At 57.7% G+C, this 137870-nt stretch overlaps 6 protein-coding genes across 16 annotated transcripts in view; 3 read left to right on the plus strand and 3 right to left on the minus strand.

Moving 5' to 3' along the window:
* The first annotated feature begins 1903 nt into the window (after window positions 1-1903).
* On the plus strand, window positions 1904-5187 carry SOCS3 (suppressor of cytokine signaling 3). The gene is made up of 2 exons (XM_047756737.1): window positions 1904-2224; window positions 2781-5187. The coding sequence occupies exon 2, from the start codon at window positions 2869-2871 to the stop codon at window positions 3556-3558; it is 690 nt and encodes a 229-aa protein (XP_047612693.1). The 5' UTR covers window positions 1904-2224; window positions 2781-2868; the 3' UTR covers window positions 3559-5187.
* Window positions 5188-7909: 2722 nt separating this feature from the next.
* Window positions 7910-61585, plus strand: LOC125114983 (basic salivary proline-rich protein 2-like). Its single transcript, XM_047758680.1, has 8 exons — window positions 7910-8137; window positions 16735-16907; window positions 17864-18273; window positions 18454-18559; window positions 18919-18988; window positions 37374-37949; window positions 53717-53926; window positions 61334-61585. The coding sequence occupies exons 1-8, from the start codon at window positions 7910-7912 to the stop codon at window positions 61583-61585; spliced, it is 2025 nt and encodes a 674-aa protein (XP_047614636.1).
* A 25801-nt stretch (window positions 61586-87386) lies between these two features.
* LOC125113786 (probable low-specificity L-threonine aldolase 2) lies at window positions 87387-92941 on the plus strand. Of its 2 annotated transcripts, XM_047756729.1 has the most exons (7): window positions 87387-87755; window positions 89331-89414; window positions 89919-90007; window positions 90415-90600; window positions 91303-91440; window positions 91642-91834; window positions 92280-92941. In XM_047756729.1, the coding sequence occupies exons 1-7, from the start codon at window positions 87554-87556 to the stop codon at window positions 92564-92566; spliced, it is 1179 nt and encodes a 392-aa protein (XP_047612685.1). In that variant the 5' UTR covers window positions 87387-87553; the 3' UTR covers window positions 92567-92941. The 2 variants fall into 2 exon arrangements, with proteins under 2 accessions (XP_047612685.1, XP_047612686.1); XM_047756730.1 differs by lacking the exons at window positions 87387-87755; window positions 89919-90007 and adding an exon at window positions 87764-88540.
* Window positions 92942-95990: 3049 nt separating this feature from the next.
* Window positions 95991-103262, minus strand: TMEM235 (transmembrane protein 235). Its single transcript, XM_047758681.1, is given in 11 exon segments — window positions 95991-96119; window positions 96122-96318; window positions 96321-96338; window positions 99149-99253; window positions 99256-99285; window positions 99816-99897; window positions 101079-101279; window positions 101491-101571; window positions 101952-102090; window positions 102187-102361; window positions 103247-103262. Coding segments are annotated over 11 exon segments (1173 nt in total).
* A 4841-nt stretch (window positions 103263-108103) lies between these two features.
* On the minus strand, window positions 108104-115996 carry BIRC5 (baculoviral IAP repeat containing 5). Its single transcript, XM_047756738.1, has 4 exons — window positions 115798-115996; window positions 115292-115401; window positions 113648-113765; window positions 108104-109287 (listed from the first exon to the last, which is right to left on the minus strand). The coding sequence occupies exons 1-4, from the start codon at window positions 115906-115908 to the stop codon at window positions 109198-109200; spliced, it is 429 nt and encodes a 142-aa protein (XP_047612694.1). The 5' UTR covers window positions 115909-115996; the 3' UTR covers window positions 108104-109197.
* Window positions 115997-120431: 4435 nt separating this feature from the next.
* The window catches only part of AFMID (arylformamidase), a 22454-nt gene continuing 5015 nt past the window's right edge, over window positions 120432-137870 (minus strand). Inside the window, exons 3-12 of one of the 10 annotated variants that reach the window (XR_007131600.1) lie at window positions 129154-129258; window positions 129025-129073; window positions 127654-127739; window positions 127488-127560; window positions 127154-127302; window positions 126848-126926; window positions 126601-126742; window positions 126301-126405; window positions 122658-123136; window positions 120432-122001 (exon numbers count right to left, since the gene is read on the minus strand). Coding sequence is in view for 6 of the 10 variants with exons in the window: in XM_047756735.1 (XP_047612691.1) it covers window positions 123101-123136; window positions 126301-126405; window positions 126601-126742; window positions 126848-126926; window positions 127154-127302; window positions 127488-127560; window positions 127654-127739; window positions 129025-129073; window positions 129154-129292 (858 nt within the window). In the remaining 4 variants the exon portion in view is untranslated. Of the gene's footprint in view, window positions 123137-124737; window positions 125046-125687; window positions 125937-126300; window positions 126406-126600; window positions 126743-126847; window positions 126927-127153; window positions 127303-127487; window positions 127561-127653; window positions 127740-129024; window positions 129074-129153; window positions 129338-137870 lie in introns of those variants that run through there. The other 9 variants (XR_007131602.1, XR_007131601.1, XR_007131603.1 and 6 more) reach the window with 9 other exon arrangements.

Here is a 137870-nt window from a genome sequence, read left to right on the forward strand (position 1 = left end):
CTTGAGGGCAAAGACCGGGTCTTATTCATCATTGTATTTCAAGGCCCAGCACAATGTCTGGTACACAGAGTCCAATGTTTGTGAAATGTGTTGAATAAATCAACTCCCCCCTCTGCAGAAGTAACAAGAAGTAATCAGACTTCCTCCTTATGACTCTGCTCTCCAATATGCAGAATCTTGCTTTTTTAATCTCAGATCTCTGATGGGAAAAGACAATTATTCCTAGGTTACAGCTGGCAAAGCTGAACCCCAGAGAAGGTGGGGGTCCAGCCCACATCTCACTCAGTCCCCAGACATCGGCAGGGGAGAGAAGCGATGGCGCAGACTGAAGACACGTGGCAAATTGAAGGCACAGCGAGGTGCCTATCAACTGCCAGAGAAGCAAAGGAGCCAGGTCTCTGATTTCTAAACGCCCAAGGAGCTCTGCCTTCCTTTCTGACCGCTCACTATCCTCCACACTGTGGCATCTGCGGAGAGGGCAGAGTCCAAAGCCCTCAGCCCCTGCGACCTGCGAGATGACAATCTAAGTGCCACTCAAGCTGGTTCTCAGATGTCCCCGGCACCCCACTGCCTGCTCGGGGACAGAGGACAGAACTTTCAATTCTTCCTAAAGCTGGCCCTGGTTGGCCCAAGCACCCCCATCCATGCCAAGGTGACCAAGAACAAGTCCATCGTTCACCTCCATCACCTCCTCTTCTCACCCCCGCGGAGAGATGAGACCTCGCGACATGCAGAGAGACACCCGGCACAACATTCTAGGCAGGACCGAACCATTTGGAAGAGGGCTGACTTCTGAAAACTGCTTTCTGGAAGTCCTCCCCGGCTGGACTCTCACTCCCAGGTCTAATTCTAGACTGTGATGTGAATTCGTCTAGGTTCCCCGAGGTTCCCTCGCCCCTCCCCAACCCGCCCCGCGCGCCAGCATCCCCACCGCCCCCTCGGGTTCCCCTTCCTGGGCTTGGGGGCGAAGCATCAAACTTCGCCGCACCTAGCGGGCCCCAGGGCGCCCTCTAGCGGACGCGGGGCGCGGGGTGGGGGCCATGGTTCGTCCTCCGGTCCCGCCGCGTAAAAGCACCTGGCCGACCCACACCGCACTTCGCAGGTTGGGAGACACAGAAGTGTGCGACGTGTGTTTGTGTTGTTGTTTTGGAGGTGGGAGGCGGCACCTGTGTCGGCGTCCGCGGAGAACCTGGCAGTGAGCCGATGGGCTGAGGCCGGACAGCTGCCACGCAGGCTGCCTCGTCCGCCCCCCCACCCCCCAACCTTGGGACTCCTGGCTTCGCCTTGAGGACATGCCCACAGGTGACCGTCGCGCATCCCCACCCGCGCGGGCTCCCAGTTCCGGCCCTAGTTTCGCAGCCCGGCCTTGGGGTGTCCCCAGGTCCCCTGAGGCACGCCCGGGGCTGCGTTCGGGACCTCCGGCGGGCGCAGGTGGGGGCGAGGGGGGTGTCCCCGCGAGGTCCGAGAAGAAGGGAAGGGGAGCCGGAGCCTCTCCGGCTCGGCCTCCTGGAACTGCCCGCGCTCCGGGAGCGGCGCCCCCGCCTCTGCCAGAAACTGGCCTTCTTAGAAGGGAGGGGGGGAAAGTGTGAATGAGAAGTTGGGGGCGGAGCGCGCGCGGGGGAGGGGCCGCTGCCAGGAACGCGCCGCCGGGGCTGGCGCCGCGCCCGCCGGCCGCCCGGGCCGCCTCGCGTCGCGCTTTGTCTCTGCGCGCGTCTCTGCGGGTCCCTGGCCCTGCTCGCGGCCCGCCCTCGGCCGCCCGCGGCCCCTCCCTCCCCTCCGCGCGCAGCCTTTCATTGCTGCGAGTAGTGACTAAACATTACAAGAAGACCAGCCGCGCAGTTCCAGGAATCGGGGGGCGGGGCGCCGCCGCCGCGTATATACTCGTGAGCGCGGCCTCCGCGGCGGCTCCGACTCGGACTCCCCGCTCCGCCGCCGCCGCCGCCGCCGCCGCCGCGGCGACTCCGGCCCCGCACGCCGCCCGTCCGGCCCAGCTCCCGCCGCCGCCCCTCGCCTCGCCCCCGCCCAGCCGGCCCGGGGGCGCGCAGGGGGCAGGGCAGGCGCCCCGGCGAAGCCCGAGCGACGCGCGCTCGAGGCCCCTTTGTGGACTTCGCGGCCGCCGACATCTGGGCGCAGCGCGGGCCACCGCTGGCCGCCGCGCCGCCTCTGCGCCTTGGGGACCGTAGGAGGCGCAGCCCAAAGGCCAGGGACTTCGGTTTAGGACCAGGTAGGAAGAAGGGGCGCGGCGTGGAGAGGGGGGGAGACTCGCCAGTCCCGGGAGCTTTTCCCGGTTTCCCCTCCCCTTCCCGGGTCATTCCCGGCAGGGAGGGGACGAGGTAGGGGGCAGAGCGGATGGAAGCCGGAGATCCCAGGTTCCCGGAACACCCGGGCTGGGGCCCTCGGGTTTCTCGTGTCCTCTCCCTACCCCCCATGCCTCGGGTTTCTCTCTCGGTCCCCGCCGCGCGGGGCCAACGGACTGAGCGGCGCCCAGAGCGTCCCCGGGGCCCTTCTCCCGCTCCCCGCCCCGGCCACGCTCCGAGAGATCCAACTTCCGCGCCCGAGTTTGCGACTCGGCGCCTTCCCAGTGCGCGCTGGGGAAGGGGCTGCCTGGGGGCGGGGGCTAGGCGGGCTCCGTGGGGTGTCTGGGTCGGGCCCAGGGCCCAGGCGAGCGCGTCCGGGACAGCGCTTGTCCCAGCCGCTCGGCGGAGGCAGGGGAGCCGGGGCGGGCCGGGCGCACTGGAGGGTTCCGGGCACTCACGCGGCGCGCGCCTTCCTCCCCGCAGCCCCCCGGGATGCGGTAGCGGCCGCTGTGCGGAGGCCGCCGAGCAGCTGCAGCCGCCGCCGCGCAGATCCACGCTGGCTCCGTGCGCCATGGTCACCCACAGCAAGTTTCCCGCCGCCGGGATGAGCCGCCCCCTGGACACCAGCCTGCGCCTCAAGACCTTCAGCTCCAAGAGCGAGTACCAGCTGGTGGTGAACGCAGTGCGCAAGCTGCAGGAGAGCGGCTTCTACTGGAGCGCCGTGACCGGCGGCGAGGCGAACCTGCTGCTCAGCGCCGAGCCCGCGGGCACCTTCCTCATCCGCGACAGCTCGGACCAGCGACACTTCTTCACGCTCAGCGTCAAGACCCAGTCGGGGACCAAGAACCTGCGCATCCAGTGCGAGGGGGGCAGCTTCTCGCTGCAGAGTGACCCCCGCAGCACGCAGCCCGTGCCCCGCTTCGACTGCGTGCTCAAGCTGGTGCATCACTACATGCCACCCTCCGGCGCCCCCTCCTTCTCCTCGCCTCCGACTGAACCCTCCTCGTCGCCCTCCTCCGAGGTGCCCGAGCAGCCGCCCGCCCAGCCGCTCCCGGGGGGCCCCCCTAGAAGAGCCTATTACATCTACTCCGGGGGCGAGAAGATCCCTCTGGTGTTGAGCCGGCCCCTCTCCTCCAACGTGGCCACTCTCCAGCATCTCTGTCGGAAAACAGTCAACGGCCACCTGGACTCCTATGAGAAAGTCACCCAGCTGCCTGGGCCCATTCGGGAGTTCCTGGACCAGTACGATGCCCCACTTTAAGGAGCAAAGGGCAGAGGTCGGGGCGAGGGGCCAGGGTCCCCTCTCCTCCGTGGCACATGGCACAAGCACAAGAATCCAGGCGTGAGAGTCCTGTAGCTCTGGGTGAGCCAGGGGACGGACAGGCCCCTCCCTCCGCGCTCCCCCCCCCCCACAGCAGAACAGGGCCGTGGGGACCTGGAAGGTGTTTGAGGGGAGGGGGAGAGCCACCCGCGCGCGCCCCTCCCCCGCTCCAGCTTCTCCGGAGGAGCCGGCGGGCCCAGGGGGACCACAGCAGCCTCCGCAGCGGATTCTCCTCTCTGCTTCCTCCACCCCCTGCGCTCGCAAACAGGGGACACTGCGGGAGTGCTGAACTCGTGAGAACTGCCGGGAATCTTCGAACTTTCCAACGGAACGTGCTGGCTCTTTGATTTGGTTTAAAACAGAGCTTTCAACCTGAGCAGGTCTTGGGCCTGGAAAAGGGTGGACGAGAGAGAGGCCTCCTCGGGGGCCCGGGGGCTGCAGGCTGGCCAGGTACCTGGCCCCTCGCACCCGCCCCGGCCCAGGTGAGGAGGGTGGCGGCGGCATGCTCCATCCCTGGCTCTGGGGAGAAGGGCAAGGGATGAACCCCCAAGGGGACCTTTCTGCTCCCCGTCCCCCTCCCCCTTGGGACAGCCACCAAAAATACAGGTCTCAGAGTCCATCGAGTGCTAGAGAGCCCAGGGCCCGCCCCTGTTTTAAGGGGGAAGTGGCGTGTGGAGGGGGGAGCGGGCTGGCCCATTGTTCTTCTTTCCCCACCCAGGCTGTACCTTCCAGCACCTGGGGGGGTAGGGGAAGATGGAGGAGATGAGCCACCTTTGACCCCAGACCCCAGACAGAGAAGATGGGGTGTTCTATTTTGTGCCTCCTGACTATGTCTGGCTAGGAGATTCGCCTTAAATGCTCCCTATCCCATGGATAGGGACTGGCACACAAGAAGCCACACACTCAGCCAATCCAGGCCGAGGCCAAGGGGTTCTCGCCGCGGCGGTGGCGCCCACCGGCCACTCACCGTTTGGTGGGGCAGAGATGAGCGCAGGAAGATGCCAGCCCAGTTGGTATTGGCCGGTCAGGGGTGCCGGGGGCCAGAGCAGAGCCACCATGCCCCAGAGCCCCCAGACCCTGCCCAGCCCTCCCTCCTCACCTCGGGGAGCTGGCAGGAAGTCAGAGGCCCCGTCACCCAGCTGCTCCCGCTCTGCAATAGCACTGATCAGTGAAAACCTACAGGAATGTAGTGGCGATGGAATTACCTGGAACTGTTCCTTTTTTGGGGGAAACGAAACAAACAAAAAGGTTTCTGTGTCAGGTATCGGGCTGGATGGGGCAGCTGTGTGTTGGGGTGGTTTCTTTTTTTTTTTTTTCTGTTATTTTGTTTGGGTTTTGTTTGTGTTTTTTAATAATGTTTACAATCTGCCTCAATCACTCTGTCTTTTATAAAGATTCCACCTCCAGTCCTCTCCCCTCCCCCCCACCCAGGCCCTCGAGGCTGTTAGGAGATGCTTGAAAAACTCAACGAAATACCAATCCAAGTCAAACTTTGCACATATTTATATTTATATTCAAAAAAGAAACATTTCAGTAATTTATAATAAAGAGCACTATTTTTTAATGAAGAACCTGCCTTGAGCCTTTTTGCGCCCCCTCCTGCCTTGTTCTCTCCTGCACCCACCCCCACACTGTGCATCCGAGGACGGCTCTGCCCCCTCGCTGCCCCGGTTCTCCTCACCTCGTGATGGAATCCAACTCGGCTTCACGTCACCGACAAGCTAAGGCAGCCACCTAGACTCTACCGAGAGGGGTAATTCCTGCTAGTCTGATTCAGATCTGACCAGAATATGCAAAGCAAGTTCGAAGGAAGCGCTTCAAAGGGCTTGCAGGGAGTATAAGCTGAGCTGTGGTCAAAGCTTTTAGAGGCTCCAAGCTATTAGAGGCGCTGGGCTCCGTGGCCAGGGATGTGTTCCGAGAAAGCCCAGACTACAGGGTCCTGGTGGTGACCCCTGACCTCGGCCCGGTCCGGTGCAAGGGAGGTGGGGGGGAGGGGCGGTCTCGGGGGTAACCCCCCTCCCCCACCCCCAGGAGCCCCAGCCTGAGCGGTGCGTGGGGCCACCTGCCTCCCAGTAAGAGCCCCCCCACACCCACCCCCATCTCTTTACCTCTTTTCAGTGACTCCCCACCTGTGGGCACTTGGAGGCTGCCTGGGTTAACCTTGGCAGCCATCGCCAGGAGGCTGGTGTTATCACCCCATATGCTCAGACACAATCGTGTGCTCCATGGGAGCGGGAAGTTGGACCGGTCACTTGCGATGCCTAGAACGGGTGCTCAGTAAATATTTGTTGGCTGAGTGGGGACAGCCTCTCAGGTTCACGGAGGTTAGGCAACGGCCCAGGGACACACCACTTGGGGATGTGGGCGAGACACAGGCTAGGAACCCAGCAGCCTTTGACTTTTCCAAAGCTCCTGAACTAACTCTCCGTCTCCCTATGTAAGACTAAGTACGCCCTAGGGTGGCCCCTAGGTGGGTTCCCCCGCCCCCAACCCCTCCGCAAAGCCAAGAGGTTGGTAACCCCCACACCCGCCACCCCGCCACACATACCCTCCACACTCGGGGCTAGGGTTCTGAGCCTTCTCCATAACGCTTCCCTCTCATGCTTCTCCCGCCTTCAAGCCCCCAGACCTGACAGCTGGAGAGACGAGCGTTTGCCCCAAGTCAGGGCCCCCTCCCCGCCTCTGAGCCTCAGATGCCTGAAACAAATGCCAGAGCCCTCTTCTGGGCCCCCGATAAGCTGCTCCAGTCCAAAAGGCAGCTGAGAGTAAATAAACAAAGTCGTTTTTCTTTCCCATTTCCTGGACTTTGGGGGAAAATAACCTAAAGTGACGAGAAAGGGCCCGGCCAGGCGTGAGACCGCTGAGTGGACAGAGCATGTAGGAACCACACCGGAGAGACCCCCACTTCTGCAACCAGGAATGCAAACGCAGGCAAGGTCACCTTCCCAGAGCACAAGGTCAGGTGGGGGGACCCCCGTGGGGCCTGGCTCCCCAGTGCCCCCCAGGAGGATGAGGGCCTGGGAAACTTGGCAGGTTCTTTCCCACCCTAGGGCCTGCCAGCTTTGCCACCATCTGCCTTCCACGCAGCAGAGCGCTCGCACTGGCTGGCACCCAGCCTCCATGGAACCTTGGAACTCGGGGCACACCAAGGCCCTGTTCTGCGCCCAGAGGGCAGCTGTTTAGCCAGGGTGTCCAGTTTCAGAGGGTGAAAACAAAAGGGCTTGGTGGGGAGCAGTGATCTCCACCTCCAGAATGTCCACCGCAGAGGCAGGACGACCCCTGACTCTGTTCCCTTCCTGCGCCCCGCCCCCAGCCTTCTTGTAGGTCTGTCCATTTTCAGACCACAGACTAGACCAACCCTCTGGTTCTGCAGACAGGTCAAACTGAGTCCCAGAGAAGGAAAGCCAACTTCTTACTCAAGTTCAACACCAGGATGAGAATCGCTCAGACAGCGCCGCTCATAAAGCACTTTTTCATTCTCCCCCCTCATCCCAACCCCTGTTCCAGAAGTCTTTCTGCACTTCTCAGAAACCAAGTCCTTCCAGAGGCAGACACCGCTCCCCCACAGGACTTCGTGGGGGGACCCTCTGTCCTTGCTGCCAGAAGAGGGGTGTGCCTGGTTCCATGATTTGCTAAGAAGCATCCTGCAGGGCACGGGGGACAATTCTCTGTGGTTTGAGCAGGCACCCGTGCCTTAGCAGGGCTAAGAAAAGCACGGGGGGGGGGTGTCCTGGCCGATGCCAAGGGAGATGGTGCCCCCAGGCCCTCTGCCCCTTCACCCTGCTTCTGGCGCTGCAGGAGTTTATCCCCAAGAGGCCCTATCCTCTCTCCACTCCTGCTGTTTTGGGCAGGCCTCTCGATGAATTAGAGCCAGGAATGGGAACTCTAAGGCCTGCTCTGGGGGAGGGAAGGCGGGAGGCCACAGACAGGGGAGCTGGAGATGGAAAATTAGCGGGCACGTGTGTCCTAGTCTAAGGAGCCAGTAAGCATGTTTGGGAGGAGGTACCGGGCCGGGGGTGGGGAGTGGGGGCGTGGGGGGGGGTGCAGACAGCCACAAAAGGAGTCTAGGAAGAGACAGCAGTCTGCGGGGTAGGGGATAACGTGCCTGGGGCGGACCGGGAAGAAGGACACCGAAGTGGGAAGAGCCTGGTCCCGGCGCACCTTCCCGCGCCGCGTCCCGGCCGCTCCCGTTGGAGCGGCCCCCAGGCGGGCGCGCCGCTCCGAGGCCGGCCTCTGCCAGGAAGAGTCACTTCCCGGACACCGCGGGAGCCCTGGCGGAGCTATGCGAAGAATGTCCGCGCGGAGCCCCGCGGGTGGCACCTCCCGGGCCCCAGGCGCCGCCGCCGCCCAGCCGAGCGTGCGCGCGGAGGGCCGGCCCCGCCTCGCCACGCCCCCGCCACGCCCCCGCCGCCCGCGGAGCGGTCGCCATGGCAACGGGATTACAGGCGCAGAGTGCTGTTTATTCTCAGCCGAGTGCCAGGAAATTCGGCCGGGAGGCTGCCAGGCGCACCTCCCTGGGGTGGGGGGCGGGAGAGGGAGGAGAGAGGGTGGACCGGCGCGCCCGGGGCTCGTGGGGTGGGGTGGGGGGAGGAGGGAGGGAGAGGGGAAGGGAGTCCTTCGTCCCTGGGGGTCGCTGACCCCCTCGGAGGGGAAACTGCTCAGAAAGCTCGGACTCTTTGCTGGCCACGAGTGGATCAAGTTTTCTCGTCCTAAGGGAGCCCAGAGTCCCCTCCAGGCCGGCAGCCCCTCCCCCCGCCACGTACCTCTGTCCTTGGAGTCCCACAGCCCCTGCCTCTCCCTCACTCATTCACTCACTCATTCATTCATTTACTCAGCGAGAACCGATTGAACACATCCTGAGTGTCAGGGGATTGAGGGCGAACAAGACAAGGCCCTGCTCCTGCTCTCCGGCGATTTAGTGGCAGGGACAGACGCTGGTAAAACTGTAAATAAGATGACCCATCAACGGCTGTTGGTGCAGCAAACATGCATCTTCACGTCACCTCTCCAGTACCTGCAACATCCACGATCCCGTCTCTCCCTCAGGTCCGGTGACCGGCTGGTCCTCGGTTAGTGGCCCTAAATGTCTGGCAAACCAGGACAGTCAATCACTCTTCCATTTCAGAGAAGGAGAAACGGAGGTCTGGATTACAAGGGGAGTTCTTCCAGGGTCATGTCCTCAGAGAGACCTGGAGGCCCTACCTGAGAATCCAGGGCTCTTTCCGATTAACTCTCTTCCCCACCCAGACGCCCCCCCCCCCACACCCCCCACCCCTGGCAGGCGTCTCCTGAAAGCCGCAGAGCCACCTGTGGGCCCCCAGGGGGTGGATGAAATGACTGACTCCTGGACTCCCACCCCAGCTCCCCTGAATCTGAAGCCCCAGGGATGGGGAGTTCCCCGGTGGTCTAGCAGTTAAAAGATCCAGCGTTGTCATTGCCGAGGCACAGGTTCGACCCTTGGCCTGGGAACTTCTGCATGCCAAGGGTGCAGCCAAAAAAAATAATAGCCCCAAAGCCCCCAAGGATAGCTGGGAATCTGAACCCTTGACCCCCTCCTTAGGTGACTCTCAGACCACTAGCTGCTTCTGCCTTCGGGGAAGACAAGCCTGGATGTTCCTTTCTTCCTGGGTCAGGGAATTTCCTCCTTGAACCTTGACTAAGCTGGAGCTGGGAAATCAGCAGAGAGGGAAGGCCCAGGTCCGCCGCCCACACTGCAGCAAGTGCAGACAAGTGCAGCCCTTCCCTCTGCTGGGCTCCAGCCCCTGGGCCCTGGGCCCTGGGCCCCGGGACGGGACAGCAGGCCAGAGAGGAGGACAGTGCGCCTTCCCCCCAAGGCTGAGCCCTCCCAGCTGTGCTGTGCTGGGAACAGGCCAGGCATTTGTGAAACCCTGGGTTAGCCTGACCCTCTGTCATGAGGATTGCCTGTGGAAGCTGGTGCGAGGAGGGGGATGGGGAGCTGTTCCCAGAAGTGGGGAGAACGCTGGACTTCCCACTCCTGAGTGCTCCGGATTGCAGCACAGCCTTAAGTAACAGCCGCGGCCTGGAAGGCTGCGTTGCAGAAAGAATCAGAGGCCCCCCAGCTCTCGGCTGAGTAGAAGCCAGGGCTCTGAATGCTAAAACTGTGTGCTTTCCCCGAGAATACCATCCACCACCACTGTCATAGCAATAATCAGGCCCAGCCTTCGAGAAAGGTGGAAAACCTAGACTTAAATAAAAAGGAGCCAGAATGCAAGGTTTTTGTTTTTGGGGTTTTTTTTTTTTCGTCTTTTTGCCATTTCTTGGGCTGCTCCCGTGGCATATGGAGGTTCCCAGGCTCGGGGTCCAATCGGAGCTGTAGCCACTGGCCTACGCCAGAGCCACAGCAACACGGGCCTCATCTGCAACCTACACCACAGCTCACGGCAACGCCAGATCCCTAACCCACTGAGCAAGGCCAGGGATCGAACTCGCAACCTCATGGTTCCTAGTCGGATTCGTTAACCACTGCGCCACAACGGGAACTCCCAGAATGCGAGTATGGGTTCGTTATTTATATTACACAAGAAAATGTTTCCTCTCCTTCCCCTCCCCTCCCCCGAATCGCAAATCTCCTGTTCATACAGAGAACACTCCTTGGGATCCACAAGGTATAGGATGGTGTGGGTGTAGACGAGGACTAGAAAACTCACGAGGACCAGGTCCTCCCGGAGGCGCATGTGTACCACACAACCACAGGGGGCGCCGTTCACACTATGACCTTTGCGGGTAGGGTCCCATGAAGTTGTGTGATGGAGGCTGCAGGGTTCCTGAGCCTTAGTACCTGGTGTTTACTTTCCCAGGACTCCCTGGCTGATACCAATGCAAGTGGGACCATCCCCACCCCACCCCCGTCCCCCCCCTCGCTCCATCCCCGGCTCTGAGTACCAATGCTGGAGGGATCACTGCCCAGCAGGAAGCATTCAAACTTCAAGAGGCTTACAGTCTGAAAGGGGAACCAGGCGTGAAAACCAAGAAGTATCCTAAAAAGGAATGGGTATAAAAATAAAATAGTGTACAGGGTACAGCTGGGGACCTCCAGGAGGAAATGACCTACAGTGGTTTCCCAGAAGAGGCGACTGGGGTGATGGGAAACAGCAGGTGTTCCCTCGGCAGGCTCGGGACCAGGCATTCTAATGCTCAGAAACAGGGAAACGGCTGAAAAAGGAAACCCCAAACTGAGGAACTTCAAGAAGTTTCGCGTGACCCCACCAGGCACATCCAAGCCCGACTCATCTTCTAAAAATACTGCTTTCGTCATGTCGCACCCACACAGCCCTTCCCGTAGGATGCATCCTGGGTGCCCTGGCACTTCCCTCTAAGCTGGTTCCAGGACACCCTTCAGATTTGCCCAGTGGAAAGGCTTCAGCTCCTGCACCCACTCTGCCCCACTGGGACACTGACTTCATGTCAAGGTGGTCTCACCTGCCCACTACAGGCTTCACACCGGTGGTCACCTGTGAACCCGTTTCACGTTGGGGTTATCCTACCAGCCCAGACACCCCTTCTCCCACTGGGAATTCTGCCTCTTCTGGGGGGTGGCCAGTTTCTTCCAAACTGGACTATGACCTCTTCGAAGGAAGAACCTCACTCTTATTCAGTCCTTCAAATTTTTTTTTCTTTCTCCAGCTGTACCTGTGGCATATGGAGGTTCCCAGGCTAGGGGTCGAATCAGAGCTGCAGCTGCCGGCCTACACCACAGCCACAGCCATGCGGGATCCAAGCCGCGTCTGCGACCTACACTGTAGCTCATGGCAATGCCGGATTGTTAACCCACTGAGTGAGGCCAGGGATCGAACCCACGTCCTCATGGATGCTAGTCGGATTCCTTACCGCTGAGCCACAACGGGAATTCCTCTTCTGCTTTTTTTATACTCTTCACAAAGTCCCTGGGATTGCGTTTCCCAGATGAGTAAACTAAGGTGCAGAGGGATTTGGGCTCGCCTCACGTCACACAGGTGATTCATGGAAGAAGCAGACTTAGAATGCTGATCACCTGACTTTCGATCTGCTGCCTTGCCCGCTACAAAGTGCCCCTGCATGTGAGTGCCCAGCTTCCAGGACCGCCACTTAGCAGTGACTGTAAAGGGACCCACGTGGCAGAGGGTCCACATCTAGCTCCCTCCAGAGACCAATCAGCCCTGGGGGCCAGTCCTGGGGCTGCCTGGAGCGAGGATGCTCCTACCCCCTAGCATCCTTCTCCCAGGGGGTGGGAGCCTCCGGTGTTCAGGGTTGGGGCTCCCAGTGGACATCAAAGCACCAAGGAAACTCCAGTGGGACCTTTGGCCAACTGCAAGTGCAGAGTTTCACGTGCAACTGCAGAGAACCCCAATATCACTCGAAACTCTTCCTTCTGGAAGTGGGGGGGATGGATGGGGTGACCTCTCTATTCCCTTGTGCTACAGAATTCAATGAAAAAGAGGCTGGAGGGAAAGCCACCAGCTCGGGGGCTGAAGGGGGAGCAGAGGCAGGCTGGCTTCTGAGCATGGTCCTCCAGCTACTCCCTGTTCTTTTCAGGGTCCCTTGGCACCTGCTGAAAATGGGCAAGGGGGTCTGGCAGGAAGGCCACCCAGAAGCTCTATGGAGACCAGCCGCATTGCCCAAGGAGGGGGTGGCGTCGGTAGACGGCTGTGGAATAGTGCCCTCCACGCCGGGGCCTCCCCACTGGACTCCTCAGGCCCTCACTCCAGGGGTTGGCTGAGAGCTCAGCAGGGACCCTGACCAGGCTCTGGCCAAAGCCCTGGAGGGGAGGGGAGGAGCCCAGGACACCAGCCCGGCCCTCGTGGGCACCCTGCCAGGCCTCTCCAGTCTAAGAGAAGGACCTGAGAAGGTCAGCCAAGGGGCCTGGCTGCCACAAGAGACCTTGTGCCCACACCGGGGTGAGGACCCAGCTAGTCAGCCCCGGGTGGGGGAGGGAAGGAGCCTCAACCCTGGCTGAACACACCATGAGGCTGAACCCTGACCCTGGCAGGAGAGCTATCCAGAGAGGAACCAATTAAAAGGGCCAGATGCCCAGTAGAGGCTGCAGGCCGCCGAGAAAAAGACGGGGAAATGGCCAGAGATGCCCGGAGGACTTTCCGGCCGAGCCGGGGTGGTCCCGCTCCTGCACGCACAAGCGGCTCAGCGCATTCCGAGCTCTGTCTGTGAATGCCATGCACGGTACCATCCCGCTGGCAGGCACTGTGGGTGCACTTTCCACGGGCTGACCTGTGCCGGTGGATCACCCCAGGCTCAGGGAGCGACCCAGCTAGGCGGGGCATGGCTGAGTAGGATTCAGCAGAGAGGTGATGGGAGGGGTCTGAGCTGGACCAGGCAAAGGTGCTGCCTCGGAGGCAGGAATCAAGCAACTGCCCAGGACTCGATCCCTGGTCTCTGGGCCCCCATCCTGCGGGCCTCTGCAGGGCTCAGTGGGAAACAGACAAGGACTGCCTGAGAATGCCCTTGGTCTTGGTCTTTCCCCGGCCTGTGGAGGAAGACTAAGACAGGTTCACCATCCCGTAGCCTGCCTCCTCGTCCCAAGCTTCAGGGAAAGAGCCTCCCCTCGTGTTTTATTTTTTTCACATACTTTCGCGGCTGCCTCTGATGTGCCAAGCAATAGCCTAAGCATGTGAAAGGTAGGAAGGCCCAGAATTCTCCAGCAACCCCAGGAGCCAGGTCCTAATAGTGTCCCCACATTTTTTTTTTTTTGGTCTTGTCTTTTTAGGGCCGCACCCATGGTATATGGAGGTTCCCAGGCGAGGGGTCGAATTGGAGCTGTAGTCACCAGCCTATGCCGCAGCCACAGCAACTCGGGATGGAGCCGCGTCTGCGGCCTATACCACAGCTCTGGCTATGCCGGATCTTTAACCTATTGAGCGAGGTCAGGGACTGAACCTGAGTCCTCACAGATACTAGTCTGGTTCATTACCGCTGAGCAACAACGGGAACTCCCATACCGTGCCCATTTTTATAGCGGTGGGAACTGCAGAACAGGGATGTACAGTGACTCTCCTAAGGTCACACAGCTAACCAGGAGCAGAGCTGGTCCAAACCCAGGCAGCTGGGCCACAACATCCCCGCCCGGGGCCACCATCTACAAGCCCCACGGAGGCCCCCGATGTGTGCCCAGGAGCCCCAGAGCAGCAGAGGGCAGAGGGCCGGCTGAGGGGCAGGAAAGCTGGGTGTATGTCCAGGATCACGACTCCCCAGCTAATGATCTCGGGTGGGTACCTGACGTCTTGCCTTGGTTCCTAATCTGCTACACGGGGGGGTCTCAACAAAACCCGCTTGGTGGGTCGAGAGGTGGAGACAAGATCATGTCACCGGTTTGTTATTATTAGCAGGGTCTTTCTGGCACCAACAAGATTCAAAACGACCTTCCAAGAGTTCCCCGGTGGTCTAGCAGGTTAAGGATCCAGCATGGTCGCTGCTGTGGCACAGGTTCGATCCCTGGCCCAGTAATTTCTGCATGCTGTGGATTTGCCCCCCGCCCCCGCCCCGAGATGACCCACATGCGCTGAATCCAACACTACACATTCCTGCTATGAGCAGCGTGAGGACCGGCAAGGCTGGGCCACGGTTTCCTGTTCCCGGCTGGGGAGGAAGATGCTTAGGAAGAGTCGTTTCCTGTCCCCTCCTTGCTAAAACTCGTCCAAGTCTTTGCTTTATGTGCCTGCCGTATTTCGTCTTGTTTGCCTCGACTGACCTCTGTGTGACATTTGGTGCTCCTGGGAGCTTCCTGGGGCTACTGGAACAAAGGACCATAGACCAGGGGGGTTAGCACAACAGACGCTGATCTTCTCATAGTCCTGAGACAGACGTCCAAACTCCAGATGTCAGCAGGGCCACGGGCCCTCTGAAGTCTCGGGGGGACCGTCCTTCCCTGCCTCTCCCCGGCTTTTGGTGACCGTCATCAGCCTTGGCTTGTAGATGCACCACTCTGGTTTCTCTCTTTACTTTGTCTTTTGAGGGCCGCACCCAGGGCATCCGGAGGTTCCCAGGCTAGGGGTGGAATCGGAGCTGCAGCTGCCAGCCACAGCCACAGACACAGCAATGCGGGATCCGAGCCACATCTGGGACTTCCACCACAGCTCACGGCAGCGCTGGAGCCTTAATCCACGGAGCGAGGCCAGGGACTGAACCTGCGTCCTTATGGATGCTAGTCGGGTTCTTAACCTGCCGAGCCACAACGGGAATTCCACCACTCCACTTTCTGCCTCCGTCTTCCCGTGGCTGCTGGCCTCTCCCCGGCTTTTGGCGACCGTGTGGACGAATCACTCCAGTTTCTGCCTCTGTCTTTTCATGGCTGGCTTCCCTGAGTGTCTGTGGCCAAGTCTCCCCCCTCTTGTATCCAATCCTTGGATTAGGGCCCCAATAAAGCCAGTATGACCTCATCTTAACTAACTACATCTGCAAAGACCCTATTTCCAAATAAGGTCACATGTACAGATCCCACGTGGACGTGATTTGGGGGACACTAATCAACCCAGTTCTGTTGGCTGGTCTTGCAGGATCTAAAACCAAGGGTTTTTTTGTTTGTTTTTTCTTACAGCTTCCAGGAAGAGCCTGGGAAATGTGTCCTTCTTTGCTCTTGGGCAGAGCAACATGAGGAAGATGCTTCATCAAAGACATCTTGAGTGAGGGACAGGCTGAAAAGGCACCTGGGGATGGGCCCAGCAGATGGCCTGGCCAAGGGCAGGGCTGAGAGGCAGTCTGCATGGCCAAGGGCAGTGCCTCTTGGGGAGGAGGGAGCATGCATCTGTAGCCTGCCTGGCATGGCCCGGTCCCCCACAGACGTTGCCTCATTTAGCTGCAGGGATGTCTCTGATATTTCTCTAGTGAAGAGCTTCAGTCTTTGCAACCTCAGATGACCTCACACGCAAGAAAGTGCATCCTCTAGAAAGCTTATTCTGAGCTTCCATAGGCAAGAGACAGAGGGAGGTGGAGCCTCGGGGCTGGGCGTGAGAAATCTAGCCCGTGCCACCGTTCTTCGGCCATGTCACCTAGGGAAAAGTTCAGGGGGTGCCCAGCAGCCAGCTCTCTGCACATCCTGGGTATCCGACCATGAGATGGACTCAGGAGCATGGCCGCCTCCATCCTTCAGGTGTTCCTGTTGGACCAGCTGACCAGCTTAGGGGCGCTGGGGATACGAAGTTAAGGGACTCTGATCTTCCTCCTCATCAGCGAGGAGGCGTGATGGAGACAGTTTCGGGTGGTCCATGCTGGCCCACGGGGCAAGTTCTCAGGTCCTCCTGAAACCCTCCTCAACCAGGGCCTGCTGCCCTTTCTCTCTGCCCCGTTGGCCCGTGTCCTGCAACTGGGGACTCTGGACACACCTCTGGCCCTGAGAGGTTTCTTGGGGGTACCCAGGTCTGTTGTCTAGAGCCTGGGAAAGGCGAGAGGGAGGATGCCAAGAAGGCAGGGGGTTATGCTCTTACCTGAACCACAGGAAGGGGACCGCCCTGCCCCAGCATACCCGCAGCTGCCTTTCCAGGGACAGGAAGTCAGCTGAGTACCGAGCAAACAGCGTGCCCGGGGGAGGGGCACAAGCAGCTGGGTGTCAGCTGAGCCACACTAGTTCCCACACTCAGGGGGCAGATGGAGTGGGGATTCCGGGCCTGGGTTTACTCCCAGTTCCAAGGTAGGAGACCAGGGCAGGCCTCTGAATCGGCTGCCTGATGGACATAGTAATGGCCCCCACGCCCCAGGGTTGTTGTCACAGATCAGTGAGCGAGCTCCCACACTGCCTAGGACTTAGTGAGTGCTGGGTCAGCCCTGGCTGCTCTGATGGCCCTGGGCAGACTTTTTTTTTTTTTTTTTTTTTTTTTTTGCTCTTTAGGGCCACAATGGTGGCATGTGGAAGTTCCCAGGCTAGAGGTTGAATTGCAGCTGCAGCTGAGGCCTACACCACAGCCATAGCAATGCCAGGTCCGAGTCACATCTGCAACCTACGCCACAGCTTTCAGCAATGCCAGATCCTGAACCCACTGAGTGGGGCCAGGGATCAAACCCGAATCTCATAGACACCATGTTGGGTTCTTAACCAGCTGAACCACAATGGGAACTCCTGGACAGATTTTCTCGCAAGTAATCTAGCATTTAAGTCGGGCCTGACCTGCTTAGGGGAGAAATGGCACCCTCCTGGCAGCCCCGCCTGGCTTCCTAACTCTCCTTCGGAAAGTGGCGGTGCCCGCCTGCACCCCTCACACAGTGCGAGTGAGCTCCCTACTCCAGGGCCCCTCTCTGGCTGGCTTGCCCAACCGCAGGACAATCAGGCTTTTCGCCAGACAGTTACAGTAAGCCAGACCCGCCCTTCCTTACGTGGGGTACCACTGTTCCCCAGTCCTGAGCCCTGGTTCCCACAGACGAAAAGGGGGCAGCGGATCAAGAGCCCCTGCCCAGCCTGGTACATGGGTGGCTCTCCCCGCCACCCCCAGGACCCATCTTCCCAGCGATTTCTAGGGGACGCTTAGTCCTGGCCACCAAGCGGCCCAGGCGGCAAAGGGCAGCTGAAGCAGCCGCTAATGTTCAGGAGAGGCTGACTCACTTCAGCCCGCCTGGGCTCCCTGTTAATATTCTTGGACCTCCGCCTGGGATTCCTGCAGGTTCCGACAGCAAGTTGAACCATCCTCTTGTATCAGGCGGGTTCCTAGGTAACCCCCAGGGGAGAGGGGGGAGGGGAGGGCGCTGGCGCAGGGATGGATCCACCTCTCAAGGGCTGGGCTCCAGGCTGGGTTGGGAGGGGGCAGGACAGCGAGGTGGGAGGGCCTACCTGGTCCCAGGCCTGATGGAGGGGGGGGGTGAAGGCACGAGGGGCACATTACATAATTATTCTATTTTCATCACAACCGCGCTGTATGGTCGCTATGACTAATGGCTGGTTAATAGATGAGGAAACTGAAGCTGGAAGGTTAAGGTGGGTGGAGGTCGGTGGCTGCTTGGGCACAATATGAGGTCAGGCATCTTCCAAAGGCTCCGCTTCAGGGTCCGAGGAGGGGAACAGTGGGAGCCTAGGCCAGCGAGGCAGGGAGGCGGGGGGCCCCGGGGTGCGCCTCTTGGGCACAGCAGGTACAGAGCCTCCCTGGGCCCGCCTGGTCCAGGACGGCATCTGACCGCTGACACTCGCTGGAGCGGGTAGGGGGTGGCGGGCCAGGGCCTGGGTGGGGGTGTCCCTGCAGGCAGGTCCCTGCCGCCCCTCCCCCGCGGGGGAGCCCTCCAGATTCCTCCGCCCTGGACGCGGACCATGGTCCAGGCGCGCCTCGGTCCCGCCGCCCGGTTCGGGGCCACCGCGCCTCTCCGGGCCACGTTTGAACCGGAGGTGTCCACACACGCACCCGCCCGAGCGGCCGCCAGCTGCGGATGCCTCAGGCCTTCCTTCCATCAGCGCCGCGGCCCCGACGGGCTTCCTCGCGGGCGGGGAGGTCAGCGCCCCGCCCGGGATCCCGGTCCGATTCCTGCGGCGCGACCGGGGGCCCCCGCTCTCCCGCGGCGTCCCCGGAGCCGGGGCGGCCCCTCGCGCCGCCCGCCGCCGTCCCCGTCCCCGGCCTCCTGGCCCAGCCCTATTTCGGGCGCTGGCGCTGCGGCCCGGGCAGCCCTGCCCGGAAGGGAGGCTATTCTGGGCCGGGCGGCCGAGCAGCTGCGGCCCCAGCGCTTCCCGGCAGGGTGCGCAGCGGCCGGAGGGCAGGCAGGGGCAGGGCTCCCTCCCTCCCCAGCGCCCCACCTTCCTCCCAGGCCGCGCCCAGCTCCCTCCCCTTCTCTGGCCAGACCCGGGTCCTTCCCTTTACTGACAGAGTGTCCAGAGCCTGTGGCCACGGTGCCCCCTCCTCCCCGGCTGCCATGCAGGTGCCTCTCGGCCCTCTGCCCCCATCCCTGTCTGGGGTAGTCTGCCAGCCCCCTGTGCTTGTCTGGGCACAGCCACTGCCCTTCCTGACCGTCGCCCCTCACCCAGGTATGCATATGGCTCAAGGTTGAATCCCCAGTGCCCAGCACAGGAGGGATGCCCCCCACAAGGTCATAAATGGAAGTTGCCAGACTATTGTGTGGAGGATACCAAATTCCAGTCCCTTGGTCCTCCCACCTTTTTTTTTTTTTTTTTTTTTTTTTTGCCGCCTGCATGGCATGCAAAAGTTCCCTGGACTGGGATCGGCCCCCTGGCCACAGCAGCCACCTGAGTGACCCCAGCCACAGCAGTGACAATGCAGGATCCTTATCCTGCTGTCCCATCTTGGGGTCTTTTTACATCCTGTCCTGCTAACCCTTCCACTGAGCAGATGCCCCAGCTGCCCACTGGGCCCCTTCCCCCACCAGAGGGAATGAGTGCTTCATGGGTGTCCTGGGCTTGGAGGGCGAAGCCCTGGGCATCTGCAAGGGGGCCCTGGTTCCCTTGGGTCGACTCTGTAACCCTAGGACCCCCTGCCGGGCTCCTCAGGGCCACGCTCTTCCATGTGTGAACCGGATGAGAGTATCTGTGGTCTCTCCCACATTGTGGTTGAAGGGAGACAGAATATATGCGAAACCATCAGTAAGTCACATCTGTAATCTAACCCCATCCGCTCCCTCCAGAGCAAAAGGCATCCTAAAGAGAGAGTCCGAGGATGCTCGGGAAAGGGTAGAGGAGGGAAGCCAGCATTGCCCTACGCTCTGCTGGGTGCTTTTGGCCTGATCCTCTGCATATGGAAGGTCTGGGGAGCCAACCCATGCCGCAGCAGCAACCCAAGCCACATCGGTGGCAACGCCAGAGCCTTAACCTGATGAGCCACTAGGGAACTCCTCTGCCAGGTGTTTTAATTAAGTCCTGATGTTGAGCCCACGCTTCTCGGACTTCCAGGTCGGCACAAACCACTTGGATCTTGCTAAAACGCAGACTCCGACTCCTCAGGCACAGCCTGAGATGCTGTATTTCTAACCAGCCCCCGGGGGGGTCCCCACCCTACAGCACCCCACTGCAGAAGGAGGGAGGGAGACCCACACGGGCCCATCCACCTGGCATGCAGAGGCAGAGCCTGACGGTCAGGGAGACTGAGGGACTGCACTGGCGGGGCCAGCGCCCGGGCCCAGCGGGCCCGCAGCATGTCCCTCTGCCTTGAGGCTTAGTTGCTGGGTCTCCAGAAGCTCCCCTTTCGCCCCAGACTCTCCTCCCGCCTGCAGTTTACACCCCCCAGCTAGTCTCCTTCTCTCAAATTATCCCACTGATGCCTGTACGTATCACACATGTACTATATGTATACTTAGACTCAGTTAAAATAAAGACGGAATCGATTATATGTGAATAAAAAATCAAACTCATCCCCAGAAAAAGAAATACGGTGGAAATAAGGATACTTCATGGTGCCGTAGAGTTTTTTTACACCTTGGGTTGGCCGGGGTTCCCACCGCGGGATACGGGTCAAAGATCAGGCCAAAAGCCACCAAACCTGGGATGGAAATTAGATGAGAAAGAGAGAGACCTAGCGAGGGAAGAAAGTGTGGTTCTAATACGGGGCCCAGGAAGAGTCAGGAAACCACTTTCTCCGCAGGGCCCCGACTTCCACCTCTTCCGGGCTCGCTGGAACAGGTGGGGCGAAACCCTGCAAGGCAGGCAGGCGCCCTGGCTCGTGAATAAGTAACCCAGTGTTTTGACTCAGCTGGTTTCCTGACGCAGAGGCTGCAGCCTGCACCTCGCGTGTGTGAGTGAAGCGGGGATCAACGGGGGAAGGCCATGTTTTCCAGATGTGCGTCTGTGTCGGAGGCCAGAGCTCCAGCTGAAACGCTCCAGCTCGTGTCCTGGTTTCCTGAAAGAAGAGCGTCTGCCCTGTGTCTTGGGGGCTCACAGTCCGGGGGTGGGGGGCGGTGGCTCCGGGGCCAGAACGCCTGGGAACTTGGCGGGCTAGGTCAAGTCCTGGCCCCGCCAGCCACTCAATGCCAATGAAGGTGGTGACACCTTGCAGGGGGCTCCGGGTGCCCCGCCTGACACGGAGGCAGGTGCTCGTGGTGAGAGTGGGTGTTGGGGGAGGGGGCACTTCTTCTCTCACCTGCTCAGCCCTGTCGGGTGCCCCAAATCTGCCCTTCAATTCGGGGGCCCAAAAGAGCCTGACAAGTTCAGTTTCTTTTAAAGATGACCGCTTCCTCCGACTTGAGTAATTGGGGAAAAGTCACAGGTCCGGGTTCTGAGAGGGCAGGAGGCCCCAGGGCGGGGGGGTGGGGGGGTGGGGCCGAGTGGGAAGGGGCCAGAGCACTGGGAAAGTCACCCCTCTCACTTCTGCTTTGCGGGTTCTCAGCACCAAGCTGCCCACAGCCCTCTCCTCTCAGAACTTCCTCCGAAGAGCCTGCTGGCCATTTGCATATGTCTCACTGAAATTCCCAAACAAAGCGTCACCCTCGCTTCCCCTCGGCCCCCAGAGGGTAGCTGGAACTTCATTGGGGAACCAAAGACTTGGGACAAGTGGCCGTGGGACAGCGCTGAGGGCCCCAAACCTTCCCCGAGCTGATTCACCCTTATTCAATAGAGGGGCCATTTTCCTAGAATGTTGCGACAGGGGTATTAGGGTTTTTCCAGAAATTTCCACCCTCGATGACCCACCTCTGATCCCCTCAAGGAAAACGCAAGATGACTCCCACTGGCAAGGGCTGGGCACTTGTCCCCTGACCTGTGTCCCCTTCCTTTGATGCTTTCTCAAGGCCAGGGCTCCATCTCCTGAGAACCGGCTCATGCACATCCAGCTACGCCACAGCAGGCTCTTGGCCTGGGTTCTGCTTTCTTAACACATATTTGTTGAATGGGTGGGATGACTGGAAAGAACTTACCCCCATGAAGAAATAGGAAGGCCACACCACTTTAAGACGCTTAGGAACGAGTTCCCGTCATGGATCAGCGGAAACACAGCTGACTAGCATCTATGAGGACACAGGTTCCATTCCTGGCCTCACTCAGTGGGTTAAGGATCCGGTGTTGCCATGAGCTGTGGTGTAGGTGGCAGACGCGGCTTGGATCGGGCGTGGCTGTGGTGTAGGCCAGCGGCTACAGCTCCGATTCGACCGCTAGCCTGGGAATCTCCATATGCCACGGGTGCAGCCCTAAAAAAATGAACAAACCCCCCCAAAGAAAAGGCTTAAAAAATCCATCCTGATTTTACCCGCTCCACCTATTATGCTCCTTTACTTTAGGTTGCAAACTCTCTCCTTCCGTCCTAAGTGCTCTGTCATTAGATTCTAAACTCTTTGAGGGCAAGACCAAGCCGCCGCTGTCATTTTTCTCCCCGATCTGGTTCATGGGCACGTATTGTAGGTGCCTCATTGATTGCGTTATACTGGATTGCATTGCCCTTCTGAGCTGTTATTTAGAAAGTCGACCCCTTCTAAAGCCAGGCATACGCAGCCTCACTACTCAACCCTGATGGAGTTTACAGGTCCCAGTGGCGCTGGGGTGGATCTTCATGCCAGGATAGAGTCTGATGTTTGAGCTCCAGGAAAAGAATTTCATGGTCGGGTCCCTTTGCACACAGGGTGGGTCCCGGTGGGTTCATGACAGCTAAGGAAAGAGACATGGGAATTGTCCAAGAGGGTCCCTAGACTTAAGGGACGGTTTCCAAAACGTTCAGGGAAACTCTAGTCCCCAAAAGCTCTCAGTTCTAGGAGTGAAAGTGGGTCAAGGAAAAGAATGAGCGAGGAAAAAAATCCAGTTCAGACAGTCTCATCACCAAAGAGCTGTGTGAAAAAGAGCGTGGATGGGTGGGGGACTAAACGAAGCCCTTCTAGGGGTTCCCTGCTGTCTTGGTGGTTAAGGAGCAGGCATTGTCACTGCGGTGGCGGTGGCGTGGGTTCGATCCCTGGCCTGGGGGAGCTTTTGCACATCTAGGGAGCTGAGGTCATATTTCCAAAAGGTGAGGAGAGAAGAGGGGGGAGAAAGGATGGAAGGAGAGAGGGAAGGGGGGAGGGAGGAGGGGAAGGAGGGGGGAAGGAGGGGAGAGGAGGGGGGAGGGGGAGAGAGGGGAAAAAGGAGAGGGGGGAGGAGAGGGGGAGGGGGAAAGAGAGGGGGAGGGGGAGAGAAGGGAGGAGGGAGGGGAGGAAGGCGAGAGGGAGGGGCAGGGAGGGAGGGGAGGAGGGAGAGAGGGAAGGGGGAGGGAGGGCTCTCTACCAGCTGTGGGAGCCAGTCTTTAGGGGAGAAGACTGAGTCGTGTCTGAGGAAAGAAGTGGAAAGAGAAAACTGCCCTGATTGAGCACCTGCTGTGTACGGGTCCCGCCCCCCAAAGTCGTCAATCTCACCAAAACCCTGAAGAGCAGAGGCCATTGCCCTTTGTCACAAGGGAGCAGCCCAAGGCGGCCGCACCCCTGCCACTTGCCCAGATGGCCTTCTGAGGCCCCACTGCAGACCTGCTGCAAGCTCATCCTCTTCTCCACCAGACTCTTGGAAAGAAAGGCAGGCAGGGCGAGGCTAAGAGGGAACGGACGTGGGTCTGAGGGAGGGTGGGAGCCCGAGAGGGCAGGGAGTCAGCCCAGGACAAGGCCGGATCCCGCCTGGGAAGGCAGGGAGCTTGCACCCTGGCTCGGCAGCCACGGCACCCTAGTGTCACCCCTGATCCTGGGAGAGGGACCGGAAGATGGGTGACGTGGGGCCCCTCTAGGGCAGAAACCAGACTCCGGGAATTGGAAACCAGCAAACCTCTGAATCATTGAACAAATTCCTGTCTTCATGCCCTTCGTCAACAAATATTTACAGAGAGTCTCTGAAGTATGAGCTACTGTGTTAGGCATCGGGGTGGCATCTTAAATTGGGGGGGGGGCGTTCCCCCAAGGATTGTTGCAGCTACAAGCAGGGAGACGACGGCGTCTAATTATTGTAACGGAAATATGTTTACAGGAGAAGTACAGATAAACACTGTGGGGACTCAAAGAAGACTTAGAAAAGGCAGAATATAATATCTGAGCTGGTTTCAGGGAAGGACCCAGACATGTTCATAGCAGGTATATGCGGGAATGTTTATAATGCAAAAAACCCTGGAATCAATAATGCAAGATCTGTTGAACAGGCTCTGTGCATCAGTATAATGGAATACTACACAGCCAGTAAAAATAGTTTATGTGTCTGTACACGTTCTCATTTGTGAAGGTATTCACAAAACACTAGTAAGTTAAAAGAAGCAGAAGAGTTCCCTTGTGGCCCAGCAGGTTAAGGACCCCACCTTGTCCCTGCAGCAGATTTTGGGTCACTGATGTTGAGCTGGTTCAATCCCTGGCCTAGGAACTTCTATATGCTATTGGTGTGGCCAAAAAAAAAAAAAAAAGCAGATAACAAAAGAATATTTAGGTGTAATGACATTTTAATCATTTTTTTGGCATATGTACTTCTTGGTGTTTTTATTTAAAATTTTTTAAATTATTTATTTATTTATTTTACGGATGCACCCGGGGCTTATGGAAGTTCCTGGGCTAGGGATCAAATCTGAGCTGCAGTTGTGACCTATACTTCAGCTGCAGCAACGCTGAATCCTTAACCCACCACAGGTCGGGAATCAAACCTGCGCCACCATGGAGATAACACCAGCTCCTTAACCCACTGTGCCACAGTGGGAATTCCTTTTTCTTTTTTCTTTTTGGCTGGGCCTGCAGCATGTGGAAGTCCCTGGGCCACAGCTCAAACCCTGGGCCACGGCAGTGACCTGAGCCACTGCAGTGAAAATGCTGCATCCTTACCCTTCTGAGCCACAGAGAAACATATGCCAGAATGTTTAAAGTGCTTATCTCAGCATAGGGGGATTTAGAATGCTTTGCAATTCTTTTTCACCTATGTGTATTTTGGAAGCGCAATAAAATGAATACTGAATATCCTTTTCTCAAGGACTTTTTTTACTTTTTTGGGCTGCACCCACAGCATATGGAGGTTCCTGGGTTAGCGGTTGAAAGGGAGCTACGCTGCTGACCTCTGCCAGAGCCACAGCAACACAGGGGTCCCAGCCGCATCTGTGACCTACACCACAGCTCACAGCAACGCTGGATCCTTAGCCCACTGGGTGAGGCCAGGGATCGAACCTGCGTCCTCATGTTTACCGGTAGGATTTGTTTCCATTGCGCCACAGTGGGACCCCCCCCTCCCAGTTTTTTATTTTACATTTTATTTTATTATTATTATTTTTTATGGCTGCACCTACCTATGGAAGTTCCCAGGCCAGGGGTTGAATTGGAGCTGCAGGTTCTGGCCTATGCCACAGCCACGACAACACTAGATCCAAGCTGCGTCTGCAACCTACACCATAGCTTGGGGCAGTGCCAGATCCTTAACCCATTGAGCCAGGCCAGGGACTGAACCCTCATCCTCACGGAGACAACATCGGGTTCTGAGCCTGCTGAGCCCCAATGGGAATGCTAAGGATAAAAAAAATTTTAAACTTACTATTAGTAACTTAGGCCAATTAAATCCTTTCATCTTTGACAGGACTGTTGGATGAAAGGAATGCTATGGATATAGAATACATTGATTCCATCAGAACATTTGGCTTTCTGTGATCGCCTTATGGAAGATGTGGGAAAAAGTAGCTTTGAAAATAGTACAGTGGAAGTTCCCATTGTGGCGCAGTGGAAACGAATCCGACTAGGATCCATGAGGTTTTGGGTTCGATCCCTGGCCTCGCTCAGTGGGTTAAGGATCCGGCATGGCCGTGAGCTGTGGTGTAGCCCGGCTGCTGCAGCTCTGATTGGACCCCTAGCCTGGGAACCTCCATATGCCGCAGGGGCAGCCCTACAAAAAAAGAAAAAGAAAAAAAAAAAAGAGGAAAATGGTACAGTGGGGTTGCAGCAGGTAGAAAGAGTCACTAAGAAGGCAACAAAAAGCAATTGATTAGCAAACAATGCCCAGCTGGAAGTCTCTCGAGATGTGCCCCAAGGCTCTGGCCCAGGCCACTTCCTGAACGTTTTTAGTTTTTATCCGTGACTTGGACAAAGATCACGGAGACGTGTGATCGGAATTTCAGATAAGACAAAAACTGGGGGGGGTGATGCAGCTCCTCTGGATTCAAAAACGAGGACAAGCTCAAAGAACAGGTTGAAAGAGGCGGATGAAATTGGAAAGGACTGAACATGCCGTCCTGGGTCAGATGCGCCAGGGGCATCAGAGCTGGGCGCCGGGATGGAAAGAGGTGGACGTGAGGAAACTCGGGGTCCCGTGACGGGGGGAGGGTTTCAGTGGCCAGCCGACCATCCTGGGAAGATGGCTGCCCCCAGATCACAGGACAGAGAAAGTGTCCAGGAGGCTGGTTTCAACTCAGTACAAAGAAAGAGGAAGCAGCATTCCTCTGAGTGCCACACACTCAGAGCTCCGTCTCGTCCAGCCATCCCACGGGCCCACCCCCTGGTCCCCCCAGGAACACGGGTCTGTGGGAGGCCACAAGCCATTGACAGGACTGCTCTGCGGAGGCCGGCTGGCCCCCGGGTCCCCTTCCATGTGGCCAGGAGCGCCTCCCTGGGTCTGTCTGTACCCAGGAAGTGGCACGTGACTCCACGAAGCCGAGACAGGACCCTCGAGTGGCTGCGGCCCTGGCAAGGCCAGCGCTGGCCGACCGACCGTTGGAGTGATGCCAGCAGCCTGATGACACCACAGAGGGGGAGGTGGACGGAGGAAAGGAGGGAAAGAGGAGCTGGGGACCCACAGGAGGGAGGGACAGTCGGGAACTGATGGGGAGGGGAGAGGCCGGGAAGCCGTCCTGGATGGGGGCGCCCGGACCGGGCAGCCTGGGACAGGATGCCTCCCCACTGCTCAGAGTAGGAGGAACATGCATGGGGTGGGAGTGGCTGGGGGTTAGTGCTCAATAAGAGGCTCAGCCCCCCAAAGCCATGCCTTAGCACCCCGATATGCCAGGGAGCATGGGGTGCTGGGAGGCTTCGGAAAAGGAAGCCACATCCTCCCAGCTGCCCCTCCCCATCCACCCGCAAGCTGGTGGACAAGTGTGGACACAGGAAAGGCCACGAAGAGTCAAGAAGAAGGCACAGCCCACCCCTAGGAGTGATAAAGGCGGAGTACGCTTGGGCATCAGGAGAACCTGAGTTCAAATTCAGACTTGGTGCTGTGTGGCCTCCGGCAGTTCCTTAACCTCTCTGAGCCTCAGTTTCTCTCTGTGTGATAAGGATTCAGGATATGGTGGACGTGCAAGTGCTGGGTCGCTTTCACCCCCGTAACTGTAATCACGCCTAACTTTGACGTGAGTAATCCCAGGCCTAAGTGAGAGGGGAGGCTGGAGTGGGGGCGTGGAGGCGAGACACAGCCTGGGCCCTGAGCCCACCTTCGCCCCCTGACTAGCCCAGGTGCTGGTTTTGAACCCAGCACGGAGAGAAGACAAGTTCCCGGCACAGACCCTCCAGGTGAGAGGGAAAGAATTTGAACCTACAGACACTGGAAGGGCCTGGGCTGCAGGGATCCGAGCACCCTGGTGTCTCCATGACTTCTGAGGACCCGGGCGAGGGCACATGGCCGGGGACAGCCAGCAGGGTCAGGGACCTCGGCAGCAGCTGCCAGCCTTACAGACAGTGGGGAATTCTTAAGGAGCGTCCAGCCCCAGGCACAGCCCACAGACAGCCACAAAACGCCACAGGCTGTGGGCAGAGCTGGCAGAGGGCAGGTTCAGCCAGCCCCCCGAGGACACGCCAGGGCCCGGCCTCCAGAGTGACTCTCCCTGGACGCATCACCGAGGGGTGCAGACCCCCCTCTTTGGAGGCCGTGTCTGGCCTGGGCCCCGGCTGCTATTCCAGCCTCCAGGAGGGAGGGTGAAGAGCCACCGTGAGTCACTGTGCCCACTTCCTGCCACATGGAAGCCGTGGTTGAGTCACCGGCCCCCCAAAGGGAAAGACTGGCCACGAGGCCGGAAAGCTGGAGCCTGATGGTGGCAGGAGTGGGGGGTGCAGTGCTGGCACTGTGGTGCCACTGCTGCCCTGTCCCATGGCTGCGGTGCTTCCCGCAGAATCTGGGGTCCTCAGAGCAGCCCTGCCCCGCCGCCCGCAGGAATGGCTCTTTGCTGGTACTTCCCCCCCAACCCAGCAATCATAAGTGTATCATGCCCTTCAAAACAAAACAGAAAACCCCAACTTTTTATTCTGAAAAAACTTCAGGCTTACAGAAACGTTGCAAAAACACCACAAAGACTTCCCGTGTACCCTTTGCCCAGATACCCAAACGTGAGCATCACACGGCGTCTGTGTTACCATTTCTCTCTCCATTTCCCCCCTGGGCCGCTTGAAAGTAGGCTACAGACGTAACGCCTCTTTCCCTGAAGCACTTCAGCGTGTGTGTCCTTAAAAACACGGGCACAAGAGTTCCCGTTGCGGCTCAGTGGTAATGAACCCAGCTAGGATCCATGAGGATGCAGGTTCCATCCCTGGCTTCACTCAGTGAGTTAAGGATCCAGCGTTGGTGTGAGCTGTGGTGTAGGTTGCAGATGTGGCTTGGATCCTGTGTTGCTGTGACTGTGGTGTAGGCCGGCAACTGCAGCTCCGATTCAACCCCTAGCCCAGGAACTTCCATACGCCGCGGGTGCGGTCCTAAAAGGCGAAGGGAAAAAAAAAAAAACAAACCAAAAACAGAAATCAATGTCAGGAAAGGGACCCGGCATTGGATGCTTTATATGCATCCTCTCAGATGCTCCTGGCCTGTAGGACCAGCCGTGGTGGGGTCCCCCCAGCCCCTCCTTTCCAGGGGCCAGCACTGTGCCGGGCCGGGCATTGAACGTGGGTACCAGCGCTGCAGAGACATTGCTGATCCTGTTGTGTCACAGCGGGAACCCTTCTGGTCTGTTTTATTCTGTCTCTTGGAAGACATCCCAGGGGACAGCCACCGCCACAGTACACACTTAGGGGCAGGCTGTCGCACAGGGCCCCCCACTCAGAAGAAAGCGCTGTGCTTGGGGCTGAGCGCTCTGCAGTCACCTCAAAATTCTTCAGAATTTTATCTTTCAATTGGCATCTTCTGCCTGAAGTCCGATGGGCTCACAGAGCTCGCGCTGGGGGTTGGAGGCTCAGCTCCACGCGGTCCTTCCAGGGATGGGTTCTCGGTCACGGCTCTTGCCCCCGACCAGCAACCCCTGTCAGCATCACCCCAGCCTTCCGCGCCCATGATGCCCTCGCTTCTGCTCCCTTGCACCACAGTCATCCTGCGTCCAGGCCCCCAGTCCCTGCGTGTCCAGTCTCTAGGGCACGGGCCGCTGTGGGAGTGGGGAGCAGAGCTGTCTGCCCTCCTGGTAATCGCAGCAGAAATTTCCTCTTCCTGCAGAGCCCTCCCCAGGCTACACCCCAAGCCCTTTGTCAGCGTCCGCTCCAGCGAGTACCGTTCGGCTACCCATTTTACAGATGACATAACAGAGTCTCAGATGAACTTGCCCGAGGTCAGCCAGCCATGAACGGAGCTGGATTCAAACCCAGCTCTTCCTGCTCTGAAGCTCAAGCTGTCACTCAGCCATTGGCCTGGTTGTGTATGAGGTCTCTTCTCTTAACTTCTGGAAACAGGGTAACATCTCATTCTGTGCACCAGGCTGGCACTGGGGACGCAGGAAAAGGCTCAGGATGTGGAGCTGGGGCTTAGGCTGGTGAGATCACGGGAGGGATGCTGGCACTTAGGCCACGTGGGCCCAGGACAGGCTCTTCGATGTGGCTGCGCTGGGGCTGGGCCTGGGCCAGTCCTGCGTTTCTGCCTGCAGCCCAGGTCTCATTCCCCCCAGCCAGCCAGGAAACGCGGGGCTGACGCATTGGAGTCCGTGGCCCTGACTCCTCACCCATGCACCGCACATCCGCCCCAGGATCTCGGCAAAACCCCACTGGCTTCTTAGCTCTCCTCACCCTCTTCCCTGAACGAAGACAAATTTGCAAGCTGGGGAGGAGGTTGCTTGATCCAAACTCTCCCATCTGCCCACCGAGGGCCCCGGGCCTCACACAGAGGTCGTGATGGAGCAGAAGAAGCCTGGACGAGCGCTCTGGGCGGAACTCCATCCCCGCCGCTCAGCTCCTGGACAGTCAGTCCTGCACCAATCAACTACTCGGCGTCTCAACTTTCTCCTGAGTGGGGCTGGTAAGAGCAGGAACTTAGGGGACGAATCTCCGGGACCATAAAATACAGGAACCTCCGGATGCGCCACTCAGGGCACCTGACACTCTGCGACAATCACGTCCACCACCCCCACTGGAAAGATGTGTTGAGGGGGGCGCTTCCCCACTTTACAGAGGAGGAAACAGGCTCAAAGAGGTTAAGTAACCGGGGTAAGGCAGCCCCGCTAGCAAAGCTGAGCCGAGGTCTAGCAGACAACTGGGCAGAGCAGCTGCCCTGCCCACCAGGTGCTGGCTCCAGAGGAGCAGCAGGCACTGGCCCTCCGCCTGGGGCTCACTGAGTCCAGGGCTGTAGCCATCCCACACCGGCCAGCTCCAGAGGAGCGAGGAAACCCACCCCCTCCAGATAAACAAAGCACTTCCTCCCCAAAGTCCGGGCCCAGAAGGAGGAGGTGCCCCGCACAACTGTTTATAGAGACAGATGTTTGGGACGGAAAAAGAGAGACAGCCTCCTCCATCCCCATGGAGACAGAGGAAGTTTGCAACTTGGGCAGAGGCGACTGGAATTGAAAAAGGAGAAGGGGAGAAGAGGGAGGGAACCAGATCTGACCCGCTGGAAACGGTCTGACATTTTCAGATGCTGGTGCCTAATACAGAGGCGCTGCCATGGCAACCAGGCCCGCGGGCACGGGGCTGCTCATTCCAGCTGGACCTGGGGCCAGAGCCAGAGGAGAAATAAGCACACATGGGATAGATTCGACCGAGAGCAAATAAATCAGCACGTACGCAGCTCGGGGCCTCTCAGCCCCGGGGCCACCCAGGGGCCACCGCGGAGTGGGGGGGGGGATGCTCATGCCCCCCTTCTCTTCCTTCCTCCCTCCTCTCATCCCTCTTTATCGTCTCCCTTCCCCTCTCTCTTCATCTTTCCCCCCTCGTCTCTCTCCCTCCTTCCTTTCCTTCCTTCTTTCCTCCCTCTCTCCCTCCCGTCCTAGGTGTTCAGCCTTGCTCCCGTGCCAGCCTAGGAACCATGCCCATCTTCCTGGTGGCGGATGGAGATGGCTCTTGGCAAGGCTGATGTCAGAGGACCCCGAGGGGCCGGGCAGGTCCGTACTGTCCCTCCACCGGCTGGGACGAGGGAGAGGAGTGCTTCGGAGCCTCCTCTGCTTCCTGGAGTTTCCTCTTCCCGGCTCCCCAGCCCCTTGGTCTACACTGCCCCTCCCTGGCACGGCTTCCTCAAGCCCCTGTGTGGCAACTGAGGCTCTCCATTGGTGACACTGTCATCTCACTGCCCTGGAAGCCGAGATGTCCGCTGCAGGGTCGACACCGGGGCCACCTCCCCACACCCCATCCCAGGAATCCAGCCGCCTCCTCCAGCTCCTGTGGGTGATCCTGGGCTCCCTCCTCGCCTCTCTCCAGGGAGAGGGAAGGGGGTGGAAGGGGGAACTTCCGATGAACTCTGGCCGAGGTGATGGGAATCCCTGAAGCCAGGAGGTTCTGTGGGAAAGAGCTAGAAGGGAGAGCCGGGCCGCAGGGGTCCAGGGGTGGGTGCCTAACAAGTCCACAGGAGGGGCCCGCACCTTCTGGCGCCCAACCTCAGAAACTTCCCGAGACGCCCAGTGATGGGGAGGTGGACCTGAGCTGGTCCGCGTGTTTACCCAGCCTGGCCCACCCAGGAGTGCACCCCCATGCCCAGGCTGTGGAGGGGGCTGGGAAGGTGTCAGGGTAACTGTCCTCTGACACGTGGAGAGATTAACACTTGGCAGGAAAGACTGGGCCGGAGGCCGAGGCGAGGCCGTGGCCCACGGGGACGTGTTACCGCTGGGGAGTGGGGGTCCAGCTGTCACAGGCTGTGTTGAGGGTGGGCGGCAGGTGACTGCAGGATCAGGAATCCAGAATCCCTGGGTCTAGCCTGGAAGCCCAGAATCGAGTCACGAAGAATGCACCCCCACGGAAGGACAGGGCCTTCGGGAGGCCAGAGGCTGATGGGAACCTCCATCAGCTGCCAAGTGAGCCCGGTACTGAGGATGAAAGGCAGCCTGGGCTCCCTGCCTCCTGGGGCAGCCTGGCCACGTCTTCCAGGGGCCTGGCTTCAGGACAGAAGCCCAGACCTGGGCCTCTGCTGCCCAGCCACCCAGGGAACAGTGTGCAGACTCAATTCCTTCCTCTGTCCCAGCTAGCTGGGTGACCCTTGGCAGGTGACTTAACCTCTCTGGGCTTCAGTTACCTTATCTTTAAAATGGAGAGGATAGCTGCGGCTCACTCAGATGTCTTGACCATCGAAAGAGACAAGGTGCAGGAAGGACGCTTCATTGTCAAACACTCGTTGCACCCTTACTGTGTGCCAGGCCCCATGCTGGACTGTCTATCCAGACAGAAGCAGCACTGGGCACTGTGGTGTGCCTGGTGGGATGTGCCCGCATAGCCAGGGAGGGAGGGGAGGTGTCAGCTGCAGCCCAAGGAGGAGGTGGCCAAGGGGACCAGCCTGGACCATGGGGCAGCCAACCACATCCCACAGGCCAAATCCAACCCGTTTTGCTTCATCCCATGAACAAAGAATGGCTTCTACGAACTGTTTTTGGTCTCACCCGCAGCATGCAGAAGTTCCCAGGCCAGGGATCGAACCCACACCACAGCAGTGCCCTGAGCCACAGCAGTGACAATGCCAGATCCTTAACCCGCTGCGCCACCGGGGAACTCCCAAGATCTACATTGTTGAGTAGTCGATAAACAAACCAAAAGGGTACTATTTTATGACATGTGAAGATTAGGTGATGTTGAAATTTCAATAAAGTTTTATTAGAACACACCCACGCACATTGGTTTGTTAACTCTCTATGGCTGCTTTCCTGCTACGATGGCAGAGATGCAAATGTGTACCCCCTGGCCCTTTTCAGAAAACGTTTGCTGACTCCTGGCCTCGGGAAAGCATGTTCAAAGGCCAGGGAGTGAGAGAGAGAGAAGAAAGTTCTGGGCACTGGGATGGATGGAGGGACAGAGAAGCTGCATGTTGGCAGTGGGGGTGGGAGAGGGAGGCCGGGGGAGGGGAGCAGAAGCTGCTGTCCCGGTTCTGGGGGCCCCAGTCAGGCCTGTGGGGTGTTCCCTCCACCTCTCTCAGCTCCTGCTCAGCCACAGCCGGAGAGACACTGACACCGCAGATGCAGGACCGTGCCCGGGGGCCTGGGGTGGGCCCACATCTGGCAGGGGTCACGGCTGGGCCACACAGGGCCTTCTGGGAGGAGCAGGAGCCGTGGGAGGGCAGGAGGCATGGATCTTTAAGGCTCCCGCAGAGGCTAGGACCACAGTGGCTCTCAGGGGACCCGGGCATCTACAGGCAAACATGCCATCGAGCTGGGGAACGGCGGTGCCCTCTGCCACCCCAGCGCCCCCAGGGCTGCATGACTGGGAGAAGGGGGACAGGACCTCGGCAGGGAAGGGGGTGCTGGGAGGTTTCTCCTCTTCATGGGGGGCGGCAGGGCAGCCCTTCACCGCATGGTGTCGGGGCCTCTCATCACCCTACACAGACCTGCACACCCGGGGGCAGGGTGGGGCGGGCTCTGCCAGAAGCTGCCTTTGTGCCTCTGTCCTGGGTTCCCTTCTAGATGCCAGGGCCTAAGCACTAGCCCTCCGAGGCCACCCCCAGAGCCTCTGGGAGCAGTTAGAGGGACCCTAGAAACCCGATCCTCAGTCTCTCTGGATTTCCTGGAGCTGGGGGACCACCTCAGAGACAGGGGTGCGAGCGCAGGGGAGAAGGGAGGTGGGGTCTCCACTCCCACTCTCCCGGGCCTTTAATGCATGTGTGGTGCTCATGCATTGGACATCCCTGTCCAAGCGGACAGACACCCACAGACAGCAACTGCACAGCTGCCCAGGTAGAAGCCAGTGAGTCAGGTGTGAGCTGCAGGCAGTGGCTGGAATGGGCTGAGTCCATCCCAACCAGGCTGCGGAGAACAGACTCCTCCAGTTAGACGGGGAGAGCTGGCTTCAGGCGGAGATTCCTGCTGCCCAGTGCCTGATGCCACTGGACCCCAGAAGCCGTACCAAAGCTGCAGGGAGGGGGAGCCTGAGGCCTCGGCCCTCCTGGCTCTTGCCCCTCCCCCAGCTGCAGCACCACCACCCCCATCAGCAGGGTTGAGGCTCCAGGCCTGGTCTCAGGCCTTCTCCTCTGAGCCCACACCCATCAGGCTCCATCACCCAGGGGAGCCCCACCTCCTGCCATCCTTGGCCCTGGAACCCGGAACTCTCAAGCCCCTGGATGTTGCCTCACTCTTCGCTGGCCTCTTCCAACCAAGGTCCCCACCCTGGCCCTTCCCACTCCTCCCTCCCTTTCTCCAAACTTCCTAAAGCCCCTCCCCTGCCTGCCTGCAAGTCACCTGACTGGGCCACCAAAGTCCTGCCCCACCCATCTCCCCACCCAACTCTCCCAGCTTGGAGACAGAGCAGGCCTGACAGCTTGAGAGCCACCCACTTCCAGTCCCAGCCACTCGCTGATGCTCCTACCAGTGCACACACCCACACACACACGTGCAGGCACACACGAATACATAACGCACACTTGTTGTGTGTACATGCACCCACCTGTGCACATGCACGTGTGCATCCACATGCTGCATGCACAGCTATGGGTGTAACACACACATATACGTGGATATACACATATGCAACACACTTTCTTCATGTGTGTGCCTGCATGTGCACACACTCACACCATCCAGTGGGTTTCATGCCTGTGCTCCTGCCTTCCAGGTTCCTGCAATGCTTCCTCCTGCATCTTGAATCCCCTCCAGGGCCTGCACGCAGACGTGGGGTCAGCATTAGCTCCCCCAGATTCTTTCCAGAGTAGCACCTGCTTCACCACTCAGTCGCCTCCCCCTGCCACCCCCTCTCCCCCAAGCCCCCAGGAACTGGCAGCTCACACTTCAATCCATCTGGTGCAGCGAGATTAAAACCACCTCCATGGGAGTTCCCGTCGTGGCGCAGTGGTTAACGAATCCGACTAGGAACCATGAGGTTGCGAGTTCGATCCCTGGCCTTGCTCAGTGGGTTAAAGATCCGGCATTGCCGTGAGCTGAGCTGTGGTGTAGGTCGCAGACACAGCTCGGATCCTGCGTTGCTGTGGCTCTGGCTTAGGCTGGCAGCTACAGCTCCGATTCGACCCCTGGCCTGGGAACCTCCATGTGCCACGGGAGCGGCCCAAGAAATGGCAAAAAAAAAAAAAAAAAAAACCACCTCCACCAGCAATCACCAGGACTGTCTAATGCTGGTGAATGACTGGGGGATCGGGGCCGCTGCCCGCAGGGCCCAGTTGCACTGGGAAAGGGACTTTCCTTAGAAGAACCGAGGCATCTTGTAGCAGCTCTTAACGATTTGGGAAGGGAAGCGGAATAGCTCTTTACTGTAATTCGAACGACTGAATTATTCATCTAGAGCAGCAGACAGAGTTGGATGGCGACCAGGGAGGCAGGAGACCCCAGCCCAGCCCTGTGACCCAGGTCTGGGGCCGCCTCCCTGCTCCTGAGGGGCCAGTGACTTAGAGGGGTCTGGGTACACAGCGTTCCGGGGACCCGCACAGATTCCCTCCAGGAGGTGCAGTGGGGGTGGGGAGAGACTGGAGGGAAGCGCCCTGGCCATGTGCAGAGCCACACTGAGAGGCGCCCCGGCCCCCCAGGGACTTGTTCTAATGGAGGGGGGGTCTCACCTGCTCTGGCCCAACAGACCCTGGGCCACAGCAAGGTGGCACTGTCCTGAGGGGCCAGGTGCCTGGCTCCCCTATGCCATCCCCCTCCTGCAGCCCGGAACCTTCCAGCTGCCCTCCGGGTTTGGATGGGCGAGGACAGGCAGAGTCCTGCCAAAGGGGAGGCCTGGCCTCCTCCTCCCACAGGAGGCTCAGAATGGGCAGCCTGGGAACAGGTAGATCAGAGCCCATCCCTCAATACACAGCCCAGCTCGCCATCACCCCTGCTGCTGGGCACAGGGAGGGGTGGGGGTGAAAAATGCTCCCAGGCTCTCTGCCCTGCTGCATTGGGCCTCCCAGGCACAGCCACCCACCCCCTCCGTGCTCTGACCAGGAGGGAGGTGCGACAGAGAGCTTGGAATGAGGGCCTCAGGCAACTGAGGCTTCGTCCTTTGGGTCGGGGGCTGGGCTCTGCCTGTCCCAGCAGAGGCAGTGACTGGAGGGGAGCAGGGAAGGTGGGGGGACGGGGCGTGGGGTAACATCCTCTTAGGTCTCCTAGCAGGAGTGTCCTTTCCCCGTGGGGGACGAGGCTTTCTCTCCCCTCTGGCCCACGGCGCCGGGTCCTGGAAGGTTTTCTGAAAGTATGAACGAAGGAAAGCACGGAGGATGCAGAGGGAGTGCGCATGCGTGAGGCCGCAGCCTCCGCGGGAGGCGAGGAGGAGGAGGTGGAGCAGGAGGGAGAGTGGGGAGAGGATGAGAGCAAAAAGCAAGAGAGGAGGAGGACAACTGGGGTGCCTCTTGGATGCACTGAGACGGGAGGTGAAAGTCAGTGTCCCAGGAGAAGGGGACAGGGAGGGGCGGAGGGGGACAGGGGTAGAGGGCGCAGCCTTTTGGAAAGTGAAGCCCTGGGGGCAGCACGTGCTGACTCACCCGCCTGCCTTCAATTTTCCCTGTTTCCTGGGGATTCTCATTTTATTTTCGGGAAAGCTGCCTGCTCCGTGACTAATTTGTTCTTAAACAAACCAAACCCAGGCAGTGGGGAGGCTGGGCGGGTCCTGAGTCACTCTCCGCCCAGGGGGGACCACACCTCAGCTCTGGGCCTGGCCTCCCCGCAACTCTTTGGGGCCCCTCAGCCCTGGCCTGAAGGTGGTTCCAGTGCTCCCTGATGGGGACACCCAGGGCTGCAAAGGATCCCAGGCTACATACAGAGTGAGTGCCCTAATTCAGCATTGCCTAGAACAGTGACTGGCACAGAGCCAATGATCAGTTCATGTTTGTTGACTGACTAACTGATTGACCGACTCTTTGGTCCTCTTTCACCAATCCTCCTGAACCCTTCCTCTCCCAAAGCCCCTCAGTTTGGTGACATAGATTTTACTAACCATTACCCTTCACCAGAACAATACCCTAAGCTAGACATGCACTAAATTCATACTGTCTGAATCTAAGTGACCTTGTCTGGCCCACTGGGATATGCTTTCTAACTGCTTTGCCATTTAGGGTGGCTCGGGGATGGGGGGGGCCCATCTGACAGCAGAGCCCAATGGGGGGCAGCCTGCCAACCAGGCCCTCTGCTGGGCAGGAGGGAGCTGCTGCTCCTGCAAGTTTACAGAGCCCAAGGTCACTGAGCTGAGAAGCAGCAGGTGCAAGATTTGAACCCAGACCTCAGAGCACCTCCCAGTGTACCAGCCTTCCATCTGCTACCCTCTGCTGAAGTGGGAGCCAGGGCCAGCCTTGGGCCGGGTGGGCAGGATGGTTTGAACCCCCATCGGGGTGTCCTCTCCAACTCCGGCCCCAGCCCTGAGGCAGCCACTAAACCCTGGTCACAAAGGGGGGACATGTGCAAGACAAGTCACTGGCAGATGGCAAGGAACCACCTCTATATTTCTACTTTTTACCTCATCCTTTGAAAATGTCAACGCTCGTGGTACCTAATCTATAAACCTAGGAGTGGAGGTTCTCAGGTTTATACCTGAGTCTGTCCATACATTCTGGACCGACTTCCTTCCTGAAGGGGAGAAACGGCGCCCCACCCCAGTCGGCTGCACCCGGGGATTCTCGCATAGTAGGTGCCCAGGACACATTTCTGTGCCTGCAGGCGGGCGTTCCGGTTGGGAGGCAGCAGAGAAAGGGTTGTTCCTACATCCGGACGCAGGCCCCCCCCCCCCCCCCGCCGCCCCTCTGGGGACCCGGGCCCCACCTGCACCTTCTGGGGGCGTGGCTGCGGCCGGGCTCCCGCCCCCCGCCTGGCGAGGCGCCACCTCCCTCGGGGTGGCCGCGAGGTTACCGGGAAGGGAGGCGGGCTCGCCTCGCAGCTGCTGACACCCCGCCCCACGGCTTCCCCAGCGGGTCCCCGCCCGTGGCCTCGCGCCAGCTCCCTCCCGACCGCCCCGCGCCGGATCCCCTGGGGTTGACCGTCCAGGGCGGCCCTGCGGGGGCGGCAGCCCGCGGGCGCCGCGGTGCCCAGCCGGGCTGCAGCCACCGAGCCGCTCCTCGCCCCGGAGCTCGTTTACAGGAAGCGCGCGAGGAGCCGGCCCGAGTTCCCGACAGCCGGCGAGCGCGGGCGCGCGGAGAGGCTGCGTCTACACCGGCGATCAATGCGCGCCCGGCTCTCCTCCCTCTGCGCGCAGCGGCGCGGGCCCAGGCCGCCCCCATTGCAGGGCCCATCGCAGGGGTGGCTCCCTTACTCCTTTCTCCGCGGGAAAGTCACCTCGCCTCCTCGCCTGTCTGGAAAATGAGGGTGCCAGTCAACCCCACCCCAGGACCCTGCGTGCAGACCCCTCAAAAGTCAGCGCTTTTACTGTTACACAGCAAATCCGAGTGCGGGCCTCGCGGGCAGGACCCCCTGACCCGCAGTTGAACCAGCCAGCTCCTCCCCCTTAACTATTTTTTCCATCCCCCTCACTCGCCAACGCCTCCCCCCCCACCCCGTTGCTTTTTAAAACGGGTGTGAGTGATCAGCAAATATTCCCTTAGAGCAAACTCCTAAAAGGGGGCCTCCGATTTGACTTCCCCTTTGGGGGGGGGCGTGCCCCCGCATGAGGAAGTTCCTGGGCCAGGGATCGAACCTGCGCCACAGCAGTGACAACGCCAGATCCTTAACCGTTGGGCCACCTAGCTCAGCTCAGCCACCCCCACCCCTGACTTGGGAGGCTGGTGGGGGGAGAGAGGGAAGGAGGGAGAGGAGAAAAATGGGGTGGAAGACAGGGGTACCTGGGCCTTTGGGAAGGCGCAGAGATGACATCCCCTCGGGGGTCTAACAGGGGACTGGAGGAGGGGCAGCAGGTCCTCCCTCTCCTTGGGGCCTAAGGCAGGAAGAGACCAGGCAGCCTTCTGCTCTTACTAGGCCGCCTGGGTCAGCCCCCAGTTTCTGCTCCTTCCCCAGAAGACAGAAAGGGGGGTCCTAATGGGGCCAGGCAGCCCAGTCAGAGTAGGATGCTCAGGCTGCTCAGCCCAGTTCAGGGCTCCCCGCCCCCCCCCGCCCAGGTGGCTCTCTGCTCACCTGATGGGGAAAGAGGCCTAGCGCCCCCACACCCCCAACTGCCTCAGACCCACCAGGCTCAGGGGCCTGCTTGGCAGGGAGGGCAGCGGGGCTGGAGACCCCAGCAATCCTCAGGTCGGATCGGGAACCCCGGAGCTGGGGGCATTTGGGGGTGTTTGGGGTGGGATAGTGAGAAGCATTACTGTGGACTGTGAGTTCACCTCGGGGGGCGGGGGGGGGGGTCTGGAAATGGCAGAGTGGGGATCCGAGTCCCCTGATGTTGCAGGCAGGGTTCCTTTGAGGGGGACCCAGGTCTCAGGCCAGGCATGTGGGTGGATTCTCCAAGGTGCTGTCCTGCTCCAAGGTCCAAGCAGGCTAACCCTCCTGCCTCAGGCCTTCATGTTTCCTCCATCCTGCCTGGAGTGGTCCATTCATTTACTCACCTTCATGCATTCATTCACACATCCATTCACTCATCCATTCATTCACTCATCCATTCACACATCCATCCATTCATTCATGCATGCTTCCAGCCATTCATTCATTCATGCATCCAGCCATGCATTCATTCACTCATCACTCATTCAATCCCCCAGCCATCCATGCCTTCATTCATTCACTCATCTGTTCACTCATTCGTTTACCAATCCTTCGTGCATTCATTCCCCATCCATTCATGCATTCGTTCAGTCTCTCATACCTTCTTTGCAGAGAGCTCCTGGTGGATCAGTCACAGGCTAATCCTGGAGAGACTCTGAAGGAGCTCTGCTGTGGTGGGAGGGGAGCCCCCATTACAAACCTGGGGAGCCATGAGCCCAGGGGAGAAGCCCCTAAGCCCAGCTTTCGTACTAAAAATAATGGAAATTTATATTGAGATCATTGTAGACTCACAGGCAGTTGTAGGAAATAATACAGAAAGATCTTGCAAACACTTTGCTCAGTTCCCCCAGTGGTAACACTTTCAAAAATATGTACGATATCGTACCCAGCACATTGGGCTTCAAGCAATCTGTCCATTTTATTCTGATTTCCCCAGTGTTACTTGCCTTCATTTGGGTGTGGGTCTGGTTGATATAATTCCATCGCCTGTGCTGATTCATGTCGCGGCCACCCATCAAGAGGCACCTTGCCAGGACTCCTCACAGGGCCCTGTATAATCACGCCCGCCTGCCCTCTGCCTCCCCCTAGCATCCCCCGGGGCCCTGGCCTCTGGCCAGAAGTGAATTTTGAACAGCAAATGGGAGCCAGTGGCTCTCACCTTCCACCCTCCCAGCCCTAGTGGGCTATATTTAGTGCCTCAACACCCCCTCAAATGTAGGGCTATGTCTGGGACATCTCCCATCCCAGGCTTGGCACCCAACCTGGCCTGCAGCAGGTGCACATGGGAGGAGGGGCTATATAGAAATCAGTGACCTAAAGGACAGGCCTGGCCTGAATAGAGTACATAGTGTGCTGGGATTTGTGCTGGGGGGAGGAAAAGAGAGAGAGAGAGTGTGTGCACGCGCGTGTGCGTGGCCAAGTACATCCATGCACGAAATATTCAAAACCAGCTGTTGGGAGTTCCCGCTGTGGCTCAGTGGTTAACGTATCCAATTAGGAACCATGTGGTTTTGGGCTCGATCCCTGGCCTAGCTCAGTGGGTTAAGGATCCGGCGTTGCCGTGAGCTTTGGTGTAGGTCGCAGACGCAGCTCGGATCCCGTGTTGCTGTAGCTCTGGTGTAGGCTGGCGGCTACAGCTCTGATTGGACCCCTAGCCTGGGAACCTCCATATGCCGAGGGAGCGGCCCTAGAAAAAACAAAACAAAACAAACAAACAAAAAACCCCAGCCGTAATCTTGGGTGCTTCTGGGAGGGTCAGTAGGTGGCTGGAGTGTCTTTGTTTCTTAATGTCTGCTGTCCCAAATTAGTGGCTTCAAACAACACAAATTTATTATCTTACAGTTCTAGGTCGGAAGTCTAAGATGCATCTACAGGGCTCTGCTCCTCTGAAGGCTCCAGGGGAGAGTCTGTTCTGTTGATTTTTCCAGCTTCTGGAGGCTGCCTATAATCCTCGGTTCATGGGGCCTTTGTTATGGGCCATGCTGTGGGGTTATGCTTTTGTCCCCATCTAAATTCCTAACCTCCATTGGGATGTTATCTGGGGGTGGGGCCTTTGGGAGGTGATTGGGGTCAGATGAGGTCATGAGGGTGGGGCCCTCCTGGTGGGATTAGCGCCCTTGTAAGAAGAGACACCAGACAGCTTTCTTTGGCTCTCTCTCTGCTTTGTGAAGACATGGAGAAGAGAGGGGTCCAGTCTACAAGCCAGGAAGAGGGCTGTCACAGGAAACTGAATTGGCCAGACCTTGACCTTGGACTTTTGGTCTCCAGAATCATGAGAAATAAATATCTGTGGTTTAAGCCTTGCAGTCTGTGGCATTTTATCATGGCAGCCTGTGCTAAGACACTGTTATCTTCACAGCCCTTAGACAGCATCTTTTCATCTCTCCTTGACCTCGTGCCACCTTGTAATTATATTTGCATCCACCCAGATGATGCAACGTCACCTTCCATCCCAAGGCCCTTAACTTGGTCACACTGGCAACGACCCTTTTGCTAAGTAAGGCAGCATAGTCCCGGCTGCCGGGGTTGGGGATGGACCCCTTGGGGGCCCATTATTCAGCCAACCCTTTTCCCACCTGAAATTTGAACCATATGCTATATGACCTGCTCAAAGATACAATGTCAACTAAACAAACCAAGGAGACCCCAGGGGAGGCAGGGATCCCCAGCAGGTGCCCAGGATGTGCAGAGGAAGCTCTGGAGGTGACCGTCTCTCCTCTGAGTGGGGGAGTGAGGCGGCGTGAACCCAGGACCAGGGGATTGTGAGCTACGATTCAACCTCCTGGAGCCTCAGTCTCCTCCCTGTTTGATGGGGCCGGTGATATTTCCTTCCTCTGGGGCTCTTGTGGGGGTTAAAGCACCAAGTACACATTGTCCCCAATGCACTCAGAACGGTAACCGGGGGTCGTGGGGAAGCTGGCGGCAGCCACCTGCCAGCTTTGAGTTCAGTTTGCCTGCTGGCTTCTCCCCCGTGGGGAGAGAAAGCAGACCACCCAGGGCCCAGGATTCTGCAAAGGCTCCACGTCCTCATGGGCCACCCCCGACCCCAACACTGAAAGTTAGCTTCCTGGGACAGCATCCCAGCCAGAGCTGGCATCTGGTCCCTGATAGCAGCCTTGGAGGTGCCCCAGAGGCTCAGGGACGACAGTACCACCCTGGGGTCAGGTGGAACTGGCTTGGAACCCCAGTTCTGCCTCCAGACTGACCCTCTGGTGTCTCTGTCTGCCCAGCACCCCTTCCCCTTCTTTCAGAAGAAGCACCCCCCAGAATGCACTTCACCATTCTTGTCTTTGTGGCTCACTGATGGGGCTGACCCACCCCTACCCCCCAGAGGAGTGCACAACCCAGGCTGGCCACATTAGAATGTGCATACCTTCGCTAGTCCTGCCACCGCAGGGAGACAAGACCCCAGCAGGCCCAAGGCCAGCCAGTGTAGACCTTTCCCAGGGCTGCTGCAGCCATGTGTGCTACCACGAGGGAGAGTCTACCTGTGGGTGAAGCCAGCAGAACAGAGAGATGGAGAGAGACAGTGACCAGGTGGCACTGCTGGATCCAGTGGTGCCTGAAGCCCAGCTCTCATCCTGTGTGTTTCTGTCATTGAGCCAATAACATAACCCCCTTCCAATTGCTTAAACCAGTATGACGCGGCTTCACACAGTCCTCATGGGTATTGGCTGAGCGACCTTGGGACACAATCCTAACAGGTATTGGCTGAGCGACCTCGGGCAAGTCACACATGTTCTGTGCCTCAGAAAGTATAGGCAATGGCAATAATAACACCTGCACATAGGGTTGCTATGATACTTAAAGAAGATATTGAGGGAGTTCCCGTCGTGACGAATCTGACTAGGAACCATGAGGTTGCGGGTTCGGTCCCTGCCCTTGCTCAGTGGGTTAACGATCCGGCGTTGCCATGAGCTGTGGTGTAGGTTGCAGACGCGGCTCGGATCCCGCGTTGCTGTGGCTCTGGCATAGGCCGGTGGCTACAGCTCCGATTCAACCCCTAGCCTGGGAACCTCCATATGCCACGGGAGGGGCCCAATAAATAGCAACAACAACAACAATAAGACAAAAAAAAAAAAAGAAGATATTGAAGTAAAATACTTAATCAGGCACACTGCAAGCTCAATTGTCATACTGGAGTTGTTAGTTTGTAGGAGCTGGGTTAGAGCTGTGTCAAGTGAGTGAACATGCACGATTCAAATGGGACTGCTGCATCTTACCAGGGAGAAAAGCCTCATTCCTGAGAAACTAGACTTAGCTGAACTGAGATCAGAGCACTGGTGTCATGGGGAGCAGAGACACCCCCCCCCCCCCTCTCCAGAGCCAGAAAGATTCCAGCAGGAGAAAACCCCTAAGAGCATCTATGGGATTTCGCTTGTGGCACAGCTGGTTAAGGATCTGGCATTGGAGTTCCCGTCGTGGCTCAGTGGTTAATGAACCCAACTAGTATGCACGAGGATGTGAGCTGGAAACCTGGCCTCACTCAGTGGGTTAAGGGTCCGCTGTTGCCGTGAACTGTGGTGTAGGTCGCAGACATGGCTCAGATCCCACGTGGCGGTAGCTGTGGCGTGGGTGGAAGGCTACAGCTCCAGTTGGACCCCTAGCCTGGGAACTTCCATATGCCATGGGTGAGGCCCTAAAAAGACAAAAAAAAAAAAAAATGGCATTGCCACTGCAGCAGCTAGGGTCACTGACGTGGACACACTCTAAGGTGACCCTAACGCATCACGGTCTGGAATAATGTCCCCTTTCTGAGTGTAGGTAGAACCTAGGACTGGCTTCCAACCCGCAGAATCTGGCGAAGGGGCTAGGACGTCACTCCCGTGGCTACCGTATGTCACGTAAGACACCACTTCACAGACTGGAGTGAGAGCCTCGCCCTGCTGGGTTGATATCAGGAACGACCACGTGGAGGAAATGTAGTGGCCCCAGAAACTAAAGGTGGCCTCCAGTCAACAGCCAGCAAAGTCCCCAGGCTCTCAGCCACACAGCTGCAAGGAAATGAACTCTGCCAATAACCGAAGAGAACTCGGAAGCCGAGTCCTCCTTGGTTGAGCCTTCAGAAGAGAACACAGCCAGCGGCCACCTTGCTCACAGCCCTGTGAGATCTCCAGCAGAGGACCCAGCCTCGCAGTCCCCGGACTTCTGACCTCATGGAACTAGATGGGTGGTAATTTGTTATCCCGCGTGGAAAGGGGCCACAGCATCCTGCTGAGGTCTGAGGTGTCAGAAGGGGCGCCAGAGGGAATAAAGTCCAGAACCCCTTTCTCATTGAGTCAGGGGAGTCTGTGACTACGGTGGCAGAATTACAACTCCCCCTAACTTGGTAGTTCAAAGCAACAGGTATCACTCACGGTTTTGCCGGCGAGGAATTTGGGGGTGGTTTGGCTGGGGGGGTCTGCAGTCCCTCGTGAGACAGCGATCAGATGCGGTCAGCGCCCAGATGGGCAAAAAGCGCATGAAAAGATGTTCGGTGTCATTAATTATTAGAGAAACGCAAGTCAAAACCGCAACGAGGTATCCTCTCACACAGGTCAGAACGGCCATCGTCAGAAATCTACAATCAAGGTCACAAACACGGCTTGGATCTGGTGTGGCTGTGGCTGTGGCGTAGTAGGCTGGTGGCTACATCTTCTATTTGACCCCTCGTCTGGGAACCTCCTTATGCCGTGGGTGCAGCTCTAAAAAGACCCAAAAAAAAGTCTACCAAAAAATGCTGGAGAAAGTGTGGAGAGAAGAGAACCCTCCTACCTGTACAATGGGAGTATAAATTGGTACAACCACTATGGAAAACAGTATACAGGTTCCTTTAAAAACCAAATATAGAACTACCATATGATCCAGCAAACCCACTCCTGGGCATATATCCAGAGAAAATCATAATTCAAAAAGATACACACCCCCCACTGCTCACTGTAGCACTATTCACAATAGCCAAGACACAGAAGCAACCTACTATGCACTGATAGAGGAGTGGATAAAGAAGATGTTGTGTATATACACAATGGAATACTACTCAGCCATAAAAAAGGACAAAATAAAGCCATTTGCAGCGATATAGATGGACCTAGAGATTATCACACTAAGCGAAGCCAGACAGAGGAAGACAAATACCATACGATATCACTTAAATGTGGAATCTAATAAAAATGGTACAAATGAACTTATTTACAAAATAGAAACAGACTCAGAGATCGCAACATCAAACTTACAGTTACCAAGAGAGAAACACAGGAAGGGATAAATTAGGAGTTTGGGATGAACATATGTGCACTACGATATATGTTTTACATATACACACTACTATATATATTTTATACATTTTACTATATATATTTTATATATCTTACTATGTATAAAATAGATAACAAACAAGGGCCTACTGTATATAGCACAGGAAACTCTATTCGGGATTCTGTAATAACCTACATGGGAAAGAATCTGAAAAAGAATGGATATATTTATATGTATAAGTAACTCACTTTGCTGTACACCTGCAACTAACACAACATTGTAAATCAGCCATATGCCATTAAAATTTAATTAAAAAAAAAAAAGATGCGGTCCAGCCTGAAGGCTGGACTGGGGCTGGGGGTCCACCTCCAGGGTGGCTCTTTCATGCGGCGGTTGGCGGGGGGCCTCAGTTCCCCTTCCCGTGGGCGTCTCTGTGGGGTGGTCTGAGCGACCTCAAGGGATGCTGACCGGCTCCCCTGAGAGCAAGCGAGCCCAGAGACCAACACGGAAGAGGGGATGCTTTCTGACCTCGCCACTTTGTCATCTCTTACGGGTCACACGGACTGGCCTGAATCCGTGTGGGAGGGGGACTGGGCACATGCTTGGCAGGAGACGGGTCATTGGGGCAGTCTTGGGCACTGGCCACGGTACAAGGAGGGACGCCCGGTCGGGGTTGGAGGGGGCTATGGAAGGAAGCTGGGGTGCTTGAAGTTAGGGGAGCAGTTCTCAGAGCACAACCCAGAGCCCAGAGGGGAAGGCCTCCTCAGCGCCTTCCTTAAGTGGTTCTGGGAATGAGCGGGTTGAAGACAAACACAGCTCCCAGCCCTTCTTTCCCGGTGGGGACCTGGACCCCCAAAGGGGCCGGGGAGGGGTATCCCACCCAGACTGCCCCTCTTTGCTGCGTACCTTCCTTCTCTGAGCTTCTGGGTCACCACTCTCCACGCAGGTAAGCTCATCCGTCCCTCGGGGAGGGAGCCAGGGGTTAATATCTACTGTGAGCGCCAGTTAAGCCCCGAATGACTCTCACACGGGGTGCCCTCGTCCTCATTGTCCCAGATGAGGAAGTGGGCTCGCAGGTCCCGCGGTGAGTGGGGCAGAGACGGGGAAAGATGCCACTCTCATGTCCTCAAGAGGCTGCCTCAAGGTTCCTGCATCCAGGGCCCCCTCCCTGGGCTGAGAGCGGGGGCAGCGGAGGGGAGAGGGAAGGAAACGGTCTGGGGAGGTTCACGCCTGCCAGAGGCTGTGGGGCTGAGGCCGGGAGAGGCATGGAAACCCTGCCAGAGGCGTCGGAGACCCGGGCCCTGACACGGCTGGCCAGCCTGCTGGCCGCCAGCCTTCCCCCCATTGATCCGGGGAGTTGAGGCTCACGTCTCTGGCTGCACAGGCTTCCTGGAACCATCCTGCTGTCTCCTCGGGGCGGGCCCGACCTGGCTGCAGTGGGGAGGAGGCAGGTGGCAGCACCCCTAGAGCCAGCTGGAGAGTCAGATCTCTGCCCGCTAGAAGGCCCTGGGCTCAAGGTCCTGGGAAAGGTCTGCCTACTTCTGGAAGAGGGTCCGGCAGGATGCGGAGGCCGGATTTGGGCAGGGAGAGAGCTTGTGGACCTGGAATCGCAGAGGGAAGAGCGGGATGACCTCCGGGTCAGGTGTGTCAGGTAGAAGCAGGTGCGCCAGGAGCGATTGCTGAGGCTGGCGGGGGAGCCCTAAGGAATGACACAGGAGGAGGGCACAGAGGCCAGCAAGAGCAGGGGAGTCCCCCATGGAGCCCGGGGTGCGCGGCTCCGGCCAGGCCCTCTGGGCTCACTGCCCAGGCGGAGTCCCACCTGCACGGAGCCCCACTGCGCGCCACCCACCTGAGCATCCTCAGCAGGTCACTCCCACTCCCCTCATGTACCAGCAGTGAGAAGGGGAGCCACTGCCGCGCCCCCTCCCCCAGCCAATGCAGCTCCAGATCCTACTACGCAGGCTGATCCCGTGCTCACGGCGGATCCCAGCTCGCTTCTCCTCCCGCGGGAGCTCATCCTGACCCCACGTCACCGATGAAAGGTCCAGAGGCGCCCAGTCATGTGCCCAGGCCCCCACGACTGCTCGGGGTCAGGATTAAAATCCAAGCATCTCACAGGAGCCAAGAGGGGAGTCACCCAAGGCGCATGAATGCATGTGGACAAAACATGCGCCATCCGAACAACGGAGCCTCAGTCCAGTGGCATCATAAAGAGGAAGGAGATACTGACACAGGCGACAACATGGATGAACCTTGAGGACACTGTGGCCAGTGGGGAAGCCAGACGCCCAAGGACAAATGCTCCAGGATGCCACTCAAGACGGGGTGTTCAGGATGATTGAACCCGCAGAGCAGAGAGTGGACGGAGGCGGCAGGGGCCGCTGGGGAGGGAGGAACGGGGACTTGGTGTCTCACGGGCGGCGTTTCCTTTGGGGAAGATGAGAGGGCTCTGGAGGGAGATGGTGGCGGTGGTTGCACCACACCGTGGACGTGCTTCACGTCTCAGAGCCGTGCGCTTACAAATGGTTCCTGCGGCAAATTTCATGTCATGTCCATGTTACCGCAATAAAAAATATTAAACAACCCCCCCCCCTCCACAAGGCATTGACCTCATGGTATCCATGGCGCAATCACCAGACCCTGGGCCGCCTGGTGGGCGTGGGGGTGGGACACAGGATCCCGCCTTGACCTTCTGGGACAGCCCCAAGGCAGTGCCCCTGGGGCCGATTGGGTTACGGACCAGGCAGCCAGACCCCAGCGGCCTCTCCCCGCCATGGCTGCAGACCCTGAATCTAATGCGAGGGCTGACCTCTGGGAAGGCAGCGCACCCTAGGGTCCCCCACAAAGAGGCAGGGCACGCCCACACCCCTCACACTCACCGTACACCCTCGGATACTAGGGCAGACGTGGGACGCCAGCATGCACGCACACACCCAGAAGTCCCCCCACCCAGGTCACCTGAGCTTTCACAGCTGCGCAAGGGAGAGGGGACCCTTGCCCCCCAGGAGCCCAGCTCCCCTCGGCCCGCCTGCCCAACCCCCACCCGCAACTGCTGTCCCAAATAAGAACTCAACTGATCCCCAAACATGGACGCCCCGGCACCAGGCTCCAGGCAGGCCAGGGCCAAGACCTATACAGACACTGCCTGGAAATAGGAGGCCAAAGAATGCAGTGGGCAGCTTGGCAGAGAGACAGACAGAGCTGCCGGGCTTCCAGTAACACGCCGGCCCTGCCCTGACCTCGCCCACCGGCCCCGAGACTCAGCCAATAGATGCCCGGTCCTGGGCTCCGGCCCCCAGCAGCGCCTGGCCCAGCACAGCTGCTGCAGGGCCCTCCTGGTCACCACCCCCTGCCCCCTGATGACAACAGGACGGGAACTGGATCCCTGTCCTCTCAGGGTTCCAGCCGTGCCGGGAAGGGGGTATCTTTAGCTTCCCTTCCTGGAAGCCCACTGGCTCCCGTCCCACCGAGACCCAGCAGCGTGGCCTCCAAGCCCAGGCCACCTCCCCCTCCAGCACCAGCTCCCTAGAAGACGGGCAGCCACCCCAGACAGGTCTGCTTGGCTGGCTCACTCCCTGCCCGGCTCAGAACCCCCTGCCCAGCCCGGCAGGGTGGGCAACGCCAGTTCATGCCCCTCTCCAACCCCACGGGGAAGCACGCGGCATGGGGGCTGCGGGGACACGTCCTGCCCCCAGTCTGAGAGGCCCTGAAGTAGCATCCAGGCAAGGCCCTCCTGCCACAGAGGAGACTGAGGCCCAGAGAGGGAGTGGGAGAGACCGGGGGTCACGGGGGAGATCCTAACGGGCTGTTCCCAACACGCCAGCATGTTTTCCTGGCACCAGTGCCTGAATCACGACCCGAACAGCTGTCCACAAAGTGACCCGGACGGGGCTCCTACCTGCCCACCTCCTTTGGCCGGTGCATCTTTGAGAAAGTCAGTCGGCGTCCAGAAAGCATCCAGCATCCAAAACACGGAAGGAGAGGGAGGGGCGCGCTTGGCGGGGCCGTGGGAGTGCTGGGAGAAGGGCCTGGGTCTCCAAGGAACAAACACCACCCACCTGTGCGGCTTCTCCCGGGAAGAGGGTGGGTGGAGCGCGGGGGCAGGACAGGTGATAAGGAGCTGAGTCAGGCCCAGGGTGAGAGGACAGCTGATCTCAATCTGCCTGGGGCCTCCAAATGGGGTTGGGGGGAGGGTGCCGTGAGCCCCCAGCCCAGGAAGGAGACCAGCCGGGCAGGGCAGGCCTGGCCTCATTTCCTGGCCCAGGTTAAACCAAGACCATGGACCCCTGAGACTGGGATGGAGCGAAGCCGAACTGTCCCATCTGCGCCCCCGTCCTTGGGGCTTGTAGTTTGTGGGGGGAGGGAGGCAGGGAGGGGGGCCGGAAAGAAGAGAAACAGTGAGCACTCAGCTGCCAAGAAATGTCAGAAAAAATGGAGGAGGAGGTCCCGTCGGTGCAGCAGAAACGAATCTGACTAGGAACCATGAGGTTGCGGGTTCGATCCCCGGCCTCGCTCAGTGGGTTAAGGATCCGGTGTTGCCGTGAGCTGTGGTGTAGGTCGCAGATGCGGCTCGGATCTGGCGTGGCTGTGGCTGTGGTGTAGGCCGGTGGCTACAGCTCGGATTCGACCCCTAGCCTGGGACCCTCCATATGCCGGGGGAGTGGCCCTAAAAAGACAAAAAAATAAAAAACAAAAAAACAGAGATTTCCACCATAAAGACAATCATGAATTTTTTGTGTTTTTTTAAAAGTGATTTTGATATTTGTATAAAATGTTTAAAGGTTGGAGTTCCCGTTGTGGCTCAGTGGTTAACGAATCCGACTAGGAACCATGAGGTTGTGGGTTTGATCCCTGGCCTTGCTCAGTGGGTTAAGGATCTGGCGTTGCCGTGAGCTGTGGTGTAGGTCACAGACGTGGCTCGGATCCCAAGTTGCTGTGGCTGTGGTGTAGGCCGGTGGCTACAGCTCTGATTAGACCCCTAGCCTGGGAACCTCTATATGCCATGGGAGCAGCCCTAGAAATGGCAAAAAGACAAAAAAAAAAAAAACAAGTTTAAAAGTTACACTCTATTTATTGTTATTACATAATATCGTCCCCGTGTTGTACAATACACACCCTGGTAGCCTATCTTACCAATTTAGGGTGACCAACCATCCAAGACTTTTCCAGTTTTAGTGCTGAAAGTCTTGCATTCCGAGAAATCAAATCCAGACTTCGAGTTACCCTAGCAATGGAGCGCTTGCTCCTCATGGGCACCGTACAGTTGCCACAGCTCCAAGCATCACTCCCTCATGAAATGACAGTGCACCGAGTAAGAGGAAATGGGGAGCAAGCGAAACATATTTCTCCTTGAACTTCTCAGAAGCCTACAGAGACACTCCCCTTGCATTTGACTGGCAGGCCCGGGTCTCATGATCACTCTGGACCAATCCCTGGAAAAAGAACAAGGGGTTGGTATGACTGGTATAGGCCCATCCCTATTCATCCCCAGGGCCAAGATTCTGTTTCTGAGGAGGAAGAGGGTATGTATGGCTGCTTGGAGGCACCCAAGGGCGTGAGACCAGGCTGGACCAGCCACACGGGGCACTCAGCCTGCTCCGAGTCCTGCCCCGTTGTGGCAGGTTACCTGTGCTTGGTGAGTTTCATATGCCTCACCTGAAATAGGGGACGATAAGAGTGGCTGTCCTCACAGAGTTCTTGGGGAGATCTAAGAAGTCATTGAGTCTGGCAAACAGCATGGCAGCTGGGTCAGCGGAGACAAGCTGTGCCCACTCTTTTTCAGTTTCCAAGGCGGCTGATGGCCCAGCACTGACCGCCTGCTCTGGGGTCTCAGGCCCCCCCCTGGAAAATGTGCTGGGGGTGGGGAAGGGAGGGTTTTCGAGGGGAGCCTCGAATCTGCTCCACTGAATCGTGTCTTTCCTGAACCACTCATCCTTCATGTGGGGTTATTTCCTCGGGGGGCGGGGGGGGCCCCAGAAGGGCAAATATTGAATCAGAGAGAATGGACTTTGAAATGATGCTTTATTTTAAATTACGTATGTAATAGATGATCTTTGTAGAAAGCTGGACCACAGAGAGAAGCAGAAAGGAGAATATTAAAATCGCCTGGTTGGCTTTCTTTTGGCTGCGCCTGTGACCCACGGAAGTTCCTGGGCCAGGGATCGAACCCAAGCCACAGCAGTGACTGAGCCACAGCAGTGACAGCACCAGAGCCGGATCTTTAATCTTTTTTTCTTTTTTGGCTACACCCGCAGCTCATGGAAGTTCCCGGGCCCGGGATGGAAGGGGAGCTGCAGCTGCGACCTACGCCACAGCTGCAGCAATGCCCGATCCTTAACCCACTGCACTGGGTTGGGGATGGAACCTGCACCTCCCCAGAGGCGAGCCGGGTCCCCAACCCTCTGTGCCACTCCTTTGCCCGTTTTCCTTTTGCACCCACTGTCTGTCCCACTGCTGTTGACAGGTCTGCATATTCTGGATCTGGGTCCTTCAGCAACTGTATGCAGTGCAACGGTCTCTTTCCACTCAGTGGCTTGTCCTTTGCTCCTTACTAGTCGGGCGCAAGCCAGGGATGGCTCAGGGACTCCAGCACCTCTCCCAAAGGTCCCCCAGGTCTCCCCAAGAATATTCCACCTGAGTGGAATGGCCCACTGGCCAGGCAAGCAGGCCCGAGGTCCCCGAGCCCCAGCTCTCCCTGGGGACAGCCCTCCAATCCTCTTGGCAGAAATATCATAGGAACTCCAGGCCTGCCACCGTCAGCGGCTAAGGGAGTGGAACGCGCCCAGAAGAGGAGGCAGGGGTCCAGGCGCAGACCCAAGCACGGTCCCCCCCACCCCCCGCTCCTGCAAGCAGCTGAGGGGGGCAGGCCAGGGATGGGCTTTCTTGTCACGTACGGATTAGATCTAGGGGTCCAGAGACACCCCCCGCCCCGGGAGTCCGACACCCTTTCCCCAGTCAGCTTCCTCGGGAGCTCGCTCCCTCCTGGCTGTTTCTGGGGGCAGGGACCTTTCCTCTCTCCGCACGTCTCCCTCGGCTCTTCCTTCACTGATGATCAGAAAGCCCAGTCCATCCCCGACCAACTGGCCACCAGCCTCCCCAGCGGGTGGCACCCTCCCCAGAGGGACTGTCCCTTCTCCCCTCTCACCATCACCTCCCCGTCACGTCCCTCCATCCTTCGCTGCCCACCCCAGACATACTGGGCTACCTCCCGGCTCAGGGTCCCTCCCAGGACCCCGCTCTCTGCTCTCAGCTTCCCTTCCTGCCCCCTGGGCAGAGAAACTCCCACCAAGCAGCATCTGCTCTGCTTTCCCACCCCCAGCCCCCAACAGCATCTTCTCGGTCCACACGGGCTGGCTTTTGTCCCCACCGCCCTTGTCAAGGTTGCCCAAGAGCCACACTTTGTCCCACCTGTGGCCCCTGTCTCTACCCTGGTCCCCTGGTGTCTGCAGAGCATCTGCCACCCCGCCCCCCTCTGCCGCTCCCGCCCCCCCACCACACTCCCCCACCAGGCGATTCTCGTGACACCAGATGGCCGTCCTACAGCTGAACCCAACTCTGACACTGTCGACCTGGAGACAGCGCCACAGGTTAAGGCCTCTGGCCCATGAGACTGTCCCCCCCCCTCAGAGCCCGAGCCCAAGGGCTTGATCCCCGAGTGACCCTCCACGTCTGCTCAACTTGGCTGCAAGTCAGAGGTTCCCACGTCCTCCTCCCTCTGGATCCCATCACCCGTCAGCACAGCTCTCGGAACTCGGTTTATTACAGGAGAAAGGACGCAGGACGACCCAGATGAGCCGCCACGAAGAGGTACACAGGTGAGGACAGAGCGGGTCCTCGGCACGGGGCCTCCTGTCCTCCCCCCTCCCCCCGACGGGGTGCCTCACCCTCCCAGCACGTAGATGTGGTCACAGCCCAGAGGCCCTCCCAACCCTGCGCGGTGGGGATTGCTCTGGAGCCGTCCTCCCACAGGCAGCCGTGATGATTAACCCCGTTTCCAGCCCCTCTTCCCTTCCCGGAGGGCGGGGGATGGGCCGCACGTCCCCAGCTTCTAATCACCGTCTGGTCCTTCTGGTGACCAGTCCCCACCCAGAGTCGCCTGGGTGACGATTGCCCAGGAAATTCCAAGGGATTTAGGAGCCCTGCGTCAGGAACCGGGGTCAGAGACCAAATATTAGGACAAAAGATAATCCTGCTGTTCTCACCGCTTAGGAAATTACCGGGGTTTTAGGTGCTCTGTGCCAAGAACCAGGTCAGAGACCCACATACACAAAAACACGTAACGATAACAATCCACGCGTCACGTTGCTGGAGCTCCACACAGACGCCTCACCGTTTCAAAGTCCCGAAAAGTGAAGATCAGCACGTGCTTTTCTTCAGCCCCTCGCCTGGGAACCTCCACATGTTGCGGGTGCAGCCCTCAAAAGACAAAACAAACAAACAAGCAAAAACGGCACAAATTGCAACGGATGGGAAGCGTCCCCAGAGCGCTGCTCCCGGGGCTTCTCGGGAACTCAGCCCAGGGCCAGCCTCCCCATCCAGGCAGCTGAGCCCCGAGATCATGTGGGGCGTTGGCCCGGCCAGGCCCCATGGTTAGCCGTCTTTCTGGGATCTTCTCCCCGTTGTAGGAGGGAGGCTCCGTCCTGGGGTCGCAGGCAGTGGGCCTCAGCCGGGGCCCAGGGTGGTGGCTGAGAGATGGCCACGTGTCAGACCATCCGCACGTGTTCCGGGAGCCTGAAGCCTCGCTGGGTCCAGAATCTACCAACCCCGTGTCCCAGCGGTACCTCGATGCACCTCTTGGACCGAGCTTTTGGCCTGAGCGCCTCCCCCAGTTCCAGGTGGGGGGTCCCGCCCCCTCCCTGTGGTTTATGCTCCATCTGCCTCCTGGACCAGTTATGGTCCCTCGCTGACCTCTCGGAGGCCTCCTTCTCTCGGAGCACCCTGGGGACCTCTCATGCAGCGTGACCTGTGCCATCGCGTCCCTATGACTTTGTCCCGAGGGCCAGGTTAGGGTCAAGCAGGACGAGCTTGTGGGGAGTTGAAAACACCCGTGGCAGAGGGAGTCTGGAGAGACCCAGAAGGGCGTGGCACGAAGCAAGATTTCCCAGGGTGCGTTCCTGGGCAGAGATGGCAGAGAATTCCAGGGGCTGGGGCTTTGGAGACATCCGTTGGAGAAGATGACCCGTGAGCAAAGGCAGACAGTCCAGAAAAGCAAAATGGAGGCTCTGGGGTCACTATCAGCCCTTTTTTTAAAAAAATTCTTTTTATTTTTTGGTCATGCCTTCCGCGTGCAGAATTTCCCAGGCCAGGGATTGAACCGGTGGCACAGCAGCAACTGAGCCATGGCGGTGACAATGCTGGATTCTTAACCCGCTGCACCATGAGGGAACTCCAATATTTGTACGTTCTTGAGCCAGAGTGTTCCAGAAGTCAAGGGGGCTGCCTCGCCCAGCAGCAGGCTCCCTGTGGGTGAGCCTTTGGGAGAGACTGACTCCTGGGATACAGAGAACTGTCTGCCGGGATGCTTTGGATGGCAAGTACCCAAAAAACTAAGTTCTACCCGGCTTAGACCTCAAGGGGCGGTGGTCAGCTCCCATATCTGAGTCGTCCAGGGACCCAAGCGGTGGCCATGAGAGGGGCCCTGCCTCCTGGGAACCAGCTCCATCCTCCCAGGCTCTCCCACCTGGTGGAACGATACCTTTGAGCAGCCCCAAAGGTATGCACCTTCAGGTTCAAATCCGCAGACAAAGAACACATCTACTGCCAGCTAAAGCCAAAGTAGAGTTTACATCCTAGGGGGCCCATGTGGCCTGAGTGGGGTACACAACGTGAATTACGGTGACCAAAGGGCTGAGATGTTTTCAAACTGGCTCAAACCAATCAAGGCTCACCCTGTGGGTGGAGCTGCGTCAATGAGGAAAGTGGGGAGAAAAGCAACGAGGCCCCTCTAAGAAGGATGGGGCAGGGAGGGTCCTAAGTTTCTATGATTACGAGCTCCCAGAGGACACCCGTCGCAGCACAGCGTGTCCATAAATAGGTGATTAATGAATGCTTGTTGAGTGAATAAATGAAAGAAAAAGAAGGAAGGAAAGCTACAGCTCAATATAAAAAAAAAAAAAACTATCCAAAAAATGGGCAGAAAAGTAAATCAATTATACGCCAATATGAAATAAAAATTAGGGAGCTCCTGTAGTGGCTCAGTGGTTAATGAACCCGACTAGTATCCATGAGGATGTGGGTTCCATCCCTGGCCTTGCTCAGTGGGTTAAGGATCCGGTGTTGCTGTGGCTGTGGTGCAGGCCGGCAGCTGCAGCTCTGATTCAACCCCTAGCCTGAGAACCTCCACATGCCTTGGGTGCGGTCTGAAGAAGAAGAAAGAAAAAAAAAAAGGAAAAAAATAAATTAATTAAATAAAATAAATAAAATTATAAAGGCAAAAAACGGGCAGAAGGTCTAAAAAGACATTTCTCCAAAGAAGAAATACAGATGGCTAACAGGCACATGAAAAGATGCCCGACATGGCTAATTATTAGAGAAATGCAAACCAAAACTACCAGTATCCCCTCACACCAGTCAGAATGGCCATCATTAAAACAGTCTTTAGGAGTTCCCGTTGTGGGCGCAGTGGAAACGAACCTGACTAGTATCCATGAGGGTGTGGGTTTGACCCCTGGCCCCACTCAGTGGGTTAAGGATCTGGTGTTGCCGTGAGCTGTGGTGTAAGTCACAGATGTGGCTCAGATGTGGCATTGCTGTGGCTCTGGCGTAGGCCAGGGGCTACAGCTCCAGTTAGACCCCTAGCCTGGGATCGTCCATGTGCCTCAGGTGCAGCCCTAAAAAGCAAAAAAAAAAAAAAAAAAACTCTATAAACGGAGTTCCCACTGTCACGCAATGGGACCAGCAGTGTCTCTGCAGCATCAGGATGCAGGTTCGACCCCTGGCCTGGCACAGTGGGCGTTGCGGCAGCTGCAGCAGAGTTCACAGCTGCAGCTTGGATCTGATCCCTGGCCCGGCAACTCCATATGTCTTGGGGTGGCCAACAAAGAAGAAAAAAATCTGCAAAGAGTAAGGGCTGGAGAGGGTGTGGAGAAAAAGGAGCCCTCCTGCGCCGCTGGTGGGAATGTAAACTGGCAGAGGGATGATACAGAAGAGTATGGAGATTCCTTATAAAACTAAAAACAGAGTTATCATATGATCCAATGGTCCCACTCCTGGGCATAGATCCAGAGAAAACCACAATTGGAAAAGATACGGCAGCACAATTTACAATATTAGCTAAGACACGGAAGCGGCATAGGCGTCCATCGACAAGCGAGTAGACAAAGAAGATGCGGTGTATTCATACAATGGAATACTACTCAGCCATAAAAAAGAATGAAATAAAGCCATTTGCAGCCACACGGATGGCCCTTCTCTTATCCTAGTAAGTGAAGTAAGTCAGACGGATAAAGAGAAATATTATATGAGATCACTTATATGCGGAACCTCAAAAAAGACACACATGAGCTTCTTTATAAAACAGAGACTCACAGACATAGAAAAGAAACTTATCAAAGGGGAAAGGGGGTGGAGGAGAGGTAAATTAGGAGGGTGGGATAAACACACACACACACCACTATGTATAGATAATCCGTAAGGGCCGACTATATGGCTCAGGGAACTGCGCGCAATATTTTATAATAACCTATGAGGGAAAAGAATCTGAAAAAGGATAGACAGACAGACAGACAGACAGATGTATACCTGAATCACTGTGCTTTACACCTGGAACTAAGCTGATACTATAAATCAGCGATACTCGAATGTTTTAAAATATAGGGGAAGAAAGAGCAGAGGGTCCCAGCAATAAGGGAAGAGCCCCTCTGAGCAGCTGAAGTCGCTCTTCCTGGAGAGGAGGCCAAGCCAAAGGCAGAGACTAAAGCAGGAGGGCGAGACCCATCGGAGGCGACCGCTGGGACCACCAAGCTGTGGCGTGGGGCCCAGGACGTGATCTGAAGAGAGGCGGGGGACCAGGCTCGGCTGGGAGCTGTGGCTCCCACGTCCTTTTGAAGGCTGACTCGGGACACTTGGCAGACCCAGAGGTGAATTCTCAGATCAGAGAAGAGTGGGGGCAGGTGTGAGGGACGCAGCTGGACCAGGCCACCCTGGTGGAGGTGACAGGGAGGCAGGAACAGGCCCCCGTTCCCGCCTTCCCCGGGACCTCAGGCCCCTCTCGGGCAGTCTGTAACAGGCGGTGGAGGTGACAGGGTGGCAGGGATAGGCCCCTGTGACCTCAGGCCCCTCTCGGGCGGTCTGTAACAGGCGAGTGTCCACAGCACCTGCAGAAGATCTCGGGGCCCTGGGTGGACCTCAGAGAGGCCTCCCATTCGACTCCAGCTCTGGCTGCTCTCCTGGCCAGGACACCGCCTGTTCCCAGAACACCGCCTGCCCCGGAGGCCGTTCACCCTGGCCGGTCAGGCTGGGCCAGAGGGCAGGGGCCCAGCCCAGAAGCCAGGGGTGAAGAAAGAAAGCTGCCAGCTGGACGGCCCCGCCGGGCCCCTCGGGCTGCGGGAGGCAGATGCTGTGGGTGTTCAGAGATGCGGGTCTGAAGGTGAGTGACAGGCCTGCCCGGCCCAGACACAGGCTTCCACTGGAAGTGTGAGAATTTCTCTTGGCAAAGGGTCGGCCCGTCATAGGCTGCGGCATGCGTGGTACCTTGGGGCTCCTGCCAGGGTGACCGGGGGGCTGGGGAGGACTTGCAAGCATCATAGATGGTGGGGGCCGAGACCCCGGCTGACAGCCAGGGCGGATGGATGGGTGTGGGCTCAGGAGTGGCACCACTGCACCCGGGGGCCTCCCACATTCAGCTATGGTTTGTGGGGGCAACTGAGCCAACCGCCAAGAGCATGAGAAAGAAGGGCTGCCCCTTGGGGCGAAGGGCGGCCCTTGGCACCCTTTTCCCACGGAGGTGGTTCCTTGCCTGCTGCACCTGATGACACAGGACAGGGACAGGGGAGCTGGCCCAGCTGCCAGGGTGCAGGGCCCAGGGCAGAATGACAGCGCAGGGCCCTGGGGTCAGAAGCATCGAGAATTTCTGACAGCAGAGCATTCAGTCCAGCACAGGGGCCCCCTGGGCATGCCCAGAAGGAGAAGGGGAGAAAGTCACGACGGGTCGGGGGGGGGGCGGGCAAGGCCGTTGCAACGGGCACCTCAGGGGCACACAGGACTCACCCAGGGCTTGAGGCCGCACACTGAGGGGCCAAGAGCCCTTTGCATCCTGTGTCTCGGTTAAACCTCTAGCTCAGGCTCCCTGGGCCTCAATTTCCTCATCTGTGAAGTGGATCTTATATGAATAGGGCTGTTTCCCATCATTGACACGGAATGCTTAGCACAGCACAGGGCATGGAAAAGGCTCCCAGTACGTGCCCTCATTGCAGCCTGGGTGGCTCTTCTTTGCTGAACTGCCTGCCTGGATGCCAGCGCCCACTGCGTCCCCCCAGCCTCCAAGTCAGTCTCAGCCACCAACCAGTGACCAGACCTCCACATGCGGGAAGCCAGGCCACTGCCCAGCGCCACGCCACTCTCGCCCAGGTAGGACACACACACACACACACGCGCGCACACGCACACGCACACACACGCACACACACACACAGGCTTTCTCTTGCACACACAGGAACACCCTTGATCCAGCCTTTCTCACCACTGTGATGCCTGGCAGCTGCATGCAGTAGCTTTGGCTGAGCACGACGCTGGGCCACGAAGGTCTCCCTCTAGTGGCCCCAGAAGCAGCAGCTGCTCATGTCTGACTCAGCAGCAGGCAAGAAGCCGCACGCACGAAGGCACTTTGGCCCCTGGGCTGCAGCGGAACCCCGAGGGGTGCCTGCAGGGATCCTTTTGAATGAACGTTTTGTCCGGATACGTGCCTTGGAGTGGGATGGCTGGACCATAGCGTAGTTCTAGATTTAATTTTCTGAGGAACCGCCATCTGTTTTCCATAGTGGTTGTACCAATTGACATTCCCGCCAACAGGGAGGAAGGGTTCTCTTTCGCCACCCCCCCTCCAGCATTGATGACTTGTTATCAATGGCCATTCTGACTGGTGTGAGATGGTACCTTGTAGTTTTGGTTTGCCTTTCGCTAATAATTCGTGATATTGAGCATTTTTTCACGCGAGGTATATTCTGGAATCTAATCAGGTAGCACTTTTTTTGGGGGGGAGGGCTTTTTGCCATTTCTAGGGCCACTCCCGCGGCATATGGAGATTCCCAGGCCACGGGTCGAACCGGAGTCACAGCTGATGGCCTACGCCACAGCAACGTGGGATCCGAGCCATGTCTGCGACCTACACCACAGCTCACGGCCACGCCGGATCCTTAACCCGCTGAGCAAGGGCAGGGGTCGAACCCGCAACCTCATGGTCCCTAGTCGGATTCATTAACCGCTGCGCCATGACGGGAACTCCGAGGTAGCACTTTCTGATTGGAGGTTAATGTTTGGAAGGAGGATGCTGGGATGAGAAAAGCCTCGGGTCCCAAAGAAGAGACACAGAATCTTCCGGCTCTAGAGTCTCTGGCTGGGGTGTCCCCAGGATCTGAGGTCTGACGACTCCGACAGCAACATCAGAGCAGTAAGTTACCGAGCTCAGATAAGGTTCCCCTCTTCTTCCCCATGTCAGCTGGTCTTGAATGGTGGCGTATGGCTCAGGGCGGCAGGGAGAGATTCTAAAAATTATTTCTTTGCAGATGAGCAAATTTAAGATTGTGCCTCCGTAGTTTAATTTTGTCTGAATCCTGACATCTGAATGTGCTTTAGTTTATATCATTTGAAAATATCTTAAGCAATCCAATCATCTTCTTAGTGAAAAATATACGACTGGGGTCCCCCCCCCCTTTTTTTTTTTGCTTTTTAGGGCCACACCCGCGGCATACGGAGGTTCCCGGGCTAGGAGTTGAATCCGAGCTACAACCGCCGGCCTACACCACAGCCACAGGCAACACCAGATCCGAGCCACATCTGCCACCTACGCCACAGCTCACAGCAACACCGGATCCTTAACCCACTAAGCAAGGCCAGGGATTGAACTTGCCTCCTCGTGGATCCTAGTCAGATTCGTAACCACTGAGCCGATGGGAACCTCTGGGGTTTTTTTTCTTTATACATAAGATATTTTGTGGTTCACTTCATGAACTATAGTGTAATTTTTTTTTTTTTTTTTTGGCTGCCCTGAGGCATGTGGAGTTCCCAGGCCAGGGATCAGACCTGAGCCGCAGTCATGGCCTTTGCCGCAGCTGTAGCAACACTGATTCCTTAACCCCACTGTGTAGGGCTGGGCATGGAACCTGCATCCTGGGTGTCTTTCTAGGGCCACACCTGTGGCATATGGATGTTCCTAGGCTAGGGATCAAATCAGAGCTGTTGCTGCCAGCCTACACCACAGCCACAGCAACTCGGGATGCTTAACTCACTGAGCGAGGCCAGGAATCAAATCTGCGTCCTCATGGAAACCAGTTGGGTTTGTTACCACTGAGCCACGATGGGAACTCCTTTTTTTTTTAATATTTAGGTGTTTTTTTTTTGGGGGGGGGTTGGCTTTTTAGGGCCGCACCTGCGGCATATGGAAGTTCCCGGGCTAGGGGTCCAATTGGAGCTGTAGCCATCGGCCTACACCACAGCCACAGCAACGCAGGATCTGAGCCATGTCTGTGGCCTACACCACAGCTCACGGCAACGCCAGTTCATTAGCCCACTGAGCGAGGCCAGGGATCGAACCCGCAACCTCATGGCTCCTAGTCGGATTCGTTACCCACTGCGCCACGACGGGAACTCCCTCCGTTTCTTTTTTTTAATGGCATTTATTTTAGGACGAGCTCCTTTGCCACGACCATCTGGGTTTGCTTCGGTGACCGAGGGGCAGGCTGTGTCACCACACGAAATCCCATTCCTTTAGCTTCGGCCTCGGCATAATGGCCTGCAAATGCGTCCCCTCCACACCGGGGTCGGCATCGCGGGCTCCGGTGCTCCGTTTCCAGTGGGACACGCTTCCAGCAAAGCAGCGATCGGAACCTTGGCGTTCCTCCCCCCTGGTACTTGAGAGACAACTGTTCGGATGCCAGCGTAGAAAACATGATGGCCTGGTGCCCACGGGAACGAGGGGAAACGGAGGGTCTTCCTTGATTTCCGGAGCAGTAACTTCAGCCAGGAGTTTGTTCTTTCGAAGGGGGGGAGCGGGCAGATGAAGGTACGCCCTCCCCGTGGCCTGACAGAGACGTGTTGTTTCCTCCGAGATGCAACAGGAGGCCTTTCGCAGCAAAGTCAGACCCGGGGACCTGCTGAGGAATGAGGGCTTGGGCAGCGCTGCTCTGGAGGAGCCGCCCACAGAGCGCATCCCACCACTGTTCATTAAGGCCTTGTACGGCCCCGAAGGCCCGCGTGCGGGCCTGGCCCTTGGGGTGCTTCCCTTTGGGGGAGCCGCTGCAGAAGCCGCCCAGGGGGACCCTACAGGCAGCACTGGATGAGCGTAATGTCCTGCTTGCCCAGAGGATCGGCCCAGGTGAGTCTGAGCCAGGTAGCCTGGGGGGGCCCCGAGCACCCCCAGAAGATACTGGCAGGGTCAGGGAACATGAAGAGTCATGGGGGGAACCAGAGGTTCTAGGGATGCCAAGGCAAAAGTGCGGAGGCGTCGCCGAGTTCACGTTGGGAAACGCCTCCTGGAAGGAGGAGGGTCTGAGAAACGCGAAGCCTAAAATGACACGGCCCCACCTGCTCCCGGAGAGGCTGCAAGAGGGCACATCTGTGACGATGCAGGTTTGATCCCTGGTCTTGCTCGTGGCCAGAAACTGTGGTGAAGGTCACCGATGTGGCTCGGATCAGGTGTTGTCATCGTTATGGCACAGGCCTCAGCTGCAGCTCTGACTTGACCCCTAGCCCGGGAACTTTCTATGCCCCAGGTGTAGCCAGAAAAGAAAAAAAAAAAAAAAAGACGGAGTTCCGATTGTGGCACAGCATAAACAAATCTGACTAGGAATCATGAGGTTGCGGGTTCCATCCCTGGCCTTGCTCAGTGGGTGAAGGATCTGGCCTTGCCGTGAGCTGTGGTGTAGGTTGAAGAGGCAGCTTGGATCCCATGTGGCTGTGGCTGCGGTGGAGGCCGGCAGCTGTAGCTCTGATTCAACCCCTAGCCTGGGTACTTCCTTATGCCACGGGTGCGGCCCTAAAAATCAAAACAAAAAAAAAAGAAAAAGAAAAAGAATGAGGGTTTCTGCAGATGATGGTATTGGAGCAGGAGGAGCCAAAAGGAGAGTGAAAGCTGGTAGGCGGCCGGCAGATGATGCAGGGGTGGGAAGGGAGCCCTGGCGACGGGGCCCCCAGTTGACGCTGTGGAACCTCTCCCCGGGGCGGTTCTTTCTTTCTTTCTTTCTTTTCATTTCTTTTTATTACTCAAATGAATTTATCACATCTGTAGCTGTATAATGATCATAACAATCTGATTTCATAGGATTTCCATCCCACAGCCCAAGCACACAGGGCGGTTCTTTAGGCACGTCGCTCCGAAGCCTCGCCCGGCCTGAGATACGGGTGTCTGGGGTCCAGGCAGTGAGCTAAAGGGAGACTGAGAGCTGAGAGCATTTTCTGTTTGGTCTCCTAATACTGAAATTCAATGATGCCCACTCTTGACGGGGACGCTGCGTCAGGCTTTCTCTGCTCTGAGCATGTGCTGGTTCATTTAGCCATCGCAGCAGAAGACAGGGCTCAGGCTAAAATGAGACTGGTCTTCCTGGGGATTGACTTTCCCAGGGCAGTTAGGACCTTGGCTTTGGGCAAATCACTGAGGCTTCAAATTTAACTCAGCCACCACTGCATTTCTCTGACCTGTTTGCAGTTTTGTTCCCCAGATGCCTGGAGATCTCCTGGGACAAGCCTTGCAATAACTCACGGGCTGCTAACGAAGCAGGCTTGACCCGTCTGTCTCTGTGTGCGAGCATCCGTCAGCAAAAAACTTGGATCTGAGTGGCATCAAGCTGACCACCTAGAGTCCTGATCTCAGCCCAGTTCTGCTGGAGAACGTTGCAGGGATTCTCTAGAAACTGCACTTGGAGCCGTGTGGGATCAAGGACCCCCACCAGGAGGCCATCCTGCCTGCCCTGAGCCACTGCTCCCAGCTCAGGTCCACCAGCCTATGTGGGAACCTCCTCTCCACGGTTGTGATGGAGAAGCTGCTGAGTCACACGGCTGGGCTGCCCCGCTGAAAGGATGAGTTTTATCCCGGCCCCCGGGAGAGTCAGAGCTCTAGAGGAGCCTCGGCCTGGGGATACTTGCCCAGCTGCGGGAGGAGCTGATTGAGCTGATGAGGGGCTTTGGCGGTCCAGGGCCATCTGGCTTTGCTCCAGCCCGCGTCCTCACTGGGGCAATAAGACGTTCTGTCACGAGGAGTCATTCTATGTGATTGCCGTCCACCTGCGTCGTTGGGTGTATCGGTCCAAAGCCCTTCTGGGCACTTGGGTTCTGAAATCCAGGTCGGGCACCATGTCAAGGGAACACAGACCCATGATAAACGGCGGGGACCCTGGCATGAGCGTTTCTCATGGTTCCCCTGGTGCTCCCATTAGTCTCAGCTTCCGGGCATCATGTGTCCCAGGAGAGGGTCTCGGTGGCAAGACCCCCAGTTCTGGAAGGTGTCGTCCACTTGGCCAAAGAGTGTTACCCTCTCATCTTCACCAACCTGTGCCTGTCATGAGTGGGTGGCTGTCCTATGTGAGTCAATCTACTTGTGGCCAGGAGAGAGACCCAAATTAAAAAAAAAAAAAAACTCAAATAGTGTAGTCAGGGAGTTCCTGCTGTGGCTCAGCGGTTAATGAACCTGACTAGTATCCATGAGCACTCAGATTCGACGCCTGGCCTCGCTCAGTGCATTGAGGATCCAGTGTTGCCATGAGCTGTAGGTCACAGATGCAGCTCGGATCTGGCGTGGCTGTGGCTGTGGTGCAGGCCGGCAGCTGCAGCTCCAATTCGACCCCTAGCCTGGGAACCTCCATATGCCACGGGTGTGGCCCTAAAGCCACAAAAGACAGAAGAAAAAAAAAAGAATAGTCATTTAACATAATTTTAGTATTTCTAAGCCACATTAAAAATCTTATCTTTTGTGGGGTGGAGAAAATCCTTGAGATTATTTCTCTAAAAACTGCTGTCTCTCCTTATCAAGGAAGACCAGTATAGATTTTTTCTTTTTTTATTAAATTTATTTTTTACGATACAGTTCATTGACAGTGCTGAGTCAATTTCTCCTATACAGCATAGTGTGAGAAAAAGAATGTATATATATATATATATATATGCATGATTTTTTTTTTGTCTCTTGCCATTTCTTGGGCTGCTCCCGCAGCATAGGGAGGTTCCCAGTCTAGGGGTCGAATCAGAGCTGTAGCTGCCAGCCTACGCCAGAGCCACAGCAACTCGGGCTCCGAGCCGCGTCTGCAACCTACACCACAGCTCACGGCAACGCCGGATCGCTAACCCACTGAGCAAGGGCAGGCAACCTCATGGTATGCCATGACGGGAACTCCTGATTTTTTTTTTCTTTTTATGGCCACACCTGGGTCCTATGGAAGTTCCCAGGCTAGGGATCCAATCTGAGCTGCAGCTACCAGCCTACGCCACAGCCACAGCCACACCAAATCCGAGCCACACCTGCAACCTATGCCACAGCTTGCTTGCAGCCATGCTGGATCCTTAACCACCCACTGAGAGTGAGACCAGGGGTGGAACCCACATCCCAACAGACACGATGTTGGGGTCTTAACCCGCTGAGCCACAACGGGAACTCCTTGCATAGCATTTTTCCTTCTAACCCATCGGGATGGATAACAAAACACTCGCTTTATGCTACTGATAACTCAGAGTCAACACAACTTTTTCTCAGTTCCATACTCTTCATTCAACCAACAGCAGATGGTATCGAAAAATATTCACTATTCACCATTGAAAAATATCTGTAAGTGCACACGATCAGCTGAAGACTCATCTGTAGATAGAGAGATCAATACATAGACCGACCTTAGAAAGGAGTGATAACGAGAAGAAGCTTGCACAGTTACAGATGCCAAGGAGTCCCACAGTCCACTCTCTGTGGGGTCGAGAACCAGCAAAGCCATTGTAGAACTCAGTTCAAGGTTTTTTTGTTTGTTTTTTGTCTTTTGTCTTTTGTTGTTGTTGTTGTTGTTGCTATTTCTTGGGCCGCTCCCACGGCATATGGAGGTTCCCAGACCAGGGGTCGAAACGGAGCTGCAGCCACCGGCCTACGCCAGAGCCACAGCAACGCGGGATCCGAGCCACGCCTGCAACCCACACCACAGCTCACGGCAACGCCGGATCGTTAACCCACTGAGCAAGGGCAGGGACCGAACCCGCAACCTCATGGTTCCTAGTCGGACCCGTTAACCGCTGCGCCACGACGGGAACTCCAGTTCAAGGTTTAAACCTGAACACCAGGAGAACTGAGGAAACCCCAAGTCCAAGGCCAAAGGCCTGAGAACCAGGACACCACTGGTGTAGTCCGGAGTCACAGCTGTCGAGAGCCAGAAGCTCCAATGTTCCTGGGTGAGAAGAGATAAAGGGAGGAAAGATGCAGTCTTGGCCAGTTCAGGCCCCAAAGAGACCGGACGATGCCCACCTGCCGTGGTGAGGGCGGTCTCTTCACTCAGTCCCCAGTCAAACCGTAATCGCCTCTAGAAACACCATCCCAGAAACACTCAGAATTGGAGTTCCCACTGTGGCTCAGCGGTAATGAACCTGGCTAATATCCATGAGGATGTGGGTTCAATCCCTAGCCCCACTCAGTGGGTTAAGGATGCTGCGTTGCCGTGGCTGTGGTGTAGGTCACAGATGCGGCTTGGATCCCGAGTTGCTGTGGCTGTGGTGTAGCCTGGGAACTTCGACCCCTAGCCTGGAACTTCCACATGCTGCAGGTATGGCCCTAAAAAACAAAAAAAAAAAGAGAGAGAGAGAGGAGAGAGATGCAGAGACACAGAGAGAGACCTGAGACACACAGAGGCACAGACTAGAGGGACACGGCCACGAGCCAAGCCACGCCTGCTGCCCCAGAAGCTGGAGGAGACAAGGAGGGACACTGCCCTCGAGGCTTCGGAGGGAGCACGACCCCGCTGACACCTTGACTCCAGACTCCTGGCCTCCAAAACCATGGAGGGTTAATTTCCACGGATAAAAGCTGCCCATCCTGCAGTAGTTTGTTCAGCCCCACAAAACCGATACATCTGGGACACGCAAAGAGAGGCCACCTACAGCCCGGCCTCCTGACCAGCCCTTCTAAGTCCATGCTGCTGTTCCCATTTCACGGGCTGCCGAGGCTCTGAAATCTTAGCAACTTGCTCTCCAGGCGGCCTGCAAAGAAGTTGCTTCACCCTTTTGAAGTCTGCCCCCCGGGGACCCCAACTGCTAGGCTGGGCTCCCAACCCCACCAGTCCCATCAGGGGAGACACAGAAGGACCCACTTTTTCCGAGAAGGATGTTTTACATGTTTCACAGGCACGCTCTTATTATGTTGATTCTTTTCAGGCAGTTTTCGGAACATAAAATTGCAGCTGTATTGTTGGGAGTAAATTTTATTTCCTTGGCTTGAAAACACAAACCGAAATAATAAGCCCATGAGTAGCTGAATAGTGTCATAATTCTGTAGAATATAAATTTATGGCAATAGTAAAACGGTAAAACACTAAGAACCCGCTGCAGCAAAATTGGGGGGAATAAATGTTACTGCAGGGCCCCAAACACGAACGAATATTCTACTCAGGCTACAGAGGCACCTCATACAAATGAGAGTAAAATGCCTACCGAGCACCAGCCCCCAGGTAATATCCCAAACGGCAGAGCTATGACTGGAAATCCATCTTAGGCCTCGGACAAGACACAAATAAAACAAATGCTTCCCTGTGTAGTTAAATTTTCAATCATCCTGCTGACAAGAATTTTTTTACTGCTGCAATTGGGAAGCTATCAAAGGCAAAAAGAAGAAGTCATTTCAGCTCCGGGAAAGGCAGGATGAAAAAAAGGCAGCTGCAGTGCAAGAAGTCTATGGGGTGGAGGGACTAGGGCTGCCAGAGAAAATGCTCAGTTAAATGTGCATTTCAGGCAAACAATGACTACCCCTTTGTATAAGTATATCCCATCTGTTGCAAGGGATATACTTACCCTACAAAATGTACGTTATTTCTCTGAAACTCGCACTGAATGTGGCACCCAGTCTCTTGCTGGTTTGTTTTACTACATTTGGCAAACTTGGGTGGGGGGAACCTGAAGCCCAAGGGTGAGCCTCCACCTCCTCATAAGTGAAATCTTTTCCTTTCTTTTCTTTCCTTGTGTGTGTGTTTGTCTTTTTAGGGCCGCACCCACAGCATATGGAGGTTTCCAGGCTAGGAGTCTAATTGGAGCTGTAGCCACCAGCCTACACCACAGCCACCCACAGCAATGCCGGATCTGAGCCACAGCTCACGGCAACGCCGGATCCTTAACCCACTGAGCAAGGCCAGGGATCGAACCCGCAACCTCATGGTCCTTAGTCGGATTTGTTAACCACTGAGTCACGACGGGAACTCCCATGTCCGGAAGCTTTGAGTGAGGAGCAGCGAGGGGCGCTCAGGGGGTGTCGACAGAGCCTTGGCAGTGACTGTTTAGGTCCAGAGATAAACAGTGAGGAGAAAGCCGTGAATGTGACAGGGATTTAGAGACCTATGTCATAGAGCCTCACAACTGTGATGGGAGCGGGGCTGTGCTGACGGCTGTTTTAAAGAAGGAGAGCGCAAGTCGCCACCGTCTGGTGGCTCCACAGGGACCTACCTCTGCCCCCCACTGCAGCGTGAGGTCACTAAGGGGTCTGCGGGGGGCACCGCTTCCGTGCTGCGCTGCGAGTGACCTTGGGAGGACACGCCCTGGGTCCTGAAAAGCTTTGCAGAAACCCTGGCTTTGCAACCAGGCTCTGAGCCACCGCCGGGGGGGCGGGGGGGGAACCAGCCTCGGGGACTTCAGTAGGAGCCAGGGCTGCTTTGGGATCAAAAGTTGCATGATCCGGTTTTGACCAGCCACTCATTTGCCATGCTTAATAGAAAGTGGCTTTGGGCTGCTGCAAAAATCCACTTTCAGAGGCAGCCGGCTTTGCCCCTTTCCCTTTCCCACAGGGGGAAGTCAGGAGAGGTGAACCCCAGGAACCCCAGAAAAGGCTCCACCCCAAGGAGGCTCCCTAGGTGAAGAAACAGCCCTCTTCCCCATCAGTGGACTTGGCCTTGCCTCGCGGTGGCCGCGGGCGCCGGCGCCACTGACGGAAAGCCCCCAGTGGGCAGAGCGGGCCAGGCTGCCCTCCCACCTCCCGACTGGTGTCAGGCACACCCGCAGCTCCCGTGCCTCTTGGGCAGGACACACTGGTCTCTGCTTCCGCTTTGGGGGTTTGTTGAATGCAAATAAGGGGGAAACATCAGAGTGTCCCCCAGTACACCCAGACACCGACCTCTCCCAGCATCTCCACCCAGGTGACCCGGGCCTCCACTCCACGGGCCCTGGACTCCCACCAGGACCCCCCACCCCCTGCCCAACACAAGCCCAACTCCCACCCTGCCTGCCGCCCACTTTTCTGCTGGAACCTCAGGCCTCCCGCAATTCGGGGAACACACCCCCCACACCTCCCCAGGGCCACTGTCCCCCAGGGCTGCTGCTCCAGCGGTCCCCCAGTTTTTCCTGTGAGGCTCACCCCTGCTGCCTTCAAGGCCTGGCTCAATCACCCAGCCAGCCTTGAACTTCAGAACCCATCCCCGGCCCCCTGCCTGCTCCCCGCTCTCCTTTTTCCTTCCAACACACCGGAATGCTTCCTTCCGGCTGGCTGTCCCGGCGCCTAGAACAGCACCTGCACCTGCGGGGCAGCCGGCACGCAGATGCGGAACAGACGAAGGAAGCGCAGGACAGCCGAGCCCGCTTCACGGTGACCATCTCTGGGGTCCTGCAGCGCCATCATCCTTTACCACGGAGACGGGAGCGCCATTTAACCAGCCCATCACCTGTCGCTGGCGATGCCCGTTCTTCGTCTCCCCACGGGGACGAAATCCTCTGAAAGCCACCGGCGCACCCCTCCTCACAGCCCCGACCTGCCTGCCCCAGAACCCCTGCACGCAGTAGGTGGGGACAGGCCTGTAGCTACAGGCACCTGGCTTGAAGGGCTCTTCTCACCCGGAGCGGAGCGGGGTCACTGGCTGGGGCAGGGCTCTCTTTGCATGTGTTTTGCATATATTTTGCATAAACACGACCCCTGGGGGAGTTTAAAGCTCTCTCCTCTGTCACTGCTGGAGCTTAAAGGCTGGCACAGAGAAAAGGCCTTTGCTGCCTCCCCAGGCAGGGGTGGGGGGTCGGGGCTGCAATCAGGTGAGGACAAGCTTGTGATGCCAGCCGGAGGGCAGAGGGCCACAGCAGGACCCTGGGGAAGTGGGAGGACCCAGACCCCCAGCCCTGGCCACAATGAGCCTGGGAAGTGGGCACAGAGGGGCTTGGCCCCTGAAGCCCAGAAGGCAGAGGTTCTTCCCGGGGCTCGGGGAGCCCTACTTCACCCCCAGAGCTGGCCCCTCTCCCGGAGGCCAGGTCACAGGGAGAAGCTTCTGGGCGCAGAGCGGGTGGGACGGAGGCTTTACCTTCCTTCCTCTTTCTGGGAAGGGAGCGGTCGTCCTGCAGGCCCCGGGAAGCTGTCCAAGGCTCCCCTGAGACCGCACCCGGCTCCCTGCACCTGCGGGGCTGGGGGGTGGGGCAGGCAGGGGCGTAGCCCTGGGGAGCAGAGGCAGGGAGGGGACACAATGGGGCGGGCCTGCGACCTCTGCCCTGTCCCCACCCCCATCCTGGCCGCACAGAGTGGCCCCCAGAGGAGGGTCACAGGCAGCTCAGGTGAAGATCCCATCCACCTGCCTGGGAAGTACCCTCCCGCTCCGTGCCCTCCCAAGGGCACCTCCCTCCCAGGGCAGGTGGGGAGCAGCTTTCAGGGAGCTGAGCCTGGGCCCGTGCCTGGTACCCACTTCAGGCCTGGCTGGGAAGGCATCTGAGCTGACGGTCAGATTGGGGGGGGGGCGGGACTGGACCTCTCCTGACCCCTCAACAGGCTGCACCAGAGCGCAGGATCCCCGCCCCCAGCCCTGCCCAGCTGTCAAGAGACCACCCCTGCTGTACCTGTGTGAGCAGAAACTTCCAGGGAGGGGGGCACCTGGGAACCAACTGCAAGGGGAGGAGGAGGACTCTGGCGGGGGGGCGGGGAGCAGGTGGGAGACGGGCGAGGGGAGGGGTGGCCCTGGGCAGGCAGAAGCTGGCACCCCACCCCACCTTCTGTCATTACCGGAATCGAGGCGGGCCCCCTGGGGTCTCAGCAGAGCTGCCTGCTGGTAAGTCCCTTCCCCAGAGGCCCCTCCACCCTCCTTCCCCGCAGGCCCAGCTGTGCCTGCCGCCCAGCCTGGCCCCCTCCCGGCTCCTCTGCTGGGGCTGTCCTGTGGCCCTGAGGCCCCGGGGGGGCGTCCACGCTGGCTGGCTCTGCCCCTCCTGCCGCAGCAGCCTCTACCACCACCACCCCTTGGTTTACGGGAAGCCCAGGCTTCGGGCCACTCAGGGAGCAGCGAAGACCCCTGTGGGAGGGTGGGTGGTGCTGAGCAGGTGGGAGGCCCTAGGTGGGCGGGCTCTGCTCGCCTCACTCCTGAACATGAGAGCCACACAGCCAAGCCAAGCCAAGCCTCAAGAGGGGCTCCATAACACACCAAGGCCCCGGGGGCCAGGCCACGGAGTGGGGCTTTCACTGAGACCCAGCCCTGGGTCTGAACACCATCAGCTCACTGAGTGGGGGCGGTGGGCGGCTTCCTTCTCGACCCCCCGTTCGTTCCCAGAAGGAAGGAAGCCCATATTCGATGCCGCAGCAGCCCTTCTGGGCAATGTGCTCCACTTCCCAAGAGGCTACCAGCCTCCAATCATCTCATCCTGGGGGAGAAGGAAGGAGACTCAGTGCCCGCACCCTGGCACTATCCAGGTCTTGGGGTCTCCCCCCTCCCCCAACACCAGTGCTCTGAGTCTTGTCCCCTGGCAGTGGCTTGACAAAATGCCCACCCTGCCCTGGCGGAGGCTCAAGGTCATGGCTCAGGTGGAGACCTGCCTTTGAATCCTATTTATGTGCCTCCGGGCAGGTACCTGTCCACCCTCGCCTCACCTACGCTGGGCAGCATGAGCAGCCCTCACCTCGCTGGGTGGTTGAATTGTGACAGCGTGTGGGAGCGAGGAGCCCAGCTCACAGTTAAGTGCTCAGCACAAGTTAGCTAGAACCTGAGAGGCACCTGCCGCTAAACCCACCCTAACTAGTACCAGTTACAAGAAACAGAAACGCATCTCAAACGAGAGCTTACTGTCAAAAGGAGACTGAAACACAAACCAAAACTACCGTAAGACACTGCTTCACCCCCGTTAAGAAGGTTATTATGTAGAAAGAAAGAAAGAAAAGACGGAAGGAAGGAAGGGAGCGAGGGAGGAAGGAAGGAAAAAACAAAACAACAAGCGTTGGTGAGGATGCAGGGAAACGGGAACCCTTGGGCACGGCTACCAGCGACGAATGGAAAACGGAGCAAGCACTGCGCAAAACACTATGGCAGCTTCTCAAAAAATTAAATTTTGTTTGTTTGTTTGTTTGTTTGTTTGTTTGGCTTTTTAGGGCCACACCTACAGCACATGGAGGCTCCCAGGCTAGGGGTCAAATCGGAGGTGCAGCTGCCGGCCCACACCACAGCCACAGCCACGCCAGACCCAAGCCATGTCTGCGACCTACACCACAGCTCACCACAACGCCGGATCCTTAACCCACTGAGCGAGGTCAGGGATGGAACCTGCGTCCGGATGGATGCTAGTTGGATTTGTTTCCACGGCGACACAATGGGAGCTCCTAAACTTAGATTGTTAAATAACCCAGCAATTCTACGTCTGGGTATGTACTCGAAAGAACTGAAAGCAGAGTCTCAAACAGATACTCACACCCGTGTTGACGGCAGCATTAATCACAGCAGCCAAAAGATAGAAGCAGCCCACGTGTTCATCAACGGATGAATGGATAAACAAAATGTGGTCGATAAATACAATGGAATATTATACAGCCTTAAAAAGGAAGGACATTCTGACACAGGCTACAACACGATGGACCTTGAAAAGCATTATGCTCCAGGAAATAAGCCAGCCATGAAAGGACAAATATTATGTAATTTCTCTAGAAAGAGTCAAATTTATGGCGACAAAGTAGAATGGTGGTTGCCAGGGGCTGGGAAAGGGGAGGATGGGGAGCTAGTGTCTAATGGGGACAGCGACTCAGTTTAGCACAGGGAGCACGTTCTGGAGGTGGGTGCCGTGCTCTGCCTCTGGCCCTGCCTGGGACGCAGACCTCACCACACAGGGCTCCTCCCCACCTCCTGGGCCCGGGCATCCCGCACACACCAGCCTTCCCAGGTCCTCTGCACCCAGCTTCTCCTCCTCCGCTGCAGAGGCCCTGGAGGAGGTGTTCCCGCTCCTACCCTAACCTTGCCAAGGGCAGGGGGCCAGTTCCCGGGGGTGAGGAAGGGGAGGGAGCAGGGGAAGCAACAGGTGTCATTGCAACGGGGGACTCACACAAGTGGGTTCGAGCCTCAGCCCCGACATTCACTAACTGGTGTCTGGGGTCACTGTCAAGGGCAGGTGGGATGTGACAGTCAGCTGTTCGACCACCCTGTTCACAGGACTGTCCGGAAGGGGTGTACGGAAGACCCTGGCCCAGATCGGATGCTCAAGAAAAGCAGACTAGCAGTGGTGCTAGCAGCAGCCCTGGAAGGAGGGCTGCGTGGCCGGGGAGGTGCCCTCATTCCCCAGGGAGGGCATCTGCAGCAGAGCGTGGGTCCCTGAGTCAAACAAAAAGGCGGTGAGAGCCCAGCTCTGCCTCTCGGTTTCCCGGCATTCGTTCATTCATTCATCCACCCATCCATCCACCAGGCCCTCCTCGGTGCTGCAGGTTCCGCTCTGCACTCTGCAGACCCATCAGAGAGCGAGCCCACGCCCCTGCCCTCATGGAGTCTACACCGGGGAAGATTAAGTGAGTCCGTCTCTGTACTGTGCTTAGAACGGGGCCTGGCATGACTTAACCGCCACTGACATGTTCGCTGGGTGGTTTTTGTTTTTTAGGGCGGCACCTGCGCCACATCGAACTTCCTGGGCTAGGGATCGAATTGGAGCTGCAGCTGTGGTCTACGCCACAGCCACGGCAACACCGGATCCAACCAGGTTGACCACATGCCACCTATGCCGCAGCTCGAGGCAACGCTGGATCCTTAACCCACGGAGTGAGCCCAGGGATCGAACCCCCATCCTCACGGGGACTATGTCGGGTTCTTAACCTACTGAGCCACAACGGGAACTCCTGTTTGCTGTTATTATTAACTACTAATGCCCATCTAGCAAGCCAGCCCTGCCCAGGCTGGCAGAGCCCCACCCTCTTTGGCCCTACAGATGCCCCCCCACCCCGTCTGCATGTTTACATGTCTGACCACTGTTGCTCCCTTGGCCTGGTCTGCACAGGGGCCTGGGCACAGCAGGAGGGCTGGACTGAGTGGAGAGAGACCCACAGAGCCCAGAGCCAGCCCACAGGTGCCCCACGGTGGGGAGCCCCTGCCCCGAGCCTGGCCCCAGGACACCTGCCCACTAGGCAAGTGCTGCCAACATTGGGACATACCCTGTCCCCAGGCTTTCGGGGGAAGGAGGTCCCTTCTTGCCTCCTGGAAGAGAAAGGAAGCAGTGAAGGGGTTGAAGGGCAGAGCCTGGTAGCAAGGGGCCCGCAGGTGGGCGCTCACAGGGAGAAGCCAAACGCTGGGCCCTGGTGGTGCCCACGGAACAAATTCAAGTCTAGCTGTGGGCCTGGCAGGGGCAGGAACAGGAACGGGGCGGGCGGCCCGAGCCTTCCCTTCATCATCCCGCAGCAAAGCATTTACAGTCAATAAACGGGCTAATTAATTCTCTTCAAAGACCTCTCAATTATTCATCCTGGGCTACAGAGAGAACAATTAGAGCATCGCCCACTCACGGCTCTGGAAGTGCAAGCAGGCTGGGCCACAAAGCTGAGCCCCTGGGCCGGCACACCCTCCGGGGGGTCCCCAGCCCTCCCCCCTGCAAGAAGTAAGGCAGGCTTTATCCCTGGGGCCCAGGAGGATGGAACCCCTCTTCTTCCTCAAACCTGCCAGCAGCCCAGATCATGAGCCTCCCTCCTCGGGGGAGGACGCCAAGCCCTGAGGCAGTCCGTGACTTCTGCCCAGCAGCCCATCAGAGCAGACCTGCGGACACAGAGCCAGGCTCCAGGCATGGGGGATGTGCTGCCAGATGTGGGCACTGGGGCTGCTGGACTTGAGCTGAGCCCTCTCTGCCTCTGGGAGAGAAGTCTGTGCCTCAGGAGCAGGGGACCAAGTAGGACCTAATCTGGCCAGCAGCTGCGCCCGGCCGGGCTGGGTAGATCTGCTGCCCCACCAAGTGCGGCAGGAGGCCCCCTTGGCGGGCTGGAGCCAAGCCAGGACCCTGGGGGTCCGCCGCTGCCCCAGCAAGACTCCTCCAAGCTGGGAGACGGCGGGGAGCTAGCTCCCCTTCTCCCCTCCAACTTCCTGGAGTTGCTGAGGTCCCATCCTGGCGCCTTGAGGGAGAGGCCAGCCTGGCTGTCCCCTTGCACCTTCTCCTCTCCGGCCCAGGTCCCCCACTTGCCGGCGGCTCTCTCCCCCCCTGGCCTCCCCCAAACGGCTGGGGCAGGCCGGCAAGCAGAGGGTTAACTCCCAGCCGCTCCCAGACCGCGCAGAGTGGGGGGCGGGGGGCCGGGGGCGTGCCTGTCGGGAAGTATGGATTTCTGCAGTGGTTTTACTGGAAAAGCTGTAGCTGAAGGTGGGAGGGGGTCACCATGGCAACTTCTGGCTATGGGAACAGGTTGGCTGGTGGGAACCGATCCTGCCAGGGGCCCGAGGGGGCCCGGCTGGCGCTTCAGCCCCCGGGGGGGGCCCCCTTGGCTGCCCGCTGGGGGTCCTCGCCGACTTGGGGAGGCCCAGAGACCCTCCCCGACCTGGAATTCCCGCCTTCCCTGCCTCCCCCGAGCGCCGCCCAGGGCCGGGCCCCTGACTCAGCTGCCCCGCCCCCGCCGAGGCGCCCCCCACGCCCCGCGCTCTCAATCGATGAACCAATTACCCGGCGGAGCTCGCAGGAATCCCCCTCGGAAAGAGCTTTACCTCGGGAGAAAGCTCCTCGCCGCGGCCTGGGGCGCAATTCTGGGAATGCCTCGATGAGACTCCCGCCCCGCCAGGCCTGGCCGACCCAGGGAGTCCAGATTCCATGGGCCCCGAGCTCACCCCAACCCGGCCCCCACCCAGTCCCAACCGGCCGGTTCAAGGAAGTCCTCCCCACCCTCGGCACAAACACGCACCCCCTCCCGGCCAGGACCGGGCCCCCCCTCCCCGAAGCCTTTTGCCGACTGGGGTAAGGCAGCCCCCCAGGCGCAGGAGGCTCCTCGGTGCACCTCCAAACCTCCAGGCCCTCTGCCCTCCTGGAATTCCCGGTGGTCGGGGTAGGCCCTGCCCAGCGGCCCCCCCCCACCTCCCGTCGTGGGCGCCTCGACGGTGCTACGCCTTCCGCCCTGGGCTCCAGAGGGCCGCCTGGGTGCAGGCGGGACGGGGGGCAGGTCAGGGCGCTCTGGACACCCCCGGAGGGAGCAGTTGGGAGCTCCCAGGACCTCCAGGCCCAGGTTCCCAAGGCCCCCAAGGATTGATCTCCGAGCCCCCCCCCCCTTGCAAATCCTGCAAAGCACAGGGTGGGCGGGTGCGAGAGGGAGGTGTGTGCCTGGGACGCTTCCAGGAATCTCCAGAGGCGGCGTTGCCCAAAAGGCCAGGAATAGAGGGCACAGACAGGCCACACGCAACTGGGGGGCGGGGAGGGGGACCAAGTGAGGGGGCAGCCCCGGGCCCCTCCCCTCGCCTTGCTGCAGGTAAGACCATCCGCCTGAGTCCACGTGGGCACCAACCCCTGCTCTGCTGGAGTCCGCAGATGGGTGACTCCTCTAAACCTCGTTTTCCTCATTTGTAAAACGGGCAGGAAACGCCTCCGGGGGATGGTGGAGCGCTAAACGGGGCCCTAACGCTCTGGGACGTTAGCAGGTGCGGGATCCAAAGGTCACGCCTCTGCTCTCCTTTGGCCGCCGCTACCAGGAAAGAGCTGAGACCCGTCTTAAGGCCTCCTGAGTTGCTGCTGCTGAAAGAGGTGGTTCCCCACCCTCCTCCGCGGCCAGCTTTGCACCGAAGAGAACCGGCCCCGGCGTGGCGCCCCCTGTTGGCAGGATGGCGCAGGCAGTAAACCCGCCCAGGTGTTACCTCCCGCCGCGGAGATACCTGCTGCGGTTTCCCAACGCGCGTCGGGGCCTGAAGGAGTTAAATCGACCACGAGTGGGGTCCTTCCTTTCTTCACCCCCCGGGCCGGCTTAGGGGACGCCTCGACCACCTCCCCCAGCTCCCAGCTGCTCCCCTACGGCCCCCGCCCCGCCCCCGCGCGCCCCCGGGGCTTCCATCTCGCGCTCTCGGATCCGCCGAATCCCGATAAAACATTTGGGGGAGATAAGTGCTGCGTATAAATAATTAAGACCACATGCATATTCGCCAACAAAAAAAAGTTTAAAACCCCCATTCCGGGAACAGGGGAACAGCTGCGTGTGTGGGGCCGGGCGGGGCTGCCAGGCCCACCTCCACCCCACGGAGGCCCTCCCCCACCCGAGGGAGGGGCTGCCCGGCTCCTCCCCCAGCCCCTCCCCCAACCCAGGGGGGACCGTCTCCCTGCCGGCCCCAGGCTGGGAGGGAATGGGTGGCAGAGGGGCTCTGAGCCCACCCTTGAAGTAAAGACTAGAACCCCGGGTCGGGGGTGGGGGGGCGCCCTCACAAACCCCAGAGGCCAAGCCCCTAGGCAGGGTCCCCCACCCCCAAGGCCAGGCAGGGTCTCGGCGCCCATGGGTGCCCAATAAACATTTACTGAATAAACGAATGGATGTGCCAACGAGCCAGCTGACCCCAGGTTCCAGGGGAGTGTCCGTCCTGAGGTCTGGCAGAGGGCAAGCTGCCCTCATCCCCCCTCCAGCTGCCACGGGCACCTTTCCCAGGTGCAGCTGGAGGGCCTTAGGTGAGAAGGTGGGAAGGACTTCCAGAGGGAGCCGGGCCACAGGCTGGAGAGTGGAGCTGCCCTCCTCCACAGGAGTCAACTCAGGATGGCCCTGCCCAGAGCTCGCGCCTGCCAGGACTGTCCAATGCCCTCTAGCGCCGGCTGGAGCTGGCCCCTGGTGGTGGCCTGTCCCCTCCTCCCACGAAAATCCTGTCCCCATCTTTGGAAGGAAGGCCCTCACGCCCCTCTACTCCTGGTTTTCTCATCCACGTCTATTCGGGTACTTATTTATTTATTTATTTATTTGTCTTTTTGCCATTTCTAGGGCCGTTCCCATGTCATATGGAGGTTCCCAGGCTAGAAGTCAAATCAGAGCTGTAGCCACCAGCCTACACCAGAGCCACAGCAACGTAGGATCCAAGCTGCATCTGCAATCTACACCACAGCTCACGGCAACGTTGGCTCCTTAACCCACTGAGCAAGGCCAGGGATCGAACCCGCAACCTCATGATTCCTAGTTGGACTCATTAACCTCTGCGCCACGATGGGAACTCCTATTCAGGTACTTCTTAATGCCCATCACGTTCCAAGCCCCCTGCTAGGGATCTGAGAATGGAAGACATAGGCCTTGCAGTTCGCAGAGGCACATGGGGCAAGTGACAGGGACAGAGCTGCTCTGAGGTAAGCCAGGTGCCCAGGAACCTGGGAGAAAAGTGTGTCTTGGCAGCGGGTTAAGGGCCATCGTGGAAGGCTTCCTGGAGGAGAAGACAAGAAAGCTGAGTGGATGAGAGTTGGCTCCTGGGGCAGAAGGGGAGCAGGGCGGGCTGTGCCTCCAGGTGCTGCCAGCACTGCCCCCTGCTGGCTCTACGCACACCTGCAGTGCTCACAGCCAGACCTCTAGGTACGGGTTCCAATCCTGTCTCTGCTACTTACCAGCTAGTGACTCTACCTCCCGGGCCTCAGTTTCCTCATCCGTTAAATGGGGATCATGGTCCCGGCTGAGCAGAGCTCCTCGTGATCTCCCCGTGGCCCTCTGTCCTCGGCAGGAGACAGAGCATCCTATTCCTGCACCTGTCCGGGCTGGTGAACCGAACTGTGGCCCTTGGCGTTTTCTTCCTGCTCTTCCTTCCTCGGCAGCCACAAATCCTAGTGGGAGCACCAGCCGCTGCTCACCCGGAACTCAGGAAAATGCACCTTCGCTCGGAATCAACGGCGTCTTGTACTGTCACCCACCCACCTGACCAGGAACACGTGACGCCACACGCTGCCCGGGGCCCACAGGAGCGTGACAAATGTTCGTTTCTGGTAGCAGGTGTTCTAGCGACAAATCTTGCAGGGACCCCCCGGCTAGAGAGACAGGTGGGCGTGCTCGAAAGGTGCCGGAACGTGCACTGCCCTCCATCCTGAGCAAGAGGTTCGGGGGGGTGCCCAGCTGCGGCCGCCTCTCTCCACACCCCACTCTTGGGCCAGGACGGTCTTGCCTCTGCTCCTGATGGGAGCAGGGGCCCACCTGAAAATCCCATCTCTGCCTGCCCCCGAGCCCCATCTGCCCACCCCACCTGCTGGCCCTCAGACCCCCATCAATCCCCCAACGAGCTCACTCTCCAGGACCCTGAATGTGGGCCCTTCCTTTGTCCTGCCTTCCTGCACTTCGAGCTCAGCAGGCAGGTGCACAGGATAAAAAGTCATCAGACCTGAGAGACAGTGACCTTCAAAGCACCTCACTGTGTGGCTCATGCACCCTCTTATTAGGAAGGTTTGAGCTCATAATTCCATGTGAGCTCATAACTATATATGTACAGTTATTTATAGATTTCAAGTTTCCATGACTGTGAATCTATTACTTGCATTATAAAATATTCACAAAAGATAGACATTTTCAAAGGACAAGATGTAAATACTCAGCATAAAATCCTCCTCTCCACCCCAGGGAGTCATACCGTGGGTCCCATTTTGGGGACCAAAGTGAGGGAGAGGCCCCTCGGACTCCGGGGCTGTGATGGGGCCCATTCCCCAACCTTCCTCCTTCCTAAAGACCCCGCTCTGAATTCGGCCACCAGGAAGACCTACTCCTCCCTGAGGCCAGCCATCCTGTCAGCAGCGAGGGAGCCAAGCCCAGGGCTCCCAGGGGGTCCCCCAACAAAGTGCCATCCTCTGCAGGGCGGCCAGAGGAAGAGAAGTTTGACTAGTCTGTGGCGCAGGGGACAGAAACAGGCCCACGGGGGACAAAGTCACAGAAGGACTAGGGTTCCTTCTAAGACACACATCTGGCAGTTGGGGCCTAGAGCCAGGAGAGCAGTCTTTAGTGCTCCAGAACCGGGTTCCAGTCGCACCACTGGGGTCAAGACGGGCGGGGAGCCCCACATCCAGCACAGGGCGAGGGCCCTGGGAACACCGCTCCTAAACAAGGTAGGACCTACCCCGGGACGCCAGGGGTCTGTTCCTGGACTCAGAACTTGGTGGGGGCTGGGCTGCCTTCTCGCCCACACCCTGTGCCCCTGCGACGCCTCTGGGGTCCTTGGGGAGGCCCACCCGTGGTGGACACGGCAGGCGAGCCCTGGAATTCTGCAGCAGGAACCCTCTCCCCTGAGGATAAGGCCAAGCGGGCTCAGAGAGTGGACCCCGAAGCCCCGACTCCTGTCCATGTGAGCTCCATCCATGTCCGCTCTCTAGAACTTTCTTTGCCCTTCCTTCCCACATGTGCTCTGGCCCCGGTGGCTGCAGGAGCAGGGGACAGGGAGGCAGGGGAGGTGGGAGGGGAAGGGTGCCCTCCGGGGCTCTGCCCACAGCCTCCCACCACGCAGGACCCTCGTCCTCAGGTCATCCACCCCCGGCGCGGGGTCAGAGTCGGTGGAACTGGACCCCACACAGGCCATGCCCTGGCCCATGCCCAGCGTCTGACCCCACCGTGCTCCCCGCCTGGTGGCCGAGGGGCCAGGGCCCCAGCAACAGGCGAGGGCCCAGCCGGCACGGAGCTGACCCCGCGCCTCGGCCCCAGCCGGGTAACAGGAAGCGAGAGGCCGATGCCGGTAAGAGAGCAGATTCGAGAGATTAGAGGTCCTGCTGCCTGATCAGAAGCCGCCTGGACTCAGAGGACAAGTTACTGGAAGGAGGAGGAAGCTGCCGCAGTAAATAACGCCAGGCCCCCAGCACAGGCCTTCGCTGCAGGGAGCCCGGTCGCAGAGGGTGCAGGGTCTGCTCTGGGGGGGCGGGGGGAGGTGTGGCTCCAGAGGGTCCCCTGGGCCCAGCTGCCAGGGCCTGAAACTTGGGGGGGGGTCCCCAAAGCTCTGCCCCTCCACCCTGGCCTGGCCCCATGCCTTCTGCCCCTACTGCCCCAGCCCCAGCGGAGGCCCCTGAAGTGGGGACCCTGTCCTCGGCTTGCTTGGCTCCCCCCACAATCCTCCCTGTCCCCACCCCAAAGCATTCCTGGAGTTCACTAGCTGCTTCCTAGGAGAAAGGAGGGCACCTGGGGGTCCTGTCCCAGTGGATTTCCCAGGATTCCAGATGCTCCGCCCACCTGCCTGCCAGGCTTTGCCTGGGGCTGTTCTGCCCACTAGGGCCCCCGGGCCCCCGAGGAGCCCCGAAGACCTGGAGCTCCCCGTGGCCTGTCCCCTGGACCCCCCACCCCTGCCCCGGTGTGGGTGCTCCTGTCCACACCCAGGACACCTCCAATCGAGAGGCTGAGCTCCCAACCTTGCACACCCTGGGAGGGGCTCCGAGAGGCAGCAAGGACCCCCCGCCTTTATCCCCAAAGCCTTGGTGGCCCCCATCCTCCCTTTCACCAAGACCCCCACCTCAGCTGCTTCTTCCCCGGTCAGGACACTGTCCCACCCTGACCCAGGCAGCGCCCCCACTGGCAGCCTGCGCCAGCGCAGCAGCCACCTTGGGATGGGGGGGCACAGGTGTCACACGGGCACCTGCTCTCCCAGCTGCAGTCTCCACACCATGGGGCCAGCAAGTGGTTAAATAATGGCCGAGCAGAACTTCCAAACTTCAGAAGACAATCCGGAGAAGGTCATCGTGACCTTGGGGAAAGGCAGGCTGTTTTGAACAAAACATGAATCTCGGCGGGTGTGGGGGGAGGGCTTAGCTGCAGAAAATGAAGAGCTTGTGATCTAGCAAGAATTCCACAAAAGTGAAAAAACAGGCCATAGAAAGGGGAAATTTTTATTTTATTTTTTTTGCCATACACATAACTAACAAGGCTTAGCATCCAGTATGTGGAACTGACTCTGACAAAGCGATTCGAAGAGACTCGGGCTCCTCGCAGGAGCGGAATCCGAGAGGCTAACACGTAAGAAAAGGTGTTGGAGTGCGTCAGTGATCAGAAAGCGCAGATTAAAATCACGAGAAACCACCACGCGTCCCCAGAACGGCTGCAGTTTTGAAATCTGATGATGATGCGTGAATCACCGCGGTAACTTTGGGGCCGGGCCGGGAGGGTCTGGCAAGGAGGAGATAAGGTCACCGCCTCGGCGGGGCCTCCCTGGGCATCTGCCCCGTGGAAATGCGTGCACACGAGCCCGGGAAACAAGCGTGTGAACGCACACGCTCACGGCAGGGCTGTTCCGAAGCCCGGTCTGAAAAGAGCTGAGGCGGGAATGGAGAAACGAGCCACTGCGCACCGCCGAAAACCGCGCAGTCGCGGCAGGGACGAGCGAGCGACGGCTGCGGCGCGGATGAATCTGGCAGGCAGAGCATCCAAAAAGGAGCGAGGCACACGGGGGACACCCCTCACGCCATTCGGATCGAGTCCCCAAACCGGGAGCACTCAGCTATTACTCAGGATCCATCCACGGTGGCAAAACCATAAAGCAAAACAGGCAACAATCATAACAGACACAGCACAACTGCCGGCAGAGGGAGGGGTTGTGCACCGCAAGGAAAAGCCTGGAATCCTGGCCATATTCTTTTTCCTGGTCGGAGTGGCAATGACACGCGAGCTATTTTATATGCATTTGTAAACCTGTGCACGTGTCTCATGTGCTTTTCTGTGGCATGCTGTGTGATATCTCATGCTGTTTTTAAAAACACCAGTGCGTTTGAGTTCCCACTGTGCCAGGCACTGGGAATCCAGCCACGCAGCCCCCAACCCAGTCCTGCTCCTGGCACTCCTGGTCCAGGCCCTTGTGGAGGGAGGATGTGAGTTCTGGGGTTGCCCCTTGGGCTGCACAGTGCAAGGGCTCCCAGCTACCAGAACCCCAAGCTCTGTCTGCAGAGCCCGCCTGCCGAGCGTGGGGTGCAGCTCCCCCTCTCCTGGTCCCTTGCCCTGTCTGGCACTCCAGAGATGGCTCTGGAGGGGACCCCTCTGATGCACTGTCACCTCTCCCTCCCTGGGGGCTGCTCCCACCCCCTTCCCTCCCTCCCAACAGCACACCTGGCCTTGACATGGGGTGGCCCCCACTGGAGCCAGTTGTGTGCCCACTGCCATACATGGCCAGGGCCCCCAGGCCCCGGGGATCTGTCTGTCCCTCTGCCACCCCCAGCCCCCACCTTCAGAGATGATGGTACAAAGAGCTTTGCCTTGACTCCCGGGCTGTTGGGACTGGACTCAGGCCAGCGCCCTATAGATCCTGCAGGCTCAGGGCCAAGAGCACGGATGGGGAGGACATCTCCCCAACCTGTTTACAGGACCCGGGCTGCTATCTCCAGCTCCAATCTGCTGCCTCCCTTTATCTCGGCAGGGCCAGCCCCGGGTTCCCAGCAGCGGCCTCCCCGCCGCTCACTTCCTGCCAGCGGCCCAGTGTTACAGGAATACGCACACTGAACTTGGCTCGTGCGTGTGTGTGAGTGTGCGCGTGCCCACACCCCAGAGCCTGCCCCTGGAGGGGTGCCAGGGAGCCTGGGGGTGCCGCAAGAGGCAGCCCCCCAGGACTTGTATCTGTTCCCTCGAAAGCCTGTCCACTGTCCTCCTGCTGCTCTGGGGAGCGGCAAGGAGAAGCCAGGGAAAGGGCCACCTCCGGGACCCCCAGTGTTCCCCATGGAGAGACCGAGGCAGGGCCAGCACCTGTGCCCCCGCCCCGCCTCCCGCTGCCCAGGGCCCTGGGGCTTCCACCGTCAGAGCCCCCAACGGGCCCCCTGCCCCACTTGACAGTCTCCACATTCCCTGGGGTCCCGGGGTCCAGGGGCCACGTCCCCCCTCCTCATCCATTCCACTGGGCATGAGTACCACAGGCCGGCGCTGGGCTGGGCACACGGCACACCGTGAAAGCCAAGAGTGTCCCTGACGGGCCCATAACCCGCAGGCAGTGAACAGAAAGCCCCTACCGCACCCCCAGAAGGAAAGCCACCTCCCTCCCCCACTGGACCAGGGTCGGGGAGCTTCCCGGAAAGAGCATCTCAGCTGAGACAAGACGACAGAGAGGTGGCAACCAGGGACACGTGCCGCTGGTTGGGGGTTTCCGGGCAGAGGGAATAGCAGGTGCAAAGATCTCGGGGTGAGGGTGAGGCCAGAGCATTCGGGGAACAGAAAGGTGGCTGCAGCGGTGAGAGGGAGGCCACTGGGAGGAGGCCACCAGGGAATTGGGGCAGGAGCCCAAGGCGGCCTGACCCAGGGCGGTGGCCATGGGGGAGAAGGGGGACAGCTGATGTGTGGTGTGGGTGGGTCTGCATGCGTGACCTCCGGGATGGCAGCTGAGGACAGGGCTGGACTCCTTCTGAAGAGGAGGGAAGTGGGGTCAGCACAGTGACATGGGGTGCGGGGGAGGGGACAAGCCAGGCTGGCTGCACAAGGGGCTTCTGGCTTCTCATCCTGGCCTGGGCGCCGAGAACTGTCCCCAGCCTACAAACAGGGTGACCCAGGTCTCAGACACACGACCCAGGGACACATGCACAGAGACAGACATATGCCTACACAGATACACACACGCATGGCACACACACACACACACGTGTACACAAACACACACGTGTACAGGCTGTTTTACTGTGCTCAGCAGATACTGCTTTTTTTTTTTTTTTAAACAGACTGAAGGTTTGCAGCAACCCTGCATCAAACAAGTCTATTGGCGCCATTTTCCCAAAAGTACCTGCTTACTTTGTGTCCCTGGCTCACGTTTTGGTCAGCCTCACAATATTTCAGACCCCCCACCAGCAAAAAAGATTGCAACTGCCTGGAGGCTCAGAGGTTGGCTAGCAATTTTAGCAACATAATAGTTTTGGTTTTTTGCTTTTTAGGGCCACACCCACAGCATAAAGCGGTTCCCAGGCCAGGGGTCGAATCGGAGCTTCAGTTGCCAGCCTACACCACAGCCACAGCCTTGCAGGATCCGAGCCGTGTCTGTGAACTACACCACAGCTCATGGCCACGCCGGATCCTTAACCCACTAAGTGAGGCCAGGGATTGAACCTGCAACCTCATGGTTCCTAGTCGGATTCGTTTCCACCGCGCCACGATAGGAACGCCAGCAATAAAAGTGTTTTAAGTGAAGGTATGTACCTTGTTTTTAGACATAATGCCACTGCACTTCAAGGGCTACAGTACAGCATAGGCAGAACTTTTCTGTCCACAGAGAAACCAAAAACTTCATGTAGCCACTTTATTGCCGTGGTCTGGAACCGAACCCCCAGCATCTCCGACGTATGCCTTCCCCCACAAACACAGACTTATATACAAGGTCACAAATATCCCCCACGTGCATACACGCCCGTCCACGTGCCTGCATGCGTGGACACACCAACAAGCATGCACATTGGAAAAGACACCTTCACACACATGCGTGTGCCTAGACAACCCCCGGGAGACCAAGCCTTGGTCAGAGGGCCTCCCTTCATGCTGACACATCAGAAAGAGGCCTCAGTGGGCCAGGGAGGCCCCCGCCCTTGTCCCCTGAGAGCCCACCATTCGCCAACTCTGGCCAGCCAGCATTGGGCGAGGCCGCGCTGGCCCAGGTGCCCTGGGAAGTGGCAGGCGGTGATAAGGAGCCACCCGGCAGAAGCACCCTCTCCTGGGCCCCACCTTCCCGGGAAGAGGCCAGCTTCCTGAAGAAACAGTTCTGCTATGGGAGGACAAAGGCCCAGCATGGTGACCAGCTGTGACACCTTGGTGGCATTCTTGGGTAGCCCTAAGCCCCTGCCCAGTGCCCCTCCCCGAGGCCACTGGGAGCACTGGCAGGGAGGCTGGGGCTGGGGAGGTGTGGCAAAGCGTGGCCCATTCTGTGGCTCTGCTGTGCCTGGGGAGCCAGCGGTTGGCCCCTTCTCCCTGCTCCCCTGAGAGCCACCGCTGCTGCCGCAGCCCCGCCCTTCCTTCCCACGGAGGCCTCTGCTCTCCGCCCCCCACTTCCCAGCAGAAGGGCTGGAGCCAGACACTGAGATAAGGGGCTTGTTTTCTAAGGGCCCGGAATTCGGTGGAGATTGCGGGTCAGGGCCAGAGGGCTCTCGGGTGGGGGGGGCACAGCGAGCCCTTCCTCTGGATGGGAGCCTTTGGGGTCCCAGACGCCATGGGGACTCACCATTTGCGTCCTCTGGGAATGGTCCCACAGGCACAGGGGAGAGGTGGAAAGTTCCAGGGAGGTGGCCCTGACCCTGGGTGTAGCTGTTGGGCTCCATCTCCAGCCCCTGCTGCCTTCTTCAGCCAGGCTGGGCCTCTTTCAGGACCTCAAACAGTCCAGCTGCCAACTACCCCAAGCCTTTGCCCATGCAGTTCCCTCTGCCCTTGTCTGATTAACACCTTGCTCTGCCTTCAAAGCTCAGCCCAATCACTGCTTCCTCCAGGAAGCCTACCCTGATGCCTTGACGAGGCCACAGGCAGCTTCTCCCAGCACTAGCAGGCAGCATCGTGTCCCCACCCCAAGGGTCTGACTGCCACGAGCAGGCCGCTCTTGCTCTCATTTATCTGCAGACCCAACCTGGAGCAGGCACACAGCTGAGCTCCGATGAAGGTCAATGTCAGGTGAAGGCTGAGAGTCCTCTTTGCTGAGGGGTGCCCTGATCAGAGCTGCGGGTGCCTCTTTGGTGACCTTCAGCCGCTCCGGACTGACCTCCTCCAGTGGGGAAGAGACATCTGTGGCCCACACTCGGGGAAGGGGAGCTGCCGAACCGGGCTGGGCACTCCCTGAGTGAGGGTAGGTCACTCTGCAGGAGGCCCAGTCTTGGCTGAGTCAGGGTGCACCCCACAGCAGCACCAAGCCTGGGGACCCCGGGATGTGACCAGAAACCATGATAAAGCAGCAGCAGTAAGAGGGCAAACATTCATATGGTGCACTTACTACCAGGCAGGCACCACGCTCAGCACAAAGCACCTTGCCACCAAACCCTCAAAACAGCTCCTTTTGCATGTAAGGAGACTGAGGCACAGAGAGGTCAACTGGCTTGTCAAAGCCACACCCTGGTAAGCAGGCAATTAAGTCAGTCGGGCGTCACTGCTACCCTGCAGTGGCCCTCGGCAGTCCACCCCTCCAGGGCCGGGGGTATGGAGGAGGGGGCTCTCCGTGCACCCCTCTAATTACACCTCCATGTGCTGCACCATCTTTGCATCCCTCTGCTGGCACCCAGACAAAGCCTGATCACCAGCAGGTCATCAACTGAAAACAGCAGATGATGGGAAGCTGCCTTTTTTTTTTTCCTTTTCAGGGCTGCACCTGCCGCGTATGTAAGTTCATGGGCTAGGGGTCAAATCAGAGCTGTAACTGCCCGCAGCTGTGTCTGCGATCTATGTGGCAACACCAGGGATTGAACCTGCATCCTCGTGGATACTAGTCAGGGTCTTAACCTGCTGAGCCAGGACAGAAACTCCTAAGGGAAGCTGCTTTTCGTGGGCAAAGGTAACACAGTGCTTCAGAGCTGGACTCTCCGGGTCAAGTGACCTTAGGGCCGTTCACTGGCTCTGTGCGTCTCAGTCCCCCCCCCCCCCCCGTGCAAAACGAGGTGATAACAGTACTTGCCCTCGAAGGGCTGCTGGGAGGCTTACCTACGCCAACACTTACAAAGTGCCCGGGACGCTGCGGGCCCGCGAGAAGAGGCACACGAGCGTCTGCTCTGTAACCACTTGCCTGGTCTCCGTCTCCTCCTGGGTAAGCGGGGTGAACCCTTCCTCTCCCGCATTCCGCGTCCGCTCGCAGCCCGCCGCGACGACGGCTGAACTACAACTCCCAGCATGCCGCGGGGCCCTCCCGCCCAGGCTCCCGCGGCGCCGGCCGCGCTGACGGCCGAACTACAACTCCCTGCACGCCGAGCCCCACCCGCACCCCGGCCCTGGTCAGCCGCGGCCGAAGTCCGGGAAGCCCTGCCCCGCCGCTCCCGCCGCTCCGGCCGCTCCCGCCGGGAAGAGTCGGGGCAGGGGGCCCGGCGCGGCCGCCGCCATGCTCTCCAGCCTGTCCCGGGCCGCGGCCCGGCGGCACTGGGCCCTCTGGGCGCGGGGGTCTGGGAGCCTGACCGGGGTCCCGACGCACGTGGTGGACCTGCGCAGCGACACGGTTACCCAGCCCGGGCCGGCCATGAGGCGCGCCATGGCAGAGGCCGTCGTGGGGGACGACGACTATGGCGAGGACCCCACCGTGCGCGGTGAGCCCGGCGTGCAGGCCGGGGCCGGGGTCCTCGCGGCGACCCCAGCGCGCTGTCCGAGGTGCTGGCGGGAGAGGTGGCCTGGGACCCAGGGGTGGCGACCCGGCTGCTGGCTAGGCATTGCGCTTGGCACCTTTGCAGCTCAGTCTGACCTGTCACTCGAGAGCCTGCTGGAAATACAGATTCTCGGGTCCCACAGCGGACCTGCTGAGCCAGAATCTGCAGCTTAAGAGGACGGCCGGTGACTCGTGGGCTCACGACCCGGTGGGGCCCCACTGCCCATGAGCTGGATGTTAGCTCATCTTGCAGAGGAGGGCTCTGAGAAGCCAAGCCAAGGGCTCGAGGTCCCATACCTAGAAAATGCCAAAGCAGGATGGGAAGCCAGATCGTCTCACTCTAGAACCCACCACTTGCCCACATGAAAACAAACAGAAAATCTGTCTAGAAAAGGGGTTCTCCACAGGCTGCACCTCCCGAGGAGTGGGTTCTAAAAACCCCACCAGTGTTTTCAAGGTGACCGGTGCCCCCACCCTGGGTTGAGAATTGCTGCCAGGGTGAGCCAGTGCTATGGCTGGGCTGCATACAACGGTGGCCGTGCCAGGGCCAAGCCACAGGGTCACCACCTGAGCCCTGAGGGAATGGCTATGGGTCCGGCGGTGATGGCGCTGATCATGCATCCAGCAGACACCCACTGTCGCCTGGAGCCTCAAAGATGCTGGGCCCACTGCTCAGCAGGCAGCCTGCTGCATAGACAGTTACCCCCCTGGGATGAAGGAGGTGCTGGGGTGAGCAGGCGTCCGCAGAGCGTGTCTTGGGGACTGGGGGTGGGTGAGGGGAGGCATAGGATTTACAGGAAAGGACGACTCTGTGAAGGAACCGCTTAAAAGGAGAGTGACGTGCTCCACCCCGAACCCCGGCCCCGCGCAGGGAAGGGAATGCTGGGGAACGAGAGGCACCGTGCTGGGGAGGACGCTCAGGATCTGGACAGGGCGTGTGGCTGGAGCAGGACGGGAGGGGAGGCCACCGCTGTGCCGGGAGGGGGAGGCAGAGGCCAGATCCCACCAGCTTTGAATGTCATGGTTCGGACTTGATGCCGCAGGCAGAGGGGAGCCACAGTGCGCTTTAAAGCAGGAGCAGGAAGCCCCACCCCTTCCAGCCCCCCTCAAGTCCCCCAGAGTCTCCCCTTCTGAGGGCTCCTGTCCTCTGTTCTGGGAGAGGAAGTCAGCAAGGAAACCGCAGGGCCCCACCTGCAAGGGACTGATGGGAAAGGAAGTGAGACAGGTGTGAGGTCTGGGTGGGACGGGGGTTCAAACCACAGAGTTTCAATGTGGGGGGAGAAGCTGGCCCAGAAAGAGGCAGGGTGCAGAGGGTTGACTGAGGGGCCCCTGGACCCTGTGAGGTCACCAAGACCACAGACTGCAGCTGGCCGACCGGAGCTGGCGTCTTGCTCGGCCACTCACCGCAGCCTTGGGCAGGGCGCCCTCATCCGGACAAGGGGCTCATGGGGTCGGCAAGGAGAGAGTCCGGAGAAGGGCCGTTTTTTGATGGGCTCCCGCCCCCATCCTCCCCCCCCAGAGCTGCAGGCCACGGCTGCGGAGCTGCTCGGGGTGGAGCGGACCCTGTTTGTGCCCACAAACACCATGGCCAACCTCATCTCTGGTGAGCATGGGGCGACTTCCAATCGCCCTCCAGGCCCTGCCTCCACACTTGTCCCTTTTGTGCTGGGGACCATGACACCAGTGGAGCCTGAGCCATTGGGAACCTGGAGACACACCCTCCTCTCAACCCTTCCTGCCTGGGGGTCCTGCACTGAACCTTGTGACTTTGCATGCTGCCACACCTTTATCAAATTGTCCCTTCATCAAACACTGGTTTCCCAGTGTGCGTGTGTCCTCTGTTTCCTGCTAGGGCCTGGCTGATGCCCGTGGCCTGGGCTCATTGTCCCCTAAGGGCATAGGGGCACAGGATGTGCAGGGCCCAATGGTCCACAGACTTGGGGGCTTAGTGGGATGGTTTTCCAGCACATGGGAGGAAGCTGTCTTGATGGCCCACTGTTTCCTAACTGGTATAAAGCCCTGGGGGCCAGCCCCGCTGAGCTGGGTCTGGGGAGATGGGCCCCATGCGACTTGGTGCCAACATGCCCCCCTGCCCCATCTACCTTAGTGATGTGTCACTGCCGGCGCCGGGGCTCCCAGCTCCTCCTCGGGCAGGAATGCCACGTCCACGTCTATGAGCAGGGCGGGGTGGCTCAGGTAAGGACCTGGCAGCCCTTACCTGGGACCAGCACAGGATGCTCAGCACTTGCGGAGGGAACCTGCTTCCCAGGTGCCGAGATGGGACCTGCAGAGGGGAGAAGTGGCTGGGAAGGCAGCCTCTCCAAGAGGAGACAGGAAGGAGAGCTGTTCCCAGATGGACCACGCGGGGGCAGGCTTGACGCCCGCTTGCTGGCAGTATGCGATACTCCGCTGCCCCCTAGTGGGCACCCAGAGCACTTGACGCTCAGGGCAGAGGGAGAGCAGCGTCCTTAGCTGGGATGTCTGTGCCAGGCCCACAGCACAGGGGGAGGCCCCACCGCCCAGCGCTGGGAGAAGCAGACAGGACAGGGGTAGGGGTGCTGCTGGACCCACTGGACCTTATGCTCTGCCCCCTACCTCTGCAGATTGCGGGGGTGCACTCCCATCCTCTCCCAGACCTGCCCCATGGCACCCTGGACCTGGCAGAGCTGGAGAGGCTGATCACACGGGGCCTGGGGAGCCCCTACCACCCAGTCTGTGAGCTCATTTGCCTGGAGAACACCCACAGCAGCTCGGGGGGCCGGGTCCTCCCCATCGAATACCTACATCAGGTAGGCCCTCTCCCCCCGCACTGGGCCCCGACCACCAGCCAGCTGCTGGCTCCCTTTCCTCTGGGCCCCTCTCCTGGGCTTTGGTCCCCTCTGACACACACCTGGGTGCCCGTCAGAGGCCAGAGCTGCTGTGGGAGGCATGGGTGTGCTTGGGGGCTACAGATGCGAAGGGACTGACTGCCCCAGTTTAGAGTCCCCAGGGCCCGAACTTTCCTCCAAAGAGCAGAGCCCCCACCCCCACCCCAAGGGGCTGAGTCCCCAGGCAGCACCAGCTTGGCCTGGTCTTTCCCAGGGTGTGAGGGCTGAGCTCTGCCGCTTGCCCGAGAACTCAAGCGCCAACACTCCACTGAGTCCTCGCTTGGGAAATGGGAGCAAGGGCATCCCCCTGGCGGGGCTGTGAGGCAGCTGAGACGGGATGATGCTTTTGTGGCCTGGACCACGGTGAGCCTGTGGCCCACAGTGAGCGCACTGTAAACAGGAGGAAAACCCTTACCCTTGACCCCGACACAGAGGACAGCATCAGGCCAAGGCCCAGAGAGCCTGCTCAGGTTCCAGATGGCCAAGCACCCTCCTGACTCAGACCCCTTGTGCTTCCTCAAGGAGCCAAGCCCAGTGGCCTCTAGTGACCTTCCGCAGACCCACCCTCCCTCCAATCCTCCCCCAGCCTGGCCCCTCTAACCGCTCTCTGCGCCTTGCCCCCAGGTGCACTTGCTGGCCCGGACCTATGGGGTCCGGGTCCACCTGGACGGGGCCCGGTTGATGAACGCCGCAGTGGCTCTGCGCGTGCCCCCCGCCTGCATCGTGCAGCACTGTGACTCTGTGTCTCTCTGCTTCTCCAAGGTAGGGAAGGTGCCGGGCTGCCCCCGACACAGGAGGCTGTGTGTGCCTGCAGCTGGAGGCTGAGTTGGGTCCCCGAGCTCCTGTGCTGGCAGCTGTTGGCCCTCGTTCCCTCCGACCCCTCCCCTGATGAGCCCTCAGTGTCTGCCCCTCCTTGTCCCCTCTGCCCCTCCCGGCAGGTGACCACTCTCCGCTCATCCCCAGGGTCTTGGTGCACCAGTGGGAGCCCTGGTCGGGGGACCCAAGCACTTCATTGAAGAAGCCTGGCGCCTCCGGAAAGCCCTGGGCGGGGGGATGCGCCAGGCAGGGGTGCTGGCTGCAGCTGCTCTGGTGGGACTGGCTGACGCCGAAGAGGTGCTGCTGAGGGACCACCAGAACGCCCAGAAATTCGCCAAAGGTGCCTGGACCTCCCCCCCCACTTCCCTTTGGTCCCGGGGGTACATCTTGATCCCCAGTTCCCAGCAGGTGTGCATCCTTCCAGCTGGAGAAGGTAAAGCTTAGCTGCTAAGCCATCCCGCGCAGGGCCTGGACCAGGAGCGCCCGGTGGGGTCAGCAGTTCTCTGCAGGGTCTGGCAGACTGTAGCCTGTAAGTGGGGTCTTTACATCCGCTGAGTCCTCACAACCACCCCAGGATGTCCCCACTTTGCAGATGAGGAAACCCAGGCCCCAGGAGGTTAACGGATTTGGCCACGGTCACACAGCTAGAAAGCAGCAGAGCCAAGTCTGGCCATGTCTTTGTTTCTCTGCTATGGCTGGGCTGCCCTCTGCCTTCCCTGGGGTGACAAGGCTGGGGTGGTGGGGTCCTGGGGTCGGGCTCCACTTACCGCGGGACCTGGGCCCAGGGCTCCAGGAGCTGGCGTCCCCTGTGTGCTCCGTGGATCTCAGCGCCGTGGAGACGAACGTGGTGATGGTGAGAGTGGACGGGCTGCCGCCCGAGGAGCTGTGCCAGCGCCTGCAGGCCGTGAGCGCTGACGAGGTGGCCCAGACCGGCCGTGCGGTGCGCGTGCTGCTGTTCCCTTGGACAGAGCAGTCCGTGCGCGCCGTGTGGCACCGTGATGTCTCCGCGCAGGACACCGAGCTGGCGCTGGGAAAGTGGGCATTCGTGCTGAGGGCGCTGAGGACGGGATGATGGACCCTGTGCCCTGGCCGGGAGGGAGGCAGGGAGTGGAGGTGCCCCCAGCGGGCGGGCAGGAGGAGAGGCAGTAAAATGACACCCCCGTTACCCCGGCTGGTCCCCCTGGAACCCTTCACTTCCCATGACACGGTTCATTCAGCAAACCCCAGGAGGCCCTAGCAGGCAGGGACAGCTGGGGCCCCAGGCCAGCCCCTCCCACAGTCCGGGAGGCTCACGAGAGCATCCCATGCCTGGGGACCTGCAAGAAGAAGCGTGAGAGGACATCAGAAGGGGACACTGGTGTGGGAATGGGGGAGTAGGGGGCTGGGGCTTTATCTGGCTGACATCTAATGTGTACTTTTTAAACAATAAAACATTTTGCTTACGAAATAATATGGCCTTGGAGGTCCTCTGTGGCTCAGCAGTTTAAGGATCTGGCATTGTCACTGCAGCCTCTTGGGTCACTGCTGTGGTGTGGGTTCAGTCCCTGGCCCAGGCTGCAGGTGCACCAAAAAATTTTAAAAAAATAATAAAATAGGGTCTTTACTGCAGATGATTTGGGACTGGATCTCCTTCCACCAACTCCGGGGAAGTCTAGGCCGACTCTGCCCTCTGGCTAAGGTCAACTAGAAACTACAAGACCTGGGTGAAATATAACTTTTAAAAATCACCCAAGAGGGAGTTCCCGTTGTGGCGCAGTGGAACCGTGAGGTTGCGGGTTCGATCCCTGGCCTCGCTCCGTGGGTTAAGGATCTGGTGTTGCCGTGAGTTGTGGCGTAGGTTGCAGACATGGCTTGGACCCCGCGTTGCTGTGACTCTGGTGTAGGCCAGCAGCTACAGCTCTGACTGGACCCCTAGCCTGGGAACCTCCATATGCCTTGGGGAGCGGCCCAAGAAATGGCAAAAAGACAAAAAAAAAAGTCACCCAAGAATAACCACTGTTAATATTTTTGCATATTTCTTTCTGGATGGAGACCTATGTATGTATACGAATCTGTGAACGTGTGTGAGTTTTTTTTAATGGGGGAGACAGGCTATCATGTCAGTGCTTTGGAAAACTCTGAACAGGAACCGCGGGAGGAGGACTAGGTTTGTGAGGGTCGAGGGATGGCTTCAGTTTAAGGGGGTTCAGTCTTAACCCCAATACCAGGAGTTAGGAAGGGGCCAAAGCAGAGGCACGGAGCTCAGGGGAGGGGCTGGGCCGCAGAGGCACCGGTACAGGAGATGGCAGCGTGGGGGACATTAGGGACAGAGGCAAGTGTGAGCAAAGGAGGCCCGAGGCTTAGAGCCTCCTCCCTCAGAAGAATCTAGACCTACCTATACTCTGGGACGTGCAGCCTCTAGGGGCCCCCAAAGCCCCAGAACCACCCTTCTGTGCTGGAGGAGGTGCTAAGAACACAGAGGACCAAAGGAAAGCCAGCAACTCTCACCCCGCCCGCCCTGCCCCACAAATACGTACTGAACTGGTCGTCCAGGGCTCTGGGGCAAAATGCCCCCAAAGAGCATGACCCTTAATTATTTCTCAGAGTTCCTGTGGTCCTGGATTAGGGAGAGGCTTGGCTGAGCAGTTCTGGGGGCTCATGAGTGTCTCAGGAAGTCACAGTCAAGCCCCAGGTTGCGGGTAGAGGGGACGGTGAAAGACCCACAGTGGACACTGGCCCAACCAGGGTCCGAGGCTCACCTGGGCTGCTGCATCACGGAGTAAGAGGCAAGCACCCCTCACACACACACACACACACACACACACACACACACACACACACACACACACGCCCCTCCTTCAGGGAGCTCTGCGGTCCCAGAGCCACCCATATGTGTCTGTTCCAGTGTCCTGTGCCTGGAGCCCAAGCCTGTCTGCAGTCAGCGAGGCCCAGGGTTAAACTCTCACCCCCGACCCTTGGCAAACCCACCGGAGAAGCCGCTGTGTGAGAGGAGGGAGGCGTCAGCTAACAGCCCCCCAAGCCAAGGACCTGCCGACAACGCCAAACCCTGGATCCAACGTGAGGCCCCGGGACCCGCCCCTCCTGTGCTGACCAGAAGTAAGGGGGAGCTTATAGTGTCTGCCACAGACAGACACACAGACCACACGCAGGCTGGCTCTGGATGGACGGACACACAGAACTGGTAACAAGGTTTCTGCCACCCTTTTAGCCATGGGCATGTATTATCTATTCCAAAATTTGTTGAGAAAAGGTTTAACTGCGCACAGAATAAGCTGATTTGTTGAAGGACAAACTGGCACAAGGCTAAATGTGCTAAAACACCCGTAGGAAGGGAGCCCCACTTAACCCCCCTGCTCTTTGTCCCTCGTGGGGTTCCGCAATGGTGCCAGCCCCGATGGCCCGAGCTTCCTCAAACCTCCAAGGCCATAAAGGGAGACGGGGAGTTGGAGAGGGGCAGGCAAGGGAGGCCGCAGGGCGCCCACACACCCCCGGCTCAGGAGGACCCTGAGTCTGAGATGAAGCCGACTGCCCCGCGAGGACGCGGCCTCCGCCCTCACAGACCACGAAGCCCAGGCGAGGGCTGGCACCCACCTTCCTGCCTGCCTGGCCCCAGAGCAGTGCTGGGCCTGGGTCTGCCTCTGCCACCGAAGGCAGCCCCTGTGCCCCCAGCCGAGAAGCCCCTGGCTCTCCACCCCGGCATGGCTCCCGCACACCAGCTTGTTCAGGTGCCCACATGGTCCTGGTGATCACAGATGAGGACGGGGTCCTGGAGTGCAGGCCCCTCAGAGGGAGCAGTGGCAGCCCCAGGATGAGGACAGAGGCCTGAAGACAAGCGGGGGTGGGGCACTCAGCCCCCCTGCACCTGCGGATCCGAGGGGCTGCCCAGTCCGCAGCTTCCTCCCCACCACCGCTTGTCCTGGGGGCGAGGGGACAGAACCCAGGCCCGCAAGGCTGCTGGCGCTGCTGTCTGCTCCGTGTGGTCTGGGCCTCCGTCTCCCTTCTGTAAAATGGGTGAATGGTACCGACTGTGAAGGGCGATGGGAGACTGGACGGGCAGATCCGAGGAGCGGGAGGCACCCGGCGCAGGGGTGTGGGCGGAAACCTGCTTCCCTTCCCAGGACGGGGGCGGCTTCTCCGCCTGGCTCTGGTCCTGAGGAACAGGGCAGCTGTGGCCACCAGGACTGAGGGGAAAGGGCAGGCCCAGGCCACACCCTCAAGGGGCAGGGCCCCAGGACCACCCAGGGGCCTGCGGCACCCCACTAACCATCTCAGCTTCCTCTCCCCAGACTCACCTTTCTCACCTCTAAGGGGAGGCTAAACTGCTTAGTCCCTAAAAGCACACGGAGCAGGGGAGCCCCCCAAACACCTGGCTTTGCTAAGCAAGAGGAACCTGGATTTCCAGCTCTGCCCCCACCCTCTGCTCAGCCCAGGGCCCCCCTCCCAGCCAGGCCTCCAGCCAGGCCTCCAGAAGGGCAGGGGGTGGGGTGGGGGTGCCCTCAGCCTCCTTCCTGGGGCCTCTCCAGGGCCAGGCTCCAGCCACCCAATCCCAGGAGATGCAAAAAGGGAAACAGAGGCCCTCTCCCCCTACCCTCCCGCCTGGGACCTGGATGACCACAGAATGGGGGGCACCCGGCCGCTGGCTCAGGTTGAGGGCTCGGGCCACTGTGAGCAGGAGGGCGCCACTGAGTGCCTCTGAGGCACAGGCGCCCCAGGCCAGGGCCACAGACCAGCGGAAGCTGCTGCGGACGTCCTGCACGTGCCGGGGGCCGTACTGGCGGGCGGTCTGGGCGAAGGCCAGCTGCGAGTAGCTGATGTAGACGCTGAGCCTGCCAGGGTCAGGGCGCCTGGAGGAGGGCGTGCAGAGTGACCACTCAGTGTGTCTGCCTGGTGGGGGCGCCTGCCCTACCTGGGCCCCTGGCCAAGGGGCTGTGCAGACGCGGCCTTGGGAGCCCCTGCCCACTGGCCTCTTGGGGGAATGGAAGCGTCAAACCTCAGGACCTCACCCCACCAAACCCCTTGCAAACAGCACCACCGAGACCCCAACACCCTGGTCTCCATTCATATAACTGCCCCCATATACACAGCACTCTCCTAGCACGCATACGTACATACGTACACACACACACACACACACACACACACACACACAGCCAGTGCCCTCCACTGGCAGCTTTGAAGGGTGGCGGAGATCTGGAGCTCTGACCAAGCGCCCTGAGCCAGTCCCTGACCTGCATTCCGGCCCCCGCTTCCTCGCAGCTCCCTCTCCCCGCCTCACTGGGCTCCCCACTTCCGGGCCCTAGCTCAGTGTCCTTCTTTCCAGAGCCATGGCCCGGCCCCTCTCCAGGTCTGAGTTTCAAGCCCTTCCATCCGCTCCCATAACCTCTGTCCCTCCCCAGGCAAGGCCACCTGTCCCGCTCTGACCCTGCATCCCTGTGCAGAGGAAGAAGACTGGCCTGTGACCCTGGAGGCTCAGGGGCAAGTGAGGAGCTGGGCACTGGGACATTTTCCTGTCCACCTGGGCTCAGAGGGACCAGCCCAGACAGTGACCCCCGTCCCACAGCTGCAGACTGACAGCAAGGCCGGTCCTTGGTGCCAGCTGTAGGGACTCTAGGGTGGGGCCTGAGGCCCCTGCAGGCAGCTCCTGGGTGCACGGTGCTCCCTCTGGACACTGCCTGGCCAAGGGCAAGAGGCTGACTGGAGCTGACCTTCAGTTCCCGGTCTGGATCTCACTGGGACGCAGAGAAGGGGTGGAGCCCTGGGCTCCCACGCTGCCAGCCTCTCCCCAGGTCCTCCTCGGGGATTCCTCCAGTGACCAAAGATGGGAAGGAGGAGGGGGCGGCGGGGAGGACTCGCAGCCAGCAGCCTAGGGCTGGGCAGAGCCACCACAGAAGTTATGGATTTAACCTGGGGAGGAGGTGAAGCTGAATCGACTGCAGGGCTCTGGGACTGACCAGGGTCAGCGGCCAGTGGCGGGGCTGGACACATTTCCCAGGCTTCCTCCAGGAGCTCGCGTCCAGCTGGGTCTGTCTCAGCTCCACCAGCTGCCTCCACCTGGCCAGGCCAGGCCAGAGCAGGGGGTGCAGAGTGCGCTCTCAAGCTGGGCCCCCAACTCTCCCTGGACACTGGAGAACCCAGGCCCGGCCCCTGCCAGGCCCTCTGAGCCTGACTTCCTGGGGGTGTCTCAGCCACCTCCCCACTGGGCGAAGGCAGCAGAACTCCCTCCCCAGGCCCGGCCCGCGTCGTCCCGGCCCCCTGTGTCCCTCCCTCCTCTTGCAGTGCAGATGGAGGTGGGGGTGGGTGATCTGGCCTCTCACAGGTCCCCTTGGTGACATTCTTGTCTCAGAGACCCCAGAGCTGGTGCATCTGCAGGCCCTGGCCCCGCTCAGGCCGCCTGGGCAGGCTCCTGACAGTCACATCACATGACCCATTGCCAAGTACTCGCCACCCAAAGAAAGCAGAGGTGCAGCCCGTCCGGCCCATGAGCAGGGGAGCAGGTGGAGTGTTTGAACCAGGCCCACTGCCTGCCCTCCCCTGGGGCAGGGGCCGGGGGTCGGGGGACAGCCGCCAGCAGCTGCCTCGACCTTTCCTCCACCCATTGGCCAGTGCCCTGGTTCTGAGCATAAGCCAAGGTTTCCTGCCATCGTAAGTTTCCTGGTTATCATCCCGCCCAGTGACTCCTCTCCGTGGCCTCCCGAGGTCCTCTTAGTTGGATCCTGGACTCTGTACACAGATAGTCTCCGGGGTCAGGCCAGAGCCAACACCTGGATGCCTCCTGATTTCACTCTCTAAACCGAACACTCGAGCTGCTGGTCCCCTGGCAACTGGCACCAGGCAGACCGTCTATTCCCTCTGGACCGAACCTCCCAAAGGGCCCAGCAGCCTCTGGGGAGGAAGCAGGCCTGCCCAGGAGGGAGCCCCGTGCCACAGCCCTGACAGTAGAGCTGGCCCAGGGTGCCAGACTTGGCTCAGGCCCGACCCTGGATGGGAGGGCCTCCAGCCCCTGGTCAATGACAGTCAGCCTTGGGCAGCTGGGACACAGGGTGGCTGGCTGGGGCAGACGGCACCAAAAGGCAGTGAAGGGGACCCCAGGACCAGCCTCCTGCTGACCTTGGTGACTCCTCTGACACCTCAGCTGGGAGCTGTGACCACTGAGTGCCTACCACACCGTGTCCCTGAGGGAGGGCTTGGCCCAGTGCCCGTGGCCAGAAGAATGGCAGCTGATGAAGTGTTAGTGGCCATGGTTTGGGCTTGGCTTGGGGTCCCTGCAAGGATTCCGAGGTTCTATCTCACCCTGGCTCACTGCCCGGTCCTGCTGCACCCGTGCCAAACTCCTGCCTGCATTGCTCCCCCAGCAGGACAGTCTGGAAGGATAAGGGAACAGGTGGGGGTCAGGGCCCGGGATCACCTGGGAGCTTTTTACCTCTCTCACCGAGAAGCTCAGCCCTAGGACTCCTTTGACCCAGTCCCCGGCTCTGCGCCCACAGCCTGAATCCCTGCCCCGGCAAAGGCGCCAGTGCCACCCGAGGCGCCTCACCTGCTGCAGCCCAATCCCCAGGGTGGGCCCAGACTCAGTGCAGCTGGAGGGATGCAGGGGATGGGGCAGCAGGAGAGGCCCCTGCCCACTCCCCAGGCCCTCTGCAGCCCCCAGACTCACCCCCCAGCAAGAAGTAGCAGCCAGTGAAGAGCAGCAGAGGGACACTCTGGGCCAGGGAGCCAAGGAGGCCGCAGATCCAGCCGTGCACGATGGGGACGAGGCCGAGGGCAGGACCACCATGATGGCTTGGTGCAATGCTGCCAGGAGAGGGGGCTCAGGGGGTGGCAGGGACCCAGATCTGCCCCCAAGGGTGGTCCAGCTGAGCACTGCAGAGCCCTGGGCCTGGAGGTCCACCTTCACAGGACACAGGGACTGTCTTGGCCTTGGCCAGGGGAGGGGCTCGACCATCCGAGTCCCTCTGCCGTCTCCATGGTAACCACCTGACACTCCCTTATCCTGGCACAGGCTTCCGGAGGCCCAGGGTGGGGGAGGCTACCCACTACCCTCCCCAACCTCCCAGCTTCTTCTGGGGCAGCAGGTAGGCCTGTTTAGAAACATAAAGGAGAGTCCAGAAGGGGCACCGGGGGGACAGGACAGGCTGGGGGTCAGATGCCTGTGGTCATGAGCCAGTGGCAGAGCATGGGGGCCAAGGCCGACCATGGGGAGGTTTCTGATCCGTGTGGAAATGCCCTCCTGGCAAGCGGGTCCAGCGGGAAGCAGACCTGGGGTCCTGGCGGGGGTGGGGTCCTGGGCCTTCCGGGAGGCTAAGGAGGGAGGGGCGACTCACAGATGAGGGGCTGCCCCGAGGAGGTGGCGGCGTCGTCCTGGCTCCCGCTGGCAAAGGGGTCAATCAGGGGGATGCAGCTGTCCTGCCCGAAAAAGCACAAAGAACGCAAAGCCTGTGGGTGGGACAGCTCCTTGGAGCGGGGTGGCCTGCAGGCTCTCGCCCCTCACGGGAGCTGAGGCCTTGACAGGAGGCCAAGATGGCCTCAGGGCCCTGGCGGGCTCTCTTCGAGCTCGGAGTTGGGGCTCCAAGAGGGTTTAGAGGACTCAAGAGCTTTCGTTTTGTTTATTTAATGTACAAATAACATGGATGCCTGAAGAAAAATTTTAAACACGGCAGAGACGCTGCCCTCGGGCCTCCCCCGGATCTGCTCACACCTGGATGCCAGGCTTTGCTTGCACAAGAAAGGGGCATGACTCTTGCACACACGTGTGCACACAGGCATAAGTCAGGAGAGCCTTGGGGCCTTAGGGTGCTTGTGGGGTGGTTGAATAAACTGCCCCGTCCTTCCTCGCCAGCAGCTCTGTCCCTGTCACACACACTGACCTCGCTTGTATACATGTGCACACTCATTTACACACCCCTGCCGCCCAGCGCTTTTCCTGCACAGGGGGAGCCCCTGAGGCTGGCCCCAGAAGGGTGAGAAGGGACCATGAGGCCAGAAGCTGGGGGGCGTGAGGAAGCCCCAGGCACTGAGCCCTGCACAGCGGTGAGGAAACCATGCCTGGTCACTGGGAAGAGGCACGCTGGCCTTGCCGCACCCCAGCTCCCCACACCTGGGCCTCCCCCCACTGGCTCCCACCTCACCCCAAGGCTCCTGCAGACAAGACAAGAACAGCAGCTGAAGGCCCCTGGGCGCTGGGCCGCCCACCCCTGTCCTGTCCTGCTTTCTGAGACGCGCCATTTTCTCCCCATCTGACAAATCAAGACTTGCAGACTGAGGGACAAGATCCTAGGTCACCCAGCAGTGGCCTGCCATCTACCAAGTGATGTGCCACCGCCTCTGTCACGAGAGAGGCCCCCGGCGGGTGAGGCCAAGGGACTGCCGAGGGCCCTGCTCTGGAAGGCTCTTGGGGTCCTTACGGGGCCACACAGGGCCCTCTCCACTTTCACTTCCCACCCTGAGGCAGAGTCTCTTCCTCCTCCAGATGGACTGTCACCAGCACAGCTGGGGGTGGGGGAAGGGGTGCCCAAGATCCCAGGAGGGCGGAGGGGTGGGGGAGGAGCGAGGAGGAGGGGGTATGAAGGGGGCCTCGGGAGAGAGACAGCGGGTGTACCTTCGCAGATGCGCCAGAGCCCCGAGTGGGAGGAGAGCTGCCCATGGCCGGGGCGGTTGCCGGGGTCCGCCACCTCCAGGAGGTACCCGTAGTCACTGGTCACAGCAGCTGCCAGCAGCGCGGAGCTGAGCAGCGCGCCTCGGGCAGCGGACAGGAGCAGTGCGCGAAGCCAGGGCCATTGGGGTCTGAGCTGCAAGTGTGGGTTTCAGGTGAGAGGAGGGAGCTGGGGAGTGAGGCGCTCGGAAGCGGTGACTTAGGGGGTGGGAGGGGGAGAGGGCATTTGGGAGCCTGGGGGAGGGCAAGAGAGGGGGCAGGAGCTGGGGAGCAGAGCCAGGGAGGGACCGCAGGGAGCCGTGGGGTAGGCCAGTGCAGACCTGTGTTCAAATCCATGCGTCCCCAACCAGCTGGGTCCTGGCCGTGGGGCCCTGGGCAAATTTCTTAATTTCTCTAAACCTCGGTTCTTCAGCTGCCAAATGTCCAAGCTGAGGAAGAGGAAGGGTGGGGCCTGAACCGGGGGCTCAGCGGGGAGCCTGAGTGGAGGGAGGCAGCCCCCGCCCTTGGCTATATGGTCCTGGTCTTAGTCTCCAGGACCAAGCACAGAGGGATCCGCGAGGGGCTTCCCATCAAAAGCCACGGGAGGCAAGGCCAGCCTCTGCCTGTCCGTCACCCACACACATTCACGGAGCTTCTCCCAGGACCGGCATCAGGTGCTGGTGAGGTGGGAGGCAGAGGAGCCCCATGGGGGCCCCACCCGGGAGCACTCGTGACCTGTGCGGGGAGGGACGGGCTGTCACAGCGAGGGCGGCCGGGCTTCACTCCTGGGCGATGGAAGGGCCTCCCTGCCAGGTCCCGGGCTGTGCACCGCTGCCTCCCCCAGGCTGGGCAGATGGGCCGGAGGCCCCGCGGAGCGGCCCTCCTCGCGCGGAGCAGCTTCAGGACTCAGGCTCCGCCAGCGCTCACTGCCCGGCCTGCGGGCCTCTTCTCTATCTGGCTCGGCTCGTCTAGGTTTGGGGAATATAGTCAGGAAGTAAAAGCAGTCTCAGCAAAATCATTGATTGACACGATACCCGAGAGGGCACTCAGACTGGGCCGCCCACCTTTGCCCAACCACACCCAGCACTGGGCGGGCAGGCACGGGGTGGGGGCGGCCCTTGCTGCCAGGCCCTTGCCCGACAGCCCTGCGCCCAGCTCCTGCTCTGGAAGCTGGGTGGTAGCCAGGGCCCTCCTCCCTCAGAGAGCCTCGGCCCGGGAGGGGAAGAGCCAGAGGGGGTGCTGCCGGGCAGGAAGGGGGTGGGAAAGAAGGGAAGCCATGACCGTAACATGAGCCCCACAACATGACAAGGATGGACGCTGCTTCCGTGGGTTTAAGGTTTGAAGGCAGAGAGGTGCTCCCTGCGCTTCCTCCCAACGCCGCCTCCTCCCAGCCTGAGCTTGTGTGAAAGGGCCTCCTGTGCACCCCCACAAACTGAAACATGAAAGGGTTCTGCTGTCAGGGCCAGCGGCGGGCGCAGTCTGAAGCCAGTGACCCAGAGCCCCACAGCTCCGCTCACGTGGCAGCGTAGACGGCCAGGTCAGCGGTCAGCACCCACCGCCTTAAAGCCCTAGCTCGGGGCTCTGAACCCCAGAAGTAAGTTGGAGCCACTGTGTCCCGACAGTGGGTGCTGGCCCTTGAGGGGCTACTTTGACGAATGCCGCCAGTCTACCGCTCTTGAGATGGACCCAAATTTTACCCTGGCCACCTCTCAAAAGGTGCTGCTTAGGATGACCCCGGACTTTTCATCATTTGTCCTGCTCTCATCAACTTGCAACCCAGAACCTGTGAGCCCCAGGCCTGTCACCAGACTGACGGGGCCCCTTCAAAGCCGCATCAGACCACTGCCGCTGAAACCAGGGGCAGGCGTCGTCTTTGATGGAAGAAATCCTAATGATAAGTGACCAGAAAAACAGGGCGGTACCCAAGCCTCTTTTCTTTAAACTTACAATTAACCAACTCGCAGCGGCTGGAAGAACAGGATGCCCGACTCCAGCGATGGGCCTACAGCTCCGGGCTGATGACGCCACAAACGGCCTCCAAGGCGGAGCTGGGACACAGCAGAAACCATTGGTACAATGACTGTCGGTGCAGCTCAGCAGCAGCTGCGCTGCATCTCATCTCACTGCACTTGGCAAACATCCTCCAACTAAAAATGAACCTTCCTAAATCACCCACAGGACAACTCACTCACTCAGTGCATCATGAAGTGAATTCATCCTGGGAGACTCCAGACCCTGTGCTCATCAAAACCAACCATCCTGAAGGGTTCTCAGATGGCTGGGGTCACAGGAGGGAAGCAGAGCTGCAGGGTGGCAGCCACGTGGCTGGTTGCTCTCATCCCCCAGGACTCGCAGGCCTATGAAGGAAGGGCTCAGCATGGCCGCCTCGGATGCGCCAGCTTCTGTCCAGTGAGCCTGGCAACTCTGACCAGCTTTGCTGAGAGGGAAACAGGAGGAAGCCACGTCTCTCCCCCACCACAGAACGCACCTGCTGGCCCCAGAATGGACACTCCCTTGGCCTCCACCTTGAGGCCATCTCTTCCTTGTTCAAACGGCAGCCTCCATCTCGTTGCTGGGCAAAGAGAACGCTCGGGAGTGCCCGGTCATTTCTCAGTGCGCTCACGGACACACACACGTGACCATTAGTTGGCCTTTCCACCAGCCAGAGGACGGGGACCCTGGGAGCTGACCACAGGAGGCTCCGTCCTCTCTGGGGGCTCAAGTCCTGGATGCGGCACCTGGTGAACAGTAGGTGCTCAAGTGTCTGAGTGAAGGGACAGATAAATGGCACCACCTTGGGGACCAGGTAGAAAACCACCACAGAGACCCAGGCCCCAGTTGGTCCCGGGCAGCTAAAACTGGCCCGAAGGCTGCAGGCTGAGCCAGCTGGCTCTTTGCTTGGAGCTGGACTACCCCAGGGCTGGGCTGAGGCACTGACCTCTTCTCGGCTCAGACCATTTTTTTTGTCTTTTTGCCATTTCTTGGGCCGCTCCCCAAGGCATATGGAGGTTCCCAGGCTAGGGGTCGAATCGGAGCTGTAGCCAGCGGCCTACGCCACAGCCACAGCAACGCAGGATCCGAGCCACATCTGCAAACTACACCACAGCTCACGGCAATGCCAGATCCTTAACCCACTGAACAAGGCCAGGGATTGAACCTGCAACCCCATGGTTCCTAGTCAGACGCGTTAACCACTGTCGGCTCAGATCTTAGGTGTCAGAAGTGAGTCGGATGCGGAACTACAGTGACAATGGGGGAGACAGGGTGAACAGCACACAGGACCCTTGTTCCAGCTTTACAGCTTCCAGTGAACCTCAGTGCAAAATAGAGTGAAAATCTTGTGAGCCTCAGTGGAAGCCCCAGGAAGCAAGTGTCAGTTCATATAATGCGGGCCTTCATGACAAAGCTGTCTGAAAAATGCACCGGAGCTGCTTTAAAGACAGGGCTCCCTCTGGAGTTCCCGTCGTGGCACAGCGGTTAACGAATCTGACTAGGAACCAAGAGGTTGCGAGTTCGATCCCTGCCCCTGCTCAGTGGGTTAGCGATCCGGTGCTGCCGTGAGCTGTGGTGTAGGTCGCAGACGCGGCTGGGATCCCGCGTTGCTGTGGCTCTGGCATAGGCTGGCAGCTACAGCTCCGATTCGACCCCTAGCCTGGGAACCTCCATATGCCGCAGGAGTGGCCCAAGAAATGGCAAAAAGGACAAAAAAAAAAAAGACAGGGCTCCCTCTCTGGGGTCAGGCCACTGCCCATAGCCACCCCCTGAGGCTGGGCAGTGTCATTAGATGGTAAGGGCCCAGTTCTGGGGCCAGACGGCCTGGGTTCAACCCCAACCCAAACACTTATTAGCTGTAAGATCTTGCATGAGTCTCCGTTTCTGCACCCTCACAATGCAGATGAGATCACACTAGGCTGGCGTTCTCCTGTGGCGTAGCAGGTTAAGGACTGCAGTGACTCACGTCACTGCTCTGGCATGAGTTCAATCCCTGGCCCAGGAATTTTCACAGGCCGCAAGCATGGCCAAAAATGAATAAAGTATATGAGAGGATAGAAAGAGGATATACACAAATACGCAAAAAAAAAAAAAAAAATCATGTCAGGAGTTCCCTTTGTGGTGCAGCAGAAACGAATCCAACTAGTATCCATGAGGATGCAGGTTCCATCCCTGGCCTCGCTCAGTGGGTCAGGAATCTGGTGTTGCCATGCGCTGTGGTACAGGTCACAGATGTGGCTCGGACCCTCCGTTGCTGTGGCGTAGGTGGGCAGCTCTAGTAGCTCCGATTTGACCCCTAGCCTGGGAACTCCCATGTGCCACGGGTGCTGCCCTAAGAAAAGAATAAAAAAATCATGGCAGACTTGACTGGCAATTGTTGAGCTATTGTTCCTTTTTAAGGGAGCACAACCTGTAAAGACTGGTCAAGGGGGTGTCAACCTGCAGGCGAAGACTGGCTGGTGCCCCATCTGTCACGGCGTCGGAGCAGAGCTGCAGATCCCAACCCCCAAGGCTGCCTGCGGGCTCCGACCTCAGCACAGCCGATACCCCGACCACCGGTTACAACCCTCCTAGACTCCCAATGACATGGAGACCCTGAGGGCAGACATCCTTGAAAGTTAAGGCTGTTGCCCTTAGCAAGGGCCTCAGGGCTTCATGAATGGGTGTCTTAAGCTTTCTGACGTTGGCAGCCATTAAGGTCCAGCAGTAAATATGGTCTCTAGAGGGTAAGTTTCTGGAAGAGGAAAGGTGGGCGGAGGGGTCAGGCCAGCTTAGCCTTGCTCCACAGCAAAGCCTGACGAAGCCAAGAACTACATCCAGCGCTGCACACCCTGCAAAGGAACTGTGCAGGCGAAAACACCTTCCTCAGCTTCTCCAAGAAGCCCGCTGCTAAGGACCAGTTACGAAAGCTAAGTATCCATTTACAGACTGGCACAAATATCAGAAATAAGCAGCTGGGGAGTTCCCGTCGTGGCGCAGTGGTTAACGAATCCGACTAGGAACCATGAGGTTGCGGGTTCGGTCCCTGCCCTTGCTCAGTGGGTTAACGATCCGGCGTTGCCGTGAGCTGTGGTGTAGGTTGCAGACACGGCTCGGATCCTGCGTTGCTGGGGCTCTGGCGTAGGCCGGTGGCTACGGCTCCGATTCGACCCCTAGCCTGGGAACCTCCATATGCCGCGGGATCGGCCCAAAGAAATAGCAAAAAAAAAAAAGAAAGAAAAAAGAAATAAGCAGCTGAGAGGAACATAAAGGCTGGAGTGCTTTTTTCGCCATAACAAAAACCACTGCAATATTCTCCAAGCTTAGAGGAAAAATGCCTTTCACTCACTGACTGAGACGGGGCAGAAAAACCTAAGTCGGGGGTGCAGTTTCGCAGCTGGCTTGTACAGGGGATGAGTCCAGACGACGCAAATAAAAGGCTCTAGGCTCTAGGCTCTTGAAGAGGAGCCAGGGCTGGCTCTGTCTCTGCAAGGACTCCGCCCTGCCAACCTCGGGGTGGGAAGGACCTGCTGGCAGGCTAGGAAGAGACCACCATCGAAAGCTGCCACTTAAACACCCAGCAGGATGTGTGCACAGTGTTCGAAATGAAATGGTTTTATACTCCCCAGCAACTGCCACGATGACCCCAGAGGTTTCCAGGAGGACAGTGACAATCCACCCAGAAGCTTAACTTCATGAAGGAGGGCGAGATGAAACCCATCATCCTAATATCAGGCCCAGACCCGCTTGAGCTGGCCACGTGGAGGAGAGCGGGGTACCAGTGGGGAGAGAGCTGATGCTATGGAAAAAGTGACACAGGTGAGGACGAGGGAGGCAGCAATGGAGACACAGCCAATCAGGGCTGACAGAGCCTCCACAGCCGCCCACCCAGACTCTCACCTCTGAGCCAAGTCATTCAGAAAGGATTCAGGCCACCGCACTGTTCTCAAGAGCAGCCGGTGTGCACCCTTCAGCTCACAACGGAGGTCTAACCATGCAGCAAGTTCATAAATGACAAGTGCTTGGAGTTCCCGCTGTGGTGCAGTGGAAACAAACCCGACTAGGATCCATGAGGACACGGGTTTAATCTCTGGCCCCACTCAGTAGGTTAGGGATCCAGTGTTGCTGTGAGCTGTGGTGTAAGTCGAAGATCTGCCTCGGATCCCGAGTTGCTGTGACTGTGGTATAGGCTGGTAGCTGCAGCTTTGATTCGACTCTGAGCCTGGGAATCTCCATGTGCTGAAAGTGCAGCCCTAAAAAGCAAAAACAAAGACAAGTTCTGCTGGACACCCCTGCGAGCTTACTTTGTCTCCAAATCCACTGTGTCCCCAGTGACTAAGAAAGACTATGTGCTCACTTTTTTTTTTTTTAATAGTGCCGCACCTGCAGCATATGGAGGTTCCCAGACTAGGGGTGGAATTGGAGCTGTAGCCACCAGCCTACACCACAGCCACAGCAACGCCAGATCCAAGCCACATCCGCAACCTGCACCACAGCTCATGGCAACACCAGATCCCCAAACCAGTGAGTGAGGCCCAGGATTGAACCTGTGTCTTCATGGATACCAGTCACATTCCCTTCTGCTGAGCCACGACGGGAACTCCTGTGCTCACTTTTAATTGTAGTTTGTCCCATTCTGCTAAATAATTCGAACAAAATAAGAAAACATTGCAGAATCTTAGGAGGGGCTGGGGCCTTTGTCTCAATCTTCTCATCACATGAAAACGACATTGCTACAATAAAAAGCCAGCTGAGGCAGTGCAGGATCTAAGACCCCGTGTTACAGGTGAGGAAACTGCTGTCTCATCAGCAGACGCCAGCCCAAGCCCACAAGGGCACAGTCAGAGCCCGAGAGGGGTCCCACATGCCTCTACTGCAACTGCCCCAGCCTTCTGCTCAATCCATGCCGGGGCTGAAACTCAAACATTGCTGAATTTATGATCTTGGAGGGCTGCGAACAACATGAACAAGCTTTTTTTTTTTTAAGTTTCCCCCAAAGAGGTTTTCCAATTCACTTTTTAAATTAATTTATTCAATTACCCTCCTTTAGGAAGATTCACATTAGAAAGACAGGTGAGTTATCAGCCGCCTAATCCACATCATTAATGGGAAGTAGCTATTTGAAGACTATGAGAAATATTAAGACCAGATTCTTTCTTGGGTTTTTCATCCCACCCCTGCCTGCCCCGACCACAGATGACAGCTGGTCCTGAGCAGGACTCCCCAGGGAGAAGGCACGGCACTTTGCTAACTTGAAGAAGCCACGACCAGGCCTCTGCAAAGTGCCTTGTCCGGCCTGAAGGGCCGTCTCCTCATCTATCGAAGAGAAATGCTGCAACCTTGCCATGTGCCGCTGGAGGCAAAGTACCTCCCGCTGCCCTCGAAGCAGGAGGCCGGCCCCACTCTCAAGACATCAGTCCTTCTGCCAACCACGCCCGCCCCTCACCACTCAGCCCCGGAAAGAGCTCTTACACAGATGAAGCCCCAAGGTGGAGCCTGGGGCTAATCCCACAGGTCCCCCTGTGCACCTGAAAGTCACAAGATGGAAGATGGGACAGTGAGGAACCCCTAACACACACACACACACACACACACACACACACACACGGCGCTTTCAATCCCCCTGGGAGGAAGGGAGCTGCTATGACCCCAGACCTGACGGGGTGAACGGGAAGGCCGTGGGACCTGCGGGCGGCAGAGTGAGACAATACAGAGCACTTGGAACACGCGGTGTGCACACCGTAAACGGAGATTATTATGCAAGAGAAACTTAAAACGGGACCCCCACTGCTGTCTGTCCCGTCCACGGCGTGGAAGGGCTCTACCCACGAGGACGGACTTCTCCCCCCCCCCCCCCCGCCGCTAAGTCCAGGAATCGCTGAAGCAAAAGCTACCAGAGGAGAAAGAATGGGTCACTGTACTCAGCACCAGCGGCCCAGCGGAAGCAGCCCCTGCAGAGTCAGCGCTCTCATTTCAAAGGGCTGGCGTTCTCGTCCTCCCCTCCTCAGACACAGCCAGGTGGCCCTGGAGAAAAGCTGGCAACGCCGCTGAGGGCTGTGCCTCGGAAACGACGGGTCGCTGGGGGCAAGGACGGTGGGGAGGCGTCACTCCGAGGCAGCCAGCTGCTCAATGGCACAGCGGACTTTCTTTGCAGTTTCTTCAAATTCTTTCTGCTTATTGTTGGTTTCCTTTGCCTAGAAAGAAAGACCAGACACATGAAACAGGTTCTCGGCATGGCAGGGGAGAGAGGCCCCGCCAAGCGAGGCAGACATCCTCCTCCACCTCAACTGCCGCCGCCGCCGCAGCTCTCCCGCGGTCACGGGCAACGTGACGGCAGGCTCTGCGCGCACCAAGCTCCGTCCACCTGCTCCACAGCCCTGGAGGGAGGCGCCACCGGCATCCCCCCCACGCAGGTGAGGAAGCGTGGTCCAGGGCAGCATCCGGCTCAGGGCGTCCGTGGGTCTGCGGCAGGGCCCTGCTCCTCCGCCCCGGCTACGCTGCCCCTGCGGCTCCCGCAGAGAGAGGCCAAAGCCCCCTCTTGCCCAGTTAGAGACCCCGTCAAGCATCGGCTTCCTCCTCAAACAGAAACCATGCACCTGCAGCCGCTCTCTGCAGCTGGCTTCCAACCTTTGATTCTGCTAAGGGCTCTCTCCAGGGGAACAAGTGACAACCATGCCCAGCACAGCCAGAACCTCATTCCCTAATTTTCATTCTCGAGTCCTCTGCCACATTAAAAAAACAATAGACTTTTATTTGCCTAGATTTGTTTTCTAATAAGAAAAACAACAGGGGCAACTTTTGTTCACAGATGGCAGTAGTGATGCAGCAGGAACCCAGAGCACCCGGTGTGCTCCCGGGTCAGACCCCCAAGCCCTGGCTCAACCTTGGCACAAACCTACCTGGCCTCCTGGCCGAGGCGGCTGCCTGACCAGTGCTCCTGTCAAATTGGCCAGCAGCATCTCACACTTGAATGAAAGGTCTCAGGAGTACCTGCTGTGGCACACTGGGTTAAGAATCCGTCTGCTGGAGTTCCTGTCATGGCTGAGTGGTTACTGAATCCGACTAGGAACCATGAGGCTGTGGGTTCGATCCCTGGCCTTGCTCAGTGGGTCAAGGATCTGGTGTTGCCGTGAGCTGTGGTGTGGGTCGCAGATGCAGCTCAGATCCCGAGTTGCTGTGGCTCTGGTGTAGGCCGGTGGCTACAGTTCCGATAAGACTCCTAGCCTGGGAACCTCCATGTGCCACGGGAGCGGCCCAAGAAATGGCAAAAAGACCAAAAAAAAAAAAAATGTGGAGTCTCAGAAATTCAGTGTCACGGAGTTCCCGTCGTGGCGTAGTGGTTAGCGAATCCGACTAGGAACCATGAGATTGCGGGTTCGGTCCCTGCCCTTGCTCAGTGGGTTAACGATCCGGCGTTGCCGTGAGCTGTGGTGTAGGTTGCAGATGCGACTCGGATCCTGCGTTGCTGGGGCTCTGGCGTAGGCTGGTGGCTACGGCTCCGATGAGACCCCTAGCCTGGGAATCTCCATATGCTGCGGGAGCGGCCCAAGAAATAGCAAAAAAAAAAAAAGAAAGAAAGAAATTCAGTGTCACAACAAACAATACTCATTCCCCGTTTTCAGTGTTTGTGACCACAACACGTAATAATCTCACATGGTTCTTTTAAAGATCATCTGATAAATGTTGCCTTAAAACTGTACTGCAGTCCCATAGATGACTTAATAAATGGTTTAACATCTCAGCTTCCAAGCTTATTTCGCCCACAGAACAGATGAGGTCTGCCTGCCAGCCCACCTCCGGGCTCCACATCCGCTCGAGGACCCACCCAGGACTTCAGGGCCAAGCGGACAGACCTCTGGTTATGCCCATTGCCCACCCTGGGCCCTGGCCCCAAACCTTCCTGTCCACCTCCACTCACACAGGGAGGCGCACAGGGCCGGGGTGGGGGGGGGACCTGAGTTTATATCGGTGGTAAGTCATGTGAGCAACCCCCACGAGCCCGCAGCACCCCCGGCAGCCCCGTCCACAGAGCTTCCTGCAGCGATGAAACAGTCACTGTCTGCACCGTGCAGCACGGCAGCCACAGGCCGCGTGTAGCTACCGAGCAGGCACAACGCTGCTAGTGCAACTGAGGACTAGATTCTAAGTTCGATTTGATTTTCATCATAGCCACCTCCTCCCAGACCACAGGGCCCACAAGCACTCAGGTTTTTGGAACCGGACTGTCACAACTGTGCCGTCTTCCCATTTGTTGCGAGACCAAAACGTCTCTGTCCTTCCTAACACTTCTTCACACGGCTGCAGCCTCACTGGGCCGGCCCTCATCTTCCTCCGTTCGCCCAGGCACAGCTTTCCACGAGAGCTCCCTAAGCACACAGCGGGTCTCTCACCGCAAACAGGTCTGGCAAACTACACCCTTTGGGGCACATCCGCTTAGCGCCTGTTCTCAGCCCAACAGCTAAAAATGATTTTTACTTTTTTTTTTTCTTTTCTGGCCACCCCACAGCATACGGAGTTCCCAGGCCAGGAATCAGATCTGAGCCACAGTTATGACCTACATTGCAGCTGCAGCAACGCCACATCCTTAAACCCTCCGTGCCAGGCTGGGAGTCAAACCTGTGTCCTTACGCTTCAGAGGCACAACTGACCCCGCTGCGCCACAGTCGGAATCCGACTGCTACATTTTTATTTTACTTAGTTATTTAGTCCTTTTGTCTTTTGAGGGCCACATTCACGGCATATGGAGGTTCCCAGGCTAGGGGTCTAATTGGAGCCGTAGCCACCAGCCTACACCACAGCCACAGCAACTCGGGATCCAAGCCACATTTGCGACCTACACCACAGCTCACGGCAACGCCGGATCCTCAACTCACTGAGCGAGGCCAGGGATCGAACCCACAACCTCATGGTTCCTAGTTGGATTGCTTCTGCTGTGCCACAACGGGAACTCCAATTGTTACATTTTTAAACTCTTGCGGAAGCAAATAAGCGAGCAAGCAAAGAATAATCTCTGACAGAAACAACGAGGCCCATGAAAGCTAAATACTTACCATTCGTGGCACTTCTAACCTCTAACCTCAAAGGCCTTCCTTAGCCACCTTCCTTTTTTTATTTTTATTTTTTTAAATTTTTTGTCTTTTTGCCATTTCCTGGGCCGTTCCCATGGCATATGGAGGTTCCCAGGCTAGGGGTCGAATCGGAGCTGCAGCCACTGGCCTACGCCACAGCCACAGCAACGCCGGATTCTTAACCCACTGAGCAAGGCCAGGGATCGAACCCGCAACCTCCTGGTTCCTACTCGGATTCGGTAACCACTGAGCATGACGGGAACTCCTTAGCTGCCTTCCTAAATCCAACCCTGAAGTTCCCAAGACCTCCATCAACTACACAGCTTTACTGACCACTGATTTCCTCCTGCTTCCTAAAAATTTTCAATTTTGTCCTTAGCGTTTATTAGACAGTTTATATTGACCTCTAAAAAGGAACATGATTTTGAGTTCCCGCTGTGGCGTTGACTGGGCAGCAGCTCAGGTCACTGCTGAGGCACAGGGTGGATCCCAGTCCTGGCAGAGTGGGTTAAGGATCCAGTATTGCTACAGCTTCGGGTCGGATTTGATCCCTCTGGCTCAGGAACTTCCACATGCCACGGGTGTAGCCAAATAAAGAAAATGAAAAGGAACACGATTTTAAGCTGGACCTCAGAAACCCTGGGAGTCTATCCTCCACTGTGCAGCGAGGAGACTACAGCCAAGGCTGGCCTGGACTGCAAGTGAGTGTCCCCCCCAGGGCTTTGCACCAAAGAAATTAACACCCGAACATCTATTCTCCGTAGAGCTGCCAGATTCAGCACACAAAGACAGAGGATGCTCAGTTAAATCCGAACATCATACAAATAAGTAATCTTTAGGTAAATAGTCAGGCGAAATGAGAGCTATACATATTCCAAAAAAATTATGCCTTGGGTACTTAAATTCAACCTTAACGGGAAGTCCTGGTTTTCTGGGTGACCCTAATTCTCCACAGCCCGGAGTGCATGGGAGCTACCTCTCTTGGACTCACGGCTTCATTCTCCCCATAATCTTGATCGACGTCCAAGCGTCAAGGTCCGCCTACAGAAACCCCTCCAAGGTCAGCAAGGCTGACGTTTCTTTCCCCCAATAAGTGTAATGCCCCTTCCCCGATACGCTCTCTACTCTGTGTCCCCAAACCCTCTGTCCCCACCACTGAGAACACTCGCACAGAATCCGTAGGAAGGAGCTCCCACCCCAGCTGTCACTCAGGGCAGGAAGGTCAGCCTAGCCTCGGGTGTCCCACCAGCAGAGGTCACCACACAGAGAGGACACCTCTGCTGGGGGGGGGGGGTCTTCTCGGACTGCGCAGCCTCGAGGCCACACTCCAGGACACACGCTCTTCTGTCCTCTTATTTCCTCACATACAAGTCGGAGGGGTTTAAAAGGTGCTCACTGAGGGAGAGCGGTGTTAGTGAGGCTGGGAGCTCAGTGTTAGGATGCCGACCAGCATCTGCTCCTCGTTTGTGTTCCCAGTAATACATACAATTTTGTTCTTGGCTCTTTCTTTGTCCAGTTTCAAAAATTCACTGAGGGTTAACTCTTCAAACTGCTTCTTGACAGAAAGGAACGCACAACCGGATGAATGCTTTTTATGTTCTTCTCTAGGAAAAGCAACACATGAGCATGTCAACAGAGAAGTCAGGTAAAGGGAGAAAAGCAACAGTTCATCACCAAGAGTCCTGCTCCCTCACCCACTGCCGCTCACAGCCGCACCTGGCTCTGCTTCAGAAGCAGGGTGTGAGGTTTGAAGGGGACAGAACCAGGGCTGGACCTGCCCACAGAGCTCGTCTTAGCACCTTGCTGCTCTGTGGACGCCCCCGACCCCCGCCACCTTCCTGTGGCTGATGTATTTCATCTAGAATCCCTTAGCAATTAGCAGGAAAAGTGTTACACAGTATAAATCCAAAGGCATCACATGGCAGGAGTTCCCACTGTGTGCGATGGGACTGGTGGCATCTTGGGGGCGCTGGGACACAGGTTCGATCCCTAACCTGGCACAGTGGGTTAAGTATTCGGTGTTGCAGTAGCTGCCACTTAGGTTGCAGCTGTGGCTCGGATGGGATCCCTGGCCCGGGAAGTCCATATGCTGAGGGGTGGCCAAAAAAGAAAAAAAAAAAAAGGTATCACATGTCAAACCACTTAAAATCCTCCAGGAACTGTTTGCATTTATCTCATTCCACTGGAATTATTACATAACCTGTGGGTTGGGGGGGGAAAGGGCAGCAATGGCTTGGCTTCTCCAGTGAATTCCTCTGCCTCATACCACCATTCTCTGACCTGAGAATTATCCCTGCATAGCAGGTGACACTCTAACCAGAACGGTCTGGAAGGAACACACAGCCAGAGACCAAAAGAACAGCCAGTGGGAACTACACCCCCCAAATACTACAGCCCTTGGAAATTCACTCCCAGGAATACAACCAGTGCCTCCCCAGCAATCCCAGGTACGATCACCCTGCCACCGGGTCAATCCTGGGCCACGAGAGCAAACACATTAGGGAAAACAACAACACTCCTGTGGCAGAGAGAGAACTGGCGTTTCTCTAGGGAGAAAAGTTAAAGCTGTGGAAGCCACTGATTCCAACAGGGGACAAAACGTGGTATTACAAGAAGACAGCTACTGTGGTCTGTCTGAATATATGCACACAACTCAAACAAAAACCAAAAACAAAAATCCCAAAACTAGATGTCTTAACAAAATCCAAACAACAGTGAGTGCACCACTTTAAGGTGTGGTTTATGTGCTGTCTGAATAGCTCAATCAAGCTTTAGAGTTGCAAACTCTAAAACAGGAAAAGCACCTGGACAGCCCTAGGTCACAAGAGGATCTGCTCCAGCGCTCCGTCAACCTGAACGGCATCAAGCCCTGCAGGAACGAGCCTTTCTTCCACATCCGCCTTGAAGGACATTTGGCCAAATCAGATACGATTGGGCTGAAAGCATCACCAAGGCACCAGCACAGAGACGCAACCATGACCACGGCTGTTCAGGGCACAAATGAGGTTGGAAAGCCAAAGCAACTTCACTAATTCCTCAAAATTCCCGTGTTCTGGGGGAGCCCAACTCAAAACGAAAGGTCCCCATGGCGCAACCCAGAAGCCCAGCGACGCTGGCCTGGGGCACTTACATGGGGTCGTCGTCTGGCTCCCAGCCTTCCAGCTCTTTGAAGCAGAAGAAACACTGAGCCAAATCGGGCTCGTTCTCAGTGGGACAGTGGATGAAACCGGCAGCGGCCATCTGCGAGGGAGAGCACCGCTCAGGCCCCGGGGCGGAAGGTGCTCCCCGCCCCCCACCCTACCCTGGGGTTCCGGAGCCCACGGAGAGACGGCAGCCCGCGGGAGGGGTCGCCCCGGGGACCCGGGAGCTCACAGACGGGCCGGAGCCCGCGGGAGGGGTCACCCCGGGGACCCGGGAGCCCCCGAGAGGCCGGAGTCCGCGGGAGGGGTCGCCCCGGGGACCCGGGAGCTCACAGACGGGCCGGAGCCCGCGGGAGGGGTCGCCCCGGCGACCTGGGAGCCCACAGACCGGCCGGAGCCCGCGGGAGGGGTCGCCTCAGGGCCGGGGGCGGAGCTCTGGGGGCGGGGTGGGCCGGGGGCCGGGCCGGGGGGGCTCCCGTAGGCCGCGCAGTCTCACCCGCTCTGGGGTGCAGGCGCAGCCCTCCAAGAAGGGCCAGTTCTTAAATGTGGAGATGCGGTGGTCCTTGAGGTAGAGCTGCCAGGCCGGGGGCAACGACGGAGCACTCATCCCGCCGCCGCCGCCGCCACAGAGCGGTGCTGCGATTCAAATCCGGCGGTGGGCGGCCGCTGCGGGGCATGTCGGGAGCGCGGCTGCCCGCGGCCTTCTGGGAAATACGCAGCTGGGAGGCGCGGGGCGTTCCGGGAATTGTAGTCCTCCCGCTGCGTGGTTCCACGGCTGACCGGGAACCGAGCGAAACCCCGCCCTGCGCTCGGTCCTTGCCAGGCTATAGCTTTCCCTACAGCTTGCAAAGCATGGAGGGAAGAGTGGCTGAGACTGGCTGAAGTCCCCGCGATAGTTTCAAGGACTGGCCCCTGCAGAGCACATATGGTTTAAGCCCTTTCATCCTGCAAACTCTATTGTTTTTGTGAATGTCCCACTCCTGGAATCCCGTAGCACCTGCTTCCCCTGCCCTTGTGCCGGCCAGATTAGAATGTGTGCCAAGGTACGTTCACCTAGAGGCCACAGCGTCCTCCAGGGGAAAGATGGCACTAGGTGAAGTCCAAGCTTAAACCTCCACCCTCTCTGTTCACTGGCCTCTTCCTTTATCAAGTTTTTTCAGTGAAGCTTCTTGGAAGTCCAGAAGTTGACCCTTGGAGCTTTCCGCCAGAATTCCTCCGGAGTTAGATATCCCTTCTAAGTCCTCACCCCAAACAGAGGTGGGGTGGGGGGAAAACAGAGGTGAAGCCAGTGGGTGGAAACACTGCCCACTGCCATCCTCCTCGGAGACCTGGGTGTCCCCTCAGGGAGGTGGATGGCCCAGAACAATCCACCTGGAAAATAGAAAAGAGAACCCAGGGAGCAGACACCTGTCTGTAGACTCAGCCAAGCGGGGTTCAGAGCTTTCCTGTGTACCTAATGCTGGTGCTCCAGAGCTCCAGCTCTCCCAGCCTCTCCTTAAGGGGTTTTTACGGAGCTTTCACATTATTGGTTGATTAAATCACCAGCCCCTCTCCCCTCCCAGAAGACTGGGAGGGTGGGGCTGAAAGGTTTGGTCTTTCTAGCTACCAGCCCCATCCAGAAGCATCTAGGAACCCACCAAGAGCCGCTCATGAGAACAAAAGACACCCTACCTCTCTCTTCTGGAGATTCCAAAGGATTTTTACAAGCTGTGTGCCAGAATTTATCACAAATATAAATCTCCATTTTTATGCAAACCCTCTGGATGTTCAAAAAGTTGGCAGCAAATCCTGATGGACACTGTGATGATCAAACAAGATAGTTTTGAGATCATAAAACATCAAGGCTAGGAGTTCCCATCGTGGCACAGTGGAAACGAATCCAACTAGGAACCATGAGGTTGTGGGTTCAATCCCCGGTCTCGCTCAGTGGGTTAAGGATCCAGCGTTGCCATAAGCTGTGGTGTAGTTCACAGACGTGGCTCGGATCCCTCGTTGCTGTGACTGTGGCGTAGGCCAGCAGCTGTAGCTGATTAAACCCCTAGCCTGGGAACCTCCATATGCTGCGGGTGTAGCTCTAAAAAGAAAAAAAAAAAAATCAAGGCTAGATATTACCTTATGGCCATCTAGTCAGAACTCCTTATGAACCTGTCTCTCTTCTACTATCAGACAGACACATAGCAGCTCTGTAAAAGGAAAAATCATGCAATGCAAAGTGATCTCACCCAGGACCTCTAAAATAATGAAACTGTTCAGTAGTTTCTATATATTCTTCCAGGTGTGTGTGTGTGTGTGTGTGTGCGCGCGCGCGCGCATGTGCGTGCGTGCATGCCACTTGGCATTGTCTTTTCAGGTAACAGGACATCTCAGCATTATCAGCACCTAGAGATCTCATTGATTTTTGTCTTTTTAGGGCTGCACCCATGGTATATGGAGGTTCCCAGGCTAAGGGCTGAATTGGAGCTATAGCTGCCGACCTACACCGCAGCCACAGCAACTTGGGATCTGAGCTGCGTCTTCCACCTACACCACAGCTCAAGGCAATGCTGGATCCCCAATCCACTGAACAAGGCCAGGGATGGAACCTGTGTCCTCATGGATGCTAGTCAGATTCGTTTCTGCTGAGCCACGATGGGAACTTCTCATCGATTTTTATAATATCTGCATGGTGTTGAGTGGATGGTCTATCCTGGTTCCAACTAACCAGTTCCCATTGGGCGTCTCCAGTTTTTGTTGCTATTATTGAAGGCAGATGATTCTGCTTCCAGGGGACCCTGACCTTCGTGATATGCTCGTGGTAATACATTAGCATCTAAATGACACCCACAGATGCCATGACAATTTCAAGGTGAACCATAAAAGAGCAAAAAGTGGGCGTTGGGCCAATTTCTGGAAATCCCTGCCCCTCCTCCCAAAATTGTTAAAATAATCCTCCAACTCATCAGCCTATGAAATTACCCAGCCCATAAAAACCCACCACCTCCTCGGTTTAGGGCCTCTCACCTTCTAAGATGACTCCCACTCTGTCTCTTAATAAACCTACTTCTGGGGTTCCCATCATGGCACAGCAGAAATGAATCTGACTCGGAGCCATGAGGTTGCGGGTTCCATCCCTGGCTTTGCTCCGTAGGTTAAGGATCTGGCATTGCCACAAGCTGTGGTGCAGGTCGCAGATGCGGCTCGGATCTGGTGTTGCTGTGGCCGTGGTGTAGGCCGGTGGCTGTAGCACCAATTAGACCCCTAGCCTGGGAACCTCCATATGCTGCAGGTGTGGTCCTAAAAAGACAAAAGACACACACACACACACACACACAGAAATCTACTTCTTATCTATTACTTTGCCTCTCGATGAATTCCTTCTGTGCTGAAACATAAATAACCTGCATTTTGGGAGTTCCCATTGTGGCACCGTGGAAACGAATCTGACTTGTATCCATGAGGATTCAGGTTCGATCCCTGGCCTCTCTGAGAGCTGTGGTATAGGTTATAGACACGGCTCCGATCCCATGTTGGTGTGGCCGTGGCTGTGGCCAGCAGCTGCAGCTCTGATTAGATCCCTAGCCTGGGAACTTCCATGGGTTGTAGGTGCAGCCCTAAAAACCAAACACACACACACGCACACACACACACACACACACACCCCCCCTAAACTTCAGTAAGTTCTGAGACCAGGTGTGAGAATGTAACTGAAAAAGCAGTGGGCTCGGAGTTCCCGCTGTGGCTCAGTGGAAACAAGTCTGACTGGCATCTGGAAGGATGATCCCCGACCTCGCTCAGCAGGTTGAGGATCCGGCGTTGCCATGAGCTGTGGTGTGGGTTGCAGATGCGGCTCTGATCCCACGTTGCTGTGGCTGTGGTGGAGGCCAGCAGCTATAGCTCCGATTCACCCCCTAGCCTGGGAACCCCCGTGTGCCGCGGGGCGGCCCTAGAAAAGCAGGAAAAAAATAGAGCGGGTTCAAGTCGCAACCTGGGTCGTGCAGTTTCCTCATGGATCGCACTACATCAAACAGACAAGAACCTGCGCAACTCCGCCTGCAGTAGAGACACTCGCAAGCGGGACTGCTGGGAAACTGTTCCTTTGCAACATTTCTGAACCAGAGCCAGTCTGCCCTCAGTATTCCAATTCCCTCAAAACGATCGGGACCGTTTTGGCCATTTCTGAGGGGACAGGTCACTGGCCCGAAGCACGTTCACGTCACTGTGCAAACATCATCACCATCCATCACCAGAAAGCTTTCATCTTCCCCAGCTGGACCTCTGCCTGGTGACGCCCACTCCCCATTTTCTACAAGACTCTGGAACGAAAACTGAACTCACGGATCAGCTGTTGACTGTATCAAAAAAAAAATTTTTTTTTTTTGTCTTTTTAGGGCCACACTCACAGCATAAGGAGGTTCCCAGGCTAGGGATCTCATCGGAGCTGCAGCTGCCAGCCTACACCACAGCCACAGCCACGAGGGATCCGAGCCGCATCTGCGACCTACACCACAGCTCACGGCAATGCCAGACCCTTAACCCACTGAACGGGGCCGGGGATTGAACCTGCAACCTTTTGGTTCCTAGTCGGAGTCGTTAACCACTGCGCCACAAGGGGAACTCCGACTGTATCAAATTTGACTCAACCAGCTTCTGCCACTTTGAGCCTCCTACAGTGACTCTCCCCGAGCTCCTACTGTCTGGGGTCCGTTTTCTCACATCGAAATGTAGTGGCTGGAGTTCCCAACTGGCTCAGTGGCTTAAGGATCTGGTTGTTGTCACTGTTGCGGCTTTAGGTCACTGCTGTAGTGTGGGTTTGATCCCTGGCCAGGGAACTTCCACATGCCACCGGTATGGCCAAAAAAAAAAAAAACACTTAGTAGCTAAAAATCTTTGAGGGAGTTCCCTCTGTGGCTCAGCAGTAACAAATCCGACTAGTATCCATGAGGATAAGGGTTCGATCCCTGGCTGCACTCAGTGGGTTAAAGGATCTGGCGGTGCCATGAGCTGTGGTTGTAGGTTGCAGACGCGGCTTGGATCTGGTGTTGCTGTGGCGTAGGCCGGCGGCGACAGCACAGATTTGACCTCCCTAGGCCGGGAACTTCCATATGGCTCGAGTGTGACCCCAAAAAGCAGGGGAAAAAAAAGAAAAAAAGAAAGCTGGTAGCTTGGATTTATTTCTCAGCTGAATTTATAGGAAAATAGTGAGCAATTTTGTGAAAAACAGAGTGGGGAGGGAAACACACCAAGGATAACAAGTAGATCACACGGGGAGGGTGGGCTGGGTCGGTTTCATTACTTGCTATGGTCCTGGGGTCAAAGGTCCCCCTGGTTCATGTGAGGTCAAGGCCATTTTCTCTGGCACCCTGAGAGCTCATTTCCCCACAATGCAGTGTAAGCATCAAAGGTTCTGCTCTCTGCCCATCTGAGAAAGCAAGACATTCCAGTGTTTGGTTTAGGTTGTGTCTTGTTATTAAGATAAAAGGCTGATCCCTCTCATCTCGCTTTTACTGGTCGCTTAAATTTCTTTTCTGTGAATTACCCCTTTGGGTTTTGCCCCATTCTTGGTTAGGTTAATATTTTTCCTATTGCTTGGTAAGAGTTTTTATACAAAGTGACTTCACTTCATGGGTCACGTCCCCCAACCCAGTTTTTTTTGTTTTTTTTTTTGGCATGTCTCCCCCCCACCCCAAACCCCCGAAGAAGGCTACATTTTTATGCAGTCATATTTATCTATCACTCATTTTCTTTCTGACTTCTGTTTTCTGTATCTGGTTGGTGTCTCTTCTATTTTTGCCACACTTAGAAAGGCTTGTTCCACTCTGAGATGGCTCATGAAAGACAATGACTAGAGATTTCTGGAGTTCTTGGAGTTCCCACTGTGGCGGAACAGGATTGGTGGCGGCTCTGCTGCACCACGACACAGGTTCAATCCCCAGGCCACTTACTAGTGTTGACGGACACTTAGGATGCTTCCGTATCTCGGCTCCTGTGAATAATGCTGCTAAGAACACTGGGGCGCATGTTATCTTTTTGAATTAGTGTTTGCACTTTTTTCAGAGTCATACCCAGGAGGGGAATTGCTGAGTCATAGGTAGTTCTATTTTTAGTTTCTTGAGAAACCTCCATAAGGTTTTCCCCAGTGGCTGCACCAATTCACACTTCCACCAAAAGTGCACGAAGGCTGCGTTTTTTTCCACATCCTCACCAGCATTTGCTATTTTGGGGTTTTTTTGATGATGGCCATTCTGACAGGTGTGAGGTGGCATCTCGCTGTGGTTTTGATTTGCATTTCCCCGATGAGCAGCGATGTCAAGTCACATTTTTTCTTGTACCTGTCGGCTATCTGTACACCTTCTTGGAAATATGTCTATTGGGGTTCTTTGGCCCATTTTTTAATTGGGTAATTTTTTGTCTGGCTACAGCATACAGCGGCTTGACATGGGATCTCAGTTCCCAGACCAGGAACTGAAGCCCGGCTGCAGCAGTGAAAACCACAAGCCCTGACACTACTCCACCAAGGAACTCCCAGGGGGGTTGTTTGATGTCGATTTGTATGAGCTGTTTCAATATTTTAGATATAAATACCTTATCAGTCATCTTATTTGCAAATATTTTCTTTCAGTAGGTTCTCTTTTCATTTTGTCAATGGTTTCCTTTGCTGTGCAAGAGCTTTTAATTGTAATTAGGTCCCAACAGTTTATTTTTGCCTGACTATACTCTTATCCTGAAAGATGCAAAGAATACAGATAAGCCAAAACACCCCCATGTTCCCAACTTCACTTTCCTTCCCAGAAAGAAGAGGCATTAGGTATGGAACATCCCCCAAATTTTCTCTGCACGCCCTGTGTACACAGACAGAAACACGTCATGTTATGAGTATTCAGTAATGTCACCGAAATGGTACCTAGCACGTTCTACCACTGAGCATCGTGTCTTTTATCAGGTAATAGTATGTCTTGGAGATGTTTCCAGGTGTAAACATAGACCTCTTTCTTTCTTTTTTTTTTTTCCTGTCTTTTGTCTTTTTATTTTGTGTTTTTAGGGCTGCACCCATACGGAAATTCCCAGGCTAGGGGTCTAATTGGAGCTGTAGCCACTGCCACCTGCGCCACGGCCACCGCAACGCCAGATCCGAGCCACGTCTGCAACCTACACCACAGCCCACGGAAACGCCGGATCCTTAACCTGCTGAGCGAGGCCAGGGATGGAACCCGCATCCTCATGGATACTAGTGAGGTTCGTTAACCACTGAGCCACGCGTGACGGGAAGTCCTAATGGATCATTCTTAAGAGCTAGCTATTCAGAGGGGGAGACAGAGGTGGGTGGTAGGTGGGAACTGCACACACACCTGCAGGGGGAGCAAAGGAAGTGTGTCCTACCTGTCCGTGTCACTGTCCTGCCAGTCAAGGCGTTAGCCCCAAGGAGAACACCCCAGGACTTTCTGGGATGGATCCAGACATCGGGTGGAGCCCAGGACAGAGCAGACAAAGGAATGAAGCAAAAGATGTTTGGGGAGCTCTTGGTCTTCATATTGGCTGGGAGCTGTCCCTCCAGCCTTGGCCTCAGCGGGCAGGGGGCTTGGCTGAGAGGCGTGATGGGCACGACCCATCACGTGGACCTTGGCCAGACCAACCCTGGCGCCCGCTGGATCCAGGCAGAGGCAGACGTGGAGACGCGCGCCCGGGTGCAGAGCAGTGAGAGGAACACGTGGACGGCGTGCTGCTGGGGGGCAGGGAGAGCTGAGGCTGGCGGGAAGCGGGGGCAGTCAGGCTCTTTAGAGACGCTTCCTAAGTCAGGGGGCATGTCAGCGCGGGTTCAGGTGTCACCAGGACTCCTGGAAGATTGTTTTCAAAATAATCTGCAGCAAGAAGGAAAAATACAAGCAGAATTGGGTAGTTTTGTCAGAGACCATACGGCCCCCCCCAGATCTAAAATATTTATTAGATTACATTAGGTTTTTTAAAAGAGATATCACTTATGGATCCTTGTTTTTTATTCCGGTTAAAAAAAATAATAGGCATTCCCGTCATGGCGCAGTGGTTAATGAATCCGACTAGGAATCATGGGGTTGTGGGTTTGATCCCTGGCCTTGCTCAGTGGGTTAAGGATCCGGCCTTGCCATGAGCTGTGGTGTAGGTCGCAGACGACCTTGGATCCTGAGTTGCTATGGCTGTGGTGTAGGCCGACGGCTACAGCTCTAATTGGACCCCTAGCTTGGGAACCTCCATTCGCCGCAGGTGCTGCCCTGAAAAGACAAAAAAAAAAAAAAAAGAAGAAAAAGATACCAGGTCAGCTACTTTTGAATTTTTGCTCCTACATCTGAATCAACTTGACGTATCCTAACTCGTTTTCACAAGCTTCACGCTGTTAACTGAATTAATATTGGGAATTCCCATTGTGGCTCAGCAGAAACGAATCTGACTAGTATCCACGAGGATGTGGGTTTGATCCCAGGCCTCGCTCAGTGGGTTAAGGACATGACATTGTCTCTGTGAGGATGTGGGTTGGAAGCCTGGCTCAGTGAATTAAGGATCCGGCATTTCTATAAGCGGCAGCATAGGTCACAGAGGCAGTTCGGATCCAGTGTTGCTGCCGTGGTGCTGTTGGCCACAGCTGCAGCTCCAAATCGACCCCTGGCCCAGGCATTTCCAAATGTTGCAAGTGCGGCTATAAAAAGAAAACAAAATGGAATCACCAGCTTGAACAGGAAACAAACATGATACTGTGTATCAACTACACTCCACTTAAAAAAACAGCTCTTCTTATTGCTTTGAAAGTACTCATTGGGAGTTTCCACTGTGGTGCAGTGGGTGAAGAATCTGATTGCAGAAACACAGGTTCCATTCCCGGCCCAGCACAGTGGCTTAAAGGGTCTGACGATGCCGTTGTGGCACAGGTCGCAGCTGTGGCTTGGCTTCAGTTCTTGGCCCCGGGAAGGTCCGTAAACCGTGGGTGCAGCCATTAAAAAACAAAACAAAACAAACAAAAAAAACCGACCTCAAAGAAAAAAGTAAATATTTGGAGTTCCCTTCGTGGCTCAGCAGTTAATGAGCCTGACTAGAATCCAGGAGGAGGCAGGTTTGCTTCCTGGCCTCGTTCAGTGGGTTAAGGATCCGGTGTTGCCATGAGCTGTGGTGTAGGTCACAGAGGCAGCTCGTATCTTGAGTTACTGTGGCTGTGGTGTAGGCGGCAGCTGCAGCACTGATTAGACCCCTGGCCTGGGAACCTCCATAGGCCACAGGTGTGGCCCTAAAAAGCGAAAATAATAAATATTTTTTTAAGTAAAGCTAATCAGGTGCCCACTTTCCCAGGCAGAAAAGAGAAAAAGTATATATTTTCCAGGTTCATGGCAAATATTTTTCTTAATCTATCCTTTGACTTTTTAAAATAATATTTAGAATTGAAGTAAAGCTGATTTACAATGTTTCAGGTATACAGAAAAGTCTTTCAGTTACATACCTATAATATATATACACGCGTTGTCAGTTTTTTCCATCACAGGTTATTATTGCATGTAGTTGCCTGTGCTGTGTAACAGGTGCTTGTTTAACCAGAGTGTGTATCTGTTAATCCCAAATTTCTAATGTATCCGTCTTCTCCCTTTCCCCTTTGGTAACCATAAATTTGTTTTCTAGGTCTGTCTCTGTTTTGTCAGTAAGTTCACTTGTGTCATTTTTCAAGATTCCACGTAGAAGTGATATTACATGACATTGTCTTTATCTGACGTGCTTCACTTAGTGTGATCATCTCTGGGTCCGTCTCCGTTGCTGCAAATGGCATCATTTCATTCTTTTAAAATTTTTTTATTCCATTTTATTTTTACGGCTGCACCTGCAGCCTATGGAAGTGCCCACGCTAGGGGCTGAACCGGAGCTGCAGCTGTGAGCTTATACCACAGCCAGATCGAGCCACATCTACAGCCCATGCAGCAGCTTGTGGCCATGCTGGATTCTTAACCCTCTCAGTGAGGCCAGGGATCGAACCAGAATTCTCATGGATACTAGTCAAGCTAATAACCCGCTGAGCCACAATGGGAACTCCTATTCCATTCTTTCTTTATGGCCAAGGAATATCCCATTTGCATGTAATATGTGCCACAGCGTCTCTATCCATTCGTCTGTTGAGGGACACTTGGTTTGCTTCCATGTCTTGGCTACTGTAACGAGCGCTGCGGAGTTCCCGTCGTGGCCCAGCGGAAATGAATCTGACTAGGAACCGTGAGGTTGCGGGTTCGATCCCTGGCCTCACTCAGTGGGTTAAGGATCCGGCGTTGCCGTGAGCTGTGGTGTAGGTTGCAGACGTGGCTCGGATCTGGCGTTGCTGTGCTGTAGGCTAGCAGCTGCAGCTCTGATTCGACCCCTAGCCTGGGAACCTCCATATGCCACAAGTGCGGCCCTAAAAAGACAAGAGACGAAAACAAACAAACAAGAGCGCTGCTATGAGCACTGGGGTGCAAGTACATTTTGGAATTAGAGTTTTCATCTTTATCGACCCTGTGCCCAGGAGTGGGAGTGCTGGATCCTACATAACGCTATCCTTAGCGTTTTAATGAGCACCCACACTGGTCTCCACAGTGGCTGCCACGATGCACGTTCTCACCCGCAGGGTGGGAGCGTTCCTCTTCCTCCTTAGACTTTACAGGATTCTCCCCATTAAACCTGCAGCAGACGCCATGTGGCCACATCCATCCCCGCTTTCCCCGCAGACCTGCTTCCACGCGGACGCGCACACGCAGGCTGAGCCTTTCTCCCGCCTGCCTGTCCCCGCCCCCAGCACAGCCCCGAGCACATCCCACCTGCGTGCCCAGGACGAGCCCTGCGGATCACGGGGGCTGTTTCAGAGGGAGGTGAGGGACAGGGAGCAAGTGTGCCACCTAAGGCCTGTCATCAGGCCCCCCCCCAACCTCCCAGATACCCAAGAGCCAGTGAGGTGGCTCCCCGTGCCCCCCTGCCTGCCCCCGTCTCCTGATGGTGGGGGCAACGGCAGGACCCGCGCGGTCCACGGCGCAGGGACGCGCCCCACCTGCGTGAGCGCGAAGTCCTTCCGGGTGAGGTTCCAAAGGATTTCAAAGTGATCCACGCCTTGGAGCTCGTCCAGCGAGGCTCGCCACCCTCCTCGCCGCAGCGTCTGGGGTGGACAGAGGAGGAGGAACTGCAGGGGACGTCCGCGCGGCTTGCGCACCTGCCCGGCACACACCTGCTGCTCACTGAGCATTTAGGGGACAAATGACTGGCACGTGGAGTCCGTTTGGGTGAAATAAAGAGGACGGTATAAGGCTGCCTGACTCTCAAGCTCCAGCCAAAAGCGGGGTCCCGGGGGTACCTGATAAAACTCCCTGGACTGTCGGTGGAATTCAGGGCTGTCGTGTTGGCCCACGATCACCAGGATGTGGCAGGCTGGATCCTTGGGTGGCATCGGGGCTGTCTCCAGGCGCCACTGTGGGCTGTTCCTCTGAGCGTCCTCCCTGGTGCAGGGCGAGGGTGGGTCAGGACAGAGGCAAGTCGTGGCTGCCCCCCGGCCCTCCTCGCAGGTGGCAGGCTGGTGCCGGGATGAGCGGGTGGCGACTCACAGGGTGGTGAGGAGACAGGCATTCTCCGAGGTGTGCATCAGGGGCTCCAGGTCATAGATGCCACTCACCAGGAAGAAGCCTGCAGACGTAAAGAACAAGTCACAGGGCCAGGCTGCAGGTGGGGCCAACACCCTGACCAGACCAGGCCTCAGGCAGGCACCAGGTGGGGCGCGATGGGAACAGCCCTGCCTCCAGGGCCAGGAGGGCAAGAGAGGCTGGAGGCCAGAGAAGCAGCAAAGCAGGTGGTGTTCCCAGGCTCAAAGCCCCGTGTTGAGCCGCCCAAGCAGCTGGCCCCGACCCTCTGACCCGTCAGGGGAGAGTGAAGGCTCGCCAGCCAGGCTCGGTCCCCAGGGAAACCTTTGAGGTTGGGCGTGACTCCACGCTTGGTCCAGTCGGCCAGGAGCATCATGGCGGCGAGGTGGGCCCCGGCTGAATGTCCACACAGGTAAATCCCCCTCGGGTGAGTCAGAGCAGAGAGGTGGGTTTGCATTCAGTGTAGCCAAAGCCACAGGTCAGCATCAAGGAGTCCCAGTGTGCCTTCGGCTCCAGAGCCAGAGGGGGTGGCCGGGCTCATCCAAGGAGCTGAATCCACGGTCCTCCCACCCGGTCTGACAAGAGGAAGATGTGCAGTGATACCCACTGGTTGCCTGGATACCGCGTCTGGACAAATGTGATGCTCTGGGTCACCTGGTCCACCATCCGGTCCAGGGCACCTGCGCAGAGACCAGGCGCTGGGTCAGGCTCAGTTGGGGGCTCTCTCCCCTCCAAAGCTCACCGGCCCTCGCACCCAAGACCACCGGCGTCACCTTTGGGGGCGAGGTCATAAGCCACTATCACCACGGCCACTCCCTCTTCTGTCAGTGGGCTCACCATGAAGGCTGACGTGTCTTTACTGCAGAAGGAGACAGAGACATGCCAGGTAGAGGCCCCTTGGCCACCAGGCTGCTTCTGTGGCCCATCCACTGAGAGCACCAGCCCTCTCTGACCACGTGCGGTGAGGAGAGAAGGGAGTTCTGTCCTCACCGTGTCACATGATGGCTATGTAGCCCTAGAAACTACATTTAACCTCTGAGCCTGGTTTCCTCCTCTGCAAAATAGGGACAAGTGCGTTCTTCCTCCTAGGGTGCTCGTTCTCCTAGGGTGCTCGTTCTCCTAGGGTGCTCTTCCTCCTAGGGTGCTCGTTCTCCTAGGGTGCTCGTTCTCCTAGGGTGCTCTTCCTCCTAGGGTGCTCGTTCTCCTAGGGTGCTCGTTCTCCTAGGGTGCTCGTTCTCCTAGGGTGCTCTTCCTCCTAGGGTGCTCTTCCTCCTAGGGTGCTCTTCCTCCTAGGGTGCTCGTTCTCCTAGGGTGCTCTTCCTCCTAGGGTGCTCGTTCTCCTAGGGTGCTCCCTCCTAGGGTGCTCTTTCTGAGAACTGAAGGAGATGAGACACGCAGAGAGCTTCATGTGGCAAAGCAGAAGGATGCGATAAATGTAGGCAGCATTGCGATGAATGTGCTCGAAGGTCCGTAACAGGCCACGCCTTGGTAAGATCCTGGGGACAAGTGTCCCTGGGGATCCCAAACGCCCCTCTGCTTACCTCAGGGTGACCCGCTGTCCCAGCTGGCCTGGGACTCTCTCATTCTTGCCACGGAAAGCCCAGGTCCTGGGAAACCACTCAGTTGTGAGCCAGCTGGGACGGCTAGCCGCTGCAGGTGTCCATTTGATTAGGAGGAAGACGGAACACGCTTTTCCCCGGGTATAGTGGGTCCAAGAGTGTCCTCCCACCAAAGACACGTCCGAGTCCTAAGCCTCGGTCCCCATGCGTGTGACCTTATTTGGGAAAGAGTCTAGGCAGATGTGATTGAGAACCTTGATGTGGGGTCATCCTGGCTGCAGGATGGGCCCGAAACCCGAGGATGACGGCGTAAGAGGAGGAAGAGGGAGGCTTGAGACCCAGACACACACAGACCATGTGAAGCCGAAAGCTGAGGTTGAGGGGAGGCAGCCGCCAGCTGCCAGAGACCTGGAGCCCCCAGAGGCCAGAAGAGGCGAGAATGGGTCCTCGCCCAGGGCCTTGGGAGGGAGTGCGGCCCTGCCCGCATGCTGGTTCAGGCTCCGGCCCCCAGTCGTGGTGACCGATGCGGTGGCCGCGGGCAAGGAACAGGCCAGGCAGAGATGGCCCCCTCCCCGCCCCACTCACCTTCCACTCTGCCAGTAACCTCCGTGAAAAAACACGAGGAAAGGCAAGGCTGCGGGACAAAACGGGGGGCGTGTGGGCCGAGGCCGGGCACCCAGCGGGAACCCCAGGGGACCAGCAGCCCCCGCTCACCTTCAGACGCCTCCTTGGGAAAGTAGATGTCCAGCTTCTCCCCTTCACCGTCTCCGTAGGGGACATCGAGCAGGCTCCTCCTGGAGGCCCGGGCCCTCTGGGTGGCTGTCTCCAGAAACGGACACGTCACTGCCAGCATGACCTCAGGCAGCAGCAATCTCTATTTCAGGCAGAAGGCCTTTGGCTAAAAACCCCTTTGGGTCGACCAGTTAGCTCTGGCGGTTGGCACCTCCCAGGCCCTCAAGGACTTGGGGCTGGAGAACCCAGGGGTGCGAGGTTACAAAGCCACCAGTGGGGGCCAGTACACCTGTAGCTGTCTCTGGTGAGCTTGTAGAACAATAGGTTCCGTTTCGACCAGTGTTTTTTCTTTTCTTTTTCAGATTTTCAGCTGCACGTGGGGCACATGGAAGTTCCCAGATCAGGGATCAAATCCCAGCCAGAGCTGCAACCCAGGCCACCACTGAAGCAATGCGGGATCCTTAACCCACGGCAAGAACAGCAGGAGCCTGTGCCCCAGCAGGAGCTCCCTCTGCCCGACTCTTACACGCGTACCACGTGCATTACCCTCTGGCAAGAATGCACCTGCCCAAGGATGTGGGGAAGTATCTCCTAGGGAACCAAGATAGAAGCTCACGTGAAATACGGATAAGACGACAATGTGAATGCATACGGGATGCCGCGGCGGCTGAGGTCAGAGTGCGGTGAGATGGGCTAGGACTCGGATAGGGACAAAGGAGGAAGGTGCCGGAAGGGAGATAAATGCCCAAGGCAAAGGGGGAGGCTCCGTGTGTTCATGCTGCAAGAAAAAATGCCTCCCAAGTGTCCCCACTTATTTTGGGGGGTTAGCAACCTAATCCTGGGAGATATCTGATAATTTCAGGGGTAGTGTTACAGGAATCCTACTTTTTTTTTTTTTTTTTATTTTTTAGGACCACACCTGCAGCATATGGAGCTACAGCTGCCGGCCTACACCTCAGCCCCAGCAACGCCAGATCTGAGCCACGTCTTCGACCTACGCCACAGCTCCTGGCAACACCGGATCTTTAACCCACTGAGCAAGGCCAGGGATCAAACCTGAAACCTCATGGTTCCTAGTCGGATTCATTAATCACTGAGCCACGACAGGAACTCCAATTTCAGGGGTAGTGTTACAGGAATCCTACCTTTTTTTGGGGGGGGGGCACCTGCAGCATATGGAGGTTCCCAGGCTAGGGGTCAAATTGGAGCTGCAGCCTAAGCCCCCGCCACAGCAACAGGATCCGAGCCACATATGTGACCTATGCCACAGCTTACATCAACACTGGATCCTTAAACCACTGAGCGAGGCCAGGGATCGAACCCTCAACCTCATGGTTACTAGTTGGATTCATTTCCGCTGCGCCACAACGGGAACTCCTATTTTTAATTTTCTTGGCCATGCCCATGGCATGTGGAAGTTCCTGGGCCAAGGATCAAACCTGAGACAATGCCATGGCAACGCCAGAGCCTAACCCACTGGGCCACAAGGGAGCTCCTCTCAACCTACCCTGGCACTCGTCAATCCTCTGTATGCTTTCTTCATGTTTCCTGTCTGTCTGTCACCAGACATAAGCTCTGGGGAAACAAGAGCTTTGCTTTGCTCACCTCTGTACACCCAGGACCTGGTACATCATAACCACTTCAAAGAGAGTTGTGTAAGAAAAAAAAAGAAAATTGTGTAATAAATAAATACTTCAATTAGCAGTGCTGGGTCAACTGAATATCTGGATGGAAAAAAATTATAGTTTCTTGATCCCCCACCTCACACCATACCTGATCAATTCCAGACAGACCACAGATTTCAGTGTGAACAAGAAGACAATAAAGCTTTTAGAAAAGAAAACAGGAGTTCCCGTCACGGCTCAGTGGTTAATGAATCCGACTAGGAACCACGCGGTTGCAGGTTCGATCCCTGGCCTCGCTCAGTGGGTTAAGAATCCAGCGTTGCCGTGAGCTGTGGTGGAGGTTGCAGACGCAGCTGGGATCCCCTGTTGCTGTGGCTCTGGTGTAGGCTGGCAGCTACAGCTCCGATTCGACCCCTAGCCTGGGAACCTCCAAATGCTGTGCGAGCAGCCCTAAAAAGCCAAAAAAAAAGAAAGAAAGAAAAAAGAAAGTGATGCCCACACTGAGCACGAACTAAACCAAGCAAAATGCCATTCATTTTTCTTTTGAAGAAATAATGCCTTTACACAGTTAAATTCACAACAGGAGTTCCCGCTGTGGCTCACTGACGAGTATCCAGGAGGGTGCAGGTTGGAGCCCTGTTCTAGCTCAGTGGATTAAGGAGGGAGCGAGCAGGTTGCTGACGCAGCTCGGATCTCGCATTTTTGTGGCTGTGCCACAGGCCGGCAGTGGCGGCGCCAATTCGACCCCGAGCCTGAGAACGTCCACATGTCGCAAGAGTGGCTCATAAAACGACCAAGAAAACCAAAACCAAAACCAAAACCCCCACAACAGGCCTTTCTGTGAAATGTCCCGGCCATTGGCCTCGTTCTCCTGCCCAGGCGACCCTTATCTCTGATGGGAAATAGAGGCGCTTTCCCTGTAATGCAAATGGCAGAGGAGGAAATGCATTTCTGCCCTGCCTGTTTCTCTCAGTATTTCTTGGAGCGCTTTCCCAGTCAGTAGGTAGACAGCTTCCTCGTTCCTTTCTTTTTTTCATAAACAGTTACTTTCTAGCTCATCCTAAGGCTGCACCTTAATTTAGTTAGCCGGGTGTGCCAGTTTTTAGGCCGAACCACATCGGATCATCAGGAAAAACTCTTGGCTCCCCCCCCCCCCCCGCCCCAGCTTATCCCGTGTCCTGAGTCTCGGCCCCACCCCCACCGAGACCACCCTGGAACTTTTCTTTCTCTCTTGGACGCAGGGACAGTCCCTCCAGGACCCCCCGCGCAGCCACAAGTGTGAGCACGGACAACCTGTCTTCACCGCTGGGGCTGCCCTAATGGAAATACCACTTCGACATTTATTTCTCCCAGTTCCGGACACTAGGGGGCAGGATCAAGATGGCAGCGGGGGAGTTCCCTTCGTGGCTCAGCGACAAGGAACCATGAGGTTGCGGGTTCAATCCCTGGCCTCGTCCAGTGGGTTAAGGATCGGGCACTGCCATGAGCTGTGGTGTAGGTCACAGACATGGCTCGGATCCCACGTTGCTGGGGCTGTGGTGTAGGCCAGCAGCTGCAGCTTTAACTCCACCCCTAGCCTGGGAACCTCCATATGCCGTGGGTGCCGCCCTAAAGAGTAAAAAAAAAAAAAAAAAAAAAAGATGCCAGCAGGGCTGGTGTCTAGTAAGAACCCTCCCTGAGAGGCGCTCTCCCCCTGTCCATGGAGACAAGCCCCCGGCGCCTCTTTTATTTTTATTTTTTGGTGGGGGTGTGTATGGAGCACTGGGCTCATGGCATGTGGAAGTTCCCGGGTCAGGGATCGAACCTGTGCCACGGCAGCGACCCAAGTCCCAGCAGTGACCATCCTAAGTCCTTAGCCCACTGGGCCACCAGGGAACTCCCTGGTGTCTCTTCTAATAATCCTACCAGATCAGGACCATTCTTATGACCTCATTCAACCTTAAGACTTCCCTAGAGCCCCCGTGTCCAAACAGGGCCACTCAAGGGGTTAGGGCTTCACCATGTAAATCTGGGGCAGAAACAAAATTCGGTCCACAGCAGCCCCCCCGCCCCGCACCCTGCCCCAAAGGCCCTGGAGCTCCCCTGCTGGCCGCCTTCTCTAGGAGGCTGGCTCTGAGTACCTGCTCTGTGTCTTCCATGGCACCTGTCCCTCTCGCAGCCTGCGACGTCCACCTCGTCCTCAGGCTCACTGCCCGGCTCTCCCGCCCCGCCGAGAACCACGACCACACAAAGGCCCACGTCTGTCTACTTCGCTCACTGACCTATCCTGGGAGCGTCAGGGTGGGGTCAGCAGGTGTTGGGCATGAATAAATGGTCACGGAACGCGTCAATAAATGATGAGCCATCCTCCCACGAGGGGCACTTGGGCTTGGCCATCACAGACGGCCCTGCTGTGAAGGGCCCTGTCCACACCCTCCTCCCCTGCGGGCAAAGATCTCCGGGCAGTGCTCCCAGTGAAACCGCGGACCAGCCCCCCAGTCCTGGTGTTTTGACGTCAAAAGGCTTTTCCTTTGGCCTCCCAGGCCTCCCCTTGGTCTCAAAAGGCTGACCTAAGAGTTAATGATTAGAAAATGTTGTTACAGCCAAAACCTAGGTACAACAGTCCCGGCTGTCAGACCCCGCCTGGGCTCACTTGCTCCTGATGGCTGCGCCCAGGGAGCCGTCCATCGCCCCCCGAGTCCGGCTCCTCCCAAGCCATCTCTTCCTTGCGTCGTTGCTTCCTTTGCCTCATGGTGCCGGTCCAGTCACAGTCCCACTGCAGCTGCCATTTCTTTTGCAATTGACCCCCTGACACCCCTTCCCTGCGAGCCGTCTTCACTCCAGAGAAGGTCAAGGAGCCAGAACCCCGAAGACAACCAGAAACCATCCCTGGACCCACCGATGGCGCTCCTGCCGACCCTGAAATCATCTATGGAGGGAGAATAACAGAGACATTTCATCAATAACCCTGACTTCTTTTTGTTCCTTTTTTTTGTCTTTTTTTGCTATTTTTTGGGCCGCTCCTGCAGCATATGGAGGTTCCCAGGCTAGGGGTTGAATCGGAGCCACAGCAACGCGGGATCCAAGCCGCGTCTGCAACCTACACCACAGCTCACGGCAACGCCGGATCCTTAACCCACTGAACAAGGCCAGGGAACCCAACCCGCAACCTCATGGTTCCTAGTCGGATTCGTTAACCACTGCGCCACGACGGGAACTCCTGTTCCTTTTTTTTTTTAGGGCCGCACCCGCGGCACATGGAGGTTCCTAGGCTAGGGGTCAAAAATGGAGCTGCAGCTGCCGGCCTATGCCAGAGCCATAGCAATGCCAGATCCAAGCCGCATCTGTGACCTACACCACAGCTCACAGCATCGCCGGATCCTTAACCCACTGAGCGAGGCCAGGGATTGAACCCGCGTCCACATGGATACTAGTCGGATTCAATAACCCTGTCTTCTGAGCTAAACCTATAAACCCCCTTGCTATCCCCTCTCAGAGAGGACACAGTTTTGAGGCGTTAGCCTGCTGGGGCCTCCCTCGACTGGCAAAGCAATAAAGCTGTTCTTTCTCTTCCTCAAAGCTCCGTCTCTGAGACTTAATTTGTGCCTGTGCACAGAGACTGCTTTTCAGCTACACCAGCGGTAGAATTTCCAGATCAGTGTCCTTTTCACTTGCGGCCATGACCCCTGGCCCTCCGTGGGGGGGCTGCCAACCCCCCACCTGCACCTTGTGAAGCTGTTTGTTCCTAACAAGCTCATCAGCACACACTCATCCAAGGGGAGCGATTTCATTAACACCAGGGGTTTTGACGAATAGGAGACCCAACTAGATTTATGTTGGGCCAAAGCTAAGGAAAAGAGGATGGCATTTAAGTTCTAGTTGAAGAACAATTAAAACCAAGCAGCTGTTGATACTGGTTATCATGCATAAAAAAGGTTCCCTCTGGAGTTCCCTGGTGGCTCAGCAGGTTAAGGATCCAGTGCTGTCACTGCTATAGCTTGGGTCACTACAGGTTTAATCCCTGGCCTAGGACCTTTTTTTTTTTCCCTCTTTCTTGGCCGTCCTACAGCAAATGGAGCTCCTGGGCCAGGGATCAGATCCCAAGCCGCAGTTTTGACCTAGGCCACAGCTACGGCAATGCTGGATCCTTAGCTCACTGTGCTGAGCCAGGGATGGAACCCGTGTCCCAGCTCTCCAGAGACAATGCCAATCCTGTGGCGCCACGGCAGGAACTCCTGGCCCAGGAATTCTGGCACGCCATGGGCTCAGCCAAAGTCTCCTTCCGGTACTAAAAACCCAACCAGCCCTGAGACAGAGACACTGCTTCCTCCAGGAGGTGACCTGATGGCCGGTGGCAGGCAGCAGCGTACAGGGACAGAGAATGAGGGGACCTACTCTTCCTTCAGCCCTTCAGGTGCTGCACCTAAGGGCAGGGACACAGGAAGGCTTCAAAGTGACACAACAGAATAAATCTTATGACACGCTTTTTTTTGGCTGTGCCTATGGCATGCAGAAGTTCCTGGGCCAGGGATCAAACCCATGCCACAGCAAGTGACAATGCCAAACCACTAGGCCACCAGGGAACACCACAAACTTCTTTTTCTTTTTTCTTTTTTTTTTTTTTTTTAGGGCCACACCCGCAGCATAAGGAAGTTCCCAGGCTACGGGTCCAGTCGGAGCTACCGCTGCCGGCCTACACCACAGCCACAGCGATGCCAGATCTGAGTTATGTTTGCGGCCTACACCACAGCTCATGGCAACATGGATCCTCGACCTGCTGAGCGAGGCCAGGGATCGAACCCACGTCCTCACGGATCCTAGTCGCGTTCGTCACTGCTGAGCTACAACAGGCTCTCCCGAAGAATCAGGACTGTTACAGAGAAACACCAGGTCTGGAGCCAACTGGGCACTGTGTTGGGCAGGGGGGGGGCAGTGTCCCTAGAGACTAACAGACGTGGGCCTGCGGGACCCATCCGGTAGTCCCGGAAGGCTGAGGACTGGGGGTTTATCACACACGGTGGCAGCACTTTTCTTTTCTTTTTTTTTTTTTGTCTTTTTGCCTCTTCTAGAGCTGCTCCCTTGGCATATGGAGGTTCCAGGCTAGGGGTCTAATTGGAGCTGTAGCCGCCGGCCTACGCCACAGATCATGGCAACGCCGGATCCTTAACCCACTGAGCAAAGCCAGGGATCGAACCCGCAACCTCGTGGTTCCTAGTCGGATTCGTTAACCACTGAGCCGCGATGGGAACTCCAAGGTGGCAGCACTTTAAAAGGAAGGTGGGGGCCCGCGGCCCCCAGCAAGGTTCAGAACTATTCCTTCTCAGTCTTTGAATGCATTCAGCAAACAAATGTTTCTACAAGCAACCACCTTCTGCTCATTTGGGCCTATCACAGTGACAAAATAATAAAAAATCCAATCCTGTGTGACTTACCCCCTCTGAGAGGGACAAGCAGTTATAAATATAAGCCAGGGGGTAACATGTGCTAGAAAGATGAGGCCGAATCTGCAAAGCGTACATACTGCATGTTCCAACTACAGGACATTCTGGAAAAGGCAAAACTATGGAGACAGGAGCAAGATCGGTGGTTGCCAGGGGGGTGGTAGGAGGGACCGGAACACAAAGAGGGAGGGAGCGCCTGCCAGGCCCAGCGGACAAGCGGGGGAAGTTGAAGTGGGGGGGGCGGGGGTTCTGGAGCTCAGCTATGCTAAGTTCTTAGCTGAAGCCATGAGAACCAACGTCAGACAAAAGCCAGGCTTCGAAGGAGGGAAAGGAAACCAGCAGAGGGGCAGAGGCTGAGGCAGTGGACGGGGAGGGGTCAGGAGAGGAGATGAAGGCTCCCCCTTCCTCCAGCGCCGGCACAGCGCCCCGCGCCTTCGGGTTTGCAGATGGACAGAGAAGTGGGAGCGATGCGAAAGGTTACAAATAACGTTTGTGGAGTTTCTATTGTGGCCCAGCGGTTAAAGAACCCAACTAGCATCCGTGAGGACGCAGGTTCGAGCCCTGGCCTTGCTCAGTGGGTTAGCGATCCTGCGTTGCTGTGGTGTAGGCCGGCGGCTATAGCTCCGGTCGGACCTCTGGCCTGGGAACCTCCATATGCCACAGGTGCAGCCCTAAAAAGACCAAAAATAAATAATTTATTGGGGAGTTCCCTGGTGGCCGAGTGGTTAAGGAGCCACTGCTGTGGCAGGGGTTTGATCCCTGGCCTGGGAATTGCGCTATGGGCGTGGCCAAAGCAAAAATTGATTGAATGAAGGTCACAGACCATGAAGTTAATCATTTTAAAGCACACAACCCAGAGACCTTTAGCTCATTCACAAAGTGCAACCACCACCTCACTCTGGTTTCCAAACGTTTTCATCACCCTGGAATGGAAGCCCCTACCTCCTGAGCAGGGTCTCTCCAAACCCGCCTCGCCGCAGGCCCCGCTTTCCGTCCCTATGGATGTCCCTGTTCTGGACATTTCTTTTTTTTTTGTCTTTGTTGTTGTTGTTGTTGTTGTTGTTGTTGTTGTTGTTGTTGTTGCTGCTATTTCTAGGGCCGCTCCCACGGCATATGGAGGTTCCCAGGCTAGGGGTCTCATCGGAGCTGTAGCCACCGGCCTACACCAGAGCCACAGCAACGCGGGATCCGAGCCGCGTCTGCAACCTACACCACAGCTCACGGCAACGCCGTATCGTTAACCCACTGAGCAAGGGCAGGGACCGAACCCACAACCTCGTGGTTCCTAGTCGGATTTGTTAACCACTGTGCCACGACGGGAACTCCTGTTCTGGACATTTCATGGGTATGACGTCACACTTTTGTGACCCTCTATGCCTGGCTCCGCTCACTGAGCATTATGTCTTCAGGGTCCATCAGCGCTCTAGGCGGTACCGGTACCTCCTTCCTCTTTAGGGCTGAACAGCACTCCACCATATGGACACAAGGCATTTTGTTCATCCATTCATCTGCGGATGGGCAGATGGGGTGTTTCCACCTTTCGGCGACTGTGAGCGAGGCTGTGGGAACACGTGTGCATGTTATCTGCGTGACCACTTCTTTACAATTCTCTTGGGTTACAAAGAATTTTTTCTCTCTGTCCTTTTTTAAGGGC

The sequence above is a fragment of the Phacochoerus africanus genome, chromosome 14 (genome assembly GCF_016906955.1).
Source record: "Phacochoerus africanus isolate WHEZ1 chromosome 14, ROS_Pafr_v1, whole genome shotgun sequence".
NCBI classification, from domain to species: Eukaryota; Metazoa; Chordata; class Mammalia; order Artiodactyla; family Suidae; genus Phacochoerus; species Phacochoerus africanus.

Bases quoted from the DNA above. Each gene is read 5' to 3' on its own strand.
- SOCS3 (XM_047756737.1), top strand. From the start codon at position 2,869: ATGGTCACCCACAGCAAGTTTCCCGCCGCCGGGATGAGCCGCCCCCTG.
- LOC125114983 (XM_047758680.1), top strand. From the start codon at position 7,910: ATGTCCGCGCGGAGCCCCGCGGGTGGCACCTCCCGGGCCCCAGGCGCC. The intron at 8,138-16,734 runs GTGGGGGGCGGG...TGACCTGCTTAG, and splicing joins GCCAGGCGCACCTCCCTGGG to GGGAGAAATGGCACCCTCCT. The intron at 53,927-61,333 runs GTGGGGGGTCCC...GTGGCCTGACAG, and splicing joins AGCGCCTCCCCCAGTTCCAG to AGACGTGTTGTTTCCTCCGA.
- LOC125113786 (XM_047756729.1), top strand. From the start codon at position 87,554: ATGCTCTCCAGCCTGTCCCGGGCCGCGGCCCGGCGGCACTGGGCCCTC. The intron at 87,756-89,330 runs GTGAGCCCGGCG...CTCCCCCCCCAG, and splicing joins CGAGGACCCCACCGTGCGCG to AGCTGCAGGCCACGGCTGCG. The intron at 90,601-91,302 runs GTAGGCCCTCTC...CCTTGCCCCCAG, and splicing joins CCATCGAATACCTACATCAG to GTGCACTTGCTGGCCCGGAC.
- BIRC5 (XM_047756738.1), bottom strand. From the start codon at position 115,908: ATGAGTGCTCCGTCGTTGCCCCCGGCCTGGCAGCTCTACCTCAAGGAC. The intron at 113,766-115,291 runs GTAAGTGCCCCA...TGCTTTTCCTAG, and splicing joins GAGCCAGACGACGACCCCAT to AGAAGAACATAAAAAGCATT. The intron at 109,288-113,647 runs GTATGTATTACT...CTTTCTTTCTAG, and splicing joins AAAGAGCCAAGAACAAAATT to GCAAAGGAAACCAACAATAA.